Below are 103606 nucleotides of genomic sequence, written 5' to 3'. Positions count from 1 at the left end.
AGTCCGTGTTTAGAAAAGTTTCCGTTTACACTAACCCGTGTATGCCGTCAAGAGCAGCTCAAGCCCACGTTAGCCAATCAGAATCCCGCATAGCAACAACGTCACTTCATTCCTCCACATAGTACAGCGCTTGTATTTGCAAATGCAAACTAATACAAAAGGGATTGCAGCAGCATAAATGTGACTGCTATTCTGCATCCATGATCACCACAGATTATAAACATAGACTGTAGATTAGAAACAATGTCGCAGTTTCTGTCTCACAGTCTGCCGTCGGCTCCCCAAATCTCCGTTTTTCTCTGTTTACGTGCAAACGGAGTTTTCTAAAATCTCCACTCTGGCCGGAGTTTTTAAAAAGCACCGTTTTCAGGGGCGAATTCTGCGTTTGCGTCTAAACGGAGGGTGCAAACGATGGTTAATGTCTCCGTTTTTAAAAATAACCGGTTACGTATAAATGGGGGCGGGGCCCATGTCTCTCGGCTGGCCTGGGAACGCCTCGGGATCCCCCGGGAAGAGCTAGACGAAGTGGCTGGGGAGAGGGAAGTCTGGGCTAGTGGGCTTCCCTACTGCTGCCCCCGCGACCCGACCCCGGTTAAAACGAAAGAAGACGGCGACAGCGGCAATTTAAAATCAATTAAGCAGAACTTTTTCTCGCTCCCTACACCCATAAATTATCTCACAATCCCACTGATTCTATTTGTGACCCTTTGCAGGGCCTCAACCTCAGGTTTGAAACCACTGGACAAAAAAAACAGTTCTTAGCTTTGCTTTGACCAGCTGTAACAAGACACTTAATCAATGCATCAATATTACACTCAATGTCATATCATTTTCTTTAGTCATTTTTACATCTGATACTTTAAACTACATTTTGCTCATAATACTTTTATTTTTACTGAAGTACATTTTTGTATGTGTGTACTTGTAGTAGAGTACTTTTAAATTGTATGCAGATATAAAGATAAAGGCGTGTGTAATGAAGTGGCTAATTAGACATGTGACAGTAGACAGTACCTTTGAGAATGCCAAACAGTGTACTATTTTTACATTTGATATTTAACTACCGTACTTAACTACAGATACTACTTTTATTTTTATTGAAGTACATTTTCAAAAGCCAAACTTTTACTTGTAGTAGAGTTTTGTGACATTTGTGCAGGTATACAGATACAGGTGTGTGTAATTAAGTAGCTAATTAGACATGAGCTACAGTATTACATCAACACAATTTTTAAAGACATTAAAAATGACTCACATTACTGCACACATCTCCTCTTGCTGAAAAAATACTTGAGTCAAATTGAACTTCAAACTGTTTTTCACAGACATGTTTAACATGGCACAATGGGGAAAAGCACAGGTGTGAATAATCAAATGAGTGATGGGCTACTTTAGTTTCAGGGCTACCAACAGGACAGAGTCATCGTTAATGTTATTAGTAACACCTGTGCTTTTCCTGCTGTGACTAATGACTACTGTGACATGCAGTACAGTAGGAAGGACACTGTTTTACTACAACTACCTACGTCTACAGCTGCCCTTGAGCAAGGCACTGAAGATGATTCTGAAAGTGGAACACAAGATAAAACCTTATTATTGTTATTAATGTTAGAAAAGCACATAGATGTAAGAGTGAAGCTCCTTCTTTAAGCTAGGAAACCGTACACTTACTAAAAATATGACATTGATAAAATAACAAAATTCCTGTTCAGCTAAACTATTCATAGACCTTCTGGTTCCCCGCTCATTAACTACTAAATATCATTACTTCTGCCAACCAGACTTACCTCCAGATGAATAAAGTGTGATTTTCAAGGTAATAGACATAGAAAAAACACAAAATGGTGAGAGCGGTTTGTGTTAAATAAAATGAAAAAAAAAAAAAGACATGAGAGACCGGAAAAAGGAAATCACACGTTTTATTGGAAAGTGTCAGAGAGCACGTACCCGTCACAATAGAATATGCAAAGTAGAACCCATAATGAAGTTGGAGGTGAATATGATTCGCCACAATTGAAGCGAAGTCTATCCACTTTTTTTTTTTTATTTCTTTCTTTTTTTAGCCCTCCAATCTGGCACCCAATAATTTAATGTATCAATCCAAAAATCATATTTCCTCCGAGTTAGAATTCATATGTGGGGCACAAATCGGACTTTCTACCTTTCTACCAGCAGATTAAAATGACATTGATACCAGTGGGTGTGAGATTGAGTTCCCTGAATGAAACGGGAGTAAAAATCCTATCAGCACTGTGCAGGGGAACACAATTAGTTATTTAACAAGCATTTGGGACAGTGCGTCGATGCTCAGATTGATAAGGCTAATGCACCATATTCAATGCAATGGTAAGGCATTTCAATACGTTTAATTACATTTTTTAAGGTTCATGCTACTTCCAAAAAAAAAAAAAAAAAAAAAAAAAAAAAGGCCGTTCTGACTCTTATAGTTGCTAGAAACAGCAGTTAAGTGGAGTTTGAAGCCAACTTTTGGGTGAGTTATGCATACCTACGAACACTGAGCTACATCTACACCAGTCACACAAGTACATATGGGATTTACAGCACTGAAATAAGTTAAACATTTAACATCTGATGATCAAAAAACGACAGCATGACTTCATGTTTGGGATATTGCACAACTGTAACAAGACGTTTCTCGGAATCTGGTGAAGCCCAATTCTGGTTTTAACTTGAGTATTTTTTTAAAGTCGTATTCACTGATTTCCAGGAAAGAAATGAGCTTCACTGACAGCTCCAGAAACACGGAGGAGCTATGTTATTGCTTCTGTATTTGGATAAAAGGTGCGAGAGGTTCGTACAAGGCTAAAAAGGTTCAAAGCAAAGTGTAAACACCATAACGTCATATTGACAGGCTGTTACCGAAGCACAGAAATGACCAGTAACTGACAAGTTCACTTGAGGATGACACATTACAGTAACACAAGGCTTTAAGTTGGCAATGAGCTGGAGAGGATAGCTGTGTATTTTGCTGACAGTGAGGAAATATGGGAGCGGGGAGGGGGGGCAGATTATGGCTAAAAGTAGCGACACCTACACCAGCAACAGACGGGGAATACTAGATCATGATTATGTTGAACACAACCAACTCACAAACCTCATTCACAGGATTTGTGTACAACAGACGTGCAGTCGTTTTCCCGTTATTGCTATTGCGCTTGACACTTAGCATCCTGACAGAAAGGCAGAATACTTAAAAAAAGAAAAGAAAAAAAAAGAAACCTGTAAACATGGAACAAGGCAGAGTTACAGTATGAGTGTGAAATATAACAAAAAAAAGGAGGCTGGAGGTGAATTCAAAAGCATCAAAACGTGACAGGCGAGGACTCCAATCTCGTTTCAGTTTCAAATATTTTAAGACAACTGAACGTTCGTAGCGAGACGATCGAGCTGGCAGCCTGCGAGCTGCGCGGCGGATCAGACAGGCCTGAAAAAATGATATGTTTTTGTTGCATGGTGAGGAATATTGTGAGTTTGACGAAAAAAAATATGAAAACGTTTCCGAGAACCATCCGGCGAGCTCCGCCACTGGAGAAGGCGGACGAGCGTAAGACACAAAGTCAGTTAACGTTAGCGACGACCTGCCACACAGGTCACTTCATCATCAGGCCACGATGTAATATGTACACAACTTCTTCTATCGTATTCTACACACTTTTCCTGGCCTTATAATTGTTCTCTTACAGCTTTACAAGTAACATACGCGCACAGAGTTGATCTACATGCAGGACCAACCGTTCAGCAGTAACTAAAACAACAGCAGCCTATGACTGAGTCAAATATATATATATATATGTATTCAGGATATTAACATAGAGAGGCTAGGAATGAATGGGTCAGCCTAGTCGTGTCACGATTTCACAATCCATGCTAAATATGTGAGAGGTTCAAATACAGAAGGGTGAGCTCTGTGGCCTCGCACACACTCATCATAGTTTCTCATAATAAATTAATCTGGGGAATATACCATCAATCAACGTTAGCTGCATTCTCAAAAGCAACACTAATGCTGATCATTTCTTCTCAGTTGCTTGAAAGCTGTGAAATAGATTACGACTTAAATGCTTGACGGGGGGGAGGGGGTAAACACTTGAAACGCTCGAGCGTGTGCGAGGCCGCGGAGGTTACAGTGTCTGTGTGTATCGTACTGTATATACATGGAGGGATTCTGATGGGTCTCCTTCTTTTACTGAGGAACCGTGTGTGTGTGTCACTTCTCCTGCAGCAGAGCAGGGATGTTGATGTTCCAGCCGATGGCCTGCCGGTCGAACCCGCACGTGAACAGGTTGCATGACTGGTTCTCTTCGTTCCACGCCGTGCAGCACACCATGCGCCTGTGACCCTGCAAAGAACAACATTTTTTACAATGCTGATTAACTGATAAAAAAAAACACACACAACTTCCTGCTCAGTTCACCGCCTTCCTTACCATTCTGTTGCTGCGTGGAAGCCTGGCCAGCCTCACTCCGCTCATGTCGAACAGTCGAACTTGCCGATTGTCGTGCGGCAGAGCGATGATCCTCTGGTTGGCAGACACGCTTATCCTGAAGGAGCAGATTGAGTTGTTGAAGTTTTTACTGACTGATTTGCAGTTACAGCATGTTGTATAATTTAATAACATGTCTGCACACAGCTCCATATGCATCGACAGCACCGACGCCGACATCAGCTGCCCTCAGAATCTGTATTCCCTGCTGGCATTCGGGATAATTGCTGCCAATTACGAATAGAAAGACAAACGCATCCTTTCCTTGTTTTGGTGCTACGTATGTTAGAAGCATGTTATTGTCAGAGCTACAAAAGCACAACTGAAGCCCCCCTGCAGGAGAGCTGATACCGGTGTCTGACTGTTCATGAACACAGCAGGCGGAGCAGACTGGCTACAACCCCCCTAATAAGCTTTTGTCTTTTTTTATTAATGAGCTGTGTTTGTGTTGACATGCTGGAATAGCATCAATCAGTCTGTGCTGACAGTCACTAACTTCACCCTCCACTGCTTTCATGATCAAAACCATTTGGAAAAAATTACAAGTATTCAAAGAAATTCCATTTATGTCAGACTGGAGAAAAATGTCTGATAAGTGATAGTTTAGCATTAAGTCTGTAAAAACAGGCTCTGTACAAGCCCAAAAGACAAAAAAAACCCTGGATAACAACACCTCTAAACTTCACTAATTAACACCTTCAAGTGGCTGTTTCTTACAGTAGATATGAGCAGTTACTTCCTGAAGGCTGAGCTGAAAAAGCAAAAAAATCCCAACTATTTTATTCATGTGTAAAATCATTATAGATAGACTTAAGAGCAATACAATAGATTACTCTCAATTAACCTCAGAGTGAATATCTATATAAGTAAACAATCAATGTAGTATCCAGCTTCTCAACTGACAGCAATGATCATATTATAATAACTGGCCCTGTTAACATGACTCACTCACTGCACTTTTTCTAGTTTAAATGACAAACTGAGTTAATCCTCCTGCACACAACTGTGGGAATGTACTGGAGGTTCAGTCTCTCTTTCTTTTTACGTACCTGTTAACAGCTGAGTCAGTGCGGATGGTTGCTATAGGCGACCTCATGTTCTTTAAATCCCACACCTTGACGGTGCGGTCATCACTCCCTGAAACCACGTTGTCGCCCACTGTGAACACCGCCGACGTCACCGTGCTGCAACAGAGGGACGAACACACTGATGTGAAAACAGGGCAGCAACAGCATCTTCTCTCCTTTTATGTGTTCTAACAGGAATTAAATAGCGTCCTGTATTATTGAGATTCACACTGAAGGTTAAGGTTTTAGGAATGAATGCTTATTTATAGTCTGACTGTTCAGCGTCTACCACAGATGGTGTTATTACTCATACACCTAATAGATAAAAGAGATGGTTACATGCGTCACATTGATATGTGGCGATACATCATGAGTACTGACACTTCTTTATTCTAGAGTGACTTTGTCAAGGTGCAACATCAGCACGTGAACACGGTCAGGTTCCTGATGTAATGTGCCTCCATTTTAAAATATTACAAGGTGTCACTTCATAATGAACCTGTAGAGAAGAGAAACAGGTAGGATCACACCCCTGCTGTGTTCCTGTCACATGGGTGTAGTTGTCAGTGACTTGATGGCTTAAATAATGGATCCAAAGTGTTTACACCATCAAACGTGTTTTGAGCTGTCGAGATGTTGACAGACGTTTTCTGTTTTTCTCACATTTAAACCTCATGTGTTCAAGTGTTCAATAAACCAACAAAACTTCAACTGGAAGTTTGCACAAGTTTCTAGCATGCACACACAGTATGCATTCATCTGGCAATGTCCAACCTGACACCAGATTAAAAACATCTTACAATAGTATTGTAGGTGGTACTGTTTCTCACAACATATTGCTGGCCATTGTTTTGATTTTCAGACCCACAACTGGATGTATAGCAGGAGTTGGTTAAGACCAAAACTGAGCTACAAGGAGAATGAATACTGGACTTATATCCACTAAGTGGACAGAAAAATCACATTAAATTAATGTTGGATGTTTTCAGCCTAAAATATATTTTTAAAAAGTATTTCCATCTTTTTTTGCTTCTCCCAAGTGAACAACATTTATATTATTGCAGGTTTAAAGACCTGCAGCAAATGAAAATGTAGATTTCTGCTGACCTCCAGTAGGTCAAGTTCTTACCCTTGCAGTGGTCAGTACACTCTGACATCTGTGGGTGTAGTTACACATGTGAAAGAACACAATATGTCTATGATAACATCATCGTTAATGCTAGATGTGGTCAAACAGAAAAAATCAGCTATAAAAAACTGTTGTTTTTTTAAATTGCTGTCTTGCAATGCTTTATGCGTTATGATACTGAAGTGTCACTTTTGATATAATTGATAGGATAAAAAGATAAATGTGGCCGAACATCACTGTATTTTCTGCTAAATCATGTTATCACACTAGAGGCTGATACGTTCTTTATATGCATACAGCATCCCCTCACCTCCCTCGCCCTTTATCCAGCCAGCCGTGATGCGCTGCTCCACATGATAGCGCTAAGGTCAGGCCTAGCCATTCATTTAATAGACCTTTAATATTTCCAATCTATTACTGTATGTCAGTAGCTCCTGTGAGGGGTTTTTCTTCCTCCTTCCTCCTAATATTTCCCCCCCTCTGTTCATTTATGGAGGAAATGTTCGGATTCTTGATTAAAATTAGCGTTGTGTGGTGTCCCTTCACACACACACACACACACACACACACACACACACACACATACACACACAGTCTGGGGTTCCACTTCCAGTTTCTCCTCACTAAAACTGGCTTTTCCCTTAATGCAAATTGACACGGCATTAAGGGATAATTAGGGGACTAAACTTTGTCCTATTAGAGAGGCCGAGGCTGGCGTGGACTGCTGTATCGTTACAGACACCTTATGACATTGCGGGGTACGGCCCACCTGGGAATACATGAGGTGCAGAAGGAGACGGAGAAGAAGAAAAGGTAAGAGGTAAGGGAGGTGTGCTGAGTGGGAGGTGTGTGTGGAGCGTAATCAGACAAGGTAATTGATTAAAAGGTTGATTAAGGTTAAAGGGTTTTTCAGAATGGGTGTGAGGAGGGAGGGGGAGAGTGTTCAGTGTTACTTAATGGCATCGCTGCAGTCTCTCTGACAGCCAAGGTCAAGACTCTTCCAGATAGGAGAGGAGGGAGAGGAGAAAGAAAGATACAGTCAGTCAGCTGAATGTATCTCTAACTGAGCTGAGCTGAATGTATCTCTAACTATAAAGCCCTGAATGATCTTCTTTCTCACAGCTAACACTCTGAGGTTATATAACGGTAGAGGTTACAGTTTGTCATCACAATCCAAGTCACACCTGTAGCTTCAGCACCTGCAATTAAACACTTTTTTTCTCCCTTCAAATGAAAATAATTATCCACGAAACACCAGAACAACTCAATAAAATGATCTTTAGTTAACTCACTGATGATGATTGCTTTTAAATCTTAAGTGTATCATGAAGGCCAAATATCAAGATGTGAGATGAAAGAAAACCTGCAGCCAGAGAGGAGAACATGTACAATAGCTCCTTAATTAAATGAATCATCTGTATTGAGACGTTTGTCTTCACTGCAGCTTGATATGTCTTTTTTTAGGGTCGTACGTTAATGAAACTGGAAGCAGCTCATAAGAACAGAGCTCATATTGGACAGGTGCACGCTGAGGGTAAGAAGCCTGGGAAACTCAGTTGGCTGTTGGACATATTAGACATTACTTTCTGAATTACTGTATGAATAAATCACAGAAACATGATGTCAGTGGACTGTTACACTGATCTGACCTGACTGATGAAGGGTCTAACCCTAACCCTAACCCTGTTCTGCTGCACAGTATAAACTGATTGTACCCTCTTCTTATCATTATAAAAGTTTCATAAATGTGTGCTTCATCAATTGAGAGAAATTAAACTTCTATATGTCTTTACGCCACATTTCCTAATTCTGTATCAACCAACACATCTCTAATAAATCTGATGTTTGAACTGGCTCTAATCCGTACCCTCCTTCTTAGTGATTCTTTTAATGATTGATGTATGAATTTATGAACATCTGAGTCATTGTAATTCACTCTGGATGAGAGAGTAAGACAGATGCTTAAATAGTGAAATGTAAATGAAACTATTCAGGTAGAGAAGACTAAGAGGTTTTGGAGCACTCTACTATTTTGCTGTGCTGCTGGAAAGCTGACAGTCGCTGAGAAGCTGGTAAGTGCAGGTGTATTCCTCCAGAGACGTCGTGTCAAATCTGCATACAGACACTTCCAGACACCAACGCGCTCTTCTATCAAGAGCCATCTAATGTCTCCCAAAGCCGTCGATGGCAGGAGAGACAAACCTGAGACAGCTTTCCATTTGTAGAGCAAGACCGCTGTCACTTCTCGTTTCCTCTCAGCTGTTCTTTTTTTTTCTCCTTCTTTTTTCTTTTTTAGCTCACGTGCAATTGTCATTACTCTGCAATTACGGCAGGGCAGTGGGATACAGCGGGTGTGTGCTGCACTTTTAGCTGCCGTGGTTGGCTGTCAGGGAGCGTTAGCTGTAATTGCCGATGAAGACGGTGGAAACGAGAGGCTGTCTCCCCTCGAGCTCTCAACCTCTTCTGCCTATTAAAGTGTTCACACTCTCCTCACCTCTGCCGCTACCACGGGAGGGACGGGGAGATTATGCCACATCATTATGCCATATTGGAAATTCTGGAAAATTAGCAGGAGAAATGGCAGAAAGGTGGCAACTTGATATTGTTGGGAGCATCTGGTTGGAACTGAAACAGGCTCACAAGTGTAGGATAATGAACCCGGGAACAGAATAAAGGTTTAATTCTTAGAAAAAGATTATGATTGCTTTTGGCCTAACAGTCTGTCTATTAAGGTGCAGTAGGAAAAATATCCACCATGTTCTATCTCAGAGTAGATGCAGGAGCTAGAAATTACATTTTTACTGGCCGTAGTTAGAGTCTTGGTGCCTCATTGTGTTTTTGACATTAAGTCTGTGTGATGGTTCCACAGATTTGAGAATTATTTTCTTATTGTCTTACATTAAAAATCAGTGGAACGTTTTTTGGATTTTGGACAAAACAGTGCTGACACCTGAGACTGTGGTATATAGTGAAGGGCATTTTCCACTGTTTTTTAATGTCTTGTAGACAAATGGATGAATCAATGATGAAAATGATCGTTAGCTGGAGCCCGAGATGGATTTAGTTTTCTCCTCGCTCAAACTTCAAGTGTCAAGTAGCAGAACAACTCTCTCAAAAGTACTGCAGCTAAATAGTAAAGAACACATTTCACAGCTGTTTTTAGGCTAGATAGCAGAAGTTTGGGGAATCATTACATTTGCCTCAAAGTCTGTAAGTTAGTTGCTCACGATGTAAGTCAACGACTATCGATCATTTGAGAAAGGAACAAGGATGGAGGGAAGGAAAGGAAAGGAAGGAGGAGGGCTGTCGTTAACTGTGTAACGCTGGTGCTTAATCTCATTACACCAATTGTCTATGGGAGAGAATTAGAGTGGGTTCTGCAGGAATTATACATGTTGGGGTCGTACATAATGAGCTCTCTGTAATCCCCCCACTTGCAATTAAATGCTGCCAGAGAGTACCAGCCAGCCAGCACACACATGTAGATATGCATATAAACACACACACACACACACCCTTATTCCGCCTGTTAAAGAGCGCTGCCATTGAAAGCCACAGACAAGCCTGACAGTCATCGTTTTGAAATGAGCGGCTGCAATTGAGTGTTAACAGCGAGCAGAGTGCCAAATTACACAGAGTGGGGGATTAACGCAGAAACGGACAGATAAATGAACAGGAGAGCGAAAGAGGAGAGAGAGGGAGAGAGAGAAGAGAGAGAGGTAGGAAAGAGAAACAGAGGGGGAGAAAAAGAGGAGCGTCTAAGCGGGGAGAAGTGCTCAGTAATAAATGAGAGGCAAGTGGAGGATTTGGCTTAAAGCAATAGCCAAATCAATGTGGCACTGTAAAAGGAAAAAAAGCAGAAAGTGCTGGAGGGATTCACAGACCAGAGAGAGGCTACAGCTCCACCCGGTGGGCCAAATTAAGACTGCGACATGTAGCCATCAGTCAAGCTGTTGAACATTGAAGTATTAATTTGTGTGTGTGTGTGTGTGAGAGAGAGAGAGAGAGAGGGGGAAAGAGAGACTAACTCAGTGTGTCCCTGGAAGACGTTGACGGAGTGGATGGACGGGTCTCTGAAGTCCCACAGTCTGAAGGTAGTGTCTCTGGATGAGGTGACCACCAGACGCTGGGTGGGGTGGGTGCAGCAGTGAGTCAGCTCCTGGTCATGACCTGCATACACAGACATTATACAGTAAGCATATTCCTCACTATATAGTTATGCACATCAGTAATAGAGCTCAAGTGCCGACTAAAGTAAGATAAAAGAAGAAAAACTGATCTCCTTGTCAGTCACAACTCCACAGATAAACAAACAGCAGGTTAAATGCCACAGATTGGTCTAAAGTGCTGAAAATAATGATGACTCATTGTTTAAAGTAGCGGAGGAGGAACTAAACGACCATTAAATTGCTCTGACTCCTGTGGCACAGTCTGCTTCATTGTCTCGCGTTACACTGAGCGAAGAAATAGATTTTTTCTAAGTAAGTTAAAGCTGTTCCATATAATAAACAGTCCATCTATTTCACATGTCAGCTCAGGTACCTCTTTACTCTGACATGGACGTATATAGCTTTGAGAAACTGCTCTGGATAATGATGTGTATCTATGTAAACATGGGCTTTATTGTGACTGGTATTGTTAAGTATCAAACACTGAAACATACTGATACAGATACACAAACAAAATGTATGCATGCTGCAAAACAAATAAAAAATGAACCATATGTAAATCCCCCCTCTCAAAAAAATCTAATTTTAGATATAAAACATTAGAGTGACCATTACAGTAACAGTAATAGATCATATTAACAAGCTAAAACAAGTCTGTATTCTGTGAGACTCGACTTGTGCTACTGGAGTCTGAAAGCCTAATGACTCGACTCGAGACTTGAAGGCAAAAAACACTGAAAAGACCTGACTCTGTGACGCGGTAATATTGAAAAATGCTGCACTGAATGCATTGTGCCTTTTGGAGTTGCTGAGTTGTCATGAATAATTAATAACATAACAGAGATAAGCGCAACAAGCGGCTGCTGTCACCAGAAGAAAATGTAGACGACTCTAAATTCAAATGAGAGAAGCCTTCCATTAAATTATCAATTAGTCTACATGAAGTTAAGTTTTTTTATTACTCCCTGAATCCCTGAAAATATTCTGATCAAATCAAATTATGTACGCTATAATTCCTACTGCTAGTTATTAAAATATGGCCTGTTCATTTTAGTAAGATATTTAAGGGTATTAGTGATGTGTTTTCACTTGTCTACTGCACTATTGTTGATGTCATTTGACCTTTTTTAAAGCAGATTACGGAGGGTGCAGCCAACACTGTAGGAGGAATTTGTGATAAAAATATCTAAAACATGTGTTTGTAATCTCTAACAGCTTAATGGCAGATCTTAGCAGCTGAACACACATTTAAAATGAGTGTGTAACAGTTCATGTGTGATGTAAACAGCCCACACTGAGCTTCATATCCTCTCAGAGCCAAATATACAGTATATCTCTCTCTATTTTATCTGTATAAACTGATCTACATAATATTAATGACTTATTATTATCATTATACTACTCTAAATTATTCTATACATTTTAGTCCTTCTGACATTTAAAATTAAGCCAGCTGTTTGAGTCACTGGATCAGCTGTTTTAACATGAAAATGCTGCTGTAAAAACCTTATGAGTCAAATGAATTCAGGAACACTAGATTTGAGCTTATATAGTGACTTCTTTCTGAGTTACACAACATTACTATTGCTGCTCTAAGAAACATTATGTAATAGCTGTCTGACTGGCTTGCTAAAATGTGATGTGATAACGTGTCACATGATTTGCTATTTTCTGATGGTCTTCTGTGTATTGGATCCTTCTTTAAATAGTTTCTCATTTGTTTTTCTTTTCTTCTTTTGTCGCTCCTCCATTCTTTTAATATTGTTTTATTGCATCAAAGTGCATTGAGACACTCTGCTGTGGTTTTAGACTTTAAATAAACTTTGACTGATTGTAGTTGCTTGTAAAATATATATTACTTGTGGTTCACGTAGACAGATATGAGAGACACTGCACTAATGAAATGAATAAAATTAAATGAAATACATGTAACAGATAGTGATTTACACACTGTTACATACAACAGTCTTTGCATTCCTGTTTCCTAATGACAGTTGACTTCAGGAACAAAAGAATACATTTTAGCATTTTGATTATAGTGTTTTATTTGATAGCTTTGATAGTGTGTTTTACTGTTCGTTGACACTGAATGTAATGTACTGGAAGCCATCCCCACCCCAAGTCCCCTGCCTCAAATTTCAGCCACTCTCATCTGCTAGATATTATGACGTTTGCATACCAGTTAGTGTGTGGACCAGCTCAGACGTCTCCAACTCGTACAGGTTGGCGGCACGATCCCAGGAAGCTGTCACCACTTGCCGGCCGCCCACCAACCAGTCGGCCGCGATGACTACACCCTGGTGGCTCTTCAGGGTTGCCGTGGCGAGCCGGACGGTGGGGACCTCGCAAGGTCCCTCGCCGTCAACCTCGCCTTCTTCTCTGTCTGACGAGTCCTGGTCATCATCGCACGGAGCCTGTGGGAGCATGAAGGATAGTTAGGTTAGTACAGATAAAACAACTGTGAAAGCTTTGATTTGTTTTGGGTGCGATTCATTTGCCAAAAACTGAAAAACAAAGATGAATAAGGATGTTTTAACCATCAAAAAGCAAGAAAAAAGCACCTGAATTATTACTGAATTACCTGAAAACCAGTGTGAAACAAGTAGAGAAATCATGGTATTACTTGAAAAATGGCCAGTTTTTAATCTTCACTGACTCTGAAAATTCCCTGTTATGAATATATGTCTCAAAACTCAACATGAGATTCCAGCATATTCCAGCAGAAACCTGGAAAGAGAGCAACACAAAGCTACTCACACTGACATCTGGTGGTGGCTGTGGGGCAGGTAGCTGCACCATGTAGCGCCAGATGTGAGCTGTCTGGTCCCCGGAGGCTGTGGCAACACACACACACACACACACACACACACACACACACACACACACACACACACACACACACACACACACACACACACACACACACACACACACACACACACACACACACACACACACACACACACACACATTAACAGACATGCAGATATACTCAAAATCAACTACTGGAGGCAACAAAGACAGCACAAAGATGTTTAAATAATCATGAGAAGAAAGAACACATTAACTAAAGTAACTGTATTTAAATATATACCTGTGAGGGCCATCTGCTCTGTGGGGTGGAACTTGATGGAGTTGACTGTGTGAGAGAGAGAGAACAACTTTGCTGATAAGATAACAAGACATGAACATGGCTTATAATCAAACATTCCTGTCATGTCACTGTCACCTACAACAAGTAAATATTGACGAACACGCTCCTTTATCCAACAGCAAATTATTATGAATGCCTTAAATACATAAAATCACATTACATCACTGACTTTTGACTAGTCTACATGATTCTACACTAATGCTGGGCAGTATGACTACAAATCTGTATCACAGCTTTTTAAATCAGGTGACTTCACAGTACATATAATTCACATGAATCACTCCAAATGTAGAGATCTATATCTGGGGCAGTTTGCCAGCTAACCAAACCACCCACATATTCATCTGTGCAGGCCGGTTTGTTTACATGTATGAGGCCATGGACATGATCGTGACTCACTTAACTTTAAATAGCTGAGTGTATTTATTCAGGCAGCAGATAAAACAAGTGAAAGAAGAAAAACAAAGAGTGGAGGCAGGAATAATACAGTAATACAGTAGTACTGCTGGTGTTACTGCACTCACTGCTCTGCTGAAAAATAAAGACAGATACAGATTTCTTTTCTGAGTCAGGCCTGTTGCTTCCAGACTCAGAGAATCTACAAGTGTCCACAGATGAACGTAATCCCAGCTGTGTTATTACTACACAGTGTTTAAAATGGATTAACTGTTACACTGCCCCAGCACTATTCTGCACAAATAAACTCATTAAAGTTTGTTTTTTTTGAATGAGGTCCTTTTTTATTACCTGATCCTGCGTGGCCGGCATACCTCAGCAGACATTTGCCAGTCTCTATACTCCACAGTAGAGCTGAGTGGTCTGTTGAATGAGAGCAAAGTTGAACAGCATGTCACATATTTTAAAGTAACTGGAATGTTCAATGTTTATTCTCTTCTGTAAAAAGCACTGAAAACTGAAAAGAGGTTATGAGAACTCTTGCATTAAGAGAGAAATATTAGCAGTATCAATTAAAGTGTTGTGTAATAAATGCCATCAATCATCAAAATGGATATTAAACCCAAAGTATCATACTTAATTTGGCAATGATATAATGATGTAAATACTGAACGCAGCACCTTTAGTCTTGACTAATTATTCTAATTCTTCTATTATTACCACCTACAGTATGTGGCCCCTCGACTGTGTGTAAGAACAGTGATTGACAGATTTAAAACAATCAGTACCTGCAGATGCGGTTCCCAGGACCACCGGCTGAGTCCGGGTGACACTGAGGTCCCAGATCCCGTCCCGGTGGCCCACATACTCCTTCAACAGCTGGCACAAAGCCCGGGAACCTGCGGTGGCTTTGAAACTAGACACGATCTGAACGGTCAGGGATGGAGAGAAGAGAAAGAGGGATGAGTATTCGTCCTGCTGCTGAAACAAAGCCAAACTAAACATAGGCTTAGAGTCCAGCTAAAATTAAACAGGTGCACCAGCATAAAATTTTCAGAGCTGATATGAGTGAAGTGTTTTAACTTCAGGGGCCAATATGAATAGAAGCATTTATATGACTTAACCTACAGCACTAATGGTTTACTGCAAGGTCCACAGATAGAAAAAGTGAATACATTACTCTTGTTTGATAAGTGACGGTAATAAAATTGAAATCTCAATGGCAATAACACAGACTGGCCTTTCACTGTTTACAAGTTTAACACAGTCTGCTGTTGGTCTCTGACTAACAGATGAACAAATAAGGCTCAGTGTGTTGGATGTTAGAGGGCCAGTATCACAAAGTAAGTTAAACCAGCTTTCTTTGGGTTTATTCAGGTTTTCTGGTATCATGAAGCTGGCAGAAGGACACATGTTTACAATGAGGTGATTTTAAATAAACACTGACACATTTTTACAGATCAGCAGAATAATTGTGCTTTCCATGATCATTTTGTCAGAGATAGAAGAAATATTTTTGCACAATTATGTATCCACTCTGTGTTTGAAAGAAAGTGAGAGATGTTTACAGCAAACTAATGAATGACAGTTATAGCTGCATATTAATAGAGCATGTTGTTATTTAGCCTCACACTCAGGATGATGGTGAAGATGAAGATGACTAGAGATTGAATTGTTTCAGTGGATTCAAATGATTTGACTCAAATGATTCACATGTTATTTTTAGCATTGGTTTATTTTACAAAGACTTTTATCGAAAACCAATACATTGGCCAGATAAGACATGGGATAAAAAATATGTTCCCTCTCAAGCCCAATTCTCCTTTACAATAATTCAGATCAGTGTGTATTATGAAATAGTGGCATTATGATGTGCCAGAGGACATATTCAGGTTCTTATGGCCAGCATTTTTCTCAAGGGGTGGGGGTTAAATTAATTTAATTTCGGTCTCAGATTTATAGTAAAGTCAAAACCAGAAAAAAAAAATCACGATACAAATCCATTTCAGGCAAGTCAGCAAATGAATATTCGGTAAAGTCAACATTTTGCAGAGTCAGGCTCTTTATGTATGCATGTGTGCGCACATGTGCTTATGAAGGAGAAAAGAGGGACAGAGAGCAAAGTATTTTGGCCGTCTGACAAAAAAATGTCCCTACCAAAGTTAAAACTAAACCTACGCCCTTGCTTATAATGAAGAGCTCTGCTTCTTTCACATGAACAAGCTTGAGCTTAGAAGTGAGCTATGGAGAAAAACCCAGAGCTGGCTGAGTCGGCTGATAACTAAATTTATGATACCAGTTATCTGGGATTTCCAATGTTAGTGTCAGTGAAGCCATGTGACCCAAAGAGAGCCAGTTTTACTTACTTTGTGATAAAGGCTCCTGGAATAGTAAATAGCAAATAGCAAAAGCCGATGTGTGTGTGTGTGTGTGTGTGTGTGTGTGTGTGTGTGTATATCTATATCAAGAAGTGTTTTCAAATGAGGGGAAACTTTCAGGAACTGCCAAAAGGTATATGAGACGTCTGGTGCACCACTAAAAATAAGTTTGTCTTGTGGTCCGGTTACATGTGGCCTTTAGTCGCAGCAGACGTCCTGATGAACAAACTAGAGAGTGAACTGTTGTTTTATTTGTCACAGAGTAGCCACAACCTGTACTGTACATGCTGCTGCAAGCAGACGGCCGACCACAGCGATAAGCTCCATCATTGGTAGTCATTAGATGCAGCAGCAAAGCATCTGGTTTACTGGTGTCAGATTGTGTTAATGTATGCTCTCATTCTGTCAGGTGTGTTTATGCTCACGTTACAAGTACAACACAATCGTACTTCTTTCCTGTCATTAGGACGCTATGAGCAGAGAGAAGAGGAAGTAGAGCTCATTCCAGTCAAGGTCAACAACGCAGTAAGAAAGCGTTGGCTATAGTTAGTGCAGGTCATTGCATTAGTTTCCCATCTCTTCAGTCTTGATGTAATTAGCTTTTGGTCATGTTTTGTAGCCAGCTGGTAGGTTAGCTGTATATTACATAGCAGCTAGTTCTGTCGGAGGTTAACTAAGAAGTCCTCCCTTGATCCTTTGTGTCCTCTTTTCTAACTTATAGGTCAGAAGAGGATTGTTTCACACTCTTCATCTAGCTCAGACTTTGGCTGCATTCAGTACATCCGGTCTGTTTGTTATCGTGTCTGACCCAGTCTCGCTCAAGGGGAAGTCTCGCTCTGAAATCCCGTGAGAGTTGAGTTGCTGTCTCTCCAACTCTCACTCATGTTTCCACTGTTGCCTTCCTGCAACTATCCAAGTGAGATTTCTCCTTGAGCAAGACTTGGTTAGACACACTAACTAACTGGATGAAGCAAAAGGTTAGGTTTCTCTGTATGGTTCTTTCTATAATGTTGTCAGCCTGTCAGTGGCAAAAACAAGCACTTTTAGTGGATGTACAGTGACATGGCACAGTTGCCCCATTGGATTACATTGCAGCTCATTTCGCAGCTGCCGTCTGAGACACTCTCGTTCAATAATGGACCAATTTCAAAAATAATTGTCCCCATTAGTCACTTGGACACAGAAAGATTTTTTAAAAATAGTGTCCAAGTTGAAAAATTGCAACTTTTCCCTTTAATGTAACAATTAAGTTAACCAACAAGACACCAAAATAAAATGGTCCCTTTTAGGAAAGTGTAAGAACTCTTATTTTCTAGATCTGACAGATGCAGCCGTTCACCCACATGACTTCTGAGAGGGTGCAGAGCAGAGAAGAGATGAGGAGTCAAGGTCAGACTTCCGTTAAAAAGAGACTCAGCCCGCAGCTGCCCCCCACGATGCTTAGTGACAAACAGAGCATTCAGGAAGTTACCCATGAATCTCCTCCCCACAACTCCCATGTGGCCACACTGAAGTTGCGAGGTCCACCTATTTTGCCGTGGAAAGTGTACAAGCGCTACAACGGCAAGAGATTAAAAAGGAAGAAGTCAAGGGAGAGGTCATTTAGTCCAAAAAAATGTTCAATTCTATGAATGCATTGTTACTTCACAAACTCTTACTGAACTTCCTTCCCCTCATTCAGCAACAAAGGGCTTCTGATAGTCTGCTACCATAACCCCAGGCCTAAATCTCAACAGCTCAAATATTTACACAGATGACAACATCTTGTGAGATCTATACAATGGCCTAGCATAGCTGGAGCCGCGTACCTTGCTGGTAGAGGCTTTGTAGGTTGTCTTCAGCTTCTGTGACAGTTGGCTGGTGCTGTGGCTGGCTGTATGATGGAGAGACAAAGAACAATGAACCAATGAGTGACAAACTCTTTGGTCTCTTTCACTGCTGCAGTAACTAATAAAGTGTCAAGACCTTAAATTGCGACAATACAAAGCCTTGTTGTGTGTTTCTGGTAATTAGTTGTCAGATCTGTCTACTCATGACTTTTCAATACATATTAAGCAGAGCTGCTGCCACGTGGCCTGCAGGGGTGGAGCTGTGTAATTCATGTTGTGGTGCATTCTGGTTTTAGATACTATTATACTTCTGACTCAGTGCTACAGCATACAAACAAAATTCTGCTATAGCACTATGTTATCACCTCTGTAGTGTGAGAGGTGATTGAACAACTTATCAAATATGGTGGACTGACATCACATAACATCATAATTGAAAGATAAGACCTTCGATACCACTCTGTACGGTAAATATGAAGCTACCTCCAGCAGCCAGTTAGCTTAGCTTAGCGTAAAGCCTGAAAACACCTCGCCTGGCTTTGTTTAGCGGTAATAAAATCTTCCTATCAGCATGTCTTAAGTTCACTTATTAACTGTTTAATCCATAGACTGGTTTGTCTGTGGTTAAACAGGGGGGGGGGGGGGGTTGCTGGACTATTTTTGGCCCAGTGGTTGCCTGTCATGGTGATGATAAGACAGGACATTACCCAGAAATAGTCGAGTATACAACCTTCTTTAACACCACAACATGTCGTTTAATAACTTTGGTTTCTATAGATATCAAACAACATATATACTGTGTTAATTACTGAGCTTTAGAAGTAGATTCAGGCCAGCAGTTTCCTCCTGCTTCCAATCTTTATATTATGCTGAGCTAACTGGCTTTTAGCTGTACCTTAAACATCTTTATTCAATTCAAAGAAAGCACAAAAGTGTATATGTAGTATCATTTGTACAATTTACTGATGAGAACAGGAGACTTAAAGAATAACGTAACTCCAACAGCTCATGGAAGAAATACCGGACCTTTTGTCTTCAGAGCGCCCTTGGTGGGGTCTCCTCCTTCAATAGTCTGTCCATCTCCGGTCAGACGCTCATTCAGGGAGTCAATTTCCCGGCGCACTGTAATGTTAGCACAGTGACAGGGCTTTAGTAGACAAACACTGCCCTGCACTCTGTAACCACCTGCTTAGTCAATCAACACCTGAAGATCAATAAAAGTAAGGTATGTGCCTGAGAAGCTGAAGTCTTAAAAAGAAGAAAACAAGGGACATTTCATTTATTCTCTTTTTTTTATTGAAAGATGTTGAACTAATTTGCATATCAGTTACTCACATTCAATGTTTTCAATGTAGAGGTTTTCAAACTCGCGTTCAATTTGGCCAAAAAGGTCAAGAAGATTATTCCGTAAGGAGATGGGCAGCTTGGAGTCCTGCAGACAGAAAGCAGACAGAAAAAAAAAGAATAAAGACTTGATAAACCTCATAATAAACTGTTATTTAGGCTGACAAATATATTGGTTAAACATCCTTCACAGATAAGCTCGGGTGACTCACAAAACACACACCACTTAAAAACGAAAGCAACCCAGAGAAATCTCTTGTCAAACACATCCTGTATGTTTTTTTTTAATCGGGCACCGGCTATAATTTAGGCTTCAGAACTACAACCTACAAAACATGCTACATTTCCACTGACTTACCTCCATGGTGAGTACACAGTTATCAGCTGACCACCAGTCTACACCAGCCTAGCATGCAGAGGGAAGTAAAGGCTGCCATGAACACAAAGGATTGAAAGTGAGGGCTGCGTTTGACAGCTCGCCTCGAGAGCCGCTGCTTATTCCTCCGGCCACGTGAAACACCAGGAAACCGAACACTTGACTGTCACTCTTTCTTCTGGCATACGTTCAAGACCGACAGTTTTGTCACAGCGCACATTATAACTGCCTAACTGCTCTATTAGTGCCACATGTCAACACAGTTTGCATTAAAAAAAAGGTCAATTAGCAAACAACAGGCAGCCATTATACATTTAAAGCTGCTTAGATGTGGCCCCAAAACCTGCAGCGTACTCATAATGGCTATATTATTGAAATGCATTCTGTGTGTTATATATATGGGTTTATAAAGCTGTTTAGTGTGTCTGTGTATGTAGCACTTGTGCTGTGGGGAGGGGTGGTGGTGGTACATAAACAGAGCCAACTTGTCTTGGCAATACACAAAAAGGCCTGGTGAAAAGACTAATCAAACCTGGACAAGCGGCCCATATTAAAATTTGATGAGACGACAGACCTGTGCAAGCTGAGCTCTAGTGGCTGATAAGTCAAGGACATTGTAAAGCAGAGAAAGTAAAGTACTTCAACAGCTCAAAAACAAGTGCTGGGAAATACTGACTAAATCAACCATTGTATCATTTTAAACTGAATAATGTGACACAGAATTAAAATGTAAGTGCAAAAATCTGGTACATTAAAAAAAAAGCATACAAAGCTTTTGGGAATCACTTGTTTGAAATCAAACATCATTAAATAAGGGACCCACCTACACAGATCCTGAATAACCAGCAGCTCTTGACCAAAATGTCTCCCAAAAACAAACACAAATTATAAGTGTTATCCACATCGCCCGTGGCAAAAAATACACCATGACACACTCCAAAACACTCAAACACTCTTATCTGACTCAGAATAAGTCATCTTTATAACCAACTCCCAAATGTTAACAAGCAGGATGTTCTTGATCAAATAGTAAGCAGCTTTTTATTATCTGATGTTTGAAGAAGCTCGACAGTTTGATACAACTGAACCACAACAGGAAGTTCCCACTAAGAAGCTTAGGCTCTTCCCTTTCTGGAAGAAATGAATCAATTTTGGCTCCAATTTAATTTGGAAATGGTTAATCCCTAACTTGATGGTACCAGCGGGGTTAAATAGTCACAGTAGATTCCTTTGTTTTACCTCAAAGAAATCAGTAACCAACATGCTCATCCACACCAAGCAGGAAACTAGAGGATATTAACACTTAGAATAAAGAGAAGAGAGTTTTATTCAATGTAGCTGCCTAAAGAAACAACATTTTTCCCTGTAGGGAGAATACCACAACATAACGTAGCATGGAAGTTGCAACACCAGGTAGGAAATAAAAGCAATGCTGCTAAACCGGCTTGTACTGTCCATCATAGTCCTCTACTCTAGTAACTGATTAAAAAAAACAGCCTCACAACACAACTGAGTGATAATTAAAAATGCTAACTAACAAAGTACAACCTGGCACAAGTCACTCTGAAGGTCATGATAACAGAATATATGTAAATATTACATGCCTTCTAAGCTGCTGCATGTTTACCGAATGTTGTCTGCAGCTGTCAGAGAGAACGTGTGTGAGTGTGAGTATAAGAGAGAAAGAAAGGGCATCTGTTTATCTTTCCCTTACCTGTCCCTCCAGCATGTCTCCTCTTAGGATGCCCGGTGGCCTCTCCTCTGTGCTGTTGGTGCGCCTGATAGACAAACTGTGGGCCTTGCGCTTCTGCTTGGGGTGACGGGCAGCCGAAGCAGAGCCGCTGCTGCTTCCGCCCTCTACGGGCATCCCTCCTACCTCCCGGGTGGCCCTGCCCCCTTCTCAATTCCCACCTGAGAAACAGGTAAACAAAGGCCAGGCTCTCCTTGGTTGGCTGGTGGGTGGGTGGGTTAGGTTGCCTGGTTAACTCCACCTGCCTGCAGGTTAAAGAAACGAAAAACAAGAAGCAAGGTTCATGTTCACAGCCAATGCAGGAACTAAAGATGTAACAGATAGCCTATCTATGAAGTCTGGGAATACTTAAAGTTAAAACAGTAGCACTACAAACTGCAAGCGTTGCCCTGATACCTGCTATTCTATTATAATGAAAGCACATAACTGCAAACTCCATTCAAAAATCTTGCTATTTAATGTTGCTTTGCTTATCAAATGTGAAGTATGCTATATTTAGTAAAAGCTCACTATGACATTTTATGACTCAGGAAACAGTAAATTCCTGATGCAATTTAAGCACATAAACACTAACAAGTTTTTCTGGGTTAATTCACTTTACTTGTTGTGGAAAGATAACTGTGGAAACAGCCTGTAAAGCACTTGTGAAATTAGCCATTATACTGTTGGCATATTGTATGTCATCCAAATTTACTATGAACAATGTCAGACAGACCTTAAGTCAACTGCTATGATGTAATTATGCTTGGCATCATTAAGTGATAGTGTTTTCATTTGGTATGACAACAGCACATTTTGGGCACAATGCAGAGTCGTGCAGTCATGACATAACGTCGTATATAACATTACAGGCGCAATGAATGACTATATGAAGCCGGAACACACGTGAAATGACATAATTAACTTCGTTAAGAGGCTGAATTTCGCCATTAAAATTAATACTCGACGTTGTTTCATGGTTATAAAGCGAAACTATTATTGAATACGCGGAACAAGACCGACACTCACCGCTGTCACAGCCCTGTCAACCTCATACTTAGATAGCACGGAGGAGTAGAAACACGGTTATGTGCTCTCCAGTTGCCACATTTCACCTTCACTGCGGCGTCAAACGTGAAAACATCACACAGCAGCTCGGCAGCAGCGTCCTGACGCAATATGAAACGATGTGAAGCTATGTGTTAGTGAGTTTCAACATGGCGACGTGTGGTTTAAGAAACTGCAGTGCAAGGTAAATGTCACGGTACACTTGGACAAGCATCACAGATTTAATGCAGAACAATTTTGACACATCACGTATTTCTTTTTTTTTTTTTTTATTGGTGCACTAACTGCCGTGTCACGTGGGTTGTGTTTGCACTTTGTGACAGCCAATCAGCTACCACGCCGCCGATACGGCAGCCAATGAAAACGCGTGACGTCAGAAGTGGGGAGTGAAGGCTAAGCTCGCTCAAGCGCAGTGATCGAGCTTTAAAATGTCGCCTTAAATTAACTAGGAAATACGATAAAAGAAGCGGGGTTGTCTACCTGACACAGGTAAGTAACTCAAGGTGTTTTCGGTTTCTCTGTAGGTTGTGTGTGTGGCAGACAGTGCATGCTTATATCCAGTGTTGAAGAGGCCTGGGTGGTGCGGCCGTGCGGGCCGTACGGGGAAGTGGTCCGATGGCGTGTTGACGACCAGTGTAGAGAGTAAAACACGAAGTGGATTTTACTGCGAGGGAATAATAACCATACTAACTAATGTCCACTAGGTAATAGTTGCATCACCTGTGTACCTGCAGAGGAAGCTAAGCACCTTTGCTCAGGTACTTGAACTTTGAGTATTTCTAAATTGACAGAGAAATATTCAACTTCTTGCACTTCATTCATTTGACAGCTATAACTGCTAGTCACTTGTTTAAGTACAAAACACATGAACTAAACGAAAAACACATAGAGCTGCAGCGATTGGTTGATTAATCAATTAGGTCACCTATCAACTATTCTGATAATCGATCAAATGGGCTGAGACATTTTTATAAGACAAGAAAGTCTAAATTGTCTGATTCCAGCTTCTCAAATGTGAATATTTTCTGGTTTCTATAGTCTTCCGATTATCAAAATAATAACTGATGTGTAAGTAGAAAATGGAAATAATTAGTAGTAAGTTGCAGTCCATAAACTGAACAGTTAAATATACATGTAGGGGGTCAGTAGTCTATATGGAGAGAAAAATGAATCTACTAATTCAGGTTCATACTTTATGTAATGTATTCTGATGGTCCTGTCATAAGGTTATGAGGTTACATAACAGTAGATAAAGGTGAGTCATCATCAGGGTCCTCCTCAGACTGTTCTCAGGTGAATGTTTTACTTGTTTTTTTGTTCCAAGGTAGTACGTTTTATTTCCCAATTACGTATGCCTAAAAATGATAGAAAACGGCTGAAAACAGGTGAATTTGCAAGTTTTCATTCACACAAAGTCAGAAAAAAACAACAGATGAATCACTAGATACAATGACGGGAGACTATATTCATAGGTTGATTCATCAAAGTGATTCACAGTATAATTGTAAATCTCGAAAAATGACTCACTTCTAAATCTTTTGTGGGACTTTAGTGTAAATACATGTTAATATTGATTTCTATGTTTTTCTGACTTTATGTGAATAAAAATGTGTAAATGTGTCTGTTTTCTCATTGAAAATAGGTCAGATTCTAAATATCAATATTACAAAAGAAAAGTTTGAAGATGATAACCATTTTCTTTACTTTTTGGGCATAAACAATTAGGAAATAAGACTTGCACCAAGGCACAAAAATAGTACATTCAGATCCTCAATGACTCCGCTCCGGGTTTTACCAACACCTGCACCTTCATTCATTGTGATTGGTTTTCTGTTTTGGTCAGGCGATGGTGCGGGGTGTGTGGGCGGTGCTCCGGAGGGTGTCTTGCCAGGGAGCAGCTGTACAGAAATCAAACGTACCCGGTACCAGCAGGGCTACAGCACCTTGGACTAGACCTCTCTGCACACCCACTAGCGCCTTCTACAGATCCATATCCAGGTAAGTCCGGACCATGTAGGTGTCTGCTGCAGCTGTGTTCAGTGCTGAAGTGTTTGAAGTTAGAGCTAAGCCTGTTGACTCTAAGCTGAGAGGAACTGCGTGTCTATTGATAGCTGATCTCTACTACAGCCTTTTTGTAGACATGTCAAACTGTATTCAGAAAATTCCACACTCAAAAGTCTTTGCATATGAGTTAAAATACACATTTCCCAAATGTTAGCAGAATTTTTCCAATTACGTTTTGCTGACTTTGTTGGTGAAGTAAAGAACATGTTGGCTGACAGCATAGAGAGTTAAGGCAACTGAAGCTTATAACCAATCAATTGATTAGCCATAGTAAACAATAATTTGCTCATGTGGGAATTCTGGGAACCTGAAGAGTTCGGTTTAGAACCTGCTCTATGTGTAAAGTGCCTTGAGATCACTTTGTTGTGATTTGGCGCTATACAAATAAAGATTGATTGATTGATTGATTGATTGATAAGTGATCATTTATGTCCCTTTTAAAGCAAAAATACCTCCAACTTCTCAAAAGTGTTGGACATTCAATATAAGACATCCAAATAATAAAAAATATAAGACAACATTATTTAAAATTCATTTGTTGTAGCTTTAGTACATAAAATAAAAGTAACAGTAGAACTTTTTAGAGTGTTAATTTAAAAGTACACAACTCTTGTTCTGTTCTGAAATCCACTCTGAACTAACACCTGCCGTCTGCTCGCTCCTCTCTGTGCCTCTCTGCAGTGAGGTGAGACGCCTACAGTCCGCAGTCAGAATGCCTGAGATAACCACAGATCACCTGGACGAGAAGCAGGTGCAGCTGCTGGCAGAGATGTGCATCCTTATCGACGAGAACGACCAGAAGATCGGAGCGGATACCAAGAAGAACTGTCACCTCAACTCCAACATCAACAAAGGTAGAGTACCTGTCCTCTACGTTAAAAATGCTCACACCCATCTTGTGTTTTTCTACCGATCTTTTCTCTCCTAAAACACTTCTGTTAAATCACTTCTATGTTTCACCAGGTTTGCTACACAGAGCTTTCAGCGTCTTCATCTTCAACAGTGAAGAAAAGCTGCTCTTACAACAGAGGTCTGATGCCAAAATCACTTTTCCAGGTTAGCAGCAAATCACACACGCTATTGTGTCCTATGTGCATAACAAGAGTACTAAGCAGCATTAGTAGGAAACATGTTTGACCGTTTCGTTTGTGCACACAGGCTGTTTCACAAACACATGCTGCAGCCATCCGTTACACACAGACAGCGAGCTGGAGGAGAAGGATGCGATAGGAGTGAGGAGAGCTGCTCAGAGGAGACTGGAGGCTGAACTGGGAATCCCCATGGAACAGGTAAACAGTCTACTTACACGCTGCTGCTGCTGCTGGCTCCCGCATTAAGTGGAAGGAGATTATTGAGGATCTTCTCCTGCGTCTGATCTCCTCTGCATTCCTGTTGCTTCACAGGTGACTCCAGATGAAATGACTTATCTCACAAGAATCCACTACAAGGCGCAGTCAGACGGTGTCTGGGGAGAACATGAAATCGACTACATCCTCTTCATGCAGAAGGTACAGCAGTGATTTCTTTTGAAGCTCAGCCGGGTTATGTTAGGATATGTCACGTGTAACTCGACCTAGTTTGGGCTTTTTGTGTATTTTCAGGATCTTTAAAGACTCTTCCAACCATCTGGGTGAAAATGTCTTCTTTCCAATTCATTATCAATTATTTGACCCATTTCTCAAGTTTCAACATCAACACAGAAAATAAAAAATACTATATAGTAACATCAATATAGACAAATACAACTTTTACATTTTGTCTCATATGGTACAAACTGATTATAGACATTTCTGGTTACTTCATCTTTGTCTGGATTAGGAAATAACTGCAATTTGGGAAAACAGGTTAAATAAATTTTTAATGCAGAATACAGAATAAAGAGTCTTTATGGCAGATGTGAAACAGTTATGCTTAAACCTGCATTAACTGATTGTTTTGGAAAAGCTGTAATGACAGCACAGACTTCAAATCATCTGTTTAGTTCATGCGGTGAACAAACGGTTGATAATTTACACATCAAACAGATAAGAAGCAACATTAGCATTGATTTAGTGTCATGTTTCTGGCAACGGGCTACTAAGTGTGTCTCTGTATATCTGGCTCTTTAGCTGCTAGATGGCAGTTGGAGCTCCCTGCTGTCAAGAATGATGCTCATAATAGTGGTGAAAGTCTTGGGCCTTAAAAGCAAAACAATGAGTTGAATGATTGAATGTAATGATGATAAATGAGAGGCAAGTGGGGGCTAACGAGTATTCTGTTCCAGCAAATGTGACGACACATTAACAACATTTTAACAGACATTAAGAACTCAGTAACACAGAGAACAGAAAGAGCTTTTTAGCTACAAGCAGCTTACTTACAGACATTTGGTTCCAATCTGATGTGAATCAATTTAGTGCCAATGCAGCTTCAGTTCATATGCTGTTTTTTCCTGTAGCAGTATAAACTCACTTTGATGAAAAACATGGCTACAGGGAGAGAGTTGAAAACACAAGCTCAGGGACTTCACTGTTTTCTAAGACGTGAGATGCAAGTAAATTTTCTGCAATTAAGCTTGCAAACAACTTTACCCAATTAAAAAGACTTTTCTATAAGATTTAACTTCAATACAAATGTAGATTTCATTGATCCTTGCAAAACCAGTTGATACTTTACTGAGGAGATGATGTATCAATGTAATTTGCAGCTAAAGTAATTATATGACATTACAGACAATAACATCCTCTTTTTTACATCTCTCTGAAGGACGTGGAGTTGAGTCCAGATCCCAATGAGATCAAGAGCCACTGCTACGTGAGCAAAGAGGAGCTGAAAGACATGCTGGCAAAGGCCAAGCGCAAGGAAGTGGAGATCACCCCGTGGTTCAGCCTCATCGCAGAGACCTTCCTCTTCAAGTGGTGGGACAACCTGCAGAACCTCAAACAGTTCATGGATCACACCAGCATCCACCGCATGTAACCACAATCAGGATCAGCCTTTACCTCCAGTATATTTCAAACCTGCTGGTCGCTCTAGTCGCCCTCCCGACCCTCTGATCCTCTAGCACCAAGACATCCACCCTCAGTTCTGTAGGGTTTCACTGGCTGCTTTTGTCAAGCTAGTAGTTAAGTGTAGGACTTTTTGCACCAAAAGCGGAAACAGAGAATGTTTTAGTCTCGCTAAACATAGGAGGTGATGTGGTTCTCAGTAGGCTTATAGCGCTGAGATGGATCCATCTACACAGTGGATGACAGGTGATGACTGTAGAGCTCTTTAGCTGACTCATTAGTCTTAAGTATTCAGAAATCAAAGAAATGCACATCTTTAAACGCACACACACACACTGGTTTTAAAGACTGCACAGAAAACATGAACATTTTTAACAGCATCACAAAGAGGATAGCCTATTTTTATATTTCAAAAAGAAGTGCCTGTTTACAGGTCAATAGGTGTCTACAAGTACTGATGTGATGATACAACCACTATCACTCTACTCTACTTTGTTGACAGTGATATCAGTGAGTAACATGTATCTTTGTACTCTTTTACACAATAAAGTATTTGATTGTGATCATTAGCAGCAGGTGGCTTCATTTTGCTTTGTGAGACATGTTGGTGAATTCCACTTCTTTATATCAATGTCTAAGTGTTTTGAGGACAAGTGCTGGTTCCTCTAAAAGGCTTTTATTTAACAGAAAAGGTTGAGATGAAAGTTGAGATCAGGACAGCTGTTTGCAGCCTTTTAGTCTATGAAAACATAAAACATAAGTTATATCGCTGGATATTACCATAAATACTGGAGACATCTAGTTTTATGTTGTTGACTTCCCTTTCCAGTAGATGGCAGCAGAGGCCTTTAAATCAGAATGAGACCAAATATTGTTACTCCAGTTACAGCTAGAAGTTCACTGCACATGTAACTAAATAAACTTAGAAACTAAGTTACTTCCACAATCTCAAATTATTAAGTGCATTCAAGCGTATACTTATTAGGCTGATTTACACCAAGGGTCTAGAAAGCCTTTTTAATGAGTCTTTGACTGTGATGTGCTCTAGGACATAGAAGACGGGGTACAATATATTGATGCTTCAATGCTACGATCCTGCAGCCAATCAGCTTGTTCAAATCTTGTTCAGTTTCCAGTATTTTTGGCTGATGGTTGAACCATCATGAAATGGGATGGACTATGATGTCATTTACACAATTTTAGAAAAAGTAGAAGTAGACTTAATTTTTTTCAAAGACATGTTCTTTATTAGCACGTTTGCTGCACCTTGTGTATGTTAACATTAAGGCACATTACCCATTGCAGTTAGAGGAGTAAGCAACATGATACATGAGATATGTTTTATAGCTTTCTTTATAATCATATAAAAACAAGAATCCATGAAGCAAAACAAAAAGACACAGACAGCAGTTAACATGCAGATTAAAAAATATATATTTTCTTGTTTCTATCAGGACAGAATGTTTAATACTGATGTACACATGACAATTTCAAAGACAAAGATTAAACTTTGACTAAATCATAACTCAATGGTTGTATCATTGAGTAACATTTAGTCTGGGACTTGTCCAGGAAACTTCCACCATTGTGTCTTCACTACTCTATGAAACATAAAAGGCAAACTGACAGATGTCACTGGCACAATAGTAAACCACAGTAAACTAAATCTAATTCTGCCCAAATATTTCAGATTTATACTTCATGGTTTACAGATTTTAATTAACATGAACTTTCAACTCACATACAGGAAGGATTGGCATGGACTTAAATGGCTAACATTTTTATAATACATGAGTGAGGTTATTATAGAAGAGTGCAAAGGGAAGCGTGTTCAATAATACACATTTATAATAATACAAACTCTATTTGCCAAAACAACAGCAACTATAAAGCTATTTGGCTATATGCACATAACTATACTACTGCAGCCATTTCTTTTGAGGTTGTAAACATACTGTATGTGGGTGGGGTCCACAAACCAATAGGCTGTACCCAGTCACACCAGCTTTTTGATGTCATGATTGGAAGATGATATTAAGTTGGATTTGTTGCTAGATCTCTAATCTATGATGCATGGTGAATAATAATGATGTAGTATAGTGTTTCTGGTAAGTCTCTTGTGTCAGAGCTGTGGAAACATTAAGTGTTTGCAGCATTCAGTTTGTGTGCTTGTGCTATTTATCTTGACTGCTGTTCCCAACAACTTGATGGAATGATTTTTTAAAATAATTGTTCCTTGTTTTCTAAACTGCACAAGCACTGATCAACTGCTAATATGAGCATGCATGGATGTTACTGTCCAAAAACAGCTAGACCTGTTTTGACACTAAAAAGAGACAGATTGGTTCTTGCATAGCACGTATTGGGTGTCTTCAACTAAGTGCATATTGGTATTTAGCTGAGGGTTGGCTAACGAAGTGTAGTGAGAGAAGATATGTAATTGTGTAATGAGATGAAGTCAAGATCTGGTTGTGCAGGAGATGCTGCAGGTCTGTTTCTTCCTTGTCTGGTTTTTAGAGCATTAGCTGGTCTCTGCAGGGTTTGGTGCAGGATTGGAGTTTGGCGGACTCAGCTTCATGGTGTTCAAAAAGTCCACCATCTGACCTGGAACTTCTGCCAACACACTCTTTGCCAGTGCTTCTTTAGGAGCCTGAGGGGCAAAAAGGAGGTTGTTTTGTTTTTTTCCATTTCCAAGAGTCCATTATCACTAATGATCAAATTAGATGCAGGGGAGCATGGATGAGAAGAAAGTTAGAGGTTAAAAGGTGAAAGGAAAGTTAAAGGAAAATTCCACCCTTTCATATTTCATCAATCTTTGCTTTTCTGTTTATTTTACCAGCTATTGAGTCACTGTCTTTTTTTAATGCCTTCTGTGAACTTCCTGAAGAGTTGCTGCTAGCGCGTATTACATTTCCAGTATCCTCCTTTTGTCTAACTTCATTTATTTACCTTGGAAATACGCCAAGACAGCAGCAGGTCCTGACAGATTGTTATCTAAGCTAATGCATAAAGCAGCAGCAACAATTTTCACCAGTTTGTCTGCTGAGCTTGTGTCTACAGCCCAGTCATAGAAACTATTTTTTGATATTGTTTGTACTCTTCAGTGGAATTTTCCTTTAATGTTAATAAGAGTAGGTCTGTGATGGATCACCAGTGCTCGCTCTCTCCCAGCACTGATGATGAAAGTATGGCACGGCATGGTGAGTGCCATACTTTCATCAGTATGAGACAGTCACAATGAGACAGTTATTCATGTAGGCCAAGCAAAGGCAAGGATGATGGCGGGGGGTTTATGACTGAAATATTTGGGGTACCCCTATGAAGGACTGGGTTCTTGGGGAGGCTTCAGTTTGAATAAACTGAAGAAGGAGGCCACTTGTTGAGGTAACTCTGCCAATACACTTTGGGCAAGAGCCTGGCTGGGCGCCTGTGAAAAGAGATACATTTATAATGTAGTACAAAGTCAAGTGGTTGTGCTACAACAAGGTAGCGAAGTTGTGAAAAGAATTGCGTTCCCGTGCATGATTAGTGGCGTCTGCTGTTCTAGGAACTTCACTGCATTATTGCTGTTTTTACTCTTTGGAGTCATTTCCACATAAGTGACTGCAGCCCCTGTCTCCAGGTGTGAATGAAACATGTGACTCAGTGCAGCCGTGTGGCTCATTGATGTGCTTTCAATTGTTTTTGGACAACAACGGAAGTCCACAGCAATAAGAAGTATAAGGAAAATGACCAGCCAAATGATGTAAATGTGGACACTACTGTTATGTTTAACTAGTCATTTTGAAGCCAGTGAATCTGAGATGACGCAGTGAAATGCTTAGAAAAAGCTTGCATGGAGCTCAAAATCAGCTGAAATCAAAGCAAACACCATTTCCATATTTTGAAGCAATGAATTACAGAAAAGATGTTTGCTCTGTTACTTACATTTTGGAACTGCCTAAATGGCACAAACTGGACGATGTCCCGCATGGCAGCCTCGCCACTCAGAGAGCGCAGACGCCCATCGTCTCCATCCAGGAACTCCATGGCACTGAAGTCCGCCCCCCCAACTCCCACGATGATGATGGACATGGGCAGACGAGAGGCGTTGACAATGGCGTTGCGTGTCGCATCCATGTCTGTGATCACTCCATCGGTGATGATGAGCAGAACAAAGTATTGCTGCAGGAAGATGGAAACAAAACAGGCAGCAGAACAGTAATTACAATTCTGTAAATGTCTTTGATCGAGGTGTAATTGAGAGATAACAGCTATAATTTCCAATCACATCCTGATGTATCAACCTCTCCTCTACTCCATTAAGTAGAGTAGGAGAGGCTGCTGTCATCAGGCCATTACAGCTCTGATAACCATCACACCAGCAGTCTGAATATTTTAATCTGACAGATGACAAGTTATTCAACATTGGCATCACTTCACACTTTTAAAGAAGTTCACTACACCTAGAGTCACGTTCTAGATATTTCTTTTGTCAGGTTACAACACAAGGTAGAGCCTCTCCTGGGCTTACATATCTAAATCTAATCTACTGAGCCTGGCATCTGAAAATAGCTTCAGGCAATGTGCTATCAAGCTATTATCATCTGATCCTGCTCCAATATGATGACTGTTAGACAGGAGATGTCTGGAGTTTGTGCAACAGGCAGCAACGGAGCCATTATAATAATGACTTTTGAAGGAATGAAAAAGGAGAACAGGATCATTAGGTAAAAACTTTGGCCTAACAGCTCAAGCTTTTCTGTCTGAGATCATTTCAGTAGTGGGGACATCTTCCTTTGAGCTTGTAATTAATGACTAAAGAATTACTGAACTGTATTGGCTGAATATGAGACAGTCATATATTATTGGCTTGAAGCAGACAAATACTCACTGATGCGGTGGTCTGCTGGAGGGCTTGTTTAGCAAAGCAGGCCACATGGTTGATGATGGGGGAGAAGTTGGTGGGACCGTAGAGTTTGACCTGGGGCAGACAAACCCTGTAGGCCTCCACCACCCCTTCAACACCTACACACAAAGACACACTGAGCGCTATATCATGCTGCATATGTACAATAGATGTTATCAATTGTTTCAACCTGGCTGAGAATGTGTCTAAATTTACATGAAACATACCTGCGCAGAATGGATTTGACGGGTTGAAATTGAGAGGAAATTCATGGGAGACCTGTTAAATGAAACACAGTACCACCAAGACATCATATTCAGTACCAGAATAATACCCTGGAATCTCTTAGTTTCATTCAAACTTAATGACAAACAGCAGTCTTATCCTTTGCTTGAATTTGGAGTCTCATATTTTAATGGCAGTTTTACCTGCCATGTGGGGGGGATCTGAGCTCCAAAGCCAAAGGCGGGGAACATCTTGTCACTACACAGGGAAAAGACAAACAACACAAGTACATCAGTAACAGAGTTTGTTAAATGCAAACTGTGTAACACATGAGGACAGAAGCCTTATCACCTGAGTCAAAACTGTCACACCGACAGCACTGATAAACCGAGAAGTTTTGCGTGACATACTGTACATACCTGTCATAGTCCTGGATGACGTTGCCCACGGACCAGATAGCAGAGAGGTACTCGTTGACACCCTGAGGACTAATGTAGTGCAGAGACTGAGGAGACTTGGGGTCCCCGTTGGAGCCTGTGAAGTCGATAGCCACCTGCCGGTATTACAGATATAGTTAGTCTTATTAATTAGTGCTCACAATTTAAAAAATGAGCATCAATAGAGAAGCCAGACACTCACAGTGAAGTTGAGTTGACAGCCTCCCATAATATAATCCAGGAACGTGTACTCCTTCACCACCTAGAGAATTAAACACTGGTGTTACACAACAGAACTGAGGAATGTGCTATATCAAATTTGTACTGCCAAGGAGGTTAAGGAAGTTAATGAAGACTATATTCACACAACTTCAACATGTAAACATGAGGTAAACACAGTACTACACCTGGCACAGCTTCACGCTCACAACGCCAGAGTTCTTGTAGCCTTTCTTCTTCTGTTTCTTTTTACTGTTGATGCACTCAAACTCTGCCTGAGGAGTAAACAAAACAGGAAGTGCTCCTGAGTCAGTGACACAAAACAATGACTGTTGCTAGCATTTTGAGAATTACTAATTGATGAATGCAATATCACATAAATAGTCAAAACTACTAAAGTGTTTAATTTGTGTGTATAGGGGCAGATTCTGGGCTTACAGTACTCTCAAGACTACACAGGAGATTACAGGAGTTACTTCAAGTACCATCTACACCAAACAAAACTGGGAAGAGGAAGCAAAGAGTTGCATTCCAGAGGAAGTCGCTACTGAGGTAATCAAGCTCAGTCTCAAAGACAGTGTTGTGCTGTCATTCTCACTGAAGGGTCACCGGTCAGGCTCTTCTAGCCGCTGGAGGAAATGTGGCTCCCAGGAAAACAATACTTGTTTTGGTATTGCCTAAAAGTACTGTGAAACATCTGAAATGTTGGCCTTTACATCCTTCAAACACACACACTCTCATACCGGAGAAGTTCTCGATGCTTCTTGGAGGCGTGTCATCGTGGTCTCAAAGATTCCAATAAGATCATGAGAGCCGTCGTTGTCATAGTCGTAACACTCCACCTGGAGACAGATAAACACACATGGTGAGACTGTTGACCTGGTGAGCAAGACGACTTTTGAACTTTCACACAAGGAAAAAAAAAGACACACCTTAAAGGGTCAGTTCACCCAAAAAAATCAGAACAGTTTTCATGGAGTGATACTCTCTACTGAAGAAATAGTCCCTATGAAAACTGCTGAGGTCTGCAGATTATCTGGGTTGAAACAATCCTTTAAGTTTATTTTAGAAAGTAGAGGTATAAAAACCAGATGAAATACAAACAACATGCAAAAGTGAAGTTCAAACCATGACTCTTTGTAGTGGACTGGACAGAAACTGACGTTACTTAAAGAAGAGTATGTTCGGTTTTAGACAGATGCGTTCTATGAGTTGAATGAACCTGCTGAGAGGTGTCTTGTATTCCCATCTACTCCATTCACACACTTCACCCGTTAAGTGATGGTAAGATGAAGAAGAACAAACACTGACGCGCTGGGTAACTCACTTGTCTTGTATAGTTGGTAACAGCTTCCTTCCTGACATGTTCGCTTCAGAAGTTAAAAAAATATACATCATCAAAGCTAGCACTAAAGACACTATGATCACTTCATACTGTATGTGCTGGGATGTTTGAGAGAGATCCCGCATAATTCTGCTCTGAGAATTATTTCATCCTTAGGAAAGGGTTGTTTTTATGTCATAACCATGAAAATATAAAGTGTTCATAGTCTAGATGTGCATGTAGCTAAGAAAAAAAAAAGTAGGTACTTTTATAGGTTTGTCCATGTCTGCTCCACAGAGAGACTGCAGAGGGATTCGAAAGGGTCTCCATGTTGGATTCAAGTTATTCTTCACCACCTAAGGACAGAAAAAAAGACAATTATCCAAAATTATACAGAACTTCTATAGATTTATAACTTAAAAACACGTATAAATCTAATTTAAATGTATTATAGGAGTCACCACTGTTTAGGTTAAATGAACCAACCATGATGCACAATTTATGATGTACAAAATTTAATGGAAACTATTACATTTGTATAAATCAAACAGTACACCTCCACAACCTGCTGTATAACATAAATGTGGAGTAAGCTTGCTCACAGATCATTTTCTTTGTCTGCGTTTACAGCACAGCAGTAATCAAGCGTGATCACATGAAAAGTGAAAGCTGTGGTCGTTGAAAGGAAGTGATAGCTATGAATCTGTCACATCAGTTTTTCATGTGGTGAAACACTGCTCATGTTCTGTGTTATTTACTGCTAGGAAACAACTTTAAATATTTCTGGGGTGCTCAATTATTTCTCTAAAAACTATAATACGCTAAAAGAAAACAAAGGACAGATACTATCACAGTGAAGATGTTGAATGTTGAATGTTGGGAGCAATTTCAATATATTTCTTCACCCTTGGGCAGGAATTCACAATCTCATTACAAAATGAATATACAACCCACTCTACATATAAAATATAAATGAATACATCTATAAATTATTATTTATAATTATACATTTATAATAGCAAAACCCCAAAGAAAATAAATCACTGATTATGTAATTGAGTGCTACCCACAAATGTGATTTGTCTGCTTCCTCTTTCACATTTACAACATCAGATTTAACATACTTTCGAAAAACTGAACTGGCCTCAGCGGTGCTTCAGAGTACAGGAAGAGGGTTACTAAATCTCTTGTTGTTTAATGGGGCTTTTCCACCAACTTTCCAGAATAGATAAAGGTGAGCTTGAATGTACCATACTATATTAGGTAAAGGCTATGGTGTAAACCAGCTTGTCCAGTACTAGTTCCTCTTTTCACACCAACTGTCATGGGTAAAATCCAAGAATGGAAGTGGCAGACAAAACATATAAAGATAAAAATCTCCCAATTACTCCTTCATGGAATGACAACTATTTCTTATGATGGGGGAAAAAATAAAGGTTGGAAGGGTTTATTGTTCAAATCAAAAGATTTTAATGCTTGTATCAGTAGTCATATGAATGAGTTAGTTTACCTCTGTCCTGTGAGCCAGCTGCCACCCAGTTTCTGTCTGCTTGTAGAATTCCAGGTAAGGGTCGGACTTCCCAAAGAAATCCTGGAAATTAAGAAATTAAATGCAACTTTATGCTCGTGTTCTATAAAAACCAAAAACCTACAAATGGGTTTGATATTTCAAACTGAATACTGCATACCTTGTTATCCAATTTCCTTGCTTCCGCTTCAAAATTCACCACCCTGTTGTCTTTTATTTCTTCAGCACTGATCTACAGATAGATACAGGATAAAGGATTTTTTTTCATAATTGCAGTGCACAAATATTGTAACACTTCTCTCCAGCTTTCTCTGTCACTCACTGTGATGGTTCCTTTTCCTGCGGGCGACTTGTTCTTCAAGACGAGCGGTCGGGTCAGTTTTCTACTGGACACAACCTGGGAGTCATTAAAAAAAGAAAGCAGTTAAATACAGAGGCAGCAGCCGCAGCAGAAACAAAGGTAAGGATGAGCTTAACCTGCTGCCCAGTGGATGACAGCCTGCAGACCACATGACAATAACATCCAAAACAGGCAGAATGAGCACGTAGGGTCAGATTACACTGGGAGAGTCTACACAACAACTGTTTATCAAGGATGTTGTCATGCTTGATTTCTAACTTGGCAACAAAGTGGTGTATTATTACACTACAAGCATTTGTCTGTAGCACTGTTGCACCTGTCATGGCTGAATACATTGTGTTGATTATGTGTGTCTACACTGCAAGGAACCATGAACCAAAAACCTGCAACACAAGACATAAAAAGAAGAGGAAAGCCTCACCTGGCCCAAAGTACACTCCAGCTGGCCCAGGAAGTCGTCATCACTCAGGTCAATTGTCTTGTTGTCGATGTCATAAATCCCAAACTTCAGTTTCTGCACCATCTCAAAGTAGTAGTCAATGACAAACTTTTTGGCGAAGTTTGGGTTGAGGCAATTCTGGACTTTCTCTGTGCGCCCGATCTGTGAGGAAAGTTTAGATTGCTCTTTTATTGCGCACACATTTTAGAAGAACACACATAACAAGTCTGAGAAGTGATTATTACTATGAGCTTCTAAACAAAGGTTGTTTAATGACACACATGCACTAATGATACAGTAAATGTCCACAACTCAGCATTTTCCATCAGGGGGTTAATGATTAACACCTAGAGTGATGTAACGGACACACCTAGGAAAATGTGTGACTTTAAGTGCCTGTAAAACATTCAGTTTCTCAGAGCAGGGGGATATGTTTATGCCTTTCAAAATAAAGGTTTATTGCATTTCCAGCTGATGTGTTTGGGATCCAGACAATATCAAACGACCTGGTCACAGGAGATTTTCACTAATATTTAACTGCAAGTCTGTCTGATGTTTAATGAAGGCAAGGTTATATTATCCTACTGACCTCATACCACTGGGAGTTAGAGGTGTCCATTAACAGGACACACAGAGGATCCGACTTGGAGCCAATGTCTTTATCCAGGAGGTTGGCACATGACACAGTCAGCTCCACCTTGGTTACACACTGGGCAGCCATGGCTGACTGAAAGACAGAGAGGGTACAAACTATGTAAACAAAAAACTTTTAAATACACTTTTTAAGGTCTGTTGACACACACACACTTGGCATGAAAGCGGATCTACTGTGATATGTAAACTGATGATTAGTCTAGTCTAATTCGTCCTAATGGGTGTGCAAATATTGTTAAAACTGGTGTGATATCTGTAAACTAATATTCACAACAGTTACATTAACCCACACCCTCTGTCCTTATTAGCGGTAATAAACGTTACTGACGTGAACGTAGCTGCAACTAGCAATTCCCGTATCCTTTACGCCACAACATCAGATAAAGATACATGTAACATACATGTAGCTGTATCTGTGCTGCAGCTACGTGATGATAACGTTAAGTTGCCTCTCCCTACGGCCTGTAAACATGTACCGAGTGCAATGGAAAATATGACAATACCCTTTAATGAGGTCTGGCGGAAGCTAATGTGTTTAACAACGAGAAAGTTCAACAAGCTAAACTGTAGCTAAGCGAGCTAACATTGCAACTTGGAAGATGAACTAGCAGCTATTTACCAAAATAATCTCCGCTTGTAGCGTTAATTAAGCGCTAACATTACCTTAAACTTACCGTCGTATTGACTAGAAGGCACTTCTCTACTAGGGGTGTAACACGGTGATGTTACACCGAGACTGACGCTACTACAGGGTCCAGTAGTACCGCCCTGTTAGATGTCGAAATGTTGCGGCTCTCCTCGGCTCTCCTGCAGTCGTTTCGACATCCGGTTACTGTCAACAGCGCTTACGTTTTGTTTTGGAGGTCTTCACAGGAAGTGTCGCCTAAACTATTATTACGTCTGCCTTGACGCTTGAGTTTTGAATGTTGGGGGGCGGGGGGTCTATATCTTTATATTTTCATTATTTTTCATCTTCATTTGGTTTTCAGTTTGTCTTTTTAATTTCAGTTTAGTTTTTGTTTAACAAGTGATTGAGTATATTTTTTGTTTTATTTCTTTAGTTTTTATTTGAAGATAGTATGGTTTATATAGTTTAGAATGGTTTATCTATTGCATCTACATACACTGTACGCTACAGCAGCACTATCTGACCCAAACAGCTGTTCTGCGCAGTGCGGCACGCGTAGGAATACCATCTATGGTTGAGAAGATGTAGTGCGTTAAAGGACAGTGCTGTCTTTTCTAGGATTTTTAGGGAGCTAAAATCTGCTGCTGACCCCTTCTGCACCAGTACATAGTTGAGCTTCAGTGCTGGTAGACCTACTCCTGCCTGCGGGATGCATACCCATATCTACTTGAGAAGTACTTCATATATCCCCCCATTACAAAAATGCATATTATCCCTTTAATGTGTGTAACTATGAGGGTTCAGCAATTACTTCCCTGTCTATTGAAGTAAGGTAAACAGACAATATGACCATTTGATAATAATACTGTTTGTTTCTTTATCTCCATTGATGCTGACATGACTAATTTAATGTTCCAGTTCCTTGCTAAACAACCATGATTTTAAATACCCTCAATAAACTTTTATCTCCAGTTAGGATCTAGACAAACAGGAGCCTCATGAAATAGCATCATGGTGTGTTAAGTCGAGGGTCATGCATTTCATTTGGAGAAGACTAATCAATATTTAGTACAGACAGCAGCTTGCTCAGACTGGTTTAAAAAGGTATCTCAATCCTCCCCTGGGAAACATAAAAGAAGATGGAGCAATAAAGTGTACAAGAATAACGTATGCATTGTGTCAAGTGAGAAAAAAACAATCAAAGTCAATATTTAATTTACATTCTCGAATATCTGTATTGAACTTTTTTTGATTCGCATACACACATATATTTCAAGAATGGACTAATTTGGCTGTCAGTAATGTAACTGATGTCATGACATGAAGGGAACAACACAAACAACAGAAGCACTACTATGTAGGTTAAATTCTGCTTTTTTTGTATAGCATTTTTACATAAAATATTGGTTAAAAAAAAATAAAACTCCATAATGAAGACAATACTACATAAGACAATAAAACAATAATGAGTGCAAAAAACTAATCTCTCAGATGAAGATACACACTTCATGATGTATTATGCAATATGGATAACAGGCACCTAACCTCTAAAGAGCTTTGATGTAAACATGCATTTTGCCGATGATAACTGATAACTTGTGGATTCTCCTTGTATAACACTTATATGAAGGCACCAAGCAGTATATCAAACAATCAGAAAATCAAACAAAGAACTGAACTTTTTTTTTAAAGAAACTGAGTGAAGTACAAAACAGCAGCAGCGTTGTAGTTTTTGTAGTGTTCCTTCTACAAAAAGTCAATGCTGTCCTCATGTAAACATTTCTGAAGTTTATCTGAATTGTATTTGGTCTGGTCTTAGCGTTGGCTGAGGTCAAGCTAAGAGAAACATGCAGGAGTGAAAAACCTGGGAGGTAATATATGTAATATAAAGCTACTGGAAGCTAAATCTGATCAACAGCAGTAGAAACATGTTAGTATTCAGCCCTTTCATGACACTTCGATTGACAATCAGACAGACTAATGAGATGGATGTTATTAGCTGCCTTGGATTTTACACAAAAACTAAAGGCCTTCAGAGAAGTGGCACTGATTTCAGTCAAATCCTCCTATAATACATAGTCTAGTGTGCAGATTCATAACATAAGAAATCACTTAAATTCTAAACAATCCTGGCACTTGAGTAACATAACAGTCAAATACATTAAGTATAGGTTAAATGTTGAAATGAAAGAAATGTTAGGAGATGATTGGCTTTAACTATAAGACTAAACGTGGCATGCTCATATAACCTCAAGGAGTTTGGGTTGTGAGTATTGATCTCCTAATAAATCATTTTCAAGTTAAAATGTGACTTTGCCTCCAGTATTCTAGATAAAAGTGACTGTCCGTGCATTTAGAGGCGGGAGTGTGGTCCCTTGGGATACATCAGAGGGGTGGCGCTGATGCTGACGGGTCAGGGAGAGGCGTGCCATCCGAGTGGGGCGGTCTCAGCTTCATGGTATTGAAGAAGCTGACCACTTGATCTGGAATTTCTGCCAAGACACTCTGAGCAAGCGCTTCGGGAGGACTCTGAGAGAGACACAAGATGTGGAGAAAGTAAGGACAAAAATGACAAGATTCACGGGGGCGTGCACACAGATAAACCTAAACAGTGGTGACTCCATCATGCAGCATGTAAGAACTGTTAAATCTATAGTCAGAATGTGATTTACTAAACTCTAGCCTAACACTACAAATGTTTCTACACTTCTACAGGTTGATAAAAATATTGCTACTATGTGGAGAAACATACAAGCAGCATAGAGTAAAAAGAAAGAGTCCAACAGCATTACACACACCTTTACATTAGCAAAAGTGAAGCAGACAGTAATTTTGAGTAATTTTCAGACAAGTATTTTCCACACACACACACATTCATTACATGACGACATAATGTTCAACATAGTTTGAACCATGCATGCAGGAAATAAAAACCTTGAAAAAGTAGCTCAGTAAGCGGAAGAGTAAAGCGACTATAATTCTATGTATAATTCTGCCTCTATACAAATTAATGCAGCTTTGCATTAGAGATGCACCGATACTGATAATGATATTAGTCAGATACTGACTCAAATGGGATTGGGTATCGGTGACAGTGGGCTGATCTGGTGTGGGATACCAATTCACATAATGTATATTTCTGTATTTATTTGTTACATTGTTAGGATCCCAGTCTCTCCCACACTGAGAGGCACACAGATTATTAATTACACACTAATATCAGATCAGTACTCCGTATCAGCCGATACCCAAAGCCCAGTTATCAGTATCGGTACTGGAAAAATTGGATCGGTGCATCCCTACTTTGTAACATATGCAGGGGTGGAGGTTGGGGTTGGGGTCATTGAGGGTTCTCCTACATTTCTAAGGAGGACTGGGTTCGCTGGGGGGCTTCAGGTCAAATAAATTGAAGAAGGAAGCCACTTGGTCAGGCAACTCTGCCAGCACGCTTTGGGCAAGGGCCACAGTGCCTGCCTGAAATAAGATGTGCAGATATTTACATATGTGCATTATTAAAGTAGTGAGAAGCACATTCACACAAAAGCTGATGCATTCTGTGGACACAGAGGCTTTGCTTCGTAACACAGCTTACATTTTGGAACTGCCTGAACGGCACAAACTGCACGATGTCCCGCATGGCTGCTTCGCCTGTTGCCGAGCGTAGATTTCCGTCGTCTCCGTCCAGGAACTCCATGGCGCTGAAATCCGCCCCCCCGACTCCCACGATGATGATGGACATGGGCAGACGGGAGGCGTTAACGATGGCGTTGCGCGTCTCGTCCATGTCTGTGATCACTCCGTCGGTGATGATGAGCAGGACGAAGTATTGCTGCGAAACATTGAGAGCAAAACAACACAGGTGATGTTATAGTGTCATTTTCTAGAAGCTACAATTAGACTGCTTTTATTTTAGGCTTCCAGCGACTCACAGAGGCAGTCTCCTGCTGCATGGCTTGCCTGCCAAAACTGGCCACGTGGTTGATGACCGGAGAAAAGTTTGTGGGGCCATAAAGCTTCACCTGAGGCAGACACTGCTGGTAGGCGGTGACCACACCCTCTATACCTAACAACACAAAACACACACACACATAGCTGAACAGAGGAAAATCATGCTGAATCTCTGGGACATTTTATACATATTTCCATGATATTGAACACAGCTGAATGTTTGCCAACTTGCTGTGACAGTGATTAAACTACCAGTGATGATATATTTTACAGGCTAACAAACTAACGAGCAATTCAGATTTCTATAAAATGTTTAAACAAATATTACGTCTAAGCAGTATCTGATTCGCTCTAGTGCATCTTCTATAAAATGCTTTTAAAAAATACTCATCAAGAACGATGAGATCCAAAAGTTTCCAGGCTCACATTACTTGTTTTCTCAGAATAAGAGTCTATTGAAATCACAACAATGTAACAATCCAAACTTCAAACTCAGGAACAGCATTTGTACCCTACAGCACCTCTTTGTGGGGACTAAGCACTTCTTATAAAGAGAGAGAGAGCATATGAAGCTGAAATGACATGTTCAGTCTCAACCATACACACACACACACATCAGCTGCAGTCTGTCATTACCTTCACAAAAAGGATTTCCTGGATTGAAGTTGACAGGAAACTCATGGCTGACCTGCAAACAAAAAAGGAACAAAAAGAATGAATCTGGATGTTGAATATGAATGAGTTACATCATCTACACCAGCCAAAACAAACAAAAAAAAAACAATCACCTGCCAGGTAGGTGGGATCTGAGCTCCAAATCCAAGCACAGGGAACAACTTGTCACTGTACAGAAAAAACGAAAAGTCTTGTCATCAATTAACCGACTAAATCAAATATTCCTTAAGCATTGAATAAATTCCTCAGTATTGTTTAGTCATGTGCCTCATATTTAATCCATGTATTCCTGCTTCCCTCATTTCTGTTTTTACAACTTCTTTTCTGCAATGCATTTATAAAATTTTGACATTTCTAAATGAAGGCCGAGTAAGTCTTTGTATTTTGCCTTTTTTAAACAAAAAAGATCCAGGAACTATAGAAGCTAAGGAACTGTTCCTCTGTTAAAAAATGTTAATAAAGTAAAATCAGTGTTTGAAGTAGGGAAACAACAGTAATCCTGTGCTTAGTTGTATTTACTGTAGGTTTAGTCTCTGAGTTTCTCAAAAGGTTCTTGATTACCTGGGAAAGTTCCTGCAGTGGGAACATGATATAAGACGGCAGCAGTGTGTTTATTATACAAAATAACACTGTATTACATTCTAGTCAGGTTTACTATTTCAAAATAATATTGTATTACATTGTGATCTATTGTGGGAATTGATTTCTCTGCTTTTTGTGTGATGGATTTCTCCGCTTACAATAGGTGACATATCATTGTTTCCACAAAGATATGCTACACCTACTGGCGTTTTTGTTGTTGGAAACATTTCTTCTATAAACTCGAATTTACCTCAAATATTTCAAATTGAAAAAAATCACACCAGCATGCCTCAGTGATTGATGATGTTTTGTTTCTGTTACTCAGATTTCCATTATCATACTTCACGGACGACTATCCATTTACCTGTCATAGTCCTGGATCACGCTGCCCACGGCCCAGATAGCCGACAGGTACTCGTTATAGCCATTAGGGCTGATGTAGTGGAGGGACTGAGGGAACCTGGGATCCCCGTTGGAGCCTGTGAAGTCAATGGCAATCTGGTAGGAGGAGACGGATAGATACACAGAATATATAATGAGATGATGCTTTGATAACCATAACATGAATTTAAAAGGTTACTCAACGCCCAGAAACATCCTGGAAATATTTAGTATAAAGATTAATTAAAAAAAAACATAAAAATTCATAGTAATGTGTTGTACTTACGGTGAAGTTAAACTGACAGCCGCCCATTATGTAATCCAGAAAAGTGTACTCCTTCACTGTCTGCAATTAAATATTGATGACAGGGAATAATAAATACAACACACACTGTACATAATTACACAAAACATTACATCATGCAGCAAGATAAAACATATTTCACAGGTCTTCAGGTAGTTTAAAACAGCGCAGGTGTTTACACAGTATTTAAAGCATCTGAACATCTTTACATTGTCTAATTAATCTCCATATCTTATAACTGGCATACAATTGGTTTAGAAAGAAAAACTAATAGAAAACAGTACCTTGCATTTTTTTATGACGATAACACCAGAGTTTTTGTATCCTTTCTTCTTCTGCTTTTTCTTGCTGTTGATGCATTCAAACTCAGCCTGAGAGGATGATAAATACACCACCAAATACAATTAGAGCCAAAATGCAGATGGAGGGTCATGAAACGGCTGTCAAAAGAAAAATGCGGCACAAAGAGAGAGAGAGCTCACCGCGTATGTTTGTGATGCCTGCTGGATTTGGCAGAGTGTGGCCTGAAAGCTTCCGATGATGTTGTGAGATCCGCTGTTGTTGTAGTCGTAACAGTCGATCTGGAAACACAGCGTTAGAGGAAACGACACAACGCCAGTCAATTCTCTGAATTTTGAATGAGGAAAAAAACCCTCAATCATTTTACATTCAACAAACACATTATCATCAGCATTTGCAAAATTGAAGTAGCATGCTATGGGGGGGGCGGGGTTGAAGCTTCGCTTGCTTTACCTGCTCAGAACCTGCACAGAAGCTTCATAGTGTGAGTGCAGATTCTGAGTAGCTTCAGTGTTGAGAACAGGGAAAAAGACACACAGTATGAAGCAACCACTTCAGATTAGACAATCTGTATGATGCTACAGGCTGAGAAGCTAACAAAGCTAATGGATAACTGATAGTGATCCATCTATATGGAAAAACGTCTACATCTACATCTAGGACAACCTACTACACAAGTTAAAGTCATCAGTGAGTCCCTGGTAGTTTGTTGGCTCTCTGTAAACAATACATTTTAACTGTATTGTACAGTGATTTATAATCTTGATCTGCATATACATTGTCATTTCATGTTAAATGAATGCTTATGTCTGATACATATGAAGCAATGAAACCAAACAATCTACCAGGGACACAGGTTGGTTGTTGTCATTTAATAGACCTAAAAATGACCAATGGCCCAAATCTGGTGTTTTGTTTAATGACAGATGTAGATGTGTGTAGGACTTTGGCCGGTCCTGTTACACACACTGCATCCTTTCAGGTGAAGAGCACACGTGATGGGAACAGTAAACTCACTTGCAGTGTTGACTGGAAATCATCTCTTCCTGACAAGTGTGCTTTAACAGGGTTAGAGGATGGAAACAAACAAAACAAAAAACATGTAAACTAACACACTTCCTTATTTGTGCAAAGATTATCGGACCCTTCAAAATGCACATATAGAGGAGATAAATAATCTGTGTGTGGTCTAAGGCCACGTTCAGACCAAATCTAGCAGTCTGGTACTGAGGTGCAGGGGTCTTCAATGGAGGAGGCGTGTTGTTTGAGGTACCGGTGAGACAGTTAAACATGTACAAGGAAACTGAGTTAAAGCTACAGATTGAAGTATGTTATAGTTAGCAATATATTTCACCAGGAATGTGTGGTTGCATGTATTATATAAAGTAATAAACTATATAAAGTAGTGTGATGTGAGGTTGCACTGTGGTAAAAGGTGATACTAGATCAACGTTTTGCTGGGCAACTGTTGGGTTTTTGTTTTTCTGGCTTGAATGGTCTGAATGAGGCCTAAACGTGATTTTACATCACCAAATAAAAACGCTACAATGATCAAAAATTCTTTTTTTTCTGTTTGATGATGTTCAAAAAGAAAAAGTTGACTTAAAATACAGCTCGGTGGAAATAAGCTTTAAAACACACTGAAATTAACCCATTTGTAGCAATGCCTGATGTCTGCAAAACGAGTATGTAAGATGTGGAAGTCAGGTTTGTTCTGTTAGTAGTGTCACATGATGTTTGCAGTGAGTACTATGTGAGTCTATTGAGATGCAATTAATTCAAGACAAAAAAAATAGTAAAAGGTTAGTGGTTTCTCAGCTTTGATGCCCTACATAGAAACATAGAGAAAGTTATAGTGTGTGTCTGTAAAACATACCTTAATAGGTTTCTCCACGTCACCTCCACAGAGTGCCTGGATTGGGATTCGGAACGGTCTCCACGTTGGGTTCAGGTTGTATTTCACCACCTGCACAACAGCACAGAAAAACAACCACCTTAACAACTGAGGAGAAGCAGCAGTAGAAGTACGACTTTATTTCTGTGTGCATTTTCCAATGTACAAAGGTGTGTCTATGTGTGTGTGTGTGTGTACCTCTGTCCTGTGAGCCAGCATCCATCCAGTTGCCGTCTGCTTGTGGAATTCCAGAAAGGGGTCAGATTTTCCAAAAAAATCCTGGAAATGAGTAAGGAAATATGATGCAACCGAAACAAATAAAATGACTGTCAAATGAACCTCCAATTGGGTTATGTCTTGGCATGTGCATAGATGAGAAAATCAAGGGTGTGACCTCCACATGGAAAACTTTGGCAGGAATACAGTTGTTCTCTGTTTGCTTAAACACGTTGGTCGGCCAAGACGAAGGATTGGTATAATTAACACAAATGAGAAACCAGAGATTGGGGGTTGGGGCATCATGGACTCCCTGTAATGCATGTTGAATATTTTGATGCATAGCTCGGAGTCGGATCTCGGCTGTTGATGACACGGCCTGCAGTGCTAGATGAACATGTCACACATGACCCATCCATATCATGCTTTGATTACAGTATATACCCCTCCATTCTTTCATTGACTTAGAAAACTAGAGTTATGACCAGCTTACTTGAATTTCACCTATAGAGGAAAATACTACATTGCCTTCATTGTGTTTACACTCCTTCATTTGTTGTTATAGACAGCAGTGATCGCTGCACTGAGAAGGTTTGTGGTGAAGATTGCAGTGCTAAATTTACGTTACTGAAAAAGAGAAGACTGCTGAGCCTTTCTTAGCTCTTGATTAATGTTGTCGTCAATCTTAATAACCTCCATTGTCATCACGTACTTGTTGGAGAGAAGTAAGCCAAGCTGACCGAGCTCAGTTCTTGCGGTCTCCTCATGTTATTGTGTTGTTGTAGCTGCTGTGAGACTTTTTCTATTTATAAAAGCTCATTCTCCGCTAGAAAAAAACACCCTTGAAGTCCTGTTTAATATTACAGGTAAACATGAGTCTGAAAACCTTAGCAGAATTTAAATGTAGTAATTAATACCTTTTTATCCAGTTTTCTCCCTGCGACTTCAAACTCCACCACCCTGCTGTCAGTTCTCTCTTCAGCGTGTACCTACAAAACATAAAAACAGCATCATGTTGACTGAACATCTGCAGAGGATCACATCTGCGATCACAATCACGCTCTAAATATGGCTGTCAATCAAAATAAAATAAACTCACAGTAATGGTTCCTTTTCCAGCAGGCCTCTTGTCCTTCATGAGAAGTGGTTTCGTTAGTTTTCCTGAAGACACAATCTGGTCAGAAGAAAAAACATTCTGTATTATTTTTCTTGGCTATCGCTGGAAATGGCACAACATCGGCACCACGTCCAACAATAATTCTAAAAACAGAACTAATAAGGGTAGTTTTTATGCTTAACAATATATCTATACAAAGAAAGGAACCTATTTCTGGCTGTCTATATGTGGGTCAGTGACAAATAAGGGTTCGCTAGGTGACCAATTCAAAAACATCTTAAAAAATAACTTTTAAAAGCAGCATCAGGTTTGTTAAAATGTACATTTAATATTTTTGTTGGTTTTATGTCATTTGCACAATTTTTTACCAAAAGTAAGACTGAATGCTCCTGAAAATGTCAAATGGTGTAACCACAAAAGAGTGATAAATATTAAATAACCTACAGTGTATTTAAGTGTAATTTTACAAATAATAATGTAATTTAGAAAAACTGAAATGGTTCCTGATTTTCATGATTCCCCAGATTATATTTGATACAATTGCATTCCATTACCTTTATTTAATATAAAAAAGTTTTAATGTAAGATCATGCCAAACTAGTTGATTTGATGTTTTATTGAGAATTCAGCATTTTTAAGTAAGTTTAAATATTTAGTACAAAGTTTTTATGGTTACAACACTTTTGCCATAATCCTCTAATATATTCTCTCAAAATGGATTAAAAGCAGAAATGTTATTCTGGGTCCACAAAAAAGATTGTGATTTATACAAATTATATATACGTTTATTTTCAAATTTTAACCCCTTTAAATTTGACTATGAAATGGACACAAAAAAAGTCATTGAGCCATGTTTGTTTGTCCCTCATATATCTACAGACCCATTAATACTATTGCCTTCATTCCTGGCAGGTCCATTATTGGGGACTCAAGGAAATGCAGCGTCGAGTGTGAAGTTGTTTTGATGAGCGGTTCTCGAGAAATATATATAAATAAGACATAAACATGGATTTAACAAACGGATATGGATAGCCCTGCTCTGCCATTGCAGCCCATATTGTGGTCAGAGGTGGGATTACATCTGTAGTGATAATAACTTGAAAATGTACGTTCTCACAGCAGAATGTCTTAGATGTGTTGTACTGCAGTACATCTAACTATAAAACAAGGAGTCTCTGCCTGTCTGGTTGTATGTATGTGTCATCTGATCAACTTCACATTTAGAGGGTGTATTGCCGGGGACCCGAGGATGTGCAATGTCGAGTGCAAAGTCATTTGGACACACAATACAAGGGAATAGCGGGTTGCACATCTACATGTTTGAGTGCAGCGGGGGCTGTTTGAATACCATCACATGACTTTGATGAGTGGGAGAAAGGCATGAGAGAGAAGAACAAGCATGCACAGAGGGAAAGTACAGAGGGAGAGGCAGTAAAACTTCTGTTAAGCCCCAGTTAAGACTCAGCTAAGCCTCAATGATGAAGTTTCTGTCTGGATTTAAATCATTTAATTCATTATCATTTAAACTGATACATATGCAAAGGAGGAATAACCCTAACCCTAACCCTGAACAGGCATGTTTTGAGCCGGTGCTGCACTAGTCAAAAGAAAGACACAATCATGAATACACGTTTGGAATGATGCGTGACCTGTCGTGGCATGCAAAGAGGACCAACCTGTCCCAGTGTACACTCCAGTTCTCCTAGGAAGTCGGCATCTGCCAGACTGCTGTCATCACTGTCAATATCGAACACCTGAAACTTCAGCTTCTGCACCATCTCAAAGTAGTAGTCAATGACAAAAGTCTTGGAAAATGCAGGATTAAGGCAGTTGTCGATTTTCTCTGTCCGGCCAACCTAACACACACACACACACACACACACACGCACGCACACACACACACACACACACACACACACACACACACACACACACACACACATAGTCAATGATTTGTGTGTATAGTCTTAATCAGAGCAGCAGATGTGGTAATTTCCAAGGTGACAAAACACACAATTGAGTTATCTAACTTTATAAATGTCACAAAAAGTCAACACACTTTTCTACTTAAAATGTTAAAATGTTAACAGCCAGAGTTTTGACTAATATTAGTGTGAGTAGACAAAAAGTGAATCTCACTGCAGTGGATCATACATTATTTATATGCTAACAAAATAGTTCTTCAGTGAATAAAAGAGTTCATGAATCAGTGCATTATAATAAATAAGAATATCACTGAACTGTTTGCAGTGATTGTAGCAGATCAACCTTTTGACAAACTGACCTCCCACCATTGAGATCCTGAGCTGTTCATGAGAAGCAAACACAGAGGGTCAGATTTCGAGAAGTGGTCCATGTCCAGCAGATTGTTACAGGAAACACTCAGCGCCACCTTGGTCACACATCCAGTGGCACCTGGCCCTGGAGGTCCAACTGCCGCCATCACAGCCCAGAGGTCACACACTCACACACAAGACCTGACAAACATAAACACAGATACACAGCTTAGAAACACAGTTATGACTCAGCTATGTGACTTTTGCATCATACCTGTTATCATTAAGCTATTTTTGAGGACAGACTTTCTGTTAAGATGTGTCAGTAGCTGTATCCACTGTATCTGGTCATCTATCAGATTCTGTGACCTGCAATGTTAGGAGAAGTGCTCAAATCCTTTACTTTTGTAAAAGTTGCCTATCAACACCACAATATAACTCTTCATTGCAGGTTTAAAAAAAAACATGTATTCAAAATCACATTCAGGTAAAAGTACAGAAGTATTACTTAAAATAATTTAACTACTTAAGTAAAAGTACTAATCTTGCAGAAAATCGAGCTGTGACTGATTAAAATGCTGCTTATGTACTAACACATCAGTATTAATGAGGTACTTATTTAACTGTATTACATCTATCAGTTAACTGTCTCTATTACATATATTAGTTAACTGTAATAAATGTATCAGTTACTTTTACTGAAGTTAAATATCTCAGTACCTACTTACTAACTTTAACTTGTGCCTACGTATTCCAGCAGTGATGGTCACCAGATATACGCCCAAACGTTATTAAAAATATCTCATTTTTAATTTGTTTATTGAAATAAATGCAAACAGAGGGTGAAATATAACTCATACAAGATATGTCATGATTCGTTGCAGTCTTTTCGTAAATTCGGCCAACACTTGATCCACTTAGCCTCCATATTTGAATAACATGTCAGATATTCCAGTCGATGTAAATTCCAGCTATCTAACGGAGCGTAGTAGAGAGTTTACTAGACGTCTTGCAGCTCCACCCCCCAGTCTATCAAAAAGCACAGTCTGTAATGTATGGTAGCTAAAACCCGTGTTTGATACAGGTTCAATTTAAGACCGGTTCACGAACATTTATTAAATATTGTTTTTATGAAAGTAAGTTAGCTATCAACTATTATGGAAAACATTCAGCCTTGTTTTGTCACATATAGCGATCACGTTAGCGTGAACGTCAGTTTACCGTACGTTACGTAACAGTACGTTAATTACCAGACGTAACTGATATTTTGAGGCTTGTAGAGACCAACAAAAGACAGACACATTATTTACATGGTTTAGTTTTCAGATAGCTGTTAGATAAAGTGTGCTGTGTATTTCACAGAGGAGCGTAAATTAACTTACTTGACGCCTACTTTCGTTACAGCTCCGCCACCAATGTGTGAAGACAGGAGTCCCGGATGTTCCTTATAACTTGGGAGTCAGCTGACAATATTATATTAACTTCGAGAGCGGAAACGAAATAATATGAACATGTTTTCTCATCGTTGGCATGCCCTACCTTTAGGAAGCTGACGTTAGCGTGTCTGCTAGTCTACGTTTATTGTGGGCGGTGCCCTGTGCGCTTGTTTCTACATACGGGGACATCCGCCGGTCCACCCAAGTATTGCAATGCAGCTAAAAATATGAGGTCGGTGGAACATCTAAACACAAATCCTACTAAAACTGATCAAATAAGAACGCAAACAAATACATCATTGAGTTTGTAAAACAAAAACATAGATTGACTCCATTTTACTAGATCATTATTTTGTTTTTCATGTCGAGCAGTGTTAATAAAACACTGACATTATGTGAATCTCCTTTTATTGATCACAAGCATTCGCCCATATCAGCCTTAACTAAAACAATGGTTTCTTGTTGCAGTGTATGTGAAAAAACAGTAAATTAAGTGTGATTGTTATTAATACCTATTGTCCACATTGCTTGTTTACTTACTTGATGCTCTTTCAATTTTTGCTATCCATTTGCTGTTGTATCACAGGAAATTTCTCCATTGTGGAACTAATAAATGATTATTTTTATTTGTATCTTATCAATATATACTCATAATAATAATTATGACTGCATATCATTTGTGCGTTTACTGGGCTAACAAACCACTGGTGATGAGAAAGTATCTCTTCAATAGTTAAGTTGTGTTGATGTTTGGACTGAGAGCAACAGAATGTAAAAATAAGCACAGTGGAGTGTACAGTACAAAATGGAAAGACAGATACAATAGTACAATAAAATAAAGGCCTTTAATTGCAGTGTTACACAGACTTATATAAGGACAAACTTCCACATGCATGATTGTTCCTGTAATCGCACTTTTACATTATGTTTCCATTATGTAGTGTCTGCTGCTATCTCAGAGTAAGATTGTAAGAATTCTGCATAAAATGGATTAATTACATTAATATTAAAAAGATGTTAAGGTACAACAGAGAAAAGAAATGTACAAGAAATAATGACACTTAATCAACAAAGCCATCTCCACATGCCAACTGATACATTTCCAGTGCACAGACAATATTCTGATTCATTTCATTCTGATTGTTCTGTGTTATCATGCACAATATGCCATCATTGTCTCTTTGGTCACAGACATTTTTTTAATATTAATATGTTAGTTTGAAAACTTTATGAAATCACAGATTTGGGTCACACAGTTTTATTCATATTGTTTTCAACCCCACTTTCATATAACAGCACAAGCTGTAAACATTTCTTCACAGTGATTCATGCCTTTCCATACAATAAAAACAGACAGAGGTTACAGAAGATGCATTTTATAAATGTAAGGCATTTTGGTTAGTCTTTCCAGGATGGCCCTGAAACGTTCAGTGTATTAGGGGGTTTCAGCTTGTAAGAATTGAAGAAGGAGGAAACTTGATCGGGCAGTTCTGCCAGGACGCTCTGTGCGAGGGCCACACTGTTTCCCTGCAATGAGAAATTGACATAAATGACTGACCAGTCTTGGCCTTCAGGACCTTAACCTATTAATGTGTACCCGAGCCTGTGCTACTCACAACTCACACTGAGCAATTCAATAAAAAGAAGGCTAGAGGAAAGGCGGTGTGGAGCGTTTGTGGTCAGATCGATGTTAAGAGCAAAACGTAAAGGAGCAGCGATGTACGAAATATAGCCCAGTGAACAACTGAGTATTAATAACTGACCGTGACATATTCTCTCATGAATTCTGAGAACATCTCGGGTACAGACTCTAACTTCCTGTACTTACTGTAGTATATAGTGGTGACCAGCAGCTTACTTGAAAATCTCTGAAGGGTACAAACTGGACGATGTCTCGTGCCGCGACTTCACCGGTGGGCCCACGCAGCAGTCTGTCATCGCTGTCGAGGAACTCCATTGCGCTGAAGTCTGCTTTACCCACACCCACTATGATGATAGACATTGGCAGACGAGAGGCCTCTACGATTGCGGTGCGGGTCTTGTCCATGTCTGTGATCACTCCGTCTGTGATGATGAGCAGCACGAAGTATTGCTGCAGGTGAAGAAAGAAAAATTTGTCATTAGATTTCACACTCAGTATTCAGACACTTGCTCTTTGGCTACTTACTGAGGCCATATTCTGGTGGAGAGCTTGTCTGGCAAAGCGGGAAACGTGGCTGATAATTGGAGCAAAGTTGGTGGGTCCCCAGAGCTTTATCTGAGGTAGGCACTTTTGGTAAGCCTGCACCACCCCCTCTATGCCTGCAACACACACACGCACACATATAAATAGGAGTAGTGGCAGCAATGCAAATGCATCTTTTAATAGCCAAACACAGTGTTGTAACAAGTGTTTACTTACCATCACAGAAAGGATTTGCTGGATCAAAATTGACTGGAAACTCATGGGCAACCTGTGAGCATGAGATAAATAATTACACATAAACTTTAGTATTTCACCATTTTCAGAATTTGATAGTCAAATCAGAAAACCACTGTGAAGTTTATATTCTCTACCATATTCACCACAATCCATCAACACCTGTTGAGTGATTTAACTTACAACCACAAATATCAGCCTCAGGTTATCAATGGAGGAGCAAAGTCATTAGTATTCATAATCTGGGAACCTTGAACGTTTTTAGAAAACCCATCAAGTAACTGTTGAAATATTTCACAAGTTAAAATTTGTTTTATGAAATATACAAAATGTCACAGGATCACCAAAGTCAATAGGGATCATTGTCACAGGAACACATGACTTTAACCTGACGGATCCATGAAATGTCTGATGCTAAGTGTGTATAACAGTGTTTCGGATCTGAAACGTTTTTTTTTTTCATACATGCCAGGTGGGAGGGATCTGAGCTCCAAACCCAAAGACAGGAAACTTCTTGTTACTAAAAAACAGAAAATAAATAAATGTACACTGTAGGTATAGGTATGAGTCAGTAGATTAAATTCACCAAAATATGAACAACGTAATCAAGCATCCTTTATTCATACAGCCCTTTTATCTGACTGGCTTCATATAAGGTTGTCACATACAATAAATAAAAGGAAAAAGATGATTGGTTTCGTAGAGTAAGTGGTAGGATAATGTGAAATGGAGTTGTTTACCTGTCATAGTCCTGGATGATATTACCCACTGCCCAGATGGCTGTCAGGTATTCATTGAAGCCCTCTGGGTTGATGTAGTGGAGGGACTCTGGAGTTCGAGGGTCACCATTGGAGCCTGTGAAGTCGATGGCAATCTAGCCCGGGGCAGAGAGAGGATAAGGTTCAAGTGACCCAATGCAAATAAGAGACTCACAACACAGTTTTCATCCAATTGCTACCTGGAAGTAGCAAATTCAGGGCCATTTAAAAAAATCATGTTGTATTTATGACATTCGGTATGTTTGCGTTGTGGATTTGAGAACATAAACAGGAGTATTAAATGTTGTGTTTGACATTTCCAGACTCACAGTGAAGTTGATTTGACAGCCCCCCATAATATAATCCAGGAAGGTGTACTCCTTCTCTATCTGAAAGGTTAAATGATGCATTAACAATGCGATAACACATGTATGAATCAACCAATTATTCCTCGCTGTCTTTTAAAAATGCATGGTCTATGAAACAATGAAAAGATGTACCAATTCAGACAAAATAAACAATGATGAAGAGATCATAGCAGTAGGATGCTTTAAACTTTCTCATTTCTCAATCATTACCTGGCATCGCCTGATGCAAATGACTCCAGAGTTTTGATAGCCTCTCTTCCTCAACTTTTTTGGGTTAATGCATTTGAATTCCGCCTGTGAGAGTATGAGTCATACATATGAGAGTTGTATTATAAGCAGAACATAACGTAACAGAATACGAGAATGGGAATCAAACACACACACAATGCCTCACCAGGGAACCGTGCGTTTCTGTTTGCAATTCCGCGAGTGTGGTTTTAAATTCCCCGATGAGGTCATGAGAGCCGTTGACGTGATAGTCGTAGCACAGAACCTGAGGATCAACGATCAACAAGATGTCAACACAGGTGAATAAAATATAAGTTGATATGATAGCCTATAGCTTTAGATAGACATTACTAACATCTGTGAAGGCATTATTCTTTATATACAGTACTGTGCCAAAATTTTAGGCCACCACTAGCTTTGTTCTTTTTTATATTATCCATATTTATTTTTTATGTACACAAATTAAAAAAATAAAAACAATTTCCAATACAAAATGACTTCTACAGAAGTCACTAAGCAGTCTTGAAGTCTTTTGGAGAGACTGTCCTGAAGTTGACTGAAGCTGATTTCCCTTTGAGAGTGGCTTTGCTGATGCAAAATTATGATTTTATGTCTGTCAAATTCTGTGATCTTTGACATGTTGAATGGAATGATGTGATTGAAAGTTGGTCTTATATATATTAGCAAGCTTCCAAACATGTGTATGTAATGCTCACACCTGGTATAATTGACTTTTTTCATAACAGTTATTGTGCCTTGAAATAGTAGAACAAATATAGGCGTTAGCAATGATATTACTTAGGGTTCCATTCCATTTAGGATTAACAGAGCAAGGTTCCTGCTATTGCTCAAGTGTAAGGGGAGGTCACACTAAATACATGCCACTTTAGCCAATAGAAGCTGTTTTTTCAGCTGCATACACATTTCCTGTATTTTCTGGTGGTATTCTATTAAAGAGACTGAGAAATAATTATATATGGTCATTATAGCATTGCTAAAACAACAAATCTAATGCATCAAAGACTTTTGCACAGTACTGTATTATTATATTATATATTATGTTATTCACTATTTGCAGTAAGTAAGGAGGCTTCATCACATCATAAGTGTACAGTTCCAGTCACACCTCTCGCATGCTCAAATAACCAATCACACTACTGGTAATCAATGTTCACGTTGTTCTCTTGGCCGGGTCGCTCTTGAAACAGTGATTTTAATCTCAGTCAGACTTTAACCTGGTTAATTAAGGGATTAGAAATAAAAAAAAAGTAAACACAGTAAATACAATGACAGTAACTCAACTAGGTAAAAAGAAGATAAGAACAATGCACACCTTTGCGTAGGGATGTCATGCACTGCGTCACACATTGCTTATCCAACTGGGTCGAAAGCAGCCCGCTCCCTACCCGGCTTTAAGGGTGGGAGCGTTGTACGGTGAAAAAAAAATGCAATTAGAAGATGAATCATTAGTATGTTAGAGTAGCGTGGTCTATCAAGCCAACAACACAAGCTAAAATATAAGAGGGAACAAACAAATCTAGTATTTTCACACTTCAGCCGGGGTTTAAAGAAGCAGGTTGTGTTAATAAGCTACATTTTACTGGGAATACAAACACAGATAAAGAACTAAAATAGCAAAATAAAAGAATATGAAAGAATGAACCTTTATAGGATTCTCCACATCTCCTCCACAGAGAGCTCGTAGTGAGATTCGGAAGGGTTTCCATGTTGGATTTAGGTTGTTTCTTATCACCTACATAAAACAGATTGAGATGTAATTATTCTGTTTGTTGTAGCGGAGGAGAAAGCTGTTGGTGAATAAGTGTGTGTACCTCTGTCCTGTGAGCAAGCAGCCATCCGGTTTCAGTCTTCTTGTAGAATTCCAGGAAAGGGTCGGACCACCACAAATACTAAACAACCGTACCCAATAAAAATTTTAACAACATAATCAAAAGTCAGTGTACATAATAAAGTACTCCAGTGTCATTGTCCTGACTATTTAAAATGACCTACATTACCTTTTTGTCCAGCTTGCGGCCTGATACCTCAAAGTGTGCCACTCTGTTGTCTGTCATTTCTTCAGCATAGATCTATTTAAAAAATGGGCAATGTTGTGCTTTAGGCCATATGGCAGACGGTCTATCAAAATACAGAAATCAGTGAATGACATAGTACATGCAGACATGACCCTCTAAAATCACATACTGAAGAAACAGAGGCTAACACAATCAAAGGTCACTAAATGCAGTTATACAGTAGGATGGTGTTTTTTTTATGGCTATTTGCTATAATCACATCTCCAGATATAGTCCTGCCCACTCACTGTAATGGTTCCATGACCTGCAGGCCTCCCATCCTTTAACGTCAAAGTGCGAGTCATCTGCTTGTTGGAAACAATCTGAACACATAACACATGGAAGCATCACGGAACACTGAAAAGATGAAAGCATGATCAATGTTTTTCACTTAAACCTGCAGACGCTGCAGCTCACCTGGCCCAGGGTACATTCAAGCTCTCCCAGAAAATCATCATCTTCTAGATTATGGCTGTCGCTGTCGATGTCATAAACGCAAAACTTCATCCTCTGCAACATCTCGAAATAATAGTCCATGACAAACTTCTTGGCGAACCTCGGATTCAAGCTGTTCAGGATCATCTCTGTGCGCCCGAACTGGTTCACAAAATAAGACAGTAGCAAATGACTCAAGCTGAATCAGGATTCTAACATGTACAGTATATGGATACAGTATATGGAAATATTTAACAAGGAACACCCACAGTTTCTGTGCACACAGGTACAATACACACCTCATACCAGTGGGAGCCTGAAGTGTTGATGTATAAGACACACAGAGGGTCCGATTTAGAGAAGATGTCCATGTCCAAGAGGCGGTCACAGGAGATGGTCAGCTCCACCTTGGAGGCCAAATGTGTGGCTCCTATCACTGGGGCTGTAGCCATGGCAGCTTGTTGTACTAAGATAATAATAATAATTATACAAACATACATAATACAACATGACATCAATCACACATTAAAAGCAGATGAAGATGATCACTACAACCTGACTGATACTGGGGATTTTTGGGCCGATGCTGATATTGATATTAGGGAGTAACATCACTACATTGGCTGATATATAAAGAATGTATACATAAATATCATTTTTTCAATGATCCCTCAAATGTCAAACACTTTTGATAAAGATATATGGAGGTATAATATTTTACAGTTTAACAATATACCTAAATGTATAAAAGGACATGGGTGCACTGACACGGTAAACGTTATTAGGATTCTCAAAACCATAATGTACATAGATGTTAAAGTTGATTTAAGAAAAGGGATCAAATATACATCAAATGCTGTCTGTGTAACTTTAAAAAATGAAACCAAAATATCCTTGTGTATAAGACAACATATACACTGATACCAATAAATCTGGGATAGGACAATATTGGCTGGGCTCTAATGACCACTACAAATATTGACAAGAGGTGGAGAGTGATAAAGTGCAAATTGTGCAATAACTCATGTGCTGAGGTACTTGCATTTAATTTAAATAATGTCCTGCTACTTTATACGTCTACCCCTCTACATGTCAGAGGGATAGTTGTGTACTGTACTTTGCTGACAGTGTCCAACCTGCATAGTGGTTACTTTGACTTTAAGTAGCTTCTGTTGCTTTTACTTATGTACTTCTACTCAAGTAACATTTTGAACGGAGGACTTGACATGTGATCTTACTTTTACTGCCAATATAGGTGATAATATCGATGGGGCTCTTGTAGTAATTTACTACAAAGCCCGGAGCTGTTACTGGGGCCTTGGGTCTTCCTCGGTGTCTTCCTTAAACCTCTCTGTGCTGACAGCCTATGTCTATGTCCTCCCCTGATCTGAGATAAAACAGACGTATACATAGTTAATTTATGAGTGTAGGCTATAGTGCCTGTCTGATGTCCGTTTCAAAAATGTCCCGACAGTAAATGTGGGAGTGGTAGCAGGTTGCAGTCGAGCGTTTTTGGCCATGAAGTGACCGCTAGTTACCTTACATTTAGCATTTGGTTACATTTATATTACAGAACAGTAGAAAATACACAATTAACGGAACAAAACAGCATATTCAGCACATATTTAAGTAGAAAGAGAAAACAGTTTTGATGAAAATATTTGACAAATAAACGCTACATACATATTTGACACACACAAATACAGAATAACAGTTTTATTATTATTATATTACCGTCTCTTTCTTTTCTTTTTTTTAGCTCACCGTTAATTAATTACGTTTATGAAAGAGGCAGCTATGTGGGTGTGGCGACCTCTCAAAAGACAGTCCACACACACACAGACACACACATACACACACAATTCTTTTTTTTTTTTTTTCAAGTAAGTTAAAAAAGGCGCACTGAGACTTATTTACCAGTTTAGTTGTGGAAAAATATATCCCTCCGCTTGTATGCTGTGGTAAACCTTGTCTGACGGGAGCAGCTGAACGGCCCGGGGCGGAGCGATACTCCCCAACTAGCGTTAACCTCTTCAGTCCACCTCTTCCTTTATTTAACACCACATTACGCACTCATATGCTCCTATTCAAGTCAAGTTATATTATTTTTGTAACTGTGTCTGCCTTTATGTACATTTGTCATCCTATAATGAGACTGTGCATGACAATAACAAAGTAATATGACCCGTGAAAGTGATAAAGTTTCGACGGAACTGTCACCGCACTTGCTTGTTTCCCGTCGCGAGCACAACGAGGAGACACGTTAGAGAGGTGCGTTCAAGAAAGAGACTTTTTGTAGGCCTAATTAAACACTGATAATTGAATCTGCTGCGGTGGTAAAGTAACATATAACACATAGAATATGTTCAACACACTTTGTAATTTTAACTGGAACATTAAAATAATAGCGGTAAATAGAGTAGGGGAGAGGTTTGTATTTTCTGCAACGTTTTGTGTTCGTGATTTTGAACACCCCCCTCTTGTTTGTATTTGCGGACCGGCCCATTTAGTGTGTGAAAGCTTGTAATTCCTGGTGCAGTGGTCATTCAGCGCTTTGGGGTTTTGTGACACAATGGCTGGCGCGGTGTTTACGCGTTGTGTGACCAGGACTTTACAGTCAGGCTTCAGAGTCAGAGGAGCTGAGAGACACTATTGGACCACTTTGAGAAGGACCACTGCTCTGACAGTAAATTGCTACTTTTATTTCTCACTCATCACACTGTTTTGTTATCCTGCAGCTGTTAACACCATTTATATTCAACTGCTGTACTTGTTAGACTTTCAGAAATATTGCACTGGAAGTACAGGAGTGGCCTATATGCTTATTTAGGTCAAAGGTCAGCAGGGTTTTTGCTGTGTGCCATATGTCCTGCAGCTTTACATCAATATGGAACAGAGCTGTCATTACTGTGTTGAAGTCTGTCACTATTTGTGTCATTATGATGTGAATGAGCATGAATAGTCTTAATTTCTGCATGCAAATTAGGCAGATCCTATTTGAACAGTCCAGTTCAGTGACACCCCTGCCTCTATTCTGTCACTCCAGTAGTCTAAGGTTACCTCAGGTCAACTGAAGCTGATCATTGTAATTCATTTTGAAGGTATCACTTTTTTAAAGCCTGAACAAAGGACAGTAGCTTTCATTTCTTTGTGCGTTTTCATACCTGTTTGTTACTTCCTTTGTTTTGCTGCAGAGTGGAAGAGCTGCAGTCCTGCTGGGGCTCCCTGCTTTCTCCTGCCTGGCATACCAAGCTTATCACAGGGTGCAGAGTTCAGCTGTGATCTACGCTTTAGAGAAAGGTAGTTGGCAAACTGATTGTATCGCAAAAGCACAAGCACAAGTGTAGAATACCACAATCCTAATCAACTGTGTGTAACATATGTGTGATGTTTTGATGAGGAATGCTGTGAAAGAAAATGAAACTGAGGAAGAGGGATGTTTGTTAATGTTTGGTGTGGTGAATAAGAACTTTTTAAAATTGAATTTGCTGTTGTTAATGCTATTTTGTGTGTTTAGAGGAGGTTTTGGAGCAGGCTGACTACCTTTACAGCTGTGCAGAGACGGAGAAACTGTACCAGCTGCTCCTGCAGTATAAGGACAGGTAAGGAGAGATCTCACTCCTCTCTCTGCTCTTGTCGTGGTTTTTTGTTTGGTTTCTGTTTTGATCACGTTGTAACGATCTGTTTTCATCTTCACATTGAAGGGTCTTTTTCTGTCTGTCACTGTCAAAGAAATTCACATTAAATCCTCTTTTATTCAATGTTTTAAGATGACAAAACATGACTAATTCTAAGTGTGGTGAATACTTTTTTAAAGGCACTGTCTATAAACAATAAATATAACACTGGCTGCATTAGTACTTTTACTTTAAATACTTTAAATCAGGGGTTTTCAAAGCCTGAGACTGTTCCCTCAGAAAAAGCTTAGAAAAAGGCCCGTCCTCACCCTCCCTGTTTAGTTTCACTCAATTCCTGCATGCCTATGGGACCATTATTATGTTATGTGATCCAATAGACACTCAACAATTGAGCCAAGATAGCCTGATATTGTTGTTTGGCATACTTCAGACTATACAACTTACATAAAAAGCTCTGTCTGAAAGCATTTATCTGTTTCTCACTCTGGGAAAGTGTGAAAACAATCTCTTTAACTAAATCCCACACATTAATGCTATTTTACGTGATCTGCTTTTGTTTATGAATGTAATAACTAATGTAATATTTTCTCACTACCACTCACTGAGTCCCCCCGAAACTGTTTGGGGTCCTCCTCCCACTTTGTAAACCTCTGCTTTCAGTAAATTTTACAACTTATACTTTTATATATTTACTTACATAATATTTTTAATGCAACTTTGACTTGTAACAGAGTATTTTATGCAGTACTGATCTCAAACTATCATCCATTGGTCTAGTGCATCTGAAAGATCAAATTTCCAAAACCATAAATAGTTCAGCATTAGAGATAAATAGTATAGACAAGTCATATATTTATAGATAGATAAATATATGAGTGCTTGCCGTCTGCCCTAGTTTTTTTCTTCTTGTGTTATTACCACTAAGGGGCACTAAAGTCAAATATTTTATACACATGGTGGGTTTAAGTTCTGATTTTGTTTCCACACACAGCTTTAGGTCTAACATATGAAAGGCGGACAATAATGTGTGTGTGTGTGTGTGTGTTTGCATGCACGTCCAGTGACAATGCAGAGTTCCTGTGGCGGTTGGCCCGTGCGTCTCGTGACCTGTCCCTCCTGCCCGACACGACAGCCGAACGCAAGAAGCAGCTGACGTTTGAGGCCTTTGAGTATGCAAAGAAGGCTCTGGAGAAGGATGACAACTGTTTCGCTGCACATAAGGTAAGAACCGTGGTTTCTCAGAGAAGCCATTACTGATTCATCTCCATCTGGGTTATCAGAGAAAAAGAGGAAAGTTTTGTCATTAGTTTTCACATCTGTGGTCATGATGGGGGTTTTTTTTTTGTCTCTGTAGGGATTTTATCAGAAAACTAACTCTTAACTCTGAATTCATTTGCAGTGGTACGCAGTGTGTCTAAGCGACATTGGGGATTACGAGGGTGTCAAGGTGAAAATTGGAAATTCATACATCATCAGGAATCATCTAGAGGTGAAAGGATATTTGTCTCATTGTCATATTATCACTATTACATTTAACTCTGTTCTGAAGTGAAAACATATTGCTCTTTGTCCTCCAGAGAGCCATTGAGCTCAACCCTAAAGATGCCACTTCTTTGCACATTTTGGGTTATTGGTGAGTCTATTTTTTCTTTAACTGTAACAAAACACTAACTGTAAGAGCATCATTTGTCAGAGCAGCTGTTTCTGGATCATCTGAAAGCTGAGCACACAAAGAGTTTGCAGCAGAATAAGATGATTGCTGTAGGGAGGCGGTGGAGATGGGGAGTGGGTGAAGAAGAAAACAAAACATGCTGGCAGAAATAATGCAGATGTCACTCTCTGAGGAACAGCAGAGGCGGATGCAAACCAGACGGAGAAACTTGAACAAGAATTTGAGATTCTGACGTTCTTCCAAAAAGGAGATCAGATACTGTCATGGAGAAAAAGCTGTACTTTTTTGTTGCTACTAAAGGTTAACAGAATAACAGAAATGATTAAAAAAGCATTTTGTTATTGCTTTACATGAATATATTGAAGTCCAAAACCTGGAAGTACACATATGTTTAGTGTTAATGTCATCAAAAGTGTAGCAGAGGCAGTCTTGGTGGTCTTAGGGTGTGAAAGGACTTCCATGTAACTGCAACGTCACTGGTTCGAGTCCAGCTAGGGACTTTTGGTTACATGTCATCTGTCTCTGTCTGCCAACTCTATCAAATAAAGGCAAAAATATCAGAACAAAGCTAAGAGTTTAAAGGCATTAGCAGCTCTGCGACCATACAGTTGTACTTTGAGCTAAAAGCTAACTTCACCATGCTAACATACAGCGTGGTAAATCCATTAGTGGAGCGACAGGAAATTAATTGCCAACTATTTTGATAGTCAACTATTTTGTTCCTTTTACTTTTCCAGCAAAAATGACAAATATATACCCTTCCCAGCTTCTTAAATGTGATGTTATGCTTTTCTTTATCATATATGATAGGAAGTTGAATATCTTTGTGTTTTAGACAGTTGGTTGAATAAAACAAGTCATTTGAATGTGTTACCTCAGGCTATTTGAAATTAAAATATTTTTCAGTTTTCAGTGCTAACATGCTAATAGTTCAGAGGGAATATTTACCATGTTTGTTATCCTAGCTAACTATGTTTAGCAAGCTAATATTTGCTAATTAGCAACATAGTACGGCAGCAGCTAACATGAATTATTAGTCTGGAAGGTATTTGGTCATTAACCAAAGTATTAGACTAATTAAAAGTTGGGGCTTCATCCTCTAGGAAACAGAGAGTCTAAACAAAATTTCATGGCAATTTCAAGTTATTCAGACATTGCTGATAAAAGAGCCATGGTGCTAATATGGTAATAGATAGACTGCATATGTGAACTAGGACTTTTTGTTTAAATCTTTCTATCTTCTCTCTTTTAGGTGCTTTGCTTTTGCCGAGCTGCCATGGTATCAACGCAAGGTGGCGGCTGTCATTTTCTCATCACCACCTGACTCCACGTATGAGGAGGTGAGTGCTGCTCTGTCTACTACAATGTTGTCTTTGTAGTTACTAACTGCACAACAGCTGACTGTCACAATTCAGCTCCAGCCTGAAATGACATCTGTTTTTTGTCACTTTGTTGTTTGGGCTCAGAGAGAGAGTTCAACATTTTTGTTTTTCTGCCTCTTCTCAGGCTTTGGGGTTCTTCCTGAAAGCTGAAGAAGGTAAAACGCAGCATACTAATAATGTCTCTGAGGACAGTTTGTATTGAAAATCTGCTGATCTGTTGGCTGCAGCTCAATCCCTTAGAAAAATCTTGAAAAGGATTCTCTTTTAGGCTTTAAAATGCATTCAACTAATACAAATTCCTGTCTTCTTTTTTCCTTTTATTTCCCCAAGTTGATCCTAACTTCTACAGCAAAAACCTGCTAATGATGGGCAAGACCTACATGGCCATGAAAGACCATCCGAATGCTCTGCTGTGGCTGACCAAAGCAAAAGATTATCCTCCTCACACAGTGGAAGACAAAGAGGTACATGCACTAAGTCTTTGGCCCAAACCAAATGTCCACGGACTTTGAGGTGCGCCTGCTAATTCTGCCAGGGCTTAGGGCTCAGGCACTCAAGCACTTATAAGATGACGTCCGTTAAGTCCGTGAAGGTTCAGGGTTTATTTATGGGGGACGTTTGAATTAGGCCCATGATTTATTGTGTTTACATGAGTAAGACATTAAAGCAACCTGCAGGAGTCTTGATGCAGGAGCAGTATGTGCTGATGTGAACATACTCAATGTTTTTTATTTTTTCTGCAGGTCCATAAAGAAGCCGTTGACCTCTTGAAGAAGCTGAGATGAGGATGTTGAATATGATGCCTTTCAGGACTTTTGAACTGTTAATAATATATTATAATATATAATAATAATAATTGTTAACAAAATGCTTTCTCTTTGTGATTTTGTAATATTAATGCAGTAGTACATTGTGGCCTTGCACACAGAGACAGTGAGGACTGTCCAATCATCTAGCTTTTACTGCATTTATAACAAAATGCAACTTTAATCATGCAATAGTTAACATATAATCAGTCTCCATGTATCTATTTGTCTCCATTCCTCTTAACCTACCTTCTCTCTGACAAATGGCTTCATGGAGAAATGTGTGCTAACTGTTGGAAAATACTTCTGGGCATTGTTGCTTTTTGTCTAGAGATTTGCTGCAATTTGGAAAGGTAGCAAAGGAAGTCACACACTTCCTGTTTTAAGAGGAAAAGTTCCATATTGTTTATTACATTTTCTGAATACTGTTTTAATGAAAAACGTTGACCTGTTGCATTATCAACTAAATAAATGAAAATGTTGTTTCACACAATCACTGATGTTTTTCATCTCTCCTCACTTAACTGGGATTCAGGGTTTCTTACCCTCATAAAAATAACAGTATGGTAATATTTATCTTTTGATATTTAATGATGGATTCTTGAGCAGGTACATTACCCACCTCAATGATCAGCTTAATAATGTACTGTCACCGCTCTCCAGCCGTCAACAACTCACAGCGGTCTTGTGTGGCTGGTTTCACATGTACCTTAGGACACTAATCTCTTGTTTGCAAGGTGGTGATATCATGCCTCCAGTAAGAAATACTGGATCCTGGAATCTGACTTTAGGGTCAGATTTATCCTGCAGCTATCAGACATACACTGGGGCACACGTTTAAATCATTGAATTCAGGTGTTTCATTCAGACCCATTACCACCATTGGATAAAATCAAGCACTGAGCCATGCAGTCTGCAGACCATGTAAAGTCACAGAGCGGGATGAGGTGCATAGTGTGTAAAAGTTACAGACGCTCTGTTGACTTAATAACTGAGTTCCAAACTTCCTTTGACATCAACATCAGCACAAAAACTGTGCTGGGAGCCTCATGGAGTGGGTTTCCATGGCCGAGCAGCTGCATGCAAGCACAATGTCAAGTGTCAGAAGCACGCTGCCACTGGACTCTGGAGTAGTGGAAACGTGTTCTGTGGAGTGACGATTTACGCTTCTCGATTCACGTTGTGGTTTGGTAGATGCCAGGAGAACCTTACCTGCCTGACTGCAATGTGCTAACTGTTAAGTTTTGTGGCATGGGGTTGTTTTTTCAGGGGTTGGGTTGGCCCCTTATTTCCAGTGAAGGGAAATCTTAATGCCTCAGCATACAAAGACGTTTTGGACAATTCTATGCTTCCAACTTGGGAATAATTTGGGGAGGGCCCTTTTCTGTTCCAGAAGACAGTGCCTGACCTTACAAATGCTCTTCTGGATGAATGGGCAAAAATTCCCACAGACACACTCCAACATCTTGTGGACAGCCTTCCCAGATGATTGGAAGCTGTTGTGTCTACAAAGGGGGGACCAAGAATGGGATGTCATAAAAGCTCTTGTTGGTGTCCAATGGCCAGGTGTCCCAATACTTTTGTCTGTATAGTGTATCATCACAGCTCTCATTGATTGCACCAAAAATAAATTCAAAGCAGCTGTAAAGATGTTCAGATACATTTATTAAATATGCTTCTTTCCACAGGCAAGATCCAATCAAAACAAAAAAAAGGATAAACTAAGAGCACATTGTTTTTATTTTTCTTCAATAACAGAACAAAAAAAAAAAAAAAAATGCCAACAGTTTAGTTGTGAATCCTGAGCAGAGGGCCTCTCATCCCCTGATAATCACACAACAAAGAAAAGAAAGCACGGTCATGGAGGAGGGGGGGTTTATTCACGTATTTATTTGTATCTCATAAATCCATCTCTCTTCATTTAAAATGGGTGAAAGCAGATTAAAAATGAATCTTCTATACACATCATCTCCGGTAAAGGGGCATTCTGTACAGTGTAGTTGGTGTTTACAGTGTGTATCTACACGCGATATGTTACAGTCTGGGTGCGTTTCAGATGGCCTAAACCGCAGCCGGCGCAGTAGAAAGTTCTCTGTTACTGACCCGACACTGAACTGATAGACAGTATCATCAATCAGCTTTGCCTTGAGGGAAAACACCTGTTCATCTAGTGACTGGCCACGATGAAGGCAACCTGAAACGTCCCAATTTCTGATAAGAACAAAAGGCATCACAGATTTCCATCAATGGAGCGGCGGCTCTGTGTAATTAATTATAATATTTAAGTACTTTTATTTACTTTCATTATCTTTATACAATGAATATTCACATACACAGTTGATTTTCTTTGATTACAAGTTTCTGTTCAAAAGGAAGCACAGAGTTATGCAGTTTGGACTTTATTTGAAAAAGTCGGCTCCTTTTGCTACAGTAAATGTTTTTCTCTTCATACTGTCGTCCCTCCTTGCAGCTCTTCCACAGGGACAGCTGAATTACATGGTATATACACTGACTGATAACTTCACTAGTCACGAGCTCCTCCTAGAAAAAAAAGAAAGTCTAAAGCAGCATGCTGCCATTTGCGGTGGTCTGAAAAACATAATGCTGGAGAAAAGGAGAAGGATGGCCTGCCACTGCCACTGCCACAGCTGTTTCCCCACCTGTGTTAAGACCACCAACTGAAAGAATAAGCACCAGAGTTGTCTTTTAGAAAACAATGGAGTTAGATGTGATGTTTTTGTTTTGTTTTGTTTTGTTTTTTTAAACAAAGGGTGTGTCCCCTGAAGCATTTTATGGAAAGATAGGAAGTGGGGGATGCAAAAACAAAAACAACATGTAGCGATGCTTGTTGCCGTGTACGTCTCCAAACTGCTGAGGAGGAGACACTGTAGAAGGTTTGCACGTTATTTGGTCTGTGGCATGCTAGTAGCTCATTAATGGAGTCTTCTAATTAATATTTATATGTAAATTAGGCTCATTTATTCTCCAAACAGCCTCAGCTTTGCCGATTTATTGAAGGCTCTCTCACCTCAAGGCAAAACCCTTAAAATGAACATAGTCTGAATGAATGAATGATTTTAGGGAAGAGAAGGAGCAGGGCTCAGCATGTTTCACACTCTCACTGATAACTACGCAGCCCAACATCAGATACACACTGTTTAAGACAAGATTGTTATTTCAATCTGTACCCAGTTAATACTTTCAGAAGCCCCCAAAAACTCTTATTTCATGTTGTTTGACCAGCCACCACTTTGTGCCGCCTGCATGCAATATCTGTATATTTTAAATTGCTCTTAATCAAGACAATTTGATAGTGCAGCGCCTCTAATCTACATCATGATCATTCCTGACCAAATCATACAAAAAAATGAAATAAAAAAAAATACATCCATGGAACTTTAGAGGACATTTACTGACAAATTAAAGGCAACGATGCAGTGGAGCACTGGCTTTGGTTGTGATTGGTTAATGATTACTATATGAATAATGAACGACATGTCTTGGTACAACATAAAATGTCCATGATTTACCAGAAATTCTTTAGTTATTATACGCTGACTATAATATTATAGGATTGATGTAAATGTTATAAGAATAATGTTTGTGCTCTTTAAACCACAGTATGGTTTTAGGACTGGAGACTACTTTATAGACCCGGATCATCAATTCAAAAAGGAAAGAGGATCAGCCGAGTGCGCGCCAACAATTGAGCCACAGAATTTGTTTTTTGTGTCATCTTGGTGTTTTTATCTGCCCATCTGAAGCTCTTCTTCTCTCTCAGTGCTTCAGTGTGGCAGGGGGCTGCAGTCGAGGTGGCCTGGAACATAAACCTCAAGCCCTGCTGCTGCTGCCACCACACTCTCACATACACATTCACATACACACACACACACACACACACTCACTCACACTCACACTCACACACACACACTCACACTCACAAATCCATTAAGTGTATTTCCCCCCATACTCTCCATATTCCTTTTGATATAGTAGCTTTTCTCCAGGAAGTTCAGGTTGTTTTTTTTTTTTAACTTTAACCCGATGATGCTTCTTTGTCTGTTCTGGTGTCCAGAATCTCACTGAGAAAAAAAATGGTATGCTCTGCTTCAGATCAGTCCATCCTGAAAACTGTGCCTTTTTGATGATGACGGTAAAAAAAAACAAAAAGCTGATGAAGTGACAGATTAATCCAAGATGTCTTGTGTTTATGTGTGTGGTGAAGAAGAAGGGTGGTCACAGCAGTCTTCTCATCTTCAGAGGCAGCCATGCAAGCGCGCAAAAAAAAAAAAAAACAATTGCAACAATTACTACGAGTCCGACAGGGAGGAGGGAAGGAAGAAAAAAATTATTCAGGCACGGGACCCCGACACTACACTCGCCTTTTAAAAGCTCTATAGAACTAGAGCTTTAAAAGAAGATTGCTGCTTCAACTATAAAATCCTCTCAGAAACACTTTCAGTCTCTTTTAAAAAGCCAGCCAGCAGTGGGGAGGAAATTTTTTCAAAAATATCCATGATTTCTGTTTTTAAACAGAAGAGCAAAAATGCTGAAATGCTTGCATATTTCATGATGGGGTATTATATCATATATAAGGGCTAAGGGGGGAGGGGGGCAGGTTTGCGGCAAAAATGATGCTGCAAATTAAGATTTGGTTTAAAATGATAAAATAGCTTATATACATTGGTGGTTATCTTGTGCAATTTTTTGTTTGTTTGTTTGTTTTACTTGGCTGAATGAACAGCAATGGGGAGAGGAGGGAAAGACAACAAGATTCCTCCCTCTATTCTTGGCCGAATCCTTCCGTTTCCTCGATGGCGAAGAGGAGCTTCTCTTTCAGCTGCTCGAAGCTTTTATAAGGAGGCAGATCCAGGCGGTTAAAACTGAGAAGACAAGAGGGAGGGCCAAAGATTACAAATATGAAGGGTCACATGCTTTATAAACACTGGTACTGGTTGTTCTCTCATAAAATGATGACAAACTATTCCTGAGTTACAAACAGTTCCTCTATAAACTGCATCTATCATCTGACCTGGTTTTCTTTTTACCACACATTTAAAATCACTCATATTTAACATTGTTAGACAGTAAACAGACTTTACTGCACCATCATAATCTGCTCAACAATACACTGAACAGTAAAATGTTTTCATATATTGGATGACTCATTGTGAATCCAGGCATGTATATGTATTTAATCAATATTAATGATCAATGATTTTTATCAAACTCATAAAACTGCACATGAGCTTTGTGGGAAAAATCTGAATGATTTGATTTAATACAATCCAAATATTATTTCACTTTGACTTTAAGGTTGAATATATATGATTAGGTGTTTTATTAATAAAACTACTAATAGTGCATATTGACAACATATTTACATGATGTTAAAATAGAACTTAGCGCCTCACTGTCTCAATAAAGTATAGTATTAACATCACTTAAAAAAAAAATCATATCACATATTTCTATATGGATGCTGACTTTAATCTATGTAAATCTGTAAGTAGTAAAATACTTGAGTAACATCCAGGTATAATGCTGTGCCAAAGAGAAATGAATCCCATCAATCAAGTCCACTCACCATGTGTGGCTTCTAGGAAGCCATGTATCCTTCCCCACTTTCTCAATGCAGAACTTCTGAGGCCCGTTACTTCCTACAATGCAAAGCAAGAAGAGTGAGAAGTCTATATGTGCTTAGTCTGTACCTCTAGCTGCTGGAGTCTCAAAGCATCTGATTATGTAGTAAATGTATTCATCTGTGTGTCCATTACTGACCCATGAGCTCAGCGAAGCCGCCCAGAGGAAGTCTGCAGGTTCCAGTCACAAACTGCATGAGCCGCAGACGCACTTCGTTGTCAACTTCTTTCACCAACTGCAGAGGAGGGGACAACAAACACACACTCATCAATAACCACACAACAACAGTCTCTGACATGCTTGTTGACTCAATCATTTCTGAAAATCCTGCACCAAATATATGTGATCCAAGTTGTGTTACACTACAACTTTGATTTGTTTTATAAAACCAGATGATATGACACATATCAGATCAAGTTCATTTTATTTATGTATTGTTTGTGTTTGTGTGTGTGTGTGTGTGTGTGTGTTTTTGTGTGTGTGTGTGTTTTTGTGTGTGTGTGTGTGTGTGTGTGTGTGTGTGTGTGTGTGTGTGTGTGTGTGTGTGTGTGTGTGTGTGTGTGTGTGTGTGTGTGTGTGTGTGTGTGTGTGTGTGTGTGTGTGTGTGTGTGTGTATGAGACCGTACCTGCCAGAACCAGATGATCTGTTTGCTGTTCCTGGTGTAGTGCCGATACACTGTGTTTCTCTGCCAGTCCTGCAGGTCAACTTCCTGCATGCCACATAACATCACCTACAAACACAAAATACATGAATCACACGCAGAGCAAAGAACCCAAAGCTGAAGCATCACTGCATAAGGGTGAAAAGAAAAAGTAAAGATAAAGTAACCAAATTGATTCATTTAGATTGACGTTGAAAAATGATGTCATTGAATCACAACAAAAAAATCTCTGTGGAGTTGGGTAGTTTATTGGGATTAAAATAAACGCAGGACACAGATATGATGACTACACAACCAATTAACAGGCACACTGCTCACCTCCAGCTCCTTTTCATCAAAGTACTGGAGCCACTGAAGTGGAACCACTTCATTGAAGCCATCCAGGAAAGCTTTGGTCTGACCTTCGACCCCGCGGGAGAACCTCCACTCTGCCATTAAACTGTTAAACCCAACAACACAAAAAGATTAACTCTAAATGATATTCAAAGGTGAGGTACTGTTTCTGTTAGGATAAAACCGTGTGTATACTGAACCTGATATACTCCTCCTTGTTCTCCTCAGTGACTAGCACATTGGTGCCGTCAGGTTTGAGGTCATGGGAAGTGATCTTCCCCAAGATCTCCATGTCCACTGAGAAGTACATCTCCAGGCCACACTCCTCAATGTTGTTGTCCCTGAGGAGAGATGAGATTGCTGTTACTATCACATTATCACAGAGGGTAAACAGCTCATTGCTGCTCTGTGCTTTCTCATGAACATGAAATCTGACTAAGGTAAACAAACACTGGCTGAGTCTGCTCTTGTTTCTTGTGATGTCTGCCATGAACTGCTTTGTCTCTTGTTAGCATCTCCACTGTTCTACATCTGTGTGACTGGTATTAAACCAACCCTTATGTGTAGTCTAGTCTGTCCTCATGCAGGCCATTGTAAAAAAAAGAAAAAAAAAAAAGAAAAGGTTTTGGTGGTTGAGGTCACAAGGTCTTCACTCCAAACACTGATGTTATGTAGTTTATTTACTTTATATACCAATTATTCTGTTTCTCCTTTTAAAAATGATATTACTACCACTTCTTTCTATTCTTTTTGTTTTCCCTTATCCCAGTTAAGGGTTAAACGATACAGGCTGTTGTAGTTACACAGACTGCAAAGCCCAAAGACCCATTTGTGATTTTGGACTATATGGAAGAAAGTAATTTACAGCACATTGTCTATTAGTCTTTTCACACCTGCGGTTTGGTTCATGAGATTCAGAATAAAGCAAATCATGAAACACTGTAGCCTTCTGGTTCAGGTCTGTTTCGGCTTCTCACAGACTTATTTCATATAAAGCAAATGGCTTTAACTAATGGCTTTTCAAACAAAGCTCAGGAAGAACTGGCCATAAGCATCATTAGTTAAGATTACAATTGAGGATAAAGACTTTTTTCAAGTTGCATCAATAGGTTAGGAAGAGTTCCCCAAAGTACTGGCTCTCAAAGTGGTCTAAATAAACCTACTCACTACATAATCTAATTAAGAATGCAAATATTGGCTCTTCAATCAAAGGCTCCACACGGTGTAAAGTGCAGCAATACTTACAACTGTCACATGACCACTAAAAAAACATTCTTTTCACTCTGAACACTTGACAGTAATGTTAATAAATGACAGAATACACATATTTGTAGACATAAGACACACGTTTACCTGATCCATATGAGTGAGTTGTAGAACTCTGGGTCGATGGACTCCAGGTCTTTGAGGATTAGCTTCTTGTTCAGCATGCGTTTGTAGAAAGGCAGGGAGAAGCCTGTGTCAATGAACTTGCCATGGAAAAGTGCCTGTCGACAGAAAGAAAGAAAAAAGTAATTCTTATTTCGAAATTCAGATTTTCTAAATCTTATTTTGCTGTGCTGGTCAATGTGAGAATGAGAACACATACATATTGTGTGCAGCAATGGAAAATTCATTTGAATCAAGCTTTTACAGATAAAAAGAAAACAAATGGATGGAAGTTTGCCACTTGGTGATTTATATATCTGTATTTTCATTTTAAAATCTTGTTTCAATGTTTAATCTTTCAGTTGTTGTGTTCGTGTTTTTTGTAACATGACAGCTGCGTGTGAACTTGCCATTGCAATAAAGCGGCCTATGAAGCAGAAGTAGGACAGGTGGTCTGGGTTGATGGCCGAGGCCGGGTTGATCTGCAGACAGTAGTTGCTCTTGCCAGCATACTCAAACAGGCAGTACATGGGGTTCAGCACCTCATGGGACAACAAGAAGAACCACTCCCTGTACGGTGGGACGAAAAGATGGAGACATAAGTTGCATGTCATCGATTACAGTTTACAATTTTTATGTAGTAGACATTTTCCAAAGGCAGGACTGTTTTTTTCTACATTACCGGGCTAAACCACCGTAGTCTAGACCCTCCTCCCCTCTGAAGATAACATAGAGTCTCCTCCTCAAGTCATAAGGCTTCAGGGCCATTATCTAACAAACACACAAAAAACACAGAGGAACATGTTAGCAGATAAAACATATCAGTGACTGGCAGCACAGCTGAATGTTTTGATATTGTGTATGTATAACAGAGGAAACACTATGCTGTGATGAATCACTATACTTGAAATTCATTAGGCCAGAGCAGACGTAGAAGGATCCACTTACTTGCTGGAAAGAGTCTTCAAACAACGTCTGTCTGGAGACGGTGATCTTCACATGGCTAGGGAGAGCATTGGACTGGGGAGATACAAAATAATACATGAACACATTGTGTGGGGGAGAAGGAGATAAGCAGAGAGAATAAGTGCAAGAAAGGCCGTGAGGGAGTGAAAACACCTACCTGGCACAAGTAGCGGAAATGTGCAAGCTTCCATCGGAAGCTGCGCTCATAAGCGATCTGAGGGCCTTTGGTGCTGAGAAGAACCAACAGATTTAAAAGTCAAAATGTGTCAAGTATACACTGACAGATGCAATGGAAGAGAAGCTTTTTCTACAACTGTGAATACTTTTAATTTAAATAATGTGGCACATGTCAGGTATGATCTGGCATGTTCTCATGAAGCTTCTCTGCCTTCCTGTTAAAAGTTTATCAAATTACTTCAACGTCTCTGTGTGAAACACCATCTTTGAAATGTAATACTAGTGTGAGCCATTTTCTGACTCATATATTTCCTAAGCTTACTTGAACTCCATGTACATTGACTTCATTAAAGCAAAAAATAAAAAGTCATCCGGTCCTTGTAAACATGTTTATTTAAACTACACAGAAGCTCCCATCGCTGCAACTGACTGACCAAACACAGCTTCTGGTCTCAGGTACAACACGTGTTCTTACACAGAGGACTTTCCAGTGCGGGGGTCGTTGAAAGTGGTGGTTCGGATGTTATGATCCACGAAATAGCGAACCCCTTCCCTTGTGTAGCGGATCTCCCAACCTTCCGGCAGTGGGTCCTCATTCTGTAGCCTGAAAAACACACAGAAGAAATCAAATAAGTGGAAATAAATGTTATTGTTTAATTGGAAAATACAAGTGGAAGATTGTTCAAAGTTTGTACATTCAAACTAAAGTTTTATTTTATTTTTTAATAAAACTGAGATGCAATTTCACATTTACAATTGTCTCATAGCTCAGAATATTCATAGCTCAGGTCATTGTGACATAATGAATGCCAGGTTATGGAAATTTCTCTTCCATATTCTGCTCAGTTTTGTTCCCAATGTCACCTAAGGACAAAAGGGACACAATGTCCAAAACCCTTCATGGCATCACAATGCTGGGAATAGATTTATTCCAATAACTGACATGTGACTCAGTGCACCTCGTAGCTTTACTTATCTTTTCTCTGTGGATCAGAAGTACACTCAGAACTGAAACATTACAACAGACTTTACTCCCATATTTGGATGTGAGTTTCTTTTTGTCAAAAACTACAGCTGCTGTGAAACTACAGGTCAAGCAAACTTATAAAACAGCATCCAGATGTGGCCTGTGCTATATCATAAAGCCTTAGTGAGATGTTTTACATTTTAGCTTTACCCTCAAGGTAATGTGCCATGTTTTATAGGCTAAACATTTTGAATGGCATGGTTGGATTTATCTCATCAACTGTAGCTGACTCCAGTTTACTGTGTCAACATGGCTTAGGAATGATAGGATCATAGGTTTTCTGGTACTGGTTGGCAAAGGGAAAATTACTGCAAATGGCTTTGATGACAATGTCCTGTTCTAAATGATAACCATCAGTATTTGAGGTTAGAAACATAATGGAAAAGTAGAATGTGTTCTGTAACAACTGATTAACTCTATTTAACCAGTGTAGGAAGTCCATGGTTTAGTCATGTATTTGCTTCTTATGACTCATTTACAGTTTGAGAAATCCGACAAAAGAGCAGAGAAAGAAATTTCCTCTTTCATATGAATGTCCAAACAATCTGGAGCCAGAGAGACTTATCTTCTAGTTGAACATTAAAGAGATAGTTCACATTTTTTATGTAGAGTTGTTTTATCACCCGCAGTATATGATAACTTCCATATTTCTACACACCTTACTATGCCACCACAGTACTTCCTGACCCAAACAGCTGATCTGCAGCATAATACAGTGCATAAGATTGTCCTCCGGATCAGAAAATAGGGCCAAAGGAAAGCACTGTCTGACAGCAAGGTGAAGCCATGAAAATACTCTAAATATAGCGTACACCGACTGATATTGATTTTTTGAGTTGTGTCTTTTTTAAGTGGCTAAAATATATGCAACCATGTGCTGAAAACTGTGTGTCCATTTCTCTCCATTGTGGTTTATCAGGCATTGAGCTCACCCTTGAGTTCGGGGGTCTTCCCACTGTGTTGTCTTGGTGTTGTGGTTGACAAAGTACACTCGGTCATTGGAGTCCACACGCCTCTCTGAAGTTGATTAAAAAAAACACACACACACACACACACACACAGAGGAATTTGAAGCTTAACAGACAGATTGAACACCAGACCTCAGTATGTGGCAACACATGTCAGATTACCATCAGTGCTGACTCGTAAAATAAACACAGACTAATGTGACAAACTGTCATCTGTGTCTGTCTCTTTGTGAGCTGCCAGTAGTAGAAGGATTTTAAAGGGAGGCGGTTGAAGATTGTGGATGCAACAAAACAATTTGGACACATTCGAAATAATTTGTGTAGCTAAGACAGCCTCACAATTTATACTTTTAACACCCATTTTTGCATGAGAATAGATACAATGTATATGAATATATTTGTGGTTTTCTTACATGTTGGCAAGAACTGCCAATGAATATCTATTACAGTGCAGACATGAGTGAAAATGTGTCCACTATTTAGAAGGAAGAATGTGAACTTACCCCATCCAGGAGGTAGTGGGCCAAGAGGATCATTCTCGGCAGACATCATGGATGCCTGAAAACGAGGGATGCACACATAGACATCCATTTAAAAAGTCTGGTCAAAATATTCAAAATTCACAGGAGTTAATTTAAAAAAAAAAAAAAAAAAAACTAAGCAAAAATATATTCCATGACAGTAAACAGGCAAGTAGGGTTATATAAATATATATATAAAAAGTTTTATGTTGCTGCCTCTGTGGCTGGGTACTGGGAAGTATCCCAGCTATGCCTGTCTTTTGATTTGTGTTGTAAGCTAATCATCAGCAGTGAAGATGACATCACTGCTGAGATCAAAGACTTTAGCAGAGGGACCCTCACAAAGATAACCAGATTAAGGCAGAAGCTGGGACGTGCACACTGTAAATCTTGGCAAGGTTTTCACCTTTGGGCTAAATGAATTGAGCTCAATGCCAAACAGTATGTTAAGTGAGTGGGATTGGAAAGCAAATGCGACCAGGGAATGAGATGAGATTCATTAGAGAAAGATTGAAGGTTTACATAATGTGTAACCACCCTCAGAAACTGAGCCTATGATTTCTAAACTCATCAGAGTGATGTGATCTTTTTCATTTACAGTACGGCTAATAATAAAAAGCATGCTGTAGTGTTGTGGATTTTCTGACCTGCCATTACAGCACAGAAAATACTAAGTGACCTAAAATATCACAGATCAATACAAATAATCTTGTAACTTGTATGTACCTTCAAAAAGATTTTAAAAGGCAGTCTTGATCAGAGCCACACATGGTTGCTCTGTGTTGGTAAAACTAAGTGAGCATTGGCAAAGGGTTTGAGCTAACAGAACAATTCTAAAGGTGACAAGCTAATAAAGTTATATAATAACATAATAAAAGTTTAAAGTTTTTTTAGATCCCATGTGATTAGGTGACGTTTCACTGAGCAAAATATATAAGTTTTGTTGATTTATCAGATTTATCTTGGGTCAGGTAATTGTATACTTGGATTATGTTGTATTTGGAGTAACATTTGCTGCTTAAGGAAGGCTGCAGCATTTTAAGTAAAAAGAGCGCAAGTGTTTGAGTCCATGTAACTTTTCCTTGGTGGAGGGGAAGCTGATCTCTTATTGGAACGGGGACATTAATAGAATACGAAACTACATACTAATATTTACATCATCTAAGTATTACTCATTTACAAAGAGAGGACATACTGGTCATGAACCAGTTTGGCTTCCCATGGAAGATGTTTACATTACTTAAATATACATAAGTATTTGTGATGTCTGTACACTATCATGAGGGTGGTATTCCAAAGAAACAGTATAAATTATAAACTGTTTGACTCATGCATTACACTGGTGTAAAAAAGGGGGGTTGAGAGGAGAAGACAGTGATGGGAAGGATTGTCTTACAGAGTAGAGGTATCTCTGGTTAAACTGGTGCATAGCTCCCTGCAGCTGGCTGCGCTGGCTCTGCCACTGCTCAAAATTGCGGACTGACTCCATGGTGGGACGCTGCCACGTGGTGGTGCGGGTGTTGTGGTCCACATAATAGATCCTGCCCCGGTCATCCACTCTGCGCTCCCATCTGGCAGAGTGAAGGAGATGGACGGTGCAATAAACAGAAAGAAATACAAGAATAAAACAGGCTGGTAAGAAAAAGAATGAGACAGGTTACAGGTTCCCAGAATGAGAAGTGTCTCAATTAGTTTCTTTTGTTATTGCAACCTAAAACTGACTTATAGGCAATTCAATCAGAATTTGTTTGATGATGGTGCCTTTCTAGACAACAACTCTCACTGAAACTAACCTCACCACAATTAAAGCTGCAGTATGTAGTTATGATTTAGTCAGAAAATTTGAACAAGTACAACTTCCAGGTCCCTCCTCCTTCCTCTCTGCAGCGCTGCCAGTACGAGCAAACTTGTAACTGCCACCAGCGTGTGCACACGCTGGTGGCAGTTAGCGACCACTGGATGGACCCAGAGACAGCTGATTTTTTCACAGCTAGTCTGTATCTTACTCTACTGTCAGGACATCATAACAATTTTAGCAAATATAACAAAAATAGTTATACTGCAGCTTTAAAACTAACCTTAAAAAAACTTTGAAAATGGCTGCAGAAAATAATACACACTGTGGAAGAAACACCACACCACTTCAACTATCAGGAAAACTCATCAGGTCTTAATTTACAGATTCACTACAAGGAATATAAACCCAAAACTAACAAAAAAATACCTTCAGCGTCCAACTACACAGTTTTGTTCAGCTGCAGACACTGTTCAACAGGCACATAAACCTGATTGTGTGGAGGAGGCTGAGGACAGAAAGCGAGCAGCAGACTCACCCTGGTGGTAGTGGCTGTGGTCTTTCCCAAGTAGTAGTTCTGGTGTTGTGGTCTACGTAGTACGTCCTCCCATGCGGATCTTTCCTTTGCTCCCACCTGAAAGGAAACAACAGTCAACAACAGCAACTCGGTGGGTGGGAAATAAGCAGTTGGTGAATGCTCTTACACGCACCAAAATAAAAATAAAAATTGAATGAGGTTGTGAAAGATGGTTGAAGCACATTTTGCTTCATTAATGTGAAAAATGAGGGTTTGAGTGTTGGATGGAGTATCACTTTAAGGTGGCTTCCTCTGTTTTACTGAGAAGGAGTTATTGTAGTGCGTAAAACAAGCAGCTGGAGGTGTGTGTTTACCCAGGTGGCAGAGGATCTGACGCTCCAGCATTGGGGACTTGCTGCCTAGGCTTGGCCCCATCTGTAGTTACAGTTGTATTGCTACTACTGCTGGACCCGCCTGCTCCTGAGGCATTATTTTCTCCCAGTGCTGGTGGGGGGGGGGACGATGACGAGGAGTTTGTGATGGTATTGCCCCCTTGGGCTGGGGAGGTGAATGTGGAGGAAGCAGCAGCAGCAGTAGCAGCAGCAGCAGGAGGAGGTGCATCGGTGGCGGCAGCAGCAGCAGGAGCGCCATCAGTAGGCTTAGCAGCAGTAGAGGAGGCTGGAGCCTGTGTGGAGGTTGGCAGGGGTTGGGATGTGCTATTTGGTGCTGTGTCAGAGTCTGGCGGGGCGGCATTTTGATTGCAGTCTTCGTGGTCATCTGCAGGGGGCAGCGCGTCACCTGTTGTGGCAGGCAATGGCCCGGGAGCAGCGTCACAGGACTCTCCATTGACTGCAGGCAAGTGAGAGAAAACAACAGTGCTGTTTAGATGCATTGACTAACTAATGGATACTGATATAAGTCTAGCTTTGACGCGCTGACACCATAATAATCATATCAACTCAAAAAAAAAAAGAAGATTGGCCTTTTAAGTGACTGACTGCACTACACATATTAGTCTAGTAGTTTTCCATCCACAGACTTGACAAGTAGCACTGAAGCTGTTCTGGGCGCTCACAGTGGACTCCATAAAAGACACTTCATGTTGGTTTTTCCTTTAATTTGTCCCTCATCTGTATATATGCATCAACTTAAAGCACCTGGCTTATTATACACCATCACAACACCATTATTATACACCATATACAACATTGTCACTGTTAACACTTAATAATAGATCCAACATTGGAGCTGTGATTATCTGTTCATATTCAAGGTGCAACAAGCCATGTGTTGTACTCCAGTGGGGGGAGGGGTGGGAGGGTGTACATAAAAATCTATCGTATGCCCTGTTGCCTAATCTGTAAACCATGCAACTATTGTTCTCTATAACCCAAAAAGGAAGAAACTAGTGAGCCTTGCTTAACTCATAATTGTGATGTCAAAACATCTGAGAAGTAATGTGTGAAGCAAAGAAAAATCATGGACAAAGGAAAATTACATTGTGTCTGCTAAAATGCACCCGCCTCACATTAACATTACTGTCACCTGTTAAAACACCTGTTAGCTTGTCACATTTAATACAGTAGAGGCACCACAAATGAAGGGAACTGCACCAACATTGTAGTTCAGCATTAGGATGCATGGGTTGATTTCCAATAAATACCATCCAATTAGGTGTTAGTTCTCATTTGCTTAAACTTTTGGGTTGTTTTTTTTTTTTTAACAGCACCAGTGATACCAGCGCATAAGTGAAGAATTGATATCTTAAAGTCAACTGCAGCTCGGTGTAGTCCACAGCTTTTAGTTCCCTGCGGTGAATTCCCTCTACAGTACACTGCACTCTGCTTTTCTTTTTCTCTCTATCTCTCTCCGGGGAGACTTTGATGCAGGTGCTGACAACAGCAGAGATTACAGGCCCTGCTTGATGAAAATAAATCTACTGTTCCACTGGGCCGAGTCAACCGTGAAGAACTTGAACTTAAAGTGGCCCGAGCCCATCTGCAGGCAATACAATGAATGCCTGCTGGAGAGATGCACAACTGAGGTGCTCTGGATCAGTCCATTTTTCACATGCTTATCATATACAGTATGTTCAGTCAATGAAAATCATATGAGGAAGATCACAACAGAATAATGCAAATTTTAGGAGGTTGCGCAGGACTGAAAAACCTAGAAACACACCATACAAACCTGGAAAACGACAGATTCTACTTTAAAATTTAATGCAAGTCACAAATCTGAATATGCAAATGAAACATCAAGCTCACCTGTCCTACTCTCTGTGTCACTGTCTGATGGTTGGTGGACTGGGGTGGAGTTGGTTGTGGAGTCTCCGTTGACGATGTGAGAGAGAGCGGGGCTACAGGAACTGGAAGGCACCTGACCGTCCACGCCGTTGGAGGCTGAACAGGAACCTGACCGAGGCTCTGAGTCGGTACCATTCACTGTGCTGGAGGGAGAAAACACCAACAGCATTTTGTTAAATCTGAACCATTAATTGATCCTAACAAATTCTATAAAAATATAATAAACTACATTATGTAAATTCAAAGCACAAATAAGTCGTGTTTTGGTTTTGCTAAGTCTGTGCCACTTCCACTGTGAGTGTGGGTGTCACATAAAAAAAAAACTGGATTGTGACAATGAGATTATTGTCTTGAAGGGGGGGGGGGGGCTAAGGACGGGGCCAAGCAGGATGACGTTATGACGTAATGGGCGCAGCTGAAGAGGCCCTTTTGTAAGCTGGTGGTGTTCAGTCGCCACCGTAGACGTGCACACACTGAGACCGACACAAAATGTACCATCTGACTCAACTCCAGGCTTTGTCTAGGTGAGAGGTGGGCTGCCTGCCAGCTGTAAGAACGTCACACCAAACAAACCGGTAGCCAGAAGAAGAAGTAGTCCCAGAGGAGAAGTCACGATTGCAAACACATAACTTAATTAAAGAAACAATCATCAATAATTTTTTAAATAACAACTCTTGCTATGCTTATACCCATTGTAAGATCCAGTTATTAGTTCATTTGTATTCATTATAATACTTTATTTTTGTAATTATATAGCTGTTTCATTAATTAGATAAGTGGAAATATTAAATCAAAGGCAAATGGACCTGCAGGCTTGAAATGTGATGCACAGAGGCAATTAGCGAAATTATAGTTGGAACACACACACGGTTTGAACAAAATACATCATCATACTGCTGCAGCCAGCACAGAGGTCAGCATTAAGTGTTTTGACAGGCTGTGAGCTCTGGCGCCTCTGGCTCCACAGGAAAGGTCTCCCTACTTGAATGTTTTGAGGAGAGGCAGATCCCCAAGCTAACTGAAACGGAGGGGAAGAAATGCAACAAATCAAGGCAGAGAAAAACAAACACAAACAAAAAACTACAAGAAAAAGGCAAGGTGAGTAAGACTCAGGAAAAAGAGGTTAATAGGAGCTGATTGTAAAAAAAAAAAGAGAGAGAGAGAGAGAGAAGAGAGAAGAGAGCGAAGAGAGGCAATGGAGTGAAGATTGCCAGAAAATACACTCAAGCAGAACAGTGATGTACTGTCAGACCATGAAGGACAACAAGTCAAAGAGACAAAGAGAGACACAAGTGGAAGGAAGTAGGGCAGAGGTTCCCTGAGCACTGACTCCCAGATAAACAGCAGACAGCTCACCTCTGTTTGGACGGCTTTCATGTGACGCAAGTGAGGTCACATTTGGAGGAAGGAGCGGGGACAATAGGGAACAACCAAGCTCAGATCAACAATAGAAGTAGGGGAGGAGGGGGGGGGGATAATACATCAACGATTTTAACAGCTAATCAGACTCTGAGACCCTGCATGGTGGGATTTAACAGCTCGTGGTATCCATTATCTATTTCATTATGTGGTAAAAGATGGACGTCACTTCACTGCAGTATAACGTGAGCATATTTTTTGCCTTCTCCCTAGTTCGAAGTGGGCAGTGCTTTGTTGAAAAAAGGTGATGTCATACTTCTGCAAACCAATCACAGTTCAGCAACACTTGACAAATGTCTCAGTATTACACTCTTGATAAATAATAACCAAAAATCTATCTAACTTTATCTTGAACTTAAACTTTGCTGCTTTAACTTCAATAGAGAAATAATTAAGATTTGAATCCAGATTTCTTTAATGTAGTGCCACTGCTGGTTTGCACACAGACTAATGCATGTAAATGTGCTTTAATTCCACCTACAAAACCTATAGTATAATACATATCTGAATCAAACGTTAATTGGTGGAGAGGATATACTGTTGGAGTTGTTTTTCGTGTTAATGAACAATATGAAAAATATTCCTTTCATAAACACATGCTTACAGTCTGACTATTTGCATAACAATGTGTCTCGCCCTCACAAATAGCCCTGAGCCGTCTGTTCTTCTTATCTGCCTCCACCATTTCGGGGGGGGGACTCCCGAGAAAGGGAGGGGAAGGGGGGGGGGACACCACTAAGTTTTAAATTTCTCTCTGTTTGTGTTTTGCAGTCCTCCTCAGAAACTGCAATGCAGTGAGGAGCCAGACGCAACCCCCCACCAACCTCCCGTCTGGTGCCATGAGCAGACGTGCTCCCTCTCTGGCTTTTCAATAAAAAAAAAAAACTGTTTGCCTCACTGAAGGGCACTTTTAGAGCGCGACAGATAAGCAAGATTGGAACCGGTAGGGGCACTCGCTCGAACCCAAAGCGGTAGAGAGAGATAGATAGGTTTGAGAAAAAAGGAAGACACAGACAGAGAAGAAACATCTACCTCTATGTCGTCAAAAAAAAAGGAGGTGTGGTAACAAAAGAGAAAAATGATTGAGACTGCATGTGCTAGAGCTAAACAATAAAACAGTATCTACAGTAACAGTGTAGCTATGTCTATTATCCACAGTTACAGATTGTGCTGATTTGTTCCTATGGGACACATTGTGAGGAAACAGTGCTAACACATGACTCTTTGCTGCTTGTTAGCATTCTTTTACTTGAGGCTGAGCATGCCACTGGCTTTCAAGGAGCTAAGCAGGCCAAAAACCATTTTAGGAAAACTTGAATACAAAGAATCTTCTCCCTCATGATGAGATATGCGGAGCAGTGATTGGTTGGTTTGGTTTGGTTTGGTTTACCTGTTGGCAGCCCTTGAGGAAGAGGAAGACGACTCTCCATTTTCGTGGATAGCGTCGCCGTTCTGTTGGACTTCTGGAGAGGATTGAAGAAAATGATGTTAGTCTATATATGTCAAATGTGCATATTCAAATAGAAATGGTGAGTGCTTGTTTTGGTAAGTGTTTTAGCTACATTTTTCTCTGCATGTGCTTCCCTGTTTGGTTATTTACTAGTAGAAAAAGTCATTCAATGTGGCAACTCCACCCCAAATGTATAACAGTTAAGCTCACTGGTGCCATTAGCTGCATTGCCGTTGGTGAGTGGTGCCAGCTCCTCCTGGTCAGTGACAGTCAGCCCGTCCAGGTAGACGGTCAGCTCCCCCGTTGGAACCACAGCTCCTTTCTGCTCCACGCTCAGCTTCAGCACCTCCTTCACATTCTCCACTGTAGAGCCAAAGCAGAGACGTTTTAATCAGGTTACATCAAGAAAAACATAAAACATGATACTGATATCGACTAGTCTACATAAGTAACACTATAATGAAACTACAGCTGTCTGGTACTATGGTAACAGTACCACAGTTGTATTTGCTAAACAATAAGCACATGCCGCTCTATAATCTGCATTGTAATATGGATGTGTGCGTTTGATGTAGCTTTATCATACATTTTCTGTCATGCTGCTCCAAGGCTTGTGTCAGGTCCAGCATGGCTTTGCCCAGCAGAGCGTCTGCTTTCAGGGTGTGGTGACTCCATACTTTGAAATCCACCTTTGTGCGCGGTGTTACATTCCTAACAGGTCGAGAACACACAAACAGAACATGATTTTGTTATTTGCCGTGGTTATTTGTGAATGATGTCAAAACATTTTAGCGGCGCTGCGTGAGGCTGGTGGCAAGTGTTTTTTTACACTTGACAGTTTGGTTTTATAGAGGCAGACAGTATGGCGGTGCTGCACTCCTCACACCATCATTTTACTCCCCCTTTTAAACTACCTACTGGGGGGGGGGGGGGGGGGGTTTAAAGGGAAAGCTCTGCTGCTGCTGCTGAAGAATGGCTTTGACTGCAGAGCTGGAGAGAAGTGGTATCCATAGCGATTTTGTTTTCCTTTAGTATTCAGAATCAAAAATACTTTCTGCACAACCTGTGATGATGCAACTCAGACAATGTTGCTGACACTAACATGAAGAGCAACAACACTAAAACCTTGTGTTTTCTGTCTTAATGACAGATGAACAGTACAAAGCACAGCCATCGTATTCATGCATCAGCCTTAAGAACATTTGTATTTGGCTTGTTTGAGACCTACAGCAGCTTACAGAAGATCTGTGGTGAAAACACAGGACCACAAACACAACAGTACTCTCTGTCTTGTCAGCCATAATTACCCAATCAAAGCAATTAGCATTTACAATGACATGTCTCTGGCATTTGGCTGACCCATTCGGAAGCCTGAGTGCTGTAAAACTCCTGCCTAGTTCAAGGCCGTTGGCTCTGAGATACAAAGAGCGTGTTGTTGTACAGTATTTTCAGATAATTATCAGATGAGCAACCTCAGGGTTATTTGTCATTATATTTAGATTTTCTGTAGAATGTTTTTTTTTAAAACATTTTTTATCAACCTTATGTTTGTTATATAATGTTTACACTGTCAGACACATATACACTCAAAAATCCTGCACCAAACCCTGTTTACTAAAGAGTTTCTAGAAAGGAGGAGAGAATTGTTGATCCATTTCTCTCTCTCTCTCTCTCTGTCTCTCTCTCTGTGTCTCTCTCTCAGCAGCTTTTTATATAAGCCTGGGTCATTTGGAGATCAACATAGACTTGTTCTAGGAACATTCTGTTTGGGGGAGTGAGAGGAGGCAGATGTTTGCAGAAAGTTTCAACTCAGAAAATCCTCAGTCTGTCTCGCATTTTTATCTTCTCCAAATAATAAAGAGACTGGGGATCCATAAGTTATCCTCCAACACTTATTTATGGATCTCACTGTGAACACTAACTTGTGTTTATGGAACTTGGCTTGACACATATATCATGCACACAAATTACAAAGAAAGAAGAAGTGAGAGAGACAGAGGGATAAAACCAAGACTCTGTGGCACAAAGGTAAAGAAATATAGCATACACAACAGTCAGTTACACAGAGTGGGTAAACTGTTGCTTCTTACAGAGTGAGCCTCTCATCCCATTTAGGACTGGAGGAGCTGTAGGACTTCGCTGTACGTCGCGATTCCCCCTCCGCTGTCACCTCCACATAAATGGCCGTCCCAAACAGGCTCTTCTTCCTCTTGATTTTGGCACAGGAAACTGGCCAAGGGGCAAAATGAAGAAGTGATGATGAGACTATTAAAAACTTTCAACATTTTATCTTTTACTCCTACTCAGATAAACAGATTTAATCATGAGATACATTATCTTTTTCACGTAGGAAGTCTTGAGCTCTCTGAGTGAGCGATGCTGCACCCCCCACATGACAGCCTACTGTGTTTGGACTCACCAATGGCATGGAGCTGTGATGTTCCTCTGTGGTTATGGCTAGACTCTGCTCTCGATGAGGCCGTGGCCATGTCATACACCACAGTGGGAAACCTTCAGATCCACACAGAGACAGAGACACACAAGACATATGCCTGTTGAATTTACAGATAAGAAACCAATGGACTCAGCAAGATTACAATACAAACACAACTGAGGACTCTTAGGTACCACTACATACTGCTCAGACTTTATAATATGACAGCCTTACACGTTTATGTGGCCTACAGGAGGTTTGTGGTTCTGAAGGCATATACATACATATAGAAAACTAAACTCACAATTGGTGTGTGCTGCTTGACCGTCTGGTTCAGCCCACTCCGTGTCCCATGGTTCCTCTGAAACAGAAAGAAGACTTTTAAGACAAAGCTGGTATAAACTGCGATGCTTAACACTTATTGCTGTATTTTTCTCATAATGCATACAGAAAAATATTAGATCTATCTTTAAGGCTTGTAGCTGTACAATTGTCAGCTGTGTTTTCACTTGCCACTTCTGTTCTAGATAATTGGGTTCATTTTGAACCTGAACCTGTTTGATCACTCATGCTGCACAATGCCATGTACAGTTTTAAGGCTGTGTTTTGTAGTTCACCCGCTGCTATACAACGCTGCTTCTGAGCCAAATGTTACAGTCAGGTCTGATTTCTGTTCACCGCCGCAGTGTCGTAGACTTTTAGGTCTTCTAGCATTAATACCACAATTCTGGCAAAGGCCATGATTAACTCCTTTCAAACATGCACTCAATTTGTAAATGTGTTGAATTCATGTTTAGATATGTCCAACGGTCACTTTTTCAGTTTACAGTATGCACAAGGTTTAATAAACAGGGAGGAACACTGAATGAGCATGCACTGTAATAAATGATCATTTCATCAGCATCTCTTGCATATGAACACTAATAAACCAAACAATAGAGTGCCAGTTTTATACTGCAAAAGATATCGTCTGTTCACATCACACGCAGCTAAAAACCTCCCATCAGATGAGCCAATATAAATGTGTTTTCTCATTTCTCACAGTGCGGGGTGAAGAGGAAAACTAAATGAAAATCCTTTTAATTATCAGACCATCAACTAACTCCTCCTAAAAGTCATGAACACTAATTACACTGTGAACATGAGACTGCATTATTATACTACACTATTAACAATGTCCCAATCCAGTTTTTTTTGCCCCGATCAGATTCCTTTAATACCTATCATAAAGGTGCAGCCAGCTAATTTAATCTTACACCTCATCTTTCATGAGCTACTTATTCCCAATGTTTCAGAACTGAAATTTTTCCCTTTGAAATAACATTTAATTTAGTGCAGACATCAGCTGCAGGCAACAGTTCAATTTAGGTCCCTTCAGTGCTTTTACTGCTGCGACAAGTCAAAATGGCTGCTGTAAAAAAAAAAAAGTCTATTATCAAACTAAATTTACCACCAGTAGCAGGATCATCCTAATCTCCAGAGTTCAGGCCTCATCAGGACACACAACATAAAACAATGAGGTGAAAACAACATTTAAATGTCAGCATATGAACAGGCTACCTTGAGTCAGGCCAATAAAATGATCAGCGATTCACCTCATGTTCTGTATAAAGAGTATGAGCTGCTACTCTCCCCGAGGTTCAGAGTCCCTTGTTGCAGATGGAACAAGTTCAAAAGCTAATTTATCCCTGCGTCTATTAGGTTTTTAAATGGTAGCAAATAAAGGCCGGATAAAGCTGGTGCTGCTGGGAATCTGCGTGTTTGCACTGTGACTGTAGGTGTGATGCTGTATCTGTGTTTTTCTTTTTTGTTTGATCCATTAGAGCTGCCATCTGGTATTGAGTAAGTATTTATTCTGTATTTAATATCTTTTTGCATTGTATTTATCATAAACTATCTTTTGTATTGCTCCATGTGTTTTATGACCTTTATGGTTGTTTTCATTTATTTATTTTTATTTTTTTTTTTCAATGGCTGCAGCACAGGTGGTTAGCTTGATCTTGATCATCTGAACTCCAGCAGCAAATACGTCAACGCAGCCGCTGTTTCCTGATGTTGTACAAAGCCTCCAATTAGGACTGAGCATATTTTGATACGATTTGATGATCACAGCGTCCATCTGACACGGACGCTGGTTGATCCATGTCTGACCGGAGCCACTTTTAAGCAGCTTAGAAGGAACCCAATTAAGAAGATAGGGACAGTTCACGCCAGAGGTAACTGAACGATCCATTTCAGCAGCACAGAGCCAAGTCTGCCACATTGCTGCTCTTTCAGTTACATACCAGGGGAGTTCACTACTGATCTGCTAGGTTAAAGTAAAAGTATGTTTATGTCATAAACGATATAAAACACTTTCAATTTTGGAGCTTATGGTCAACATGAACTGTCACATACAATAAGATGGGTGAAACTAGGGAGTCCAATTATCAGAGGACACAGTTTGAACAAAGGCTGCATCATATTTGTGAATACACTGGGTCGTTTTTGAAATATAAACAAGGGGCTACACAGAACTCGACCCAAGCTAAGCTCCCGTGTCCTACTCACCACCTGCTGATTAAAGTGAAGGGAGTTAGCCGCAAAGTTAGCAACAACGGGTTACCCTCACGTAAGGTGGACTGCAGTAACGATCTCAGAGAGTAGCTGAGTCTCTCCCCCAGTACTGCCATGTTCACTTTCAAGTTGAGCTCTGTAAAAAACTTGCCAATATTGTTTATCAATAAAAGAAAATCTAACATTGCTGAGTTTGTCCACCTCAAATTTAACTAGAATATATGCCAGGATATTCACTGTTACAAGAATGAGATCTTTTTAATCAAGTAAAATATTCATGTTCAGACAAGTACACACTTTGTTGAAATGTGTCAGGAACATATTCAACATTTAATATCTTATGTTGGTCAGATCTCATTTTCAAAACCTGACTGTAGATCTCAACTGAAGGGGAATATATCTGAAACCCCCAAAAGCACAGTCGGTGTCAGGTCCTCTTACTGAATCCCTGCTCAGCATTTCTGCTTTATAAATCTAACATTGTTTTATTAAGCTTTTATTAAGTCTGGACTAGAGATTCACTTTTGCCAGGGAAGCCTTGTGAAGAATGCAGCAGCAGTGTTGAAATATACAGTGACTCATTCGTTAGCTACGAGAAGTACCCAATCAATTCCTGCCCTAACGCTTTCTATCAGGGTTTTATGCTCCGTCTGTCTGGATTTCCTCTGGGCTCTCTGTTCTATTCTAAAAGTCCTCATACAAATCAGGTGTGCTGCAGACTAGGGACATCCTAATGAGTTTTTTTTCCTTGTGGCTTGTATGTGTGTGTGTTCTTACACACTGAAAAGCCTCTGCCCATCAACTACAATAAAGTTTGCAAAAGAAGACAAATGGCACCACAGCTTTCCTTCACAGTGACGTGTGTACATAGTTCATTTAGTAAATATCAATCTTGCAGATAAGCTGAGGGAATCCCTACTGTAAACATTTAATATCCCTTCAGCATAAACATGTATGTATCAAAACAAGAAATCAAACAGACTATGTGCAAAAGTACTGCAAAACGAAGCAAACACATTTATCAGAGCCTAAATATGTTGACAGCCAGCAGTGTACAGAGATGGGCTGTGGCATATTGATGTATGAAAGACTTGTTGACACTTAACCACTGTCAGCACATTAGTCATACACAAAGGACGGTCTCCATTAAGTAATAAAGACAATATTTTAAAAACACACAGCCTCATAAAGCCTCTGTCAGCAGGGTAGAAACCCATCACAAACTACCTGAACATGATCATTAAAGCAATAAGCCACACGAGGCAGCGGTTTACAGTGATTTTACAGCAGCTACGCCCCTCAGCTCTTCTAAAACCACTGTAAACTTCAGCCTTGTGTGGCTTACTGCATTTATAAAACTAAATACACCTGGCAAGCTTTCAGGAAATAAACACACAGCAACACAAATGCAATAATAATCATTCTGCTACATGTACATGTAGTTCAACATTTACCAGAATGGTTGCCAAGCAACACACAGATGCAGTGAAAAGCATGCTAATCAGGCTAGTCAAGCATGCTTACAAGGGGACTGTTATCCTCATTTCTATGCTTTATATTTTTATTGTGGGACTACACTGAAGAAGCTTTACATGATTCACAGTTCAAAAATCTCCTTATTTATCTTACACAGCCCTTCAGTTCAGCCTCTGTCTCTAACAAGCAGTTTGAGCTCCTATCTCTTCACGGCCCCCATCTCAATGAGCTCACTCTGTTCTGATTTGCCAGCTTGTCATTTCCTACTTTAATTTTCCATATCAAAAGCTTTTAAATGACTAAATAACCAGACTTAAGTTGTGAAGACTTTACATGTTCATCACCAGATTAGAGTCTCATAGTGGAGCTAAAAACCAGTCGACACATATGAAGAAATTTGGAGCTCTTTGTTGAGCAGATCACTTATGGTGCTGTATAATGGAAAAACACTCACAGTGTAACAGCTCAACTTGAGTCATGGCTCAGCATGACTACCCCAAGATGATGGAAAAACACCACAATGTTAGCAGAGCAGTGAACTTCAGCACTGTGCGTTGAGCAGATAAAGAAATCTGTCACGAGTCGGCGTCAGCAGAAAACAAAGTAGAAAAAACTGTTGGCACTGGTGCTTTTTACTCAGAGATTATTTCTACATACGTTTACCTCATTATTTGACACTTTGGCTGCACTTAATGTGGACATCTGACATTGTAGCATTATATATTTTTGACTGTAAATACGGAAAAGCATAATAGGTCCCCTTTAAAGATTGGAGTGATTATTATTATTATTACTCAAGTAGTACTCAATTATGTTAGCACTTCTCTTTGCTGGTACAGGGGTATGTGACTCTGGACTGGTGCCTGAATTTATACAGGTAAAAGTCACCACAACCTGGTCAGTCCTCCCTACCGACCGTTTCTACTGTTCAGATTACTCCAACGATGTACATCTGTGCTCCCTTTTCAACCACTGACAACATCCACCATTGATGACCTATGCTTCTGTCACGCTCCTGCTGGGATGGATTAATGTTTACACCACAAAAAATGTGTGGTCAAATGTGTCCCAGACCACCTCAGCAAGTGGTTTGAGTGATCGGATCACAATGCATCTTGAAGGTTGTTTACACTTGTATTTAACGCTGCCTACTTGTGATCAGATCACTAGAGATGCATGTTAATGCCAGATCTAATGTACAGGGTCAACACAACAAAACTTTACAATGTCTTTATATGTTTATATGATGCGTAGTGGGTCAGGATCTCTTTCCACCACTCATCCACACTTCGCCCACCGAGTACATCGAAATTCACAACAGTGTCTAATTCTGTTGTGATGCAGCCGCAGGTTCGTGTTCATGAATGTTTTTCAACATGTGAACACTTGCTGATTTCAAGAGTTTTCTATGATGGTAAAATAATTTATTTCTATTCTGGACTGTAAGCAAGCAGCAAATTTATCTGTGATACACATATTTCATTATTTCCTAACAGTAACTGAAAAAAAAGATTAATTCAAAAGAAATTATCACATTAATCAAGAATGAAAATAACTATTAAATGTGGGCCTAGTCCGAATCAGTCTCTTTAATATGAAGTTATTTTTTAAATGCCCGTTTGCCCTTGAGAGAGGATTTCATTGCCTCATATCCAACAGATAAGCATTAAATATGTCGGATCATCGCATACTCAGGGGAGGAAAGCACATCTCAGAGTTTAGATGCAATTTACACAATAATATGTAAACGACACTGTTTTAACCTTGTAACTTGAACTGGTTTCAGTTTTTTTGTATCACTGTGTGTAACTGGTAGCTCATCCTGTCTGATGTGCTGGTCGGCCTGTGGAAAGGAAAGCCAGCAGACTGAATGTAGGGGTAGATTTGCTTACAAAACAGCTAGTACCCTGCTTACTGCACGACAATGCACTTTATATTTTGTGTGCATAATGCCACAGCTTCTTTGGAGAAGGTTGGACTACATCTGGGGTGACCCTGATGCTGGGTGGGGGGCGTTTGCTTACTTGAACAGGATTACGAGCACACACACACAAACAGGTTGGGCCATAACACACTGTAGCCTCATTTTTCTGCCTTACTCTTCTGCTTCGGTTAAGATCACAATAATTACCAACCTTAAGACATAACGGCTGCAATTTTATAACAAAAGGAGGCAGGAGAAGCTTGTTTTTTACCATGCAGAGGTGTTAAATCAATTCAGACCCCTTAGGATTGCACTGCAGCAGTTACTGACCATCAGACACCCTGAATTTGTGATAACTGCAGTGGCTGTGCTTTCAATTCCCCTGCATACAGTAGAGGCTGTTTAAAGGTTTAGTGAACAATCACCTTCAACCTACCTCTCACTTAACAACAATCAGGAGCTGTTTTCACCTCTTACAACTTTTCTTTATGTTGGCATGACACTCTGATTTCACACCGTGGCGGCAGGCTACAACTCCCTCTTTACCCACAGCTGCTTCTTGTTTTTCAAAAGGTCAGTGTGCATGTGTGAGCGAGAGACAGACAGACAGAGAGAGAGAGAGAGAGAGCAAACAAGCATATTTCAGAACAGCCATCAAAAAGTTGCTGCTGAAGTGACAGCTTCCTGTAAGTAATTCCCTCTCAATGTGGCACTAATATGTGACGGCCTGAGTTGCCAAACCTCTGGTCACAGTTGAGAGACAGCAGGTCATGAAATAGGCAAGATTGTTTGAACTAAAATCTGAGGCCAAGCCTACCCCTTAAAAGGGAAATGGAAGACAACTGGGCCTAACCATTGTTGATAGGGATTCCCATCAGGTATTAGCTGATTCCAAGTTCACTATGTTAGCAGAAGTTACATTGTTCTCAATATTCTTTAGCCAGGCTCACAAGGTTACAGTGCAAGTTTGACATTGTTTATTTACAGTATTTCTTAGCAAGGCACTACTGATATGTTGTAGCAGAGCTGTTATTTAATAGCAGTATGCCACCACATGCAAGGCCAGTGTTTACCTCAGCTGTTGTGCACGACCAAAGAACCACCACATAGACACCAAGTGACACCTTTAAAAAGTTAAGAGGTAACCAAGAGTTTCTTCCCTTTGAGATGAAAAAGTTCCACGAACAAGACCACGACTTTGTTTGGTAATAAAAGGAGCTCACACTTTCAAACTATTCGTAACGTGAGGCCAGAGGCTTGCAACACCCTGTTGACATTTCAAACGCGAACACTGATCATAACACACAACTCTGATATGCTTCACGAACCCTAGCTAACTGTGGATAATCTACTGACATGCTAACATTAGCTCACAGACTGTAACCTAATAGCTAGGTTCATTACCGGCCTTCAATTAGACATTTGATCAACCTGGGCCAATGTTTGTTAAACTTGTATTTGAAGCAGTCCTATCAGATAAGTACAGTAACTGTCAGATAGCATGTAGCCTGGGATTGCTAGGCTGCAACGCAAGCTAAAGTCAGCTATCAATAAGCTAGCCAACTAGCTACAGAAAAAAATCTCATTTTTATTATTAACTGTTTGAGTAACTAACTTAGCTAACTAACCTTGTAATTATAATTGTGATATCTAACTGGCTAACTAGATGGTAATATTTGTACACACATTAAACACTTTGCAGTGTTTGTTTTATGTTCAGCAGGATAAGTTGCAGTGGAGCATACGCGGCTAGTTTTAGTTTAGCAAGCTAACGTTACATACTTAGCCAGTTAGCTTTTAAATTAATCCAATTGCTGCCAGCTAGCCGGCTTGCTAACTAACAAACTAAGTAAGGTCCGCCATCACAGAGCTACTGTAAGACTTTGGTACAATGTGGAGGACATCAATTAATTTTTGACGTTACTAGAAAGTCGTTTGTGTTGATTTGAAGTTAAACAAGCAGTTGAATTTTTTTACCTTGTCCGTTGTTTGCTCCTCTCTTACTCCCAGTGTCTCAGCGGTTGTGGGTGAAATGCCCACCGTACAGGCCCCGCAGTCAGCTCCGGTTGTGGGTGAAATGCCCACCGTACAGGCCCTTCAGTCAGCTCCGGTTGTCGGTGAAATGCCCACCGTACAGGCCCCGCAGTCAGCTACGGCTCTCTTGCCATCTCTGTGCACATAGTGAACGAGCCTCCGACCAGCAAAACACACGGGCGACAGGCGCGCCACCCCAAATACTGCTGTGTAATAACACGGGAGACTGAAGAGGCAAAGCACTGTAATGTTTACAGTCAGTTTATCCCACCAAATAATTCATCTCAAGATGTGTGGATATCGACAAAGATGACGGAAAAAAACAACGTAATAATCTATGTTATGAATGTCGGAATACAAATAAAAAAAGGATAATTTTGACACTCAAACCAACCAAAGGTGTAATATTGTATTATGAAAACAAAAACCAGAGGTGTTCAACAAAAAGTCTGTTTATTAATTTTACAGTGAAATTTCACATATATAAATCAAATTTCTCATTTCAACTTTTAATGATTACATTTAGAAAGTATTTTGAGTTTATTTAACTCATAAACAATAAGAAATGTGAGCATATGATTGGTGTGCTCCAATAATGTATTAAAGAAATGTGATTTTATTGCCTACCTTTTGTATTTGTTTTATTTTATTACTTCCACTCCTACTGCTGTTACCATGTTGACTGTATCAACAAACTGAAAGTGAAGTTCCAATATGACACCTTATTGATTTTTTCTGATATTGTATTATTGTCACATTGTATTATTGTGTTTTTATTGAACAATGTGAAACAGTTTAACCAGGCTAAATGTGCGTTTCCTGTGCATATCACAAGTGTCTTACACAAATTTAAATATTCGTAATGTGTAGACTATAATTTTTAATTGCATAACCAAGACACTTTAGTCTTGTCTACTTGTATACACAACATGAAGACAAGCACGTCATTTGTGTATGTTGTGTAAAGATAAAAAACTAAAATAAAGTCTGTCATATACTTTATTGCACCAATATTGATTTCTTTGTTCTTCGTCCTTCTTTAGCAGTTTTGCTCACTTTAATGTGTTGACATGCAGTAAGGCCTATTTGATTTAACTTTACAAATTGAAAAAAATGAAATGTTAAATGTTGTAGTACAATATTTCCCAACCTGGGGTTTAGGACCATCTAAAAAAGCCCCAGAATAAATCTGAGGGGTCACAAGATGATGAATACAGAACATAATTAATAATAATTCCTGTTACCCAGTGTGAAAATAATACCAATTGAACAATCTGAGAAGGGTTCAGGTGGACTGCTACAACTCATATTCATACAGAGGTGTTATTTTAATATTGGGAACCATCGTTATAACATATAATCTACACCTTGTTCTATCCCTATGTGTACTGTACAGTTTTCCCATTTGTTGTTTCGCCCTCTTTAAATTTTACCTTCAAGCATTTGTCAAGTACATACAGCAGAATGACTTAGCTAAATATCTGTTCTTACACTTAAATGTATCAAATATGACCTAAGATCACACCACTGAGATCTGAAGTAAAACTAAAAGAGTCAGTAGTGTGTCACATGATATAGAAAAAAGTATACTGTAAGTTGTAAATTGGTAATACAGGCATGGCTGTTGCCCTTCCACTGCATGTTGTTGTAAGAGCTTGTGTGAAAGTTGATGACAGCAGGCTGTGAAACTTATAATGGTTTCATAAGATAGGAACAGAATGCCTTGAGCAGCATCCAGGAAAATCAGCAGGAATAAAGGTCTTTGATGGACACTAAGGAGCTCTAACGTTTTCCAAAGAACAACTCATTTGGCGTTTTTACCACCTCCCATAAACACATTTTACATATTAAAACGTTTTATATGTGAGTTTTCAGTCGTGTCAGTTTATTTTACACACTGGCCCAGTGCTGATGGATGGCTCTTCTAAACACGAAACAACCATTTCCATCATCATCTCTGTTATTAACTTACTGCTGTGACAGTTTGTATAGTTAAAGCCATGGCTAAAACTGTTTTTTACAATTACAAACACAAATTCTTTGCTTCTCTTGCCATAGTGCCTTCTCCTTCTCAACTGAATCAATAGACCTTATTGCACTTCAGACCCAACCTAGTATGATTTGTTTTCAACCAGGAGTACTAGGTGTTCTTTTTAGCTTCTCTACAGGCTTCCTGCTGCTTGTTATACAGTGCCAATCAAATCAGTGTAAACTCATCATGATTCAAAATACACCCTAATGTGCACTGGGACACATCATCAGTGATATAACAAGGGGTGTTTTGGGATTTTTCTCCAGTAGACACTCATGCTAAGACGACCCAGCCAGGGATGATCAGACCCCAGTTTGGACCACAACACCAGGCAGGTTCTTATTATATAGATGGGATAGCCCTGCTCTCATTTCTGCAGAAGTTTGTGTTTCATGAATATTTTGTCTTGACTTACTGTAGATTTCTTGGCTGTGGCTGAATGCAGACTTAGTGTAAAGACCATAGGGAGGAAAGCTCCAACTATATACTCCATTTATTTTAAATCCCCTGTTTTTATAACACTATCTAGTGTGCCAGCTCTGATGAAGTTTGGGCCCCCTCTGCCAATATTGAGCTGCAGCACAGAAAGTCCTCACTATAATTCAGTTCCATGCAGTGTAAATAGACCCAGAGATTTATATTTTATATTTATTTTGATACACAAGAGATTCTCTGTTTGTGAGACAAACAAGGACATACTGTGTGTGTGCATTGGCAGAAGAGATATTTTTAAACCCATGATAAAGACAAACAAAAAGTTCAGCAGAAAGTTTTGCCTTCACAAACACAAACTGTGTAGATATTGCTCTTGTTCACTCTTTTTTTCTCACCTACACCTGCACTAACAGCTGCTGAATCAGGCATATTTATCTACTTGGCTCTTTTAAAATTATGGCTGATCAAAACCCCAAGAGGACCAATCTTCCCACAATAAACACACAATAAAGAACTCTTGAATCAAAATGTTCACAGTATGTTCTACAGTATGGTAAACCCAGCACAAAATAACTACAGCACCACTGGTTTCACGTTAATGAAATGTGCTGATCATTTACTTTACATTACACATTTCACCATTGCTACCCCTCTCAATTAATCTTTATAACTACATATAACTCTATATAGCTATAATCTAACTTTGTTTATACACTGGCTCACATCCATGCAAAATTAATTTGCAAGCATAATGTCTTAGAACATCAGTCACAGAGGCTTTTTATTAAAATGGCTGGAAAATGAGTTTCAAAAGCCAGAAATCATAGAACCATAATTTCAGACTCAATTATATTGATTAGTGATGGTCATTACACTGAGTAGACACATTATTGTTTGTGCTGTGAGAATGTAAAACTGTAATAATTGTAAGTGTAGAACCAAGGTGATTAAAATCTGCAATTCAGGGCCCTGATGCAGGGTTGTGCATGCTGACTCACCTGTATGGCTTATCCTCTGACACTCCAAATGAGCAGAGCACTCATTAATTATTAGTTGCACGTGTGTTTTTTGCATCATGACTTAAGTGTCTGCTGTGAAAAGGGCCTTAAAGCTGAAACACATTTATCTGTCAAATTCAGTCATTGTCAATGTGTGTGTGTGTGTGTGTGTGTGTGTGTGTGTGTGTGTGTGTGTGTGTGTGTGTGTGTGTGTGTGTGTGTGTGTGTGTGTGCATCCTTGTGTGCAGACCAGCAGAGGACGCCATAGTACACTTGTCAATTATTAGTCCCCCTGTTTATTAAATGTGTAATGATGTATGAATGTACTATGGTGTCTCATCTAACCAATAATAAATCCACAACCACAGTGTAATTCAGACATCAATAGACTGATAAAATGCCTCTTGTGATCTGACATTGAACAGGAATCCTACAACAAGGTAGAGACTGTGTTTATCTCAAAAATACTTTATTTACATGCAAAGTAGAATCTGTAAAAGGTAGACTTTATAGACCTTTAAAAATACTGTACTTTAGCTGCCCTGGCACCTAGACTCTGGAATGATCTCCTCCCTTTCATCAGATCAGCCGAGTCTAATAACTGCTTCAAAAAACATTTGAAAACCTACTTTTTTATGCTGGCCTTTTCATATTTTTCAGTAACCTTTAATAATGTCTGTGTGTAATGCATTTCTTTTTCTCTTTTTCTTTGTGTGCGGATGTCAATGTAAAATTCTTTCTAACCTATGTTCAAAAAGGTGCTATATAAATACAGTTTACATACTTATTCAAAGTCCACACATGTATATATTTGAAATCAGCTGTTCAGTATTTCAGTCTGTTGCAAGGGACCTCTCAGAATACACGTTCCTTGCCAAGCATTTCATATGAAGAAATGTCTTTCCAGACACTCCCTAGCTCTCTGATGAGCTGAATTTAACATTACAATTCAATATTGTATATACATTTGTCACAGTCTGTCAATGCTTTCGTTGAAGGCATTTGTGTGCTTTCTACTTTTTCATACTTTGTACATACTATAACGTTAATATAATTGTATAATTTGTTTGTCTGGTCTTCTGGGATCAGCATCTCAAGGACCAATGACACAATTTGCTCATAAGTCACTGAGTTTTTGTCTGACGGCGCTATATGGCAAAGCTTTGAGTGTGCCCTCCTCTGACACTTAAACTGTAAATCTGTCTATATTCAGGTTCCCAACAGGAAGAAACGTTGACTCTAAGACCTCTCCCATCATGCGCCCATCAGTCAAAACTCAGTCAACCCTATTGCAAAATCCTCTGAATGCTCCACATGTCCCTATAAATGTCTTTTTTCATGTGAGCAAGCACTGTTGCAAGCATGTATAAGCTTAACCCCAACTCATTAAAGGATCATGCCAGGCAATAATGAAATACAGGGGTATAAAGGGCACAACACAGGTACATCCTGCGAGGATAAAATCAACAAAAACAAATCAATAAGACATTTATAGAGGACTTACCAGGTCATGCTCTTTAGAGAAATTGCTTTTAAAGACTTGGATTTCAAACATTAACATCAAAATCATCTGTACTCTGCATATGGTGGACATAATGATATAAGCGCCGGTACAGTCTCACGCAATCCTACACAATAGCCAATAAATACTTTGTGAGACGTATAATTTTCTGTTTTTGCTGAGCTCGTCAGGGAGCTGTTAAATCCATGGTTGTTTTTGAGGCCGAATCTTGGGTTATTACATTGAATTACAGAGGGTATGGCTTGACGTCACTAATTGTTTAAACGGCACAGACCCCATCACCAACATATTAACATTTCTGACAATATGCCAGAATCAGCCACAAAGTCAGAAGGGCGGGGAAATAGTTGAAAATGACAAATGTTATGAATAAAAGCATTAAAAACACAATCGATAATGAAAGAAGTGAAACTATGCAGATCCAAACAGAGCCTGCACTAAACAGACAACAGAAAGCTCTTAAGACATACAAAATTGACAATAACCAGACAACAATCAACCAATCAACAAATAGCATGACAACACAACCGAGGGCCTTTACATACACACATTAAAACACATTTACTAATCAAATTTAGATTAGAAAAAATGCTTTGTTAGTTAATATGTGAGTTACAATTGCTTGAATCATGCCTGAATCCTGAACTTTTAACCATTTTAACAGTGTTTCCAATGTATCTTTTTTAAATGAATGGCAGTTATTGAGCCTATTTGCCAGTTGTGCATACCCCTTATACTTTAAACTTTAAGGTATTCATGGTATTCTTCCTTCACTTTTACTTTGGTTCATGTCTTCAGAGATACAGGCATAATACACATATAACATCTTGCTTTCTAACCCACACATAATAGGTCAAAAAACAAGGACTTTTGGAATATGTGGCTGGAGCATGTCATCTGTCAGTGATTGTCCAAAAAGTAATGGAACAGACACGAAAATGAATGGTAGCTGGCAGTAAACCCCATCTAATTCTCATGTGGCACAATGTTGTGTAAGTTTTGGCCCATTTTATGCAGCCTGAAATCAGCAGGGTCAGAAACATTTGACACATCAGATATTCTCCAGGGTTCCATAACAAATGATGTACTAAGAGCCAAAATCAGAACCTGTAGAGCTTCTGAAGACATGCAGGAAATATGGAAAAGAGACAGAAATGAACAATGGGGTGCAAAAGATCCTACATATGGCTCTGTGTACTCACACCCACTCTGTGAATCTGAATCACCAGGCAGCAGTGCAACATCTCACCAAATTACCAGACTCATCCATCATATTAAGTTGCGTTGGGTCATGCATTTAAGAACTCACTAAAGGGAATGTTACCTGCAGTGAGTGGATGATAGAAAAAAAGTCCCTGGCTGGATTTGGTTCCACATCAGCACAACCTAATCATGAAATGTTTGGCATCTGCTGTGGGGAAACACAACTCTGTCATCACCTTGAATGGGAAGGCCACACAGTAACACGGTCAGAGTCAAGCATGCGATATGCTGTGCTCTGGGAAGATGCGGTTTGCAAGGCGTATGAAGAAGAACCAGTGTGGATGGAAAGTGCAGATTTCACCTGTGGAGACTGGCTGAGGATTGAGGATAAAGGATTTTTGCTGCTGAAGCCCACCCCAACATCTTACAGTTAAAACCTGAGAAAGAACCTCTGTATTAAAGGAATTTAAACATCTTGTCCTATGTGCTGATGTCTTCCTTTCAGTGAGACCCTCCTAATAAATTGTGGATTGAATTCTAATTAAATATTCATACACCCCCGCCAATGCACTATATCATAATGAAAAGAAAGAAAATTCACAACTTTTTACTTACCAGTATTTCAGCTTTTGTTGTTTGCCACAGTGGACTTACTGCCGATGTGAGATGAAGTTGCAGTGTTTTTTAAATAATTGAACACATTGGTTGTTATTTGTATGTATGTTTGTATGTACAGTATATACTCTTTAATATCTTGTCCAACTGCTGGTGTTGGTAGTCCATATATGCTGAGGGGTCTAGTCCAAATAAAAGTTCCCCATGGGGACAATAAAATATCTATTTATCCATTACAGATTATGTAGTTTGTCTTTGTTTACAGGCTTTATTATCTGTTAGATGGCTCTGCCCATCTGTATGTTTTCAGTTCTGTCTGAGTTGTGGGTGTAGATGAGCTTCATCAGGGAGAGTGGAAACAGGTTAGCATGTGGGAAGATAATATTCTGTGGTAAATGCCCATTTGGTTGAACTTTGTGCACTATTGAATAATCTGTGTGCTTGTCAGCAATAACAGAAATAGCCAGTATTTATAATTGTGTGGTGTTCTGTTTGCTTTGAGAACCTAGTATCTGTGCAGCTCACCCCCATATTTACCTGAACAGGTGGTATGTTCCAGTTAGGTGAGGCTAAGAAAGCTAAAAAACGTTATTTTTTATAGAATTTCCTGGGGTTCATTTTTGCCTCTTTTTCATTAATATGTTTCTTAATAACTATCCCTTATTGTGTATGTACTTGATCCAACCTTTAAAGGGTTTCCAGTGCCCATATACCATCTTCTGCCCTTATATAGTGTGGTGTGGCATTACAAGTCCCTGATCATGTGAACAGACCTAAATCCAATATTCCTTCATAGAGCTGGGTGTGTTTTTTTAATCTTACAGCATGGGTTTGGCCAGCATCATCATAATTATATGTTGCAAATTTCTGGATTGGACTTTGATTTTGCTGGTTTTCAAACCACCTCCTCACTGACCACATTACCCAAAAGGCAAGTAACAACAATAAACGAAAAACATTGATCACATCTGCTCAGAACCCTCCTGTGGATGGAGTTGCATTCATTCCAGACTTCTGCTGTTCTTGTGGTTTGACCTTCTGTTTCCCAGTTTCCAGTTTGTACTCTGAGTGCTAAGTACATCCAGCAGGCACAATGATAAAATAAATGCAGTACCAACACCTACACACCTGCAAAAGAGACATCTTCTAAATAGAACAGCTGTTTTTATAATGCTGCTATAATGCACAGTGCAATGCTTTAACCATTTGACGTTTTTATTACAGGAAAGGAGGACAGAGCCATTACCCTGACTGAAAAATGTTTCCTCCTAAACAAACACCAAGGTTACACTGTAATTGCTTGCCACATATATTTATTATTTAGCATGAAATTGAGAGTAATAAACTAAGGGTATATTTGACACATACACACGTACATCTGCAGCACAGGAGATACAAACGCTCTAAATGCTAAGACA

General features: G+C 39.7%; 7 protein-coding genes across 11 annotated transcripts; 2 read left to right on the top strand and 5 right to left on the bottom strand.

The window, feature by feature from the left end:
* Nucleotides 1-1901: 1901 nt before the first annotated feature.
* Nucleotides 1902-24000, bottom strand: LOC128382078 (WD repeat-containing protein 37-like). Of its 2 annotated transcripts, none has more exons than XM_053342058.1 (14): nucleotides 23624-24000; nucleotides 22061-22341; nucleotides 19962-20058; nucleotides 19653-19748; nucleotides 18606-18670; nucleotides 15208-15346; nucleotides 14771-14842; nucleotides 13964-14008; nucleotides 13627-13703; nucleotides 13049-13283; nucleotides 10729-10870; nucleotides 5554-5688; nucleotides 4448-4562; nucleotides 1902-4360 (listed from the first exon to the last, which is right to left on the bottom strand). In XM_053342058.1, exons 2-14 carry the CDS (start codon nucleotides 22211-22213, stop codon nucleotides 4229-4231), a joined length of 1503 nt encoding a protein of 500 aa, XP_053198033.1. In that variant the 5' UTR covers nucleotides 22214-22341; nucleotides 23624-24000; the 3' UTR covers nucleotides 1902-4228. The 2 variants fall into 2 exon arrangements, with proteins under 2 accessions (XP_053198033.1, XP_053198034.1); XM_053342059.1 differs by lacking the exon at nucleotides 23624-24000 and adding an exon at nucleotides 23105-23290.
* idi1 (isopentenyl-diphosphate delta isomerase 1) lies at nucleotides 23515-28755 on the top strand. Its single transcript, XM_053342069.1, has 7 exons — nucleotides 23515-23632; nucleotides 24987-25141; nucleotides 25889-26061; nucleotides 26171-26263; nucleotides 26366-26496; nucleotides 26611-26715; nucleotides 27953-28755. The coding sequence occupies exons 2-7, from the start codon at nucleotides 24990-24992 to the stop codon at nucleotides 28163-28165; spliced, it is 867 nt and encodes a 288-aa protein (XP_053198044.1). The 5' UTR covers nucleotides 23515-23632; nucleotides 24987-24989; the 3' UTR covers nucleotides 28166-28755.
* Nucleotides 28756-29653: 898 nt separating this feature from the next.
* Nucleotides 29654-39027, bottom strand: cpne3 (copine III). 2 transcript variants are annotated; one of them, XM_053342057.1, is made up of 17 exons: nucleotides 38944-39027; nucleotides 38205-38342; nucleotides 37598-37777; nucleotides 37138-37212; nucleotides 36976-37047; nucleotides 36798-36878; nucleotides 35554-35643; nucleotides 34707-34805; nucleotides 34152-34238; nucleotides 33947-34006; nucleotides 33727-33860; nucleotides 33511-33565; nucleotides 33310-33361; nucleotides 33068-33201; nucleotides 32122-32358; nucleotides 31509-31621; nucleotides 30719-30844 (listed from the first exon to the last, which is right to left on the bottom strand). In XM_053342057.1, exons 2-16 carry the CDS (start codon nucleotides 38334-38336, stop codon nucleotides 31511-31513), a joined length of 1599 nt encoding a protein of 532 aa, XP_053198032.1. In that variant the 5' UTR covers nucleotides 38337-38342; nucleotides 38944-39027; the 3' UTR covers nucleotides 30719-30844; nucleotides 31509-31510. The 2 variants fall into 2 exon arrangements, with proteins under 2 accessions (XP_053198031.1, XP_053198032.1); XM_053342056.1 differs by lacking the exon at nucleotides 31509-31621 and having other exon boundaries at nucleotides 29654-30844.
* Nucleotides 39028-40113: 1086 nt separating this feature from the next.
* Nucleotides 40114-52149, bottom strand: LOC128382076 (copine-3-like). Its single transcript, XM_053342055.1, has 16 exons — nucleotides 51973-52149; nucleotides 50599-50791; nucleotides 49991-50170; nucleotides 48297-48371; nucleotides 48115-48186; nucleotides 47180-47260; nucleotides 46964-47053; nucleotides 45270-45368; nucleotides 45072-45158; nucleotides 44770-44829; nucleotides 44467-44600; nucleotides 43634-43688; nucleotides 43482-43533; nucleotides 42827-42960; nucleotides 42490-42726; nucleotides 40114-41426 (listed from the first exon to the last, which is right to left on the bottom strand). The coding sequence occupies exons 2-16, from the start codon at nucleotides 50755-50757 to the stop codon at nucleotides 41283-41285; spliced, it is 1659 nt and encodes a 552-aa protein (XP_053198030.1). The 5' UTR covers nucleotides 50758-50791; nucleotides 51973-52149; the 3' UTR covers nucleotides 40114-41282.
* A 703-nt stretch (nucleotides 52150-52852) lies between these two features.
* Nucleotides 52853-60267, bottom strand: LOC128382074 (copine-3-like). Of its 3 annotated transcripts, none has more exons than XM_053342052.1 (17): nucleotides 60227-60258; nucleotides 59548-59696; nucleotides 58609-58775; nucleotides 58292-58471; nucleotides 58123-58197; nucleotides 57818-57889; nucleotides 57632-57709; nucleotides 57463-57552; nucleotides 55966-56064; nucleotides 55782-55865; nucleotides 55533-55592; nucleotides 55186-55319; nucleotides 54911-54965; nucleotides 54428-54479; nucleotides 54194-54327; nucleotides 53855-54118; nucleotides 52853-53553 (listed from the first exon to the last, which is right to left on the bottom strand). In XM_053342052.1, exons 3-17 carry the CDS (start codon nucleotides 58759-58761, stop codon nucleotides 53425-53427), a joined length of 1659 nt encoding a protein of 552 aa, XP_053198027.1. In that variant the 5' UTR covers nucleotides 58762-58775; nucleotides 59548-59696; nucleotides 60227-60258; the 3' UTR covers nucleotides 52853-53424. The 3 variants fall into 3 exon arrangements, with proteins under 3 accessions (XP_053198027.1, XP_053198029.1, XP_053198028.1); XM_053342054.1 differs by having other exon boundaries at nucleotides 53885-54118; nucleotides 60227-60255; XM_053342053.1 differs by lacking the exon at nucleotides 59548-59696 and having other exon boundaries at nucleotides 60227-60267.
* Nucleotides 60268-60824: 557 nt separating this feature from the next.
* Nucleotides 60825-66294, top strand: rmdn1 (regulator of microtubule dynamics 1). Its single transcript, XM_053342068.1, has 10 exons — nucleotides 60825-60995; nucleotides 61504-61609; nucleotides 61827-61911; nucleotides 63009-63168; nucleotides 63347-63436; nucleotides 63525-63580; nucleotides 64872-64959; nucleotides 65126-65156; nucleotides 65332-65465; nucleotides 65745-66294. The coding sequence occupies exons 1-10, from the start codon at nucleotides 60882-60884 to the stop codon at nucleotides 65784-65786; spliced, it is 906 nt and encodes a 301-aa protein (XP_053198043.1). The 5' UTR covers nucleotides 60825-60881; the 3' UTR covers nucleotides 65787-66294.
* A 3438-nt stretch (nucleotides 66295-69732) lies between these two features.
* On the bottom strand, nucleotides 69733-95592 carry LOC128382069 (NEDD4-like E3 ubiquitin-protein ligase WWP1). The gene is made up of 25 exons (XM_053342047.1): nucleotides 95327-95592; nucleotides 87698-87754; nucleotides 87379-87470; nucleotides 87050-87188; nucleotides 85546-85670; nucleotides 85170-85322; nucleotides 84900-84972; nucleotides 82052-82233; nucleotides 80159-80633; nucleotides 79806-79901; nucleotides 78869-79043; nucleotides 77455-77509; nucleotides 76916-77000; nucleotides 75432-75560; nucleotides 74937-75009; nucleotides 74762-74833; nucleotides 74496-74584; nucleotides 74224-74383; nucleotides 73799-73932; nucleotides 72646-72786; nucleotides 72431-72551; nucleotides 72077-72181; nucleotides 71589-71685; nucleotides 71395-71467; nucleotides 69733-70690 (listed from the first exon to the last, which is right to left on the bottom strand). Exons 3-25 carry the CDS (start codon nucleotides 87446-87448, stop codon nucleotides 70591-70593), a joined length of 2922 nt encoding a protein of 973 aa, XP_053198022.1. The 5' UTR covers nucleotides 87449-87470; nucleotides 87698-87754; nucleotides 95327-95592; the 3' UTR covers nucleotides 69733-70590.
* Between the last annotated feature and the right edge of the window lie 8014 nt (nucleotides 95593-103606).

The sequence above is a fragment of the Scomber japonicus genome, chromosome 21 (assembly GCF_027409825.1).
Source record: "Scomber japonicus isolate fScoJap1 chromosome 21, fScoJap1.pri, whole genome shotgun sequence".
NCBI lineage: Eukaryota > Metazoa > Chordata > Actinopteri > Scombriformes > Scombridae > Scomber > Scomber japonicus.
Note: the sequence above shows the minus strand (reverse complement) of the source record. Positions and strands in the feature narration are given on the sequence as shown.

What these genes read in the sequence shown, in the direction of transcription:
- LOC128382078 (XM_053342058.1), bottom strand. Translation starts at nt 22,213, where the DNA reads ATGCCCGTAGAGGGCGGAAGCAGCAGCGGCTCTGCTTCGGCTGCCCGT. An exon ending in AGCCACCACCAGATGTCAGT is followed by an intron (nt 13,284 to 13,626) that starts GTGAGTAGCTTT and finishes ATGCTCCCACAG; the next exon opens with GCTCCGTGCGATGATGACCA. An exon ending in GCTGGTCCACACACTAACTG is followed by an intron (nt 10,871 to 13,048) that starts GTATGCAAACGT and finishes CTGTGTATGCAG; the next exon opens with GTCATGACCAGGAGCTGACT.
- idi1 (XM_053342069.1), top strand. Translation starts at nt 24,990, where the DNA reads ATGGTGCGGGGTGTGTGGGCGGTGCTCCGGAGGGTGTCTTGCCAGGGA. An exon ending in TGGGAATCCCCATGGAACAG is followed by an intron (nt 26,497 to 26,610) that starts GTAAACAGTCTA and finishes GTTGCTTCACAG; the next exon opens with GTGACTCCAGATGAAATGAC. An exon ending in ACATCCTCTTCATGCAGAAG is followed by an intron (nt 26,716 to 27,952) that starts GTACAGCAGTGA and finishes ATCTCTCTGAAG; the next exon opens with GACGTGGAGTTGAGTCCAGA.
- cpne3 (XM_053342056.1), bottom strand. Translation starts at nt 38,336, where the DNA reads ATGGCTGCCCAGTGTGTAACCAAGGTGGAGCTGACTGTGTCATGTGCC. An exon ending in CAAGGAAATTGGATAACAAG is followed by an intron (nt 36,879 to 36,975) that starts GTATGCAGTATT and finishes CTTAATTTCCAG; the next exon opens with GATTTCTTTGGGAAGTCCGA. An exon ending in GTCATCCAGGACTATGACAG is followed by an intron (nt 33,566 to 33,726) that starts GTATGTACAGTA and finishes TTCCCTGTGTAG; the next exon opens with TGACAAGATGTTCCCCGCCT.
- LOC128382076 (XM_053342055.1), bottom strand. Translation starts at nt 50,757, where the DNA reads ATGGCGGCAGTTGGACCTCCAGGGCCAGGTGCCACTGGATGTGTGACC. An exon ending in ACGTGGAGAAACCTATTAAG is followed by an intron (nt 45,369 to 46,963) that starts GTATGTTTTACA and finishes CTGTGTTTCCAG; the next exon opens with ATCGACTGTTACGACTACAA. An exon ending in CGTTCAGGCAGTTCCAAAAT is followed by an intron (nt 41,427 to 42,489) that starts GTAAGCTGTGTT and finishes TGTCTCTCTCAG; the next exon opens with AGTCCTCCCGAAGCGCTTGC.
- LOC128382074 (XM_053342053.1), bottom strand. Translation starts at nt 58,761, where the DNA reads ATGGCTACAGCCCCAGTGATAGGAGCCACACATTTGGCCTCCAAGGTG. An exon ending in GCCGCAAGCTGGACAAAAAG is followed by an intron (nt 57,710 to 57,817) that starts GTAATGTAGGTC and finishes ACGGTTGTTTAG; the next exon opens with TATTTGTGGTGGTCCGACCC. An exon ending in GCTGTCAAATCAACTTCACT is followed by an intron (nt 55,320 to 55,532) that starts GTGAGTCTGGAA and finishes GCCCCGGGCTAG; the next exon opens with ATTGCCATCGACTTCACAGG.
- rmdn1 (XM_053342068.1), top strand. Translation starts at nt 60,882, where the DNA reads ATGGCTGGCGCGGTGTTTACGCGTTGTGTGACCAGGACTTTACAGTCA. An exon ending in ACTGTTTCGCTGCACATAAG is followed by an intron (nt 63,169 to 63,346) that starts GTAAGAACCGTG and finishes ATTCATTTGCAG; the next exon opens with TGGTACGCAGTGTGTCTAAG. An exon ending in ACACAGTGGAAGACAAAGAG is followed by an intron (nt 65,466 to 65,744) that starts GTACATGCACTA and finishes TTTTTTCTGCAG; the next exon opens with GTCCATAAAGAAGCCGTTGA.
- LOC128382069 (XM_053342047.1), bottom strand. Translation starts at nt 87,448, where the DNA reads ATGGCCACGGCCTCATCGAGAGCAGAGTCTAGCCATAACCACAGAGGA. An exon ending in GGAGCAGCATGACAGAAAAT is followed by an intron (nt 85,323 to 85,545) that starts GTATGATAAAGC and finishes TTGGCTCTACAG; the next exon opens with TGGAGAATGTGAAGGAGGTG. An exon ending in GACTACGGTGGTTTAGCCCG is followed by an intron (nt 74,384 to 74,495) that starts GTAATGTAGAAA and finishes CCCACCGTACAG; the next exon opens with GGAGTGGTTCTTCTTGTTGT.